The 113,155-nt window shown below is 46.4% G+C and overlaps 1 protein-coding gene across 6 annotated transcripts; it reads right to left on the bottom strand.

The window, feature by feature from the left end:
* Nucleotides 1-7,128: 7,128 nt before the first annotated feature.
* On the bottom strand, nucleotides 7,129-105,826 carry ARMC8 (armadillo repeat containing 8). Of its 6 annotated transcripts, XM_029068090.2 has the most exons (24): nucleotides 105,529-105,825; nucleotides 84,626-84,702; nucleotides 73,884-73,955; nucleotides 72,221-72,363; nucleotides 72,019-72,116; nucleotides 71,203-71,232; nucleotides 65,331-65,423; nucleotides 59,225-59,284; nucleotides 57,253-57,333; nucleotides 54,089-54,164; nucleotides 53,889-53,979; nucleotides 50,758-50,818; nucleotides 47,261-47,461; nucleotides 46,743-46,838; nucleotides 37,917-37,999; nucleotides 37,509-37,590; nucleotides 33,478-33,564; nucleotides 31,317-31,409; nucleotides 30,075-30,224; nucleotides 28,547-28,642; nucleotides 18,470-18,565; nucleotides 16,400-16,472; nucleotides 15,947-16,040; nucleotides 7,129-9,840 (listed from the first exon to the last, which is right to left on the bottom strand). In XM_029068090.2, exons 1-24 carry the CDS (start codon nucleotides 105,571-105,573, stop codon nucleotides 9,807-9,809), a joined length of 2,112 nt encoding a protein of 703 aa, XP_028923923.1. In that variant the 5' UTR covers nucleotides 105,574-105,825; the 3' UTR covers nucleotides 7,129-9,806. The 6 variants fall into 6 exon arrangements, with proteins under 6 accessions (XP_028923923.1, XP_028923949.1, XP_028923938.1 ...); XM_029068116.2 differs by lacking the exon at nucleotides 18,470-18,565 and having other exon boundaries at nucleotides 105,529-105,826; XM_029068105.2 differs by lacking the exon at nucleotides 59,225-59,284.
* Nucleotides 105,827-113,155: the final 7,329 nt, after the last annotated feature.

Below are 113,155 nucleotides of genomic sequence, written 5' to 3'. Positions count from 1 at the left end.
AGCGCTGGGGTAGGTACAGGGTCATCAGGTTGTCCAACGTGGGGCTCACACTCTTCATCCCTATTTTAATAATAATAATAATGTTGGTATTTGTTAAGCGTTTACTACGTGCAGAGCACTGTTCTGAGCGCTGGGGGAGATACAGGGGAATCAGGTTGTCCCACGTGGGGCTCACAGGCTTAATCCCCATTTTAATAATAATAATGTTGGTATTTGTTAATCGCTTACTACGTGCAGATTACTGTTCTAAGCGCTGGGGGAGATACAGGGTCATCAGGTTGTCCCACGTGGGGCTCACAGTCTTCACCCCCATTTGACAGATGAGGTCACTGAGGCCCAGAGAAGTGAAGTGACTGGCCCACAGTCACACAGCTGACAGGTGGCAGACTCGGGATTCGAACCCATGACCTCTGACTCCCAAGACACTGAGCCACGCTACTTCTCGTATTGAGCGCTTACTGTGTGCAGGGCACTGGACTAAGCACGTGGAATGTACAATTGGGCAACAGATAGGGACAATCCCCGCCCAACAATGGGCTCACGGTCTAGAATCACTTTTAATAATAATAATAATAATAATAATAATAATGATGGTATTTGTTAAGCACTTACTAAAAGCAAAGCAAAACAACAAAACAAGTAGTCATCAATATAATCAAGATAAATAGAATCATAGCTATATAATAATAATGTTGGTATTTGTTAAGCGCTTACTATATGGAGAGCACTGTTCTAACACATTGATGATGTTCTATACACATCATTAATAAAATAGAGCAATAAATAATATATACAAATATGCACAAGTGCTGTGGGGAGGGGAAAGGGGAAGAGCAGAGGGAGGGAGTCGGGGCAATGGGGAGGGGAGGAGGGGCAGAGGGAAAGGGTGGGCTCAGTCTGGGAAGGCCTCCTGGAGGAGGTGAGCTCTCAGTAGGGTTTTGAAGAGGGGAAGAGAGTTAGTTTGGCAGGGGTGAGGAGGGAGGGCGTTCCGGGACTGCGGGAGGACGTGGGCCGGAGTCGACGGCAGGACAGGCTTGAGCGACCCTGTGTCCACGCAGACTCCAACAGACCTGAGGCCTCAAGCCAAGTGGCGGGAAAGGAGAGGAATCAGAGGGCTAACACTTCAACTTTATTATTATTATTGCTAATTATTATTGGCAGTAATAATAATAATAATTGTGGTATTTTTTAAGCAATTACTGTGTGCCATGCACTGAACTAAGCTGTGGGTGGATAGAAGCAAATCAGGTTGGATGCAGTTCTTGTCCTCTGTGGGGCTCACAGGCTCAATCCCCATTTTCCAGATGAGGGGACTGAGGGCTAGAGAAGTGAAGTGAGTTGCCCAAGGTCCTGCAGCAGATGTGGCAGAGCTGGGATTAGAAACCATGACCTTCTGACTCCCAGGCCTGTGCTCTAATAATGTTGGCATTTGTTAAGCGCTTACTATGTGCCGAGCACTGTTCTAAGCGCTGGGGTAGATACAAGGGAATTAGGTTGTCCCACGTGGGGCTCACAGTCTTCATCCTCATTTTACAGATGAGGGAACTGAGGCACCGAGAAGTGAAGTGACTTGCCCAAAGTCACATAGCTGACAAATGGCCGAGCCAGGATTTGAACCCATGACCTCTGACTCCAAAGCCCGTGCTCTTTTGCCATGATGCATGGGAATATAGAAATAAAAATCACTTTTAATAATAATAACAATATGATGGTATTTGTTAAGCACTTACTATGTGCAAAGCACTGTTCTAAGCACTGGAGTTGATATAAGGTAATTGGGTTGTCCCACAAGGGGCTCACACTTTTAATCCCCATTTTACAGATGAGGTCACTGAGGTCCAGAGAAATTAAGTGACTTGCCCAAAGTCACCCAGTTTACAAGTGGCGGAGCTGGGATTAGAACCCATGACCTCTGACTCCCTTGCTCTTTCCACTGAGCCACGCTGCTTCTCCAATGGACTGGTCTTAATCGATCGATCATGCTTAATGAGCACTTACTGGGTGCAGAGCATTGTACTAAACACTTGGGAGACTACAATACGACAGATTCAGTAGAAATGTTCCCTAACTACAACAAGTTTACAGTCCAGACTTAATCCACTCTTCCTTCCCTTCCCCCTTCAGCAGGTAACACTTTCAGCTGTCAGAAAAAACAACAAAATAGGAGATTTTGGAAAAAGAGAGTCATAAATCTGAAGGGGGCACAACTCTGCAAACTTTGCAAGCACATCAGAAACCAGGGAAGGTGTGTGCATTCGTCGGCCACAACACACGGGTAGAGGTAAAAGTCACTGTCGGGCGCGCTGTCTTCAAAAATAAAGATTACTGCTATTATTATTATGATGGTATTTGTTAAGTGATTACTATGTGCCAAGCACTGTTCTAAGCGCTGGGGTGGGTACAAGGTAATCAGGTTGTCCCATGTCACAGTCTTAATCCTCATTTTGCAGATGAGGGAACTGAGGCACAGAGAAGTGAAGTGATTTGCCGAAGGTCACAGCAGAAAGTGGCGGAGGCGGAATTAGAACCCATGTCCTCTGACACCCAAACCCAGGCTCTTTCCACTAAGCCACTCAGCTTCTGCTAGATTAGCCAGTTACATTCTAAAAACCTGGGAAAAAAAAAATCCTGCCTGTGCTCTCTCACCTTCACACTCTGTGCAATGTCAGGTAGCCCAATCCTATTTATTGAACGCTCACCGTGTGCAGAACATTCTAAGTGCTTGGGTGACGACAAATATGAATACAAAGGTGCAAATACTACTAAAAAGATAGATATTTCCCTAAAAAGGGCACTCTCCTTGCCAATGTTAAGGATGAATAAATCTGAGTTCATGAAACGGCAAATCGGTTCACCAAGACCATAGGGTTATTAGAATGAACCATCATTTGCATTTATCGAGGGTTGACTGTGAGCAGAGCACTGTAGTAAATGCTCGAATAAATGAATAAAGGGACGGGATATCATTTTCCAAAGGACCCAAACTATTTCTTGTGGTAATATAGTGGAAATTCCTGAACAATTAACCCCGTGATTTACTACCTCCTCTTCCTTTATCTCCTCAGGCAATACATTCATTGCTTTTGGCACGAACTAAAATCTGGCGATTGCATACTAGCGTAGGATCCCTTTTATACACGACTGTAAGCTCACTGTGGACACTGAATGTGTCGGTTATGTTATACCATACTCTCCCAAGCGCTCAGTACAGTTCTCGGCACACAGTAAGTGCTCAATAAATACGATTGAATGACTCCCTCCCGCATTGGAGCATTAATTCCTTCTCAGCAGGGAATGGATCCCGTGCCTTTGTTGTAAGCACCGTGGCTTAGTGGAAGGAGCCCAGGCTTGGGAGTCAGAGGTCATGGGTTCTAATTCCAGCTCCGCTGCTTGTCAGCTGTGTGAACTTGGGTAAGCCACTTAACTTCTCTATGCCTCAGTGACTTCATCTGTAAAATGGAATGAAGACTGTGAGCCCTACATGGGACAACCTGATTTCCTTGTATCCCAGTGCTTAGAACAGTGCTTGGCACATAGTAAGCGCTTAACAAATACCAACATTATTATTACTATTATTAAGCAGTTAGTCCAGTACAGTGCACCAATAAGTAATCAATGCTTTATTTCTATCCCTTCAGCAAATCAACATCGTTTACTTAGAAAACTTCAAAAAAAATGGACTACTTCTGGATCTGAATTTACCCCTCAAGAGAAAACCAACCTTCAGTTCTGGGTCACAAGACACTTTTGATCTGGGGATTCTGGTCAGTGGCAATATGACCAGGGATCACATCTAATTGTCACTCTTATTTTTTGCCCCAGTGCTTAACAGACTGTTTGGCTCACAGTAGTTGCTCAGTCAATACTACTGAGTGAATTGGCCAAGCGCAATCACTCGACTGACTGGGTGAAAGTTTTTTGGGAAAGACTGGGCCTCAATGATCAGACTCTTTTGTCTCCGAAGTTTTGCTTCTGGAAGGAAGTATTTTGTCTGCTAAAGCATCACTGAAGCCCCATTTAATAATAATATTAATAATGATGGCATTTGTTAAGCACTTACTATTCTAAGCACTGGAGGGGGATAGAAGGTGATCAGGTTGTCCCACGTAGGGCTCACAGTCTTCATCCCCATTTTACAGATGAGGGAACTGAGGCCCGAAGTGAAGTCACATGCCCAAAGTCACACAGCTGACAAGCGGCGGAGGCGGGATTAGAACCCATGATCTCTACTGGCTGATGTAGAGAAGCAGTGTGGCCTAATGGCTAGAGCACAGGCCTGGGACTCAGGAGGACCTGGGTTCTAATTCCGGCTCGGCTATTTATCTGCTGTGTGACCTTGGGCACGTCTCTTAACTTCTCTACACCTCACTTACCTCATCTATAAATTGGGGATTAAGACTGTGAGCCCATGTATGAACTGGACTGTGTCCAACTCGATTATCTTGTATCTACCCCACCACTTAATACAGTGCTTGGCACAGAGTGCTTAACAAATACCACAATTATTAGTGTTATTATTTTGAATCTATCCAACAGCTTTGCAGATCGATCAATCAATGATATATACTAAGCACTTATTAAGTGCTTGGCAGAGTACAATAGAGTGAGCTTGTTGTGGACGGCAATGTGTCTGTTTGTGGTTATATCGTACTCTCCCAAGTGCTTAGTACAGTGCTTTGTGCAGAGTAAACCATTAATTCAATCATATTGAGTGCTTACTGGGTGCAAAGCACTGTTTTGCTTTACTGTCTCCCCCATTTAGATGTGAGCCCATCATTGGGCAGGGATTGTCTCTATCTGTTGCCGAATTGTACATTCCAAGCGCTTAGTACAGTGCTCTGCACATAGTAAGTGCTCAATAAACACTATTGAATGAATACAATATAACAACAGACGCATTCCTGCCCAAAACAAGCTCACGGTCTAGACGGGGAGACAGACATTAATGTAAATAGATAAACTACAGATATATACATGTGTGCTGTAGGGATGGAGGGAGGATGAATGAAGGAGCACGTAAGAGAGGCGCAGAAGGGGTGGGAGGAGAGGAGAGGAGGGCTTAGTCAGGGAAGGCTTCTTGGAGGAGGTGGGACTTCAATAAGGTTTTGAAGTGGGGAAGAGCGATAATCTGGCTTATCTTATCTTATTTTATCTGGAGGGAGGGCGTTCCAGGCCAGAGGCAGGCCGGGAAATAAATACAGTAGAATAAATACAGTTGAATGAATGAATGGAGCTGGTAGACATGATCCCTACCCTCTAGTAGTTGGCCGTCCAGAGGTTGAGACAGGCATGAAAATAAATTACAGATCGAGTTGGTGACAGAGTATGAGGATATATAAATAGGCGCTATGTGGATGGGGGCCATGGACCCAACATACTGAGTGGGGAAATGATAGCAGTCAGGGGAGAATTAGTAATAGCACCGTCTCTTGCTCAGCATGGGCATCTTCAGCACCTGCACCACCAGCTACTTACTTTTATTTTTATGGTATTTGTTAAGTGCTCATTACGTGCCAGACACCGTATAAAGCGCTGGAGTAGATATAATCTATTAAGGTTGGACCCAGTCTTAAATCCCGTTTTACAGATGAGGTAACTGAGGTGCAGAATAGAGAAGTGACTTGCCCAGGGTCACACAGCAGACAAGTGGCAGAGCCCAGATTTAGAATAATAACAATTGGGGTATTTGTTAAGCGCTTACCACGTGCCGGACACTAGATCCTTCTGACTCCCGGGCCCGTGCTCCATCCACTAGGCCACGGTGCTTCACTTTCCTCTCTCAGCACCCAAAGTGAGCTGTTTGGGAGAAAATCTACAGTGTAGACAAAGAGATAGCAGAGAGAGCACTCGTCCAGATATTCCCTCCCATCCTGAGTGTGGCGGGGGCTCAGAAGTTGGGAATATCAAGAGGAATGTGGGGAGTGGGAGGAGTGGCCAGGGCCAGGAAGAAAGGATCAAGGGAGTGAAATCTGTCCACCTCTTCGCATGTCTTCAAAGAAGGCAGTTAAAGAGGTTCATCTGTCAACAGCAGGTGCGGGGAGTGACTCAGAAAGGCCAGCTGGACGACCGCTGGGAAATGGAAGATGCAGGACAGCAAGTACACGAGGCAGACACGCAGCTCGTTAAAATCACATGCCCTCCAAGAGGCCTTCTCCAATTAAGCCCTCTTTTCCCTTACTCCCTCTCCTTTCCCTTGCTTAGGCACTTCCATCCGTACCCTTTTAAGGCTTGATATTCATCCACCCTAAGCCTCACAGCACTTTCATACAGATTTATTTATGTTATTATCATTTCCTCCTTTAGACTGTAAGCTCCTCGTGGGCAGGAATTGCATTATGCTCTCCCAAGTGCTTATAAGCCGCGTGGCCTAGTGGCCAGAGCCCGGGCCTGGGAGTCAGAACTTAAAAGTGTTTGACACATAGTAAATAATGATTACTGACATTCGTTAAGCAATGCAAAGCACTGTTCTAAGCACTGGGGGGGATACAAGGTGATCAGGTTGTCCCACGTGGGGCTCACAGTCTTCATCGTCATTTTACAGATGAGGTAACTGAGGCACAGAGAAGTGACTTGCCCAAAGTCACAAAGTCACCCATGACCTCTGACTCCCAAGCCCGGGTTCTTTCCACTGAGCCACGCTGCTTTCTTAAGCACTTACTAGGTGCCGGGCCCTCTACTAAGCACTGGGATAGATATGGGCAAATCGAATTGGACCCAGTCCCTGTCCCACATGGGGCTCAATTTTAATCATTTTACAGATGAGGAATCTAAGGCACAGAGAAGTGAAGTGACTTGCTCAAGGTCACACAGCAGACAAGTGGCGGAGCCAGGATCAGAACCCCATCTATGCTCCTTCCGTTAGGCCAAACTGCCTAACTGATGTCATTATTACTAGTTTGCAGCTTCTTTTAAAAGGCGGGCCACGTGGGAAGGTAGGATCGCGGAAGCGGTAAGTGGTCTGGGAATGCAAGTGGATCCAACGTACCCACGGTCCTAAGGAAAACCAGGTCCTTTTTCAGCTTTCTCCACCTGTCGTGAGGCATTACATTTATTTCAGCTACGAGAGACGATCGCCCTTGGGAGTCCCATAACGCAGTGGACTTTTGGAAAACAGTTTAGGACATTTTAGAGGTTGTTGCATTTTCTCGGTTTTTATTAATATGTTGTTTAAAGCACAATTTTTATCCAGACACCAGAACACGGATTGTTCCGAATAAAGTGCTTGAAGGAAAAAAAATAGCTTATTAAACAGACCATCCTATTTGCTTGTGTAGCTCATGGACTTTCCTCAGGTAAAAGCAATCAAACCAGGAATGAGAAATAGATAACACAGACTTTTAGAAGTTGGGATAAGAACATTGCCCTCTGTTCCTCATTTCTGGCATCATAACTAGAAAACGTTACAGGCAGGTGACAGTTCAATGAATACAATTTTCTTCATAAAATTCAGGAAAAACTAAGTATTCTGGCAAAGTATTTTTTATTTATTTTTCCTATTCATACACACCCATAGGCAATATTTAATCACATTAAGTTTGAGTGTGAATTTTTGTAATGAACATCCAATCCACCGACATGAGCGATGTCATTTTTGAAAAGGACCTTTTTTTTTTTTAATTTTAAGCCCCTCATGCAGTCTGGATTGTCTTAGCATCGTTGGTTTTCTGTGTTTACCTGGTACATCTAATCCTAACCTTGTAGTCGTCGGCATTGAAGAATTGGAATCAGGGTTTCCCTCAGCCCTAGAAGAGCTACCCTCAGTTCGAACGGGGTTTTACTCAATAAGGCTTTGTATCCAAGGAACTCGATTGTTTCCCCCCACCAACCTAGGGAGCTGCATATTTTTAGTACATGATCAGTGTGCAAAACCCAGGTGCCCTGTTTCCTACAGAGAAGGGCTTATTGCAGCAGCTCAGTCTCGGGGTGGGGAGAAAGGGGATGCGTTTGGGTGCTCGACTTGATTTCCGCCTTTCAGAGTGGAAAAAGAAAATGCCGTTAAATGGATTAATCAGGAAAGTACTCTGCAATCGGACAGATTCAAAACTTGATAAAGAAATGCTGGGGGATGATGGTGCGGGGGCAGGCGGCGGGGGAAGCCAAAAACATTCAGGCAGTGTCAGAATTCGATCGGGAATACGCAGGTTTCCCTCCCCAGTTCCTTCCTTCCCTCTTACTTGATACGGAAGGAAAATCCCAGCCAGATTCGGGCTTCCAAGTCACACGCCACCTCCTCGCATTAAATTTTGCCTAAAGTATCCGTGGGCAGAAGTTAACTGAGCCGGAAGCGTATTCCAAGCTAAAAGCAAGGACGTAGATAAGACATAGTACCACAAAGAGAATGTTAACTTTGTCATTAGGTGGAATATTTTCTCTTCCTTCTTTGGCCTAAGTTCCGCACCGATTTGGGAAATCACTTACATTGCACCCAGCAATCATTAAAGCCCTGGTCGGTTCTATAAAGGGATCTCAATTTCTGGCTATACGGAGCTAATCGGTCTTAGGGATACTCTTGAGAGGGGAGAGAGGAAGGGAGGGAGTGAGAGGACTTTCAAAAGTCATTCAGCTCTTCTCCCTCCCCTCTTCCGAAGTTAAAGTTCAGGGGTAGGACTTCGGTTTCACCGTGAACTCTCTCGCGTCAGGCCGTGCTCAGCGGCCGACACTGAATCCTCCAAAATGACCCCGCCATATCCTCGGCTTCGTTCGGGATAGATGTGCGAGACACCGCCCGCCTACGCCGGACTTAGCCTTCAGGGTGCCGTGCGCCTGTCCCACCCGTTGAGATGAGCTGATCCCCAGGCCTTCTCCCAAAGGAGATGTGGGATTTCATACTTCTAGGCTGGAGGGATGGAGGGGGAAGGAGGTGGGGAGGTCTTCTCCGGTCAGGAAGTGGCCTGGACCCAACTGAATCCACCAAAGCTCAACCCAGTCACTTGGGTCTCCAACAGGGCCGCTGAGCTTCCCCTTATTGTTTCAAGATCCACCCGCAGAGGTCAGTCCCACGCTTCTACTCTACAAGGCCGCTTACTTATTCAGTCGGGTTGTCGGGGGAACGGACGCCTGTGAACGGCAGTAAGACGCTTAGCTCTCTCTCCCCGAGGCCCGGGCACTACTTATATTGCCTGTCCTTCAGGTCCTCTATATCTTCTTTTAAAGAAAAGTATATGTAAGTTACGTTGAGGTTCAGAAATGCATATATTTTTTTACTTACAAATATTCATCTGATCAAAATTCAACAAAAACTTTATGGGGCACTTGACAGTTTTTTTTTTGTGTGTGTGTTTCTTTTAAATAACATTTCATTTAAACTGTATATAATTCAGTAAGGTTTCATACAGCAAGCAATGCTTAATCCTGGAAAATCTGTAGAAAAGAGATTTCCACACACAAAATAAGAAAACAAGTTTTCTGAGGTATCCCCCCTGACACACCCACTCACTCCCACTCACGCACGCTCACACAGGTAACACACGCACACGAACACCCACGCTTGCACGCAAAGTGGCTGCAGCAAAAGCAAAAAAATTGTAGGCCCAAAGGAAAATGACAATTGATTGTTCTAGTAGAGTCCAGGTGGCTCCGGAAAAATAAACACACAACAGTCCTCTGAGTAAATGTACGCCCTCCCCAAAGTTCTCAAGTGCATCCGAGATCCGTTCTCTTAGATTGCTTTTGCGAAGCAGCTCCCTGCCCGTGAGAGCGACTCAGCCCAAGGTGACTTGTGCAAATAGAAGGGATCAGATGAGGCTTTTTCCTGTTATTCCTTAAACAGATGTGACGGGAGCCCGAAGTTCTTGCTTGGTTTTCCATCACGCCAGATACTGCTGCAGTGTTGTCTTTGCCCTGAAATCGGATATTTTCAATTAACTGGGGGGGTTGGAGAGTCCCCTTAAAAGAGGCTCCGTTAGGGCCACACCAACCTCTCTCCCCGCAACCGGAAGAAACCTTAACAGCAGAGCGGAAGAAAAAATGAGAGAGGGCGGTTTTTATAATGGCACGATAAAACCTTTCGTGGTGTCTTTTCAAATCATCTCTAGGCTCCAGGATTTTTCAAAGAACACATTTTCCGTGGCCTCCGCAGAAACGGCCTCAGGAGTAACCTCGTAAGCCACACAAGGTGACGCCCCCAGAGTGAGCCCACCTTTATCGCTGCTCCTCTTCCCCTTCCCATCGCCCCGACTCCCTCCCTCTGCTCTACCCCCTCCCCGCCCCACAGCGCTTGTTTATATACATATTTATTATTCTATTTATGAGGTGTGTATATCCATAATTGTATTTATTTCTATTGATGCCTGTTCACCTGTTTTGATGTCTGCCTCCCCAGTTTAGACTGTGATCCCAAGGTGGGCAGGGACTGTCTCTATTTGTTACTGAATTGTACTTCCCAAGCGCTTAATACAGTGCTCTGCACACAGTAAGCCCTCAATAAATACGATCGAATGAATGAGTGAATAATGTCCCTGTGAGAACCATCTTTTTCCCCCCCGCTCTATGATTCATCCGAGTTCTTTCTAGAATTTCCGGAGAAGCAGTGGTCTAGCGGAAGGAGCACGGACCTGGGAGACAGAGGACTTGGGTTCTAATCCCAGCTCCGCCACTTGTCCGCTGTGTGACCTTGTGCTTTAGTTACCTCATCTGTAACAAGGGGACTAAGACCGTGAGCCCTGTGTGGGACAGAGAACTGATTATCTTGAATGTAGCCCAGCGCTCAGTAGGGTGCCTGGCACATAGTAACTGCTTAACAAATACCATTGAAAATCAGGCATCAGAGGATACAAATCAAGCTTTAGTATAAAATAACTAGTATAAAATAATATAGAATCATTCAATCCTATTTATTGACTGCCTGGGTGCAAAACGCCGAACTAAGTCTTTGGGAGGTAGAAGGTATGATCTCAGCCCTCGAGGATGTTAATAATAATAATAATGCTGGTATTTGTTAAGCGCTTACTATGTACCAAGCACTGGGGTAGATACAAGGTAATCAGGCTGTCCCACGTAAGGCTCACAGTCTGCATCCCCATTTTACAGATGAGGTAACGGAGGCTTGGAGAAGTTAAGTGACTCGCCCAAGGTCACACCGCTGACAAGCGGCGGGGCCGGGATTAGAACCCATGACCTCTGACTCCCAAGCCCGGGCTCTTTCCACTGAGCCACGCTGCTACAATTAAATGGGGAGTCAGAGATAAAATGATTTACAGATAGGAGGAAAAAGTTGGAAGTTGGATGGGGGAACATACCAACTACAGAAGAACTAGAGTAAGAAAATCGAGAGGTATGGAAATGCTTAGTTCAGTGCTCTACACACACGGTGAGTGCTCAATAAATGCCACCGATGACGATGATGGCATAGAAGTGCTACAGGGTGCTAAAAGGCCGAAGTGCTGAGCGAATGGTTGGGAAGCTGTGGCTTGGGCTCTCCCCCGCAATACCGTAAGCTGGTTGTGGGTAGGAATGAGTCTGCTTCTTGTCGTACTGTAATAATGATAATAATGTTGGTATTTGTTAAGTGCTTACTATGTGCAGAGCACTGTTCTAAGCGCTGGGGCAGATACAGGGTAATCAGGTTGTCCCTCGTGAGGCTCACAGTCTTAATCCCCCTCTTACAGATGAGGGAACTGAGGCACAGAGAAGTTAAGTGATTTGCCCACAGTCACACAGCTGACGAGTGGCAGAGCCGGGAGTCGAAGCAGTTTGACCGGCTCTGGGAAATATCGAGGAGGAAAAACCAGAAGGATTTGGGGGCTGCTTGAATGGGAGAGCAAGACTGTGGGCTTCCGGGTCAGCAAAGATGATGGCATCACTGACAGAGATGGGAGGGCGGGCAGGAGGAGGAGAAAGGGGCGGTGGTGGTTTGGAAGGAGAGACGAATTCAGTTTTAGACACGTTGAGTTTGAGGTGCTAGCGGGCCGTCCGACTGGAGACGTCCCGGAAGCACAGGGAAATCTTGGATTTGAAAAGTGTCTTATTGACTCCGGGCTGAGGAAGGTAAAACTGCCCGAAGAATGGAGAGAATGGAGGCAGAGGGACCAGCGTTTAATCCAGAGATGATGAGCGCTAGACTTTTACAGATACCTGGCTTGAATGGATAAAAATCAGATTGGGGAATAAAGTCGTGTCTGGCTGCTATCGGTGTCCCTATCTTCTCCTTCGGTCCCTGCTAAGACAGACTATTCCTAGGGTCAGCATGCTCAATGATCGCTCACGCCCATTCCGACTCTGACTTTAGACGGAAAGCATGTGGAAAGCAGGCCCCTGTAGCGGGTCTGTTTTGCCCACGACACTCTCCCAAGCGCTTAGGTTCAGCCTTCCACATGCAGTGGGTGTTCGGGTAAAGACTCAAATGACTGATTTTTCATTTGTGATGTAGACTGATAATAATAATAATAATGATAACGTTGGTATTTGTGAAGCGCTTACTATGTACAGAGCACTGTTCTAAGCGCTGGGGAAGATACAGGGTCATCAGGTTGTCCCACGTGAGGCTCTCGGTCTTAATCCCCATTTTACAGGTGAGGTAACTGAGGCGCAGAGAAGTGAAGTAACTTGTCCACAGTCACACAGCTGACAAGTGGCAGAGCCAGGACTCAAACCCATGACCTTCGACTTCCTAGCCCGGGCTCTTTCCACGGAGCCACACTGCTCCTCTGATGTTTACTTACTCCCTGGGCTTTGCTTTCAGGTTACTTCAGGTCGCAATAAACTTGCCTTGGCAGCTCAAAATTAGCCTTTGTGAACGACTAGTTCCTCAAGAGAACATTTTTACCCAAGGGAGATGTAAATCCCACTGGAGGCTTATCATCATACTAAGAGACCAGAGGACCAATTACTGTGACTGATCTCTGTTCTAGAAAACTCTCTTCTTATCTCTTCCTTTCTAATTCACCCCTCTACTGACCCGTCAAAGGGGCCCACCCTCACCCCACTTTCTGAATGACGGTTCCTGAATGGAGTCTCGTATCAGGAACAACCAATGGGCTTTGGGTCCTAGAATTCTGGACCAAGGATCCTTGGGGAGACGAGGAATAATAACTGTGGTATCCGTTAAGCGCTTATTACGCGCCAGGCGTTGTAGATGAGTTCCTCATCTTCCCTCCCAAACCCGGTCCTCTCCCAGACTTCCCTATCACCGTGGAGGGCACGACCATCCTTCCCGTCTCTCAGGCCCGCAATCTCGGTGTCATCCTTGACTCGTCTCTCTCGTTCACCCCACGCATCCTATCCGTTACCGAGACCTGCCGGTTTCACCTTTACAATATCGCCAAGATCCGCCCTTTCCTCTCCACCCAGATGGCTACCTTCCTGCTATGGGCTCTCGTTATATCCCGGCTAGACTACTGTGTCAGCCTTCTCTCTGATCTCCCTTCCTCCTCTCTCGCCCCGCTCCGGTCTATTCTTCACTCCGCTGCCCGGCTCATCTTCCTGCAGAAACGATCTGGGCATGTCACTCCCCTTCTTAAACACCTCCAGTGGTTGCCTATCGACCTCCGCTCCAAACAAAAACTCCTCACTTTAGGCTTCAAGGCTCTACATCCCCTTGCCCCTTCCTACCTCTCCTCCCTTCTCTCTTTCTACCGCCCACCCCGCACGCTCCGTTCCTCCGCCGCCCACCTCCTCACCGTCCCTCGGTCTCGCCCATCCCGCCGTCGACCCCCGGGCCACGTCCTCCCGCGGTCCCGGAACGCCCTCCCTCCTCACCTCCGCCAAACTCATTCTCTTCCCCTCTTGAAAACCCTACTTAAAACTCACCTCCTCCAAGAGGCCTTCCCAGACTGAGCTCCTCTTCTCCCTCTACTCCCTCTACCGCCCCCCCCACCTCTCCGCAGTTTAACCCTCTTTTCCCCCCATTTCCCTCTGCTCCTCCCCCTCTCCCTTCCCATCCCCTCGGCACTGTACTGGTCCGTATATATTTCCATTACCCTATTTATTTTGTTAACGAAATGTACATCGCCTCGATTCTATTTAGTTGCCATTGTTTTTACGAGATGTTCTTCCCCTCGACTCTATTTATCGCCATCGTTCTCGTCTGTCCGTCTCCCCCGATTAGACCGTAGGCCCGTCAAACGGCAGGGACCGTCTCTATCTGTTGCCGACTTGTTCATTCCAAGCGCTTAGTACAGTGCTCTGCACATAGTAAGCGCTCAATAAATACTATTGAATGAATGAACAGTAAGCACCAGATAGCGGGCCAGTAGCCTGCCCAGCACGGTGGGGGCTTACAGTCCCTGTCAGTGGTGTTCCTGCTGCAGCCTGGAGGGCGCTGCTCCCTAATACTACTAATAACGATGATGATAACGATGATGTTATCTGTTAGGTGCCTACTAGGTGTCAGACACTGTACCAAGTGCTGGGTTACACACAAACTAATTTAGATACAGAGAGGCAGCTGTGGCCTAGCGGCTTGAGCACGGGCCTGGGAGACAGAAGGACCTGGGTTCCCATCCCAGCTCCGCCACTTCATTCATTCAATCAATCATACTTATTGAGCGCTTCCTGTGTGCAGAACACTGTACTAAGCGCTTGGAATGTACAATTTGGCAACAGATAGAGACCATCCCTGCCCAACAACGGGCTCATGGCTGGCTGTGTGACCTTGAGCGAGTCATTTCACTGGGCCTCAGTTCCCTCATCTGGAAAAGGGGGATTGAGCCTGGGAGGCCTATGTGGGATAGGGACTGTGTCTAAACCCGATTATCCCGTATCCACCCCAGCGCTTAGTACAGTCCCTGGCACACAGTAAGAGCTTAACAAATACCACAGTTATTAATCAGGTTGGACCCAGCCCCTAACCCACACGGAGCTCCCACTCTTAACCCCCACTTTCCAGATGAGGCAACTGAGGCCCAGAGAAGTGAACTGACTTGCCCAAGGTCTCATACGGCAAACAAGCGGCAGAGCCGGGATTAGAACCCAGGTTCTTCTGCGTCCCGGGCCCAGGCCCCGGCCACTAGGCCGGGCTGTGCATCCAGGTTAGCCAGCTATAGGAAGAACTCAAGAGGAGAAGATTAGAACCCAGGTCTCCTGACTCCCAGGCCACTGGCCTACAGCAGGGAGAGCAAGGCTCAAAAACGCTCCGCTACTTTCTCTTGGTTCAACTTTCTGCAAAAGATACGCATTCGGTTCAACTGGACGGATTTTTCACCTGACGTTTAGGACAGAAAGCCACCGCAGAATTAGGAAGCGTTCTTCCGATCTCGTGCTGGGAACGTCACGATGCCTTCGTCGGAAGCAGCGTGGCTTAGCGGAAAGAGCAAGGGTCTGGGAAGCACAGGACCTGGGTTCTCATCACGGCTCCGCCACACGTCTGCCTGGTGATCTTGGGTAAGTCACTTCGCTTCTCTGGGCCTCGGTTATCTCATTTGGAAAAGGGGGACTGAGACTGTGAGCCCCGGGTGGGACGTAGGCGGTGTCTGACTTCATTAGCTTCTATCAGAGAGGCAGCGTGGCTCAGTGGAAAGAGCGTGGGCTTGGGAGTCAGAGGTCATGGGTTCTATCTAATCCCGGCTCTGCCACTTGTCAGCTGTGTGACTTTGGGCAAGTCACTTCACTTCTCTGGGCCTCAGTTACCCCATCTGTAAAATGGGGATTAAGACTGGGAGCCCCACGGGGGACAACCTAATTACCCTGTATCTACCCCAGCGCTTAGAACAGTGCTTGGCACATTGTAAGTGCTTAACAAATACCATTACTATTATTATCTACCCCAGCACCCAGTACAAAGCTTGGCACCTTATTAAATGCTTAACACCATTAAAAAAACCCCAACTACATGAAAAGAAAAAGGTTACAGTCACGCTAGCGTGAGCAGCATCACATGTTACCAACGACTTCTGGGAGACCGTGACCCTCACATTTAAGGGAGACCTGGGAGTACTGGAAAATCGGAAGCAGATCCAAATCCAAGACAATAATTTTCCCACACATTTTTTTTTTCTATTTTTATACTTACTTATCACAAAGATTGGAGTCTGGCGACTGACTCAGCTTATGCAGAATATCTACTATGCCGATATCTCGTAGTTTATCTTGACGTTCTTGTGAACCTAGAAGGTGAAATCTCAAAAATTACTGTAAGCGCTACTGATCGATCCATCCATCGATCGTGTTTACGATCGTGTTCAGGGAGAGACCAATACAACGACTTAACAGAGTTGGTAGACCCATTCCCTGCCCAAAACGAGCTGACCGGTGGATCCATTGAGGCAGATTTTTTTTTTTTTTTTTACCAAAACGAGAAGGAAAAACTTAATTACTAACTGGGCTTGAACATTAGGACCAGGATCTTCCCTTGCCAGAAAAGAGTTTTGTTCTGGGAGAGATATTTTCCCTATAAATGATAGATGGGACGAGCACGCGGGTTTGAATTGTCTTTGGGAAGAAAACCCTGGCAATTCTCTCTTACCTTCTTCTTCGTTCCATACGAGGTTTGATATACAAAACATGGCAGCGAGCTGAAGCTTAACATTTGAATGACCCTAGGGGCAAAAACAAAAATTGGAAACATCCCCCAATTAGGCCATTTTCCGCTTTACACCCGACCATTTTGAGTATCAAATTACCTGACTTTTCAAAGTGGTCTGCGTAGAGGTAGGGAATTCTACCCTCTAACTTACGGCTGCCCCGCTAACCTTCAGGTTATCAGGCAAGTCACACGCATGTTGGGCGGTGATTACCCATCAGAGAAGATGTAGTTAATAATAACGATAAAAAAACTTGTGGTATTTACTAACTGCTTACTCGGTGCCAAGTGCTGAGGAAGCCACACCATAATCGGGTCCCTCATGGGACTCCCAGGCTAAGTAGGAGGGAGAACAGGTATTGAATCTCCATTCTGCAGATGCAGTGAATGACTTGCCCAAGGCCACTCAGCAGGTCAGTGGCAGAGCTGGGATTAGACCCCAAGTCCTCTAACTCCAAGACTCGTGCTTTCTCCACTAGGCCACACTGTTCCTCTACCTTATTGAGTTAAGGGGAATCTATTTCCACAAACGAGTCACAGTGACAACTCCGTTTAACGTTTCAACTAATGGATGGACGCCGCATTCAATTTAAATTTATATTGGTGGAGTCCAGTTCTCCCAGGCCTTATTACTCCCTGGAAGTAGATTACGGCTCTGTGGGAGGAACGACGACGCCTTAAGATCACAGTGTGTTCCTGCACGATGTATGCAAGTGAACAGAATATTTCCCGATGCCAGGGTCGATCCATCAATCGATGGTAGTTATTGTTTGCTTACAGTGTGCAGAGCACTGTACTAAGCGCTAGGGAGAGACCAGTTTCCTGCCCACCAGGAGCTTACAGCCTAGAGGGTTAATATGGCAAATGTCTTGGATGTTAGCTTTTCGGGTATCTTCTCAAAGGGGAGGTAGATTCTGCTAAGTGGGAGGGTGTGGAAAAGGCTGTCCCTCCCATTTTGGCTGGATCAAGGGGTTAGGCAGAGCTGGAGGACACCTCCCCTGCGAGTAATTTACTTTTACACGATTTACCTTGTCCATTTCTTTCTATGTGTCCTCTTCCCTTTAGGCAAGGGTCTCCCATGGGCCCGGGGCCTGGCTTAATTCATTTCCATATCTATTCTCCCCAGTGAATGGCTGGTGTGTGACTGATTGATTTGGGAGCTGGGAGAGGAGGGAGGAACAGGGGATGGACAGTGGTGGCTTAGTGGGTGTTTCATGACCCTCGTGAACACACCCTGTTCCGCCAGGACTAGAACCAGACAGGGTTCTTCCGACAACAGGAGCCGGTCCCAATATGGCGTGCCGTGATGATGGAGGAAACCCGTCTTCTAGGCTTGTGAGCCCGTTGCTGGGTCGGGATTGCCTCCATTTGTGGCTGAACTATACTTTCCAAGCGCTCGGTACAGCGCCCTGCCCACAGTAAGCGCTCAATATATACGATCGAATGACACGGTGGTGCGTGTGCATGAGGCCTAAGCCAAGAAGTAAGCAGTGCAACTTGAGTTTTCCCTAAGAGCCCGGCCTTCCAGGGGAACTGGGTGTACTTCAAAGCTCAGGTCCGGGCAAGCCATCGTGGTAGGGGACGGGACAGATAACGGGAAGCCAGATAACGGGAAGCCCAGAAGCAGTCGCGGAAGAAGGTACGCGTACTCGGGGGCCTAGGCCCCGGGGCACCCGGGACCAGTTTCTGACTTCCCCTACTGCACGGTTGGAGATGGCGGCAAAGTGAAACCTTAGACTAGAAGGGAGTCTTGTTTTTAAAGAGCTTTTGGAAAACCTCTGGCCTAGAGGACTGCCCATCCTAGGACTGTAGAATTACATCTCGATTTTCTCTTCTACTGATCAGAGAGAAAAACGTACATATGAACATTTCGGTTTTTAATCGAACGGGTAGCTCTGAACTTATTTTATCCTGACTTTGGAAGGCTCGTGTTTGAAAAGTGGATGGTGGAGCAAGCTTCCTTCCAATGCTGCAAACACTGGCAAGCGCTTTCAGTGACTAAAACGCCCATACCATGTAATACTTAATTTTCTGCAAAATGTCATCATTGGTCATAATGAGTTCTTTTGCTGTCGTTCCATCCGCTATATTGGCTAGTATACATAATGTCTGAAAGAGAAAGAACAGATAGGTTTGGGCTTTTTTCAAGAACCGCTTTTCTTGAACCTCTGAATAATTCACTATGCGTGGAGCCTTAATTTCCAATTTAATTGTCATCCGCCTTGGCTAAGGCCCTGCTGAACGTTTTATGCGAAAATCAAGAGAGGAAACACAGCTTTATACCACAGGAAACCTAAAGAGTTACATGGCAAAAAAATCACCGTAAAAGTTGTGATACACACTTAAATTTTTCTTCTAAAATTGCCATCTCTCAGCCTTTCATGCTATCGTAGGAAAGAAATCAATCGCCTGTTAAAATCAATTTCCATAGTATCATCTGATTCTCTTAAGTGCTAACCTAGGTGCGTGATTCTTTCAGGTTGTTGGTAGCTGACAAACATTGGTAAATTCTGTGTTCTTTTTTTAAAAAATGGGATCTGTTAAGCGCCTACTACATGTTGAACACTGTTCTAAGCGCTGGGGAAGACCCAAGTTGGACAGACACGGTCCTTGTCCTGCATGGGGCTTCCGGTCTAAGTAGGAGGGAGAACAGGAGAACTGAGGTCCAAAGAAATGATTTGCCCAAGGTCACGCAGAAAGCATCTGGCAGAGCTAGGATTAAAACTCAGGTCCCTCCCAGGTCTGGCCTCTAGTCCGCTAGGCCACGCCGCTGCTCGTCCCTTCCCACAAATCCTCCCGGCACCGTGGCTTTCCCCATAATGAGGCAATCAGTGGTATCTACTGAGCGTTTATCGTGCACAGAACACTGGACTAAGCACTTGGGACCATCGAGTTGATAAGACGCGATCCCCGCCCACAAGGAGCTCACGGTCCGGTGGCAACTGTTGCCAGGGTCCAGCTCTTCCACCCTCCACTACGACGCAAGTCTTCCTTGCCCGTCTACCCTTGCCGGACTTACGGCTTTCCTTTCACTCGCTTGCCTGCCTGCAAGCTCCGGTCCTCCCCCCGAATCCAGCACTACCGCTGCCCATGCCAGATCCATCAAGGTTGCCGGATTCTCCCGGGCATCCAATCCTACCACCGAAGAGGCAGCGGGGCGGAGATCGGGCCACCTACTAAGTCCAGCTCCTTCCCTTGAAGATGGGGTCGTTCTCGGTCTCCCCGTCTCCTGCCACTCCTCTGCTGCCAGCCTTGCTCGTAGTGTGACAGAGACTCACTTGCTCAACTCCTAAGACTTGGGATTTCCATCGAGACGAATGAAACGGAGACGGGCCGAACGGCCAATTCCATGGGACGAGGGGATTTCTGGCCAGGAGGAGAGGGCGCAGTCTTCGCCCCAGCCCCGGACGAGCTCCGCTTCCCAGAGCGGTGGGGGGCCGCCAAGACCCCGAATCTAACCTGCTCCTCACCGGAGCCTTTCTACCACTCCACAAGCACTGTCCCGGTTGCTCCCCACACTGAAGTCCTTCCCCCTTTCTACCCCACAGTCCAAATGAGAGGTCGGTGTCTCTGGCTGCGCGATGAACGACTACGCTCTTCTCTGGGAATAGCACTTTATGAGCTTCGGAACTGCTCTCAACCGACTGGGAACTGGAACCCCAATTGGAGGGGGAATTGGGGATCCCACGAGGCAAACCAAAGCTCCCTACTGTTCCTCCTCCCTACCTTGAAAGAAAATACCCGATGCTTCTTTTCAGTTGGCAAGGGGAACTGGGGCAACGTACCAATAAATGATACGGAGGAGAGAGGGGGCTTTTCCCGTTACCAATAAACTAAATTCTAAATCTGGGGTACCCTACCATTAACGGGGAAAGGGGCGAATAAGGAAAGACGACCGAATTGTACTTTTCAAGCGCTCAGTACAGTGCTCAGCACAGAGTAAGCGCTCAATAAATACAATTGAATGGATGAATGACTAATTGCTGAGACAGTTGAAGGTATGATAGAAAAGTGAAAATATTTAGCTCGGCTAAGGATTCTTCCTCCTTCCCATCAGTGTCCTCTGCCCAAGCTCATGCCGGGATGGCATGAAAAGTTTCCACGGCAGACGGAAGAGCCAAACAGCTCTTCCCGGCATCTCCACGCTGGAAGCAAGAAGGAGAGAGTCGGCGGAGTGTCCGACACCCAGCCAGAGAAAAGCGTCATCTCGTTAGAATGGCAACGACTCCGGCTTTTCTCATACGAAAGGGTTTCCGAGTTGGGTGCTTCTGTGAGGTCAGCGTTACTTTAGACACCTCTAGAAGCAAAGAACGGGAATTAAGAAAGAATTACTTACTGAAATTGTTTTTTTTTTCCCCCAGTCCTCTTCTTCCCTCATGTTACAATAGAAAGATTCAAAACAGCAAGATTTATAATAACTCCACCTACCAGGAAGCAAGGAGGCAAAAAAGACAATCACAGGTGGTAACCTCGTCCAGCTCCAACCAATTTCCATCAGATTACAATGCAGAAAAATCAAGAAAGGAGGAGAGAGATTGAGGTAGACAGGAAAGGAGGTGAAGTAGCATGTACTTGTGGGGAGAGGAGGAAGGATTTAGAAAAAAAAGAGGCTACAATGAGCAATTACCAACGAGTAATTTTTTTCTTGCTGAATACGCTCTCTTCTCCCATCCTACAATAGGATGCAGCTGGAACAGCAAGCAGACTTGACCAGGGAGAATGGAAATAATGAAAGATGGGGATCCTCCCAAGACGAGACCACAGATACCTATTTCCTGGGGCTGGACTACAATTCCCTTACCCAGAACACAGCATAGGAGTCAGATTCGGTCACGGGTTTTAGGGGGTTTGAATGACATCGAGTCGACACTTAAAGGGATCGTGGATGCAGTGATTTCCTTAGAGTCCTTATGGAAGGGAGAAGCAGTGTGGCTCAGTGGCAAGAGCCTGGGCTTGGGAGTCAGAAGTCATGAGTTCTAATCCGACACTTGTCTGCTGGGTGACTCTGGACATCCCTCTGCTCCCTCTCCTCCCTTCCCCCCTTCACCTCCCCTCAGCTAAGCCTCCTTTTCCTCTGCTCCTCTCCCTCTTCTTTCCCCCTCCCCTCAGCATGTGCTCATTTGCTCATTTGTATATATTTTTATTACCCTATTTATTTTGTTAATGAGGTGTACAATCCCCTGATTCTATTTATTGTGATTATGCTGCCTTGTTTTTGTCTGTCTCCCCTGATTAGACTGTGAGCATGTCATTGGGTGGGGATTGTTGCCAAATTGTACAATCCAAGCGTTTAGTACAGTGCTCTGCACATAGTAAGCACTCAATAAATACTATTGAATGAATGAATGTCACTTCACTTCTCTGTGCCTCACTACCTCATCTTTAAAAGGGGGATGAAGACTGTGAGCCCCATGTGGGTCAACCTGATTACTCTGTATCTACTCCAGTGCTTAGCACAGTGCTTGGCACATAGTAAGCGCTTAACAAATACCATCATCATCATCATCATTATTTTTATTTAACTGGTTGTAGCACAAGTGTTGCAGGGAGGCAGATGCCGCCCAGGGCTGGATGCTTCCGCGGAAGGGAAGGCCCCGGAGCTGAAAATGCAGGACAGTCGACTGCCAAGAAAGCACGAAAGCTTGGGGGGGCCCCCCCAATATGTGTCGGGGGAAGAAGAACTTTACAGGGTGGGTCGGTCACCAATTCAAGTGCCGAACTGGAATATCCTGCACATGCAAACCAGCGCAGGATTTAGCTTCGGCCAGTTGTTATGATTATCATTATTGTCATTATTATTATATTTGTTAAGCACCTCTTATGGGTCAAGCACTGTTAATAATAATAGTAATAATAATTGTGGGGCTTGTTAAGTGCTTACTATGTGCTAGGTACCGTACTAAGAGCTGGGGTGGATACAGTCTGGTCCCACACAGGGCTCACAGTCTCAATCCCCATTTTACAGATGAGGGAACTGAGGCACACAGAAGTGAAGCGCACTGTTCTAAGCGCTGGGGTAGATACAACTTTATCGGGTCGGATGGGCACAGTCCCTGTCCCACAGTCTTGTAACTGTGACAGTCTTGTAACAGTCTTTACGAGTTGCGGGCGATGCTTCCCCAAAAGTGATCTGACAGCAGCGGGCCAGGGTGATGGAGTTTTATTAAGCACTCGGGAGAGTACAATCCAACAGAATTAGTGGATGCGTTCTCTGCCCACAACGAGCTTCCAGTCTAGAGGACTTTAGTGGACTAGACTGGAGTTGAGGCTACGGTCCAGCGGACTCCAGTCAGGAACCACCGATGAACAATAATAACGAAGACGGTGTTTGTTAAGCGCCTACTATATGCCAGGCACTGTACTAAGCGCTAGGGTGGATACGAGCAAATCGGGTTGGACACAGTCCCTTGTCCCATGTGGGGCTCACAGTCTCGCTCCCCATTTTACAGATGAGGTAATAATAATAATACTGATGGTATCTTTTAAGCGCTTACTATGTGCCAAGCACTGTTCTAAGCGCTGGGGGAGATACAAGGTCATCAGGTTGTCGCACGTGGGGCTCGCAGTCTTTACTCTCATTTAACAGATGAGGGAACTGAGGCCCAGAGCGGTTAAGTGACTTGCCCAGAGTCACACAGATGACAAGTGGCAGTGGCAGGATTCGAACTCATGACCTCTGCACAGAGAAGTGAAGCGACTTGCCCAAGGTTTCAGAACAGAAAAGGGGAAGAGCCGGGATGAGAACCCGTGACCTTCTGAGTCCCAGGCCCGTGCTCTATCCTCTACGCCGTGCTGCTTCTCAACAAGCACTGAGTACGGTGCTCAACACACGGTAAACTCTCAATAAATACCACTGATCGGTGAGCCTTGGTCCTGAGGTTTCAGGCCTAAAAACCGGCACGGAGAGATTGATTAAAATGCTAATTATTTGGGCGATGCCGCTCAAATGTCCTCCTTCCTGCTGGTTAACGCTGCTCCTAGGGGATGGGGTACAGTAGATTGCCGAGCGCCTAAATCCTCTTTACCCAACTGAGTCGACTACGGGCCGAACCGGTCTCCCGATTCCCAGAGCAATAATGTAAGCTCAGTGTGGGCAGGGAATGCGTCTTGCCGATTGTGGTACCGTACTCTCCCAAACACTTAGTACAATGCTCTGCACACAGTAATCGCTCAATAAATACAATCGACGGACCAAAAGCAGCGCTGACGGGCTGAGGCGCGAGGAGATGAAAGCGGAACCTTCTGTGGACAAAGACACCTTATCTCGAGGCAGATCCTCTGCTGGCCAAAGGGTCCACGGGGCTACGTCTTTAGGCTGAGCCTGCTTGGGCTAAGACAGCTTCTTCTCCCGTGTTGGGAAGAGAAAACAGTCAGCTCCGGTACTGCGAGGAGAGTCGGTCGGGTCCACGGGGTTTTAAAAAAAAGTTTTTTCCCCCCAAAGTACTTGTTAAGCACCTACTCTCTGCCAGGCACTGTCCTAAGCGCCGGGGTAGATACGAACTAATTCGATTGGACACGGTCCGTGTCCCACATGGGGCTCACAGTCTTAACCCCCACTGTGCAGATGAGGGAACAGAGGCACAGAGAAGTGAAGCAACTTGCCCCAAGTCACTGGGCAGACGAGTGGCGGAGCCGGGATTAGAACCCAGCTCCTTCTGCCACCTAGGCCTGGGTTCTATTCACCAGGTCAGGCTGTTTCTCTGCCAGGTATTTTGACTTTTTTTTTTCTTTTTACAGTATCTGTTAAACGCTTACTGTGGGTCAAACACTGTTCAAATCACTGCTGAAGGTACAAGTTAATTATGTTTGACACCATCCCTATCCCACATGGTCTAAATACTTGTGGAGAGGCATCATTTGGAAATAGGTCAGGCCCACACGTCAAAGCAGGAACAGAGCAGTCGGGAGACCACGGGCCACAGTTGGTTAGCACATGATTTCACCTTGCCCTCCCCCGTTCTTTATGGGGTTTTCTCGGTGGTATTTTTTTAAGCACTTGCTATGTGACAAGCACTGTTCTAAGTACTGAGGTAGATGCGAGGTAATCAGGTCGGACACAGTCCGTGTTCCACGTGGGGCTCCAAGTCTAAGTAGTGAGGGGGGCAGATATTGAATCCCCATTTTGCGGTTGAATATCCTGAGGCGCAGAGAAGTTACGTGACTTGCCCAAGGTCACAAGGCAAGCAACTGGCCCAGTCGGGATTAGAACCCAGGTTCTCTGGCTCCCAGACCTGGGCTCTTTCCATTAGGACATATCGTTTCCCTCCTTCTTCTTCCCCCATGAGCCCGTTAATGGGCAAGGATTGCCTCTATCTGTTGCCGAATTGTACATTCCAAGCGCTTAGTACAGTGCTCTGCACATAGTAAGTGCTCAATAAATACTATTGAATAAATGAATGAATATTCCAAAGGAGAGGTTTTCTAAAAAACACTCTGAGCCTTTTGGACAAAAGATACTATGGGGCTCTAGATAATAATAATTATGGTATTTGGTAAGCACTTACGATTTACCAAGCACTGTTCTAAGCGCTGGGGGAGATATATGCTAATCAGGTTGGACATAGTCCCTGTCCCACATGGGGCTCTCAGTCTCAATCCCCATTTTACGGATGAGGTAACAGGCACAGAGAAGTTAAGTGACCTGCCCAAGGTCACACAGCAGACAACTGGGATTAGAACGCATGACCTCTGACTCCCAAGCCTGTGCTCCTGTCACTAGACCAGGCTGCTTTTGATAAATAAATGATATGCAGCCAACAAATTAACACTCCACCCCAGCTCTCTCAGTTAAATACCAGGTGCAAAATAATTCACTTGTTTCTGGGAAACAAAAAAAAACGACAAAACCAGAAAAACTTGGAAAGGAGGGCTATTACATGTCAAGACGTAAGATGGGGGGAGACGGATCGAAAAATTGAGGTTTCCAATTTGACTACGGGTGAGATTCCACGACTCCTTCTCTCCTCCCCTCCAAAGAAACCATCTGGTCAGGGTTCCAACTGCGAGGGAATGAGAGAGATGGCCAGGGCGGCCAAGGGCCACGGAGGATGGGACAGGCCATTATCTCCTGGGCAACTAGCAACCGGTATTTTCAACAATTAATAAGTGGCCACAGACAAGTGCTCCCAACGGGGTCACTTCTTCCCAATTTCATGTTGTTGCTTCCTGTTTTTCTGGTGCAATTTCCTTCAGATTAGGAACTCGAAAGCAAAGAGGGAGAAACTGTTAATTGAAGACCAGGAAAGAGACTTTGGCTGCCGGGAAAAAGTGGCAAAGGAGACTGAAGAGAAAGTGGGTAGAGCTGGCTGTTTATACCACCTGTATCTGCCTTTGCTCCGGCCCCCGCCTCACGCGATTGCTGGAGGGCAAGCGGCTACTTAACGACTGCTGCTTTGGATTTTTCCGTTATAGGATGTGGGAAGGCGGGTACTTTGGACAGCATTCCACATTCCTTGCTCTTTTCCTCATGGGCGGCTCCTTCCCTCCCCCCTCCGTGGCACTCCGTCCTCTCATCTTCCCGAACCCCGCTGAAGGAACTGGCGCGGCTGAGGGAAAAAGCGAGTTACAGCGGCATGATCCGAAAGAGATAGCTTTACCCCCTGAAACGGAAGATACGCACAACCTTCCAGGTAGATTAGGTGACATCACGTCAATTGCTCTGTGCTTATCTAGGGAGTTTAAGGAAACGGGGCTTTCTGAAAGAGGTAAAACTAAGGAAAACGTGCATGTCCGTTCAGGAGAGGGCTAAAAACCTGCCCGAGAAGTCAATCGATCAATCAGTCAATCAATCAAACCAACATCCAGCTGTAGCCCAAAGAACGGAGGTAGGCGGCCCTTTCCAACGCCTCTCCCGTGAGCCGAAGCGAAGTCAGCAGACCGGGAAATCTCTCTTAGGCTCCATCTGGGTTTTCAAGTCATTGAACTCAGCCAGGGAAGCACACGCGTACCACACCTGGCTTACAATTCCCCCTGTTACTTGTGAGGTGGTTTTCAGATTCCAGAAGCCAAGCCTGGACCCCATCCTTCAAATATTCCTATCAGTGACCCACGGTGACTCAAATGTTACTTCATTCAATCAAACATTCATTCAATGCTACTGAGCGCTTACTGTGCGCAAAACACTGTACTGAGAGCTTGGGGGAGTACAGTATAACAACAGACACATTCCCTGCCCACCACGAGCTCATGTTTTAGGGATACCTGACCTAAGCTCTCAATAAATACAACTGACTGAGCCTGGGAGAAGGGGCCAGGGCTGGTTAGGCTCCATGTCCCAGAGGGTCCACAGGGTCTGTAGCAAATGTCTGAGGAAAGGCTGCTCCTGGCTACAGCGTCGGGGCAAGAGTGACTCAAACGGAGAATAACAGAAATGATAATGATAATATTTGTTAAACGCTTACTCAAAAAACCTAATAGGGGAATATTGCCCCCCAGCCCCGGCAAAATAGGAGGTAAGTCAATTAAACTTCTTTTAGGCCTCAGGTTGATGGGACAATAATTCCCACAGCTCTGACTCAATCATGTTAGTGAAATTAAGGTCCACCTGAATTCTCGACAGCTGAATTTCTACAGAAAATCAACTCACCGAAGCAGAAGGCATGCACAGCGACGTTGGGAGGAAGTATTTTGGGACTCGAGATAATGTGAACCCTGAGGTCCCTGACCTTATTGAAGGAAGCCTTGTTTCCTTATTGGAAATGGGATATTATAAAGCGGGCATACGATGCTAGATACGTAGAATTTTAGAACGATAGACCAACAGGGATCTCAGGGATAATCTGAACTACCCAACACAAAACCCAACTGCCTTCCTCAAATCAGAAGAGGGGGTGCTTCCAATCCAGATTTTGGCTTAAAAAGTCTTTCCCCTCTTGGTTTTAAACTTATCGGTATGACTTTCTTCCAGATTACATTGTAAAGTCCTTCTGGGAAGAGAAGGGTCTTCTCCATCTACTGTCCTCTTCCAAGTGCCCTCCACAACGCAGACACTCAAAACGTACTCTTGATTTTCAAATGGATAGAACGCTTAGGATTTTTCCAATTTTAGGTGGACTGTGTTAGGGAGGGTTAAATAGTGGATCTGAAGTTAGGCAAAAGTGATCTGTGCTCTCTGTCCTGAGGGGCAGCCACATTCCCCTTATTCATTTTCTCCTTGAACCGTGCACTGACAGCGTATATCCCCTCCAAGCACCCCAGACTCAAGCACCCGTTTTCTCACCCGGCTCTCATGAGCACACTAAATCTGAGGCAATCGTCTAAGGACGAACGAGCGGCTGAGATCTTCCGGTGATGTTAAATCTTTGAATCTTCGATAAGATACGTACCATACAAAAGCTAAGGCAGGGATAAAGACACACGTTACATCAGAAAAAAATCCTTCGGGAGTTCAGGCGTCTGTAACACTGTCATCCTTCAGTGCCGTCGGGTCTGTCTTTCTACGCTAGCAGAGTTCCGCCGAAATATCTCGGAGGGTGGGGGTGGAAGAAAGCAGAAGAGCAGGAGGCATTTGGGAGAAGGCCGGGTCCTGGGCCAAAGGGATGTTTCGGGGTGAGGGCTGCAGAGGTGGGTGAAGTTGGGGAGAGGAAGGCAAGAGCTGAAAGGGGGTCCTGGGGAAAGGAAGGAATAAAGGGGAACGAACAGAAACTCTCTCCACGGAGACCACCGCATCCCAGGGAGCTCTGAGGAGTTTGAAGGGAGCCTGCCTTTCTGGCTACGTGTTTCAGAGTGAGGGAGTTGTCTTTGGTTTGGGACCAGGGTATTGACTCGGGAAGATGAGGCCAGTGAGCCCAACCGGAGGGTTTTTACCAGTTAGGAAGTGGGCGGGGAGAATGTCTGAAGAAAGAAGCAAAAAAGGTCTCTGTGAGCAGGGGGCCAGGGCAGGGAACGTGTCTGAAAATGTGCTGTTTCTCTTCAATTTCTGCCTTTCTCCCTAACCACACCCCACTTCCTTTTCTTGGCACTGAAGACCAGCTCCCTTCTCTGCTCTCCTTAATCCTCAGCCTTCTAGACGAGGTCAGTGAGACCTCTGAACTGCATTGCTGCTTTTGGTTCCCAAACACAATACACCCCATGAAGAAAAGTAACATGTACCTGTTCTTTGACCTCTATATTATGCTCTCCTTCCAGAATGAGTGTGACAGCTTGCATGATTTGCTTGCCATGAGTGCTCATTATCTTGTCTATGTGCTGCAAAAGCAATGTGGAATTCACAGTTAGAATTCTCTGTCTTGATAAGAATTGAGGCACTGAACGATTATGTACATCCTATGTGCTGAGTGCTGGAGCAGAGACAAAGATATTAACAATAATAATAATAATGGTATTTATTAAGTGCTTACTATGTGCTAGGTACTGTGCTAAGTTTGGGAAACTGCAAAGGCAACGAATGCTGTATTTTGATAGCTTCCATCAGTCCAGTTTTCTTGCCATCCTATTCTACTTTCTTTCAAATTAACAACAGGAGTGAAGGTGCGTGACTTGTTACGGTTCCTTCTATTCTCTTATACAAGCAGATTGGGTTGGACGCAGTCCTTGTCCCACCTGGGGCCCATGGTGTTAATCCCCATTTTACAGATGAGGTCACTGAGGCACAGAGAAGTTAAGTGACTTGCCCAAAATCACACAGCAGACAAGTGCCAAATCTGGGATTAGAGCCCATGACCTTCTGACCCCCAAGCCCATGCTCTATCCACTACACTGTATTATTATTATTAGATTGGGCAAAATCCCCATCTTACATTGGGCTCACAATTTCTCTCATCCCCATTTTAGAGTCGAGGAAACTGAGACTTAGAAGCAGTTTGTCCTACTTGCAAGAGCACAGACTTTGAGCTGGTTGTTGGGCAGGGACTGTCTCTATCTGTTGCCGAATTATGCGCTCCAAGCACTTAGTACAGTGCCCTGCACACAGTAAGTGGTCAATAAATACAATTGAATGAATGAATGAATGAGACCCAGAGAGGTTAAGTGAGTTCCAGGGTAGGCCAGTGGCCAAGCCAGGACCATGATGATAATAATAATAATAATAATAATGATAATAATGGCATTTGTTAAGCACTTACTATGTACCAGGCACAGTACTAAGCGCTAGGGTGGAAACGAGCAAATCAGGTTGGACACAGTCTGTGTCTCTTGTGGGGCTCACAGTCTCAATCCCCATTTTACAGATGAGATCACTGAGGCACAGGAGAAGCTAAGTGACTTGCCCAAGGTCATGCAGCAGACAGGTGCTACTGCACTAAGTCAAGCGGTCGGCCCGGCTCAGAAAGAAGCTCAGAACTCTGGAGAAACGGTCAAGGGAGTCCAGAGCGATTCAAGGCATCACTACAAGTTTGTGAAACCACGAAGGTAACGGATGCCATTCCTATATTTTGATAGCTTCCCTCAATCCAGTTTTCTTGCCAACCTATTCTACTTTCAAATTAACAACCGGAGTGAAGGCGCGTGCCTTACTATGGTTCCTCCTACTGTCTTATTCAACAATAGACATATTCAACAGACATATTCTCCCGCAAGCTAGTGAATAATCTTTGACATTTATCTGTAAGGATGACTTACTAATAATGACGTCTTAAGGACTGAGATGGGAATTCTGGGAAGCCTTGGAGGCTTTACTTACTGGACGAGTAGATAGGAGATTTCTCAGCAGTCCCAATGTCTTCATTAATACATTCACATCTGAATCTGAGAGTAATCGGAATAACTGCTCTGTACTCAAGCCTCGCAAGATATCGGCCTTGATTTTCTGTTCCGCTTGAAATGCCATATTCTGTAAGATTCAATGATTAGTCGGTTTAGCGTGTTTATTTTGCCCTTCATTTTGCTTAAAGGGATTGATCATGTTTTTTTTTGCAGCAGGAATAAAGTGTTCCAGCATCCTAATTGTGGCAGGAGCTTTACTAAATTTTGAGACTCAGTTTTAAAGCCTTGCACATTTGACAAGTGAGCAATATCTTCCACATTCTGGACAGGGACTCAACTTCTCCCTGTTTTATGATTTCCTCCTTTTATTTGATTTTTATTACTACTTGACACCAGCAAAAATCAACTTATCACTTTCAAACCCACCTTTAGGGGAATACATTTTCATTCTTAGAAATTTCTGGAAACACGGAGGTTGCCAGCTCTGCGTTTCAGTATATTATCAGGTGTAACACGACCAGCAACGTGCCCACATGTTCCGCAGTTTCAAATAAATACCAGCTGGTGATATTCGTACACGGTTTCATTTTATAAAGGCATGGCTAGACTGTACCATTCTACGGAACTTCCAGGCCTTATCCAGTTTAATTTTTGAACAGGAAAATAAGGGAACGGTACCTAGTCCTTACAAGCCCTGTCCAAAATGTATTTCCATAAGAGATATACACTCGGTTGGGAATGGGGAAAAAAACAGAGAGAATAGGAAGAAGCAAAGAGAAGGGCTGAGGTCTGAAGGTATTGGAAGAAAAAAGGAAAGAGGCTGAGGTCTGAAGTGATACCCATTTTAAGACAAAGGAAGGAGCCTGCACTCTTGTGGTTTCTTTAAAAGGGACTTTTTCAAAATCTCAAAGATTTAAGTAGCAACTCAGAGGTATAAAGTGATGGCACCATTCTTCACAATAACCCTATGACTTGTGAGCTTCCATGCTGTCTCACCTTAACACCTTTCCTCTCCCCTCCACCTCCCCAAAGGCTAATCTGGAATCCAAAGTGCAGAATGACTAAGTGACTAGCCCAAGTCAGCCACAGACCTGGAAACCGATTCACGGCCCTTCGGGGCCCCAGAGTGTCATTCTGGTTATAGAACCAAGGTGTTTCTCTGCTGAAAAAAGGAAGTGATTTTAAAAAAAAAGTGCCATTTCTGATGGTAAGAACTTACCATTAAAGCCCATATGCCATTCACTCGCAGAGCAGGATTTTCACTTTGGGTTAACCCACATAGTAGTTCTATGGCTCCGGATTCCAAAATAGGCTATAATAGGAAAAGAAGAAAATGTAGCATCAGGATCATGCTATTGTACTTACTAACCGGTTTAAAAATATATTCTACCTCATATAATCTTTCTCCACCCCCACCCAGTGAAGATACACGGATTCTCAGCTCTATGAAGTAGCTTTACGATTTCCTCCGAGCCCGAGGAACAATCACAGCAATTACGGTTATTTGTCAAGCCCGTACTACGTGCCAAGCACTGCTCTAAGAGCTGGGGTGGGGACATTACCTATGTCTATTACTCTATCAGTTTGGAAAAATTTCCGGTCCCACATGGGGCTTCCAGACTAGCTTGGAGGGAGTGGGATTTAATCCTTATTTTACAGGTGAGGAAGCTGAGGCACAGAGCAGCAAGGGACCTGCCCACGGTCACAGCGGACAAGTGGCGGAGCCGAGATTAGAACCCAGGTCCTCAGACTCCCAGGCCTGTCCTCTTTCCACTGGGCCATGCAAGGAATAATTGTTTGCTTCTTGAGTCTTAACTCGTTCCCTTTCAAGAGTGGAATCAATCACCCAGTCCTTTCTCAAGTCCCTGATTGTCTGTTTTGTTCTTGAAGGCTGGCCCAGTAGTTTGGGAGTAGGCTGTTACTATTACTGGATCTTGGCAGAAGAGGTTTCTTTTACCTTTTTCAGAAATAACTATCACCATTCCCTTGCTCCAATTTGAGTGTTTGGGGAATGTATGCTGTGGATTTAATGTGGCCCTTACCACATTTAGTACTTCTCAATTATCACCTTGAAGTTCACAACTAAAGGATGAATATTTGGAGCCTCATACGCAGAATATAGCAAGAATGGTACCCTAATAACTAAAATGGGTTACTGAGGTTCACGATCAAAAGGATGCAAAACACACTTCCTCCCAAAAGCTGCAAGAATACTGTCATTTTTACTATTATAAACTTTAAGAAAATAATTTTGAGCGGCCTGCCAAACTATTTTTCAACCTTATTGGGCACGTTGGGGTTCACCTACCAGAAAAATGGTTTGGTTTAACTAATTCCTGATTATAAAGGCTTTAAAAACTAAAGTCTATTGTAACTACCAGTGTTTTTACATCTTGGAAGTGAGAATAAACTTTCAAATAACATTGTAAATAACATTGGAAACATTGTAAAGCTTGTAATAAATTATAATGAATTAAAAATATACAAAGATACAAATTAAAAAAGTAGGAATTGATTCTAATGCTTGAACTGTGGCCAGTTTAAAGTTAAGAACTTTAAGTGAACAATTTCTATGCTAGTTGAGCTATTTGACCAAAAAAGAAAAAAGGGATCTTTTCAATGAAAAAATATGAAAGAAAGAAATTTGATTCTTAGGCAAGGAAGACTTTGCCCCTCAAAGAAAATGATGCTGCTGCACAAGCAGCTTCTAAATATTCAGAGCTTCGGTGTAGACGTGAATTACAGAACAAACCTAAAATACTATTGAATGAATTTTTTTGAGGTGAGAACTTTATTTTGGCTTGAAGTTTAAACTTACACAGGTTATAACTAACTAATTAGAACGGAAAGAGTGGAAAACAGCTAACTCAGATGGCCAGAGAAAACCATGGTGAGTCCTGGTTCCTTAGTTGGTAAGGAATATCCATCAGAGTACAGAAAAGTGAGGAACCAGTCAATCAGAAATAAAAATCGATTAAGGTACCATTTGCCTTCCCTAAGCAGCAGCGATGCTCAGAGACTCCAGAATCCTTCGGCTCAGGAGCCTCACCTGAAGACACGCTATTAACACATTAAATGGGATTCTGTGGGTAGTGTAAACTAAATCAAAAAGTCCTAATCACAGATTATTTAATTTGACCCCAAGCTAGCATAATAGTGGGTCTAGGATTCTTCGACTCCTCCACCATGGGATGATGGTTTGGCCTCAGAACCCAGTGCCCGGTTCTTCTTGAAAATATGAAGTCTGCGTTCCAGAAACTACAGTCATTTTTAAAAGGGACTTTCCTACATTTAGAACCTGGAAAATGAGATGATAAAGATCAACAAAACATCCTAAAAATATTGGAGAATTGAGAGAAGGCTGTGGAAAAGAGACCAACCTCTTTGCTAGGGGAGAATTCAAGAAGGAGATTGCACAACATGGACGAGGCTACCACTAGGATTTCATCAGGGGCATTCTGTAAAACCTAAGAGAACGAAAAGGCAAATGGGGAATCTCTGTTAGAGGTTAACAATCAACGGTGCATTTCGTGAGCAAGAATAGCAAGCAATTTATCTCCTCAACCAACTCTTCCTATTTAAAATACGGTGAACGAAAACCAAAACTGTATTTATTAACAAAGCACCTGAAAGAGTAAACAGCCCAGACTTTCCAAGCGCTTAGTACAGTGCTCTGCACACAATAAGCGCTCAATAAATATGACTGACTGAATGAAGGTAAGATAATCATGTCAGAGAGCCCCTGCCTCAGATGGGGCTCAGACTAAAAAAAAAAAAATGATGACATTTGTTAAGCGCTTCCTCTGTGCCAGGCACTGTACTAAGCGCTGGGGTGGATACAAGCAAATTGGGTTGGAAACAGTCCCTGTCTCCCATGGGGCTCACACTCTCCATCTCCATTCTACAGTTGAGGAAACTGAGGCTCCGAGGAGTGAAGTGACCTGCCTAAGGTCCCAAAGCAGGCAAGAGGCAGAGCTGGGATTGAAGCCCAGGTTCTTCTGACTCCCAGGCCCATGCTCTTTCCAGTAGGCTACACTGCTTCTCTGTTCACCTGATGAGACGAATGGATTCTCTAGAGGCACCAAGGAATTCTTTAGCAAACTGGGAGACATGGTTACTAAGTTTACAAGGTACAAGTTAATTCAACTTCAACACGGAATTAGCTCGCTCTTGGGGTCGAAAGAAAAGAGTTGGGCCTGGGTTCTAGTCCCAGCTCTGCCAGTTGTCTGATTTGACTTGGGCAAGTCACTTAACTTCCTTGCCTCAGTTTCCTCATCTGTAAAATGGGGATTCAATGCCTGTCCTCCTTCTCTTTTAGACTGTGAGTGGCTCCAGGGACAGGGACTATGTCTGACCTGATTATCTTCTATCTACTCCAGTGCTTAGAATGGTGAATAGTAAAAATAATAGTAATAACATGTCGCACATAATAAGCACTTAACTAATATCATAAGTAATATCCCCCCCAGTCTCGTAAGCTCCTTGTGGGCACAGATTGCATCTGCCAACTCTACTGTATCCCAAGTGCTTAGTACAATGCATTAAATTCCACTGATTGCTTTATCTGGAACCTTTCAGGTACTAAACAACTGCAGTAAGCAATATAAGGACAATTAGTGTCAAATGATGGCAGTGATGATAATAAACACCTCAACACCCTTGACAGGCAGGTATTACTCCTCCGTTGGACAACTGGAGGAAAAGGTTACTCAATCAGCCAGTGGTATTTATTCAATGCCTATCTGAGCAGAACTCTATACCAAGTTCAAGGCAACGAAATTATTATTATACTTATACTATTTTCTTAATTTTTCAAAGTGTAGCTAGCCTTGACAAACATCACTCCCAGGTAAAAGGCATATTAACTGAAGATCAAAAATTTCACATTAGGAAATGCATCCAATTTTTTTTCTTTAAGCTTTTAGTTAAACTACATGAAGTTAGACACTTTATAAGAAAACTCGGGTACATTATTTAAATACTGCACCATAAAGCAGGCAGCCATCTGAGAGGCTCAGTTGATTGTAATAACTGAGCGCTTACTGTGTGCTGAGCATTGCACTACGTGCTTGGGAGAAGACAACAGAACAGACACATTCCCTGCCCACATTGAGCTCTCAGTCTAGAACCACTGTTGTGTCAGCAGACATAAGAAAGCATTGATTTGAAAAATCAGACAGTTAATAGAGGACAACCTTTTCACTGCATCTTTGCTCAACCCAGCCTCAACCAAGAAATCAAAGCATTCAATAGCATTTGAGCTAAGTGAGAACACTATATCAAGATGACATTTACATGCAAATAACACATCTCCCCACCCCCCTTTTCTTAGCGGCTGTTGCTAAATCTTAAAAAAAAGCACAGCTAGTTATTAAATCTCAAAAATAAAGGTGCTTACATTTAGTAACTCTACTAAAAAATATCTTGGGCTGACATTATGATTTCCTGGTGTAAAATTCAAATCCATCTTTACAAACAGTGACGTTTTTATTGCCCTGAAATTCTTGGGTGGCTTTTATCTTCATGGAGAAAATGGGCATGAAAGGACCTTGCAAAGCACTACTTAAACGCAAACAAAGCATTACTATCATTAGTTGACATACTGAATTCCCTGCTAAAGTAGGCATGTAAATTTTCAACTTCAAAAAACAGCAAGAAGTAGAATTAGTTCATGATGTGTGGCTCTTCATTTCAAATTTTCCCCAGGATTTTTATAGTGAGTAGGTTTGACTGGCAACCATCTGGTGAAATATTCTGAATGCAGATGTCAATTTAACAGAGAAAACATTTGAGTAAGGCAAAAGACTAACGCTGTAAAATAGAGCCACTTGATAAGACCATTACGGACACAGTTTCTGCTTGTGGAAACCACCCAGAAGGAACGATGCTAAGCAAGAGGATACTCTGGGTATTTCAGAGTTTTCTGAGGTAAAACAGGGGTGGGATGCAGGAATAGACACTGGGGTTATAAGGCGCTGCCTGTTATTCTGGGGTCAGGACATCTCACGTCTCTTATTTAAGACAGACCTCTACACTCATCCGGGATATTTCAGGAGCAAGCTAGATCCCGGTGGGTATTGCGGAATGAGTTGTTCCGGGGTGGAGAGAAAGGGAATGGAAATAATGCTAATTGTGGTATTCGTTAAGTGTCATGTGCCAAGTACTGTACCAGGCGCTGGGATAGAGAAAAGATCATCGGGTGCCATATGGGGCTCACAGTCTAAGTAGGAAGAAGCACAGCTATTGAATCCCCATTTGGCAGATGAGGGAACTGAGGCACAGAGAAGTGAAATGTGTACTGTCACACAGCGGGTAAGTGGCAGAGCTGGGAATAGAACCCAGGTCCTCTGACTCTCAGGCCCCCCCTTTTTTTTAATGGTATTTGTGAAACACTAACTATGTGCCGGGCACTTTCCTAGATACAAGGTAATCAGGCTGGACGTAGTCCATGTCCCAGAAGGGGCTCATGGTCTTTGCCTCGTTTTTTTTTTTACAGATGAGGGAACTGAGGAACGGAGCAGTGAAGCGACTTGCCCAAGGTCAAAGCAGACAAGTGGCAGAGCCAGGGTTAGAACTCTCTCACTCCTAGACCCGTACTCTATCCTCTAAGCCACGCTAGATTGATTGGGCCTCTACAGAGTCAGACAAAAGTTGGGGAAATGTGCCATGATCCTTTTAGCCTGAAGACCACTGGTTTAAATCAATCACTCACAAGCCATCACCATCGGTCCCCGAGACGGACATGATCTGGATGCATCCAGAACGGCAAGTCGTATGTTCTTTTTTGCCTTTTTCCTAACATTTTAGAAAAAAAAGAGACCCACATCTCAGTGTGCCCCTGAAAGCACCGAATTCTGACTGAGGATGGGAGTACAGAGAGCCAGAACATTTAAAGCCTCCCTTCCCATAAATTCTAAGCTCAATTTGTACTTATTGAGAAGCATCGATACCACAGACGACCTTTCACGATCAATCCACCGATCTTTATCGAGTGCTTACTGTGTGCAGACCACTGTTCCAAGTGCTTGGGAGAGTAGGATTACAATGCAAGTTTTTAGGCCATAACAATTCAAAATGTCGCTTCAAAATAAAAAGCCACAGCGGAGAGAGGTAACGGCCGCTACGGCTCTATTAATTCCATCCGTAGTAGCGTTAGGAATAACTGTGTTTGAGCATCGCCTAGGGGCAATACACTGTGCTAAAGTGTGTGGGAGGAAGCTGACACGTCAGACTGTAAGCTCGCCGCAGGCAGGGAACGTGTCTATTGTACAGTGCTCTGCACATCGTTATGTGCTCGGTAAAGACGAATGGCCAACGAACGAGCCCGAAAAATGTCTGACTACGAGGAATGGAGGAATCACAACACACGACCGCACGCAGGCCACCGCGACAGCCACTGTCTTCCTCTCACCTTCATTAAGGGCTTCCACACGGCGTGATCCTGGAAGCTGGTTCGGAGCTGCTGCACAGACCTGGACAAACTGTGCAAACATCTACAAAGAACAACCAAAATTAGGCCCATCGAATGCTTTCGCCCTTCCTGTCCAAACGCCTAAGGTTTGGGACTTCATAAGCGTTTACAGACTGCAAACACAAAAGCGTTTTGGCAATATTTAAGTACTTCAGAATGACTGCATGTACTTTTGAGGGTGGATTCGGCTCAGATGTTTAAAAGATTTACAGACTGCATTTCGTCAGTTCAAATGCGTGTGATTTTAAGCAAGTAATTTGGTTACTTAGCTTGCTTCATGAAGGCCCAGTAAAGAACCGGAGTTATACAGACTGCAAAGGATTTTATTCAGACCATTAAAGCTCATACCTGACTGCAGCTAACCGCACCTTGATACTAGACTCAGACAAGCCATTCACAATTCGGTCCATCATATTTTCAGTCTCAATGATCTGGAGAAAAAGGTTAATGGGGCATAAATAACAACATGGAGTTGACAACCTATTTATTGCTTGCAAATGCTAGCATTTCTCTCCTTTTTAAAACCGACTCTATTACGATTTTCAATACTGCATCTCACAAGAGTTTGTTGTTTGTTTGTTTTTAAATTTTGTTCTGTTTTTACCTTAGACTCAGAGACCCAGATCATTTCCCTTGTGGTCAACCCGGGCAGCTCATCAGAAAGAACTACCTTCTGATGGCTTGAATTTTACAAAACCTCATATCGAATGACAGGCAAAAAAGTTGGCTAGGGTTTTAAGAGGTCAATTAGAGCAAGCATTAAGCTATCACAAAGACCACAGAAGTGTGTGCGTGTCCTCTTGCAACAGTCTAGGAGAGTCTTTAAGAAAAAAATGAAACAAAAATGATCGTTAGAGAGATTAGTTCCCGTCCATCTGACCCACACGAAGAGGCATAAACAGCATCCTTCCTCCTCTGAGAAGGTTTATTAATTTTCACTGTTCCATAATAAAGAAGTAGTTATTCCATCACTGATTCAAAAGTTTACTTTCTCTTATTCCATCCAATGACCCATTAGAAGAAACACATCCGCTGCCTTTTTTCACGTAGTGCTGGAGTATAAATGCAAAATCCGGGGCAGCTCTAAGCAACAGTGAAATACACAATGGCTACAACATGGGCGCACTCTTATATTTCTATCCTTTCCTGATCTCCATTCCCCAAACTTGGTGAGATGCAAAGGTTATTTATTTTTGTCTTAACTACCCAAGTACGAGAGGAAGCTATTGCTTTTCCCAATTTAAACTGATCCAACCCAGCTGAAAAGGAGACTATGCTCTTTAGCTGATCCCTTTTCCATCACTCAAATCTATAAGCTGCAAGAACTGTTTTAAAATCGATCCATCCACCATAATGTTCCTTAACCGAGTGGCAATTCCCTTAGGCAGGGTCATCAAATTTCATTTTAACATTGTATGCGTTGATCTGATTTAGACATTTCCACATGCTTTCACAAAGATGATGAGCACATCATCTCTCACTCCCCAGTGCTTTAAAATAACTAGACCACACAGGCAGTCCTCGGACTTGTGGTATAATTTGTTCCTTGAAACTGCATCAAGTCGAAACGCTAAATGTCACAAGCAATCTTCTTGTGGGGCCAATGTAAAAACAGAGGGCTAGATTCAGAACTAAGGTCGGCTAATCAATTTTATCAGAATTACCCAGATTTGGTACCCCACAGAAGAGTACTTATGGCTATACTAATTATTTATATTGAGCCGGAGAGATACCACAATAGAGTGGTTGTGTATTTGAGAAGTAGCATGGCGTCGTGGGTAGAGCATGGGCCTGGGAGTCAAAAGGTCATGGGTTCTGATCCCGGCTCCGCCACTTGTCTGCTGTGTGACCTTGCGCAGGTCACTTCACTTCTCTGGGCCTCGGTCCCTCATCTGTAAAATGGGGACTGAGACTGAGTTCCACATGGGACCGAGGCTGTGTACAACTCAATTTGCTCGTAAACACCTCAGTGCTCTAAAGTACAGTGCCTGGTACAAGCACTTAACAAATACCATTATTATTATTATTGTCATTATATTATTATTTTACTTCCTCAGGTGGACAGAGCAAGACAGGCTGGGGAAGAGAAGTGAGGCCAGCAGGCCGAGTCCCACGTAAGGTTGACACATCCATTTTACTGATTCCGCCTGGCCTCACCAGTTGTTCGATCACTTAATCGTACTTACTGAGCGCAGACTGTGTGCAGAGCGCTGTACTAAGCACTTGGGAGAGTACGATACAAAAACAAGCAGATACATTTCCTTCCAACAACAAGCTTACCTCCTCCCCGGCCTCTCCAACTCTTCCATCTCCCACCCCACCCACCACTCTCTTTAAACATTTCCCCTCTTTCCGCCAGGTTTTTAAATTTTCCCCTAACTCCTGCACACTCCCCGTCCTCTGACAGCCTGAACCACCAGAATCAGAGACTGGAGGGAGGAGGGAATCGTAAATAACGTCGAAAGCGATGGAAAGCTGAAAAGAGAGGCTGATGTAAGTGCCGATCTTCTCAACTCAAAATGCCATAAGTAGAGGACTAACTAAACCTGCCAGCGATAGTTGAGAATCTCTTGCGATTTTACCCCATCACTGAGCTTCACATGGTCAATGTGAAACATTTCCCAAATAAAACCACAATTAGAGACTCTGGCAGGTCATTAATATGAAAGTTATACAGACGGCAAGTTGCAAACCCTTTATTTCACCTTCACCCCTGTTGTCCTAATGCCTGCCTGCACTACGGAATCTGGATAGAGTCTAGATGGCAAAAATTCTACTCCTGACAGAACTATTGAAGACGCAAGCATCTGAAAAAGGATTTCAAAAGATGCGAGGATTTATCCTGATGCAAAACTTCCAGCCGAAAAGGAAACTGTTGCCTAAATTTAAAGCCATAATGAGCTCTAAGTGCCTTTGGATTCACTGCTATTTGATGTCAGGACTAGAAATGTTTTCATCCATCTCTGGACTGTTGAGGAGCAGCGTGGCCTAATGGAAAAACTATGGCTTTGAGAGTCAGAGGACCTGGGTTTTAATCCCAGCTCTGCCCCTGGCCTGCGGAATCATTTAACTTCGCTGGGCCTCTGTCTCCTGATCTGTAAAACGGGGATTCAATACCTGCTCTCAATACCTGCACATGAGGGTGGTCGTTGGCCAGAGGGGCCAGCTCCCCAAGGAGGAGCCAGCAAAGGGTATTGTACACACCTTCGGCTACCCCCTTGTTCCGCCCGCTGATCCAACTTCTGCCAGTACCACAGATCGTTTAGACCTCCTGGCCCCTCACCTGGAAGAGGGAAGAAAAGGGTGATCTCTCCAGTATGATTCCTTCCCATGAGGCTTTTACACCCTGGGTGATAGTTCATTGAGGAGGATCCCAAGTTATGGACAAAGGAGAAAATACCTGGGAATCACACAGAGCAAAAGACAAATAGGATTTTTAAAAAAAATTTGAATGCAGTTATAAAAACTGGAACTTAGTGCTCTAAAGAAGGAGGTGTGATGGTCAGGCAAATGTTGCGGCCACTAGGCGCTCTGACCGTGTCTCTCTCAGATGTCCCGCTGGGGCAAGGGGTAGGATACCATCACAATCCCATCAGGCAGAAGGCCCCAGCTCTAAGAAAAAGAAGCACCGTCTTGTCAGGGCTCCTCTTGCTCACAGTCTCTAGGGATCGGATTCAAGCTAGGAGACTGCCCCTCTGACATAGCACAGCAGTCAATATTCTCACTGAGGAATTTTTGTAAAAAGCATTGTCTGACACTGCATATCAAATAATCTACAGCCCCCTTATCTGTTCAATGAAAATGTCCACAATCATATTTCCAAATGGCACAAGGTCCCAACCCTCTTAACTACCAAGTCATTAACATTTTCAGCTTCAAAGAACTCTCTGAGATTATAATGTCAACTGCACGTCACTGGAATGGGGGCAAAGGCTATTCTTGCATCCAAGGTCTAGATATTTCTTAGGTATTTTATTAAGTACTAATTAAACGGCAACCTCAACAGCCAAGACGGTAGGAAAACCGCAAAACCGCAAAATCTGAATGGTTTGGAGAACATCTGGGCCCTTGACCATAAACTGCATAGTGGCCCATCCTTACATCTGAATTTAATCGTCCTTTCAGAAATGTCTACCTTATCCCTATAATACTACCGTTTTCACTTCTTTTGAATAACTGCAAGGTCAAAGTCAGAGTCCCAGCATTACAGGTGACAAAATCTAACTGTGCTCTGAAAACTCATCTAAAATACTTACCTACTATGGATATCACAAGATTAATTTGTTTTAAAATTATCTGAATATTTTGACCAAAGGCCAAAAACCACACCAAGTTAGAACTTCAGGTAATACGTTCATCTAGAACCAGAAAATAGTACAATAATTTCAAGGCTAAAGAAACGGCATAAAAACTCAATAATTCTAGCTGGTGGACCTAATAACATTCAAGCTAAACCAGAGAAATGCATTTGCCTGGAGAAACACTTTGAGGAAGAGGGATTCTGAATTTCTACATTTTGTTCTCTTTTTAAATCAACTTTGTCTACAAAGAAAGAAGATAACCAACATTCAGAGTTCAGTGGCATACAGAAAATAGAACTTCACTTGGTTAACAAAGAGACAAGCTGAAACGGAAGATCTTGTCAGAAGAGCTCTCGCCACACAAACTATTTGTCAAGCATTTTCTATAGTAGAATGCCATCATCCCACCCTCAAGAAAAAACAGCCCTAAATTTTTCCAAGGTACTGAAGGCTCGCAGATGACTTTAGATTACAAAACGTAAATAAGCCTCACGATACCAGCAGAGCAGGGAACAGGTGCATTTAGGATAAGCTCGGATTTCAGAAAAACGACACTTTTGGTAGGACGGGCACGCAACAGGGGAGACATATTTATTTTCGATAACAGAGGTTTACGCTGTTTGACCTCCTCACCCTTGCCTTCTTTGTCTTCCCCATCTAAGGGAGCAGCATTTCACAAAAAGAGCAATGTGCTCTTAAAGGAAAATGACAACATGTTAGTAACAAGTATTAACAATCCCATTTCATTCCAGTGGCGACGGGGGACCTAAAACCAGCCTAGGAGGAAAAGGAATTTAACCTCCTGGGAAGCAAAATACATCGATAAATATGAAACCTAAAAGAAACAAATCAAACAGAATAAACGTGAGGAATGTGATGATCCAGAGCAGACCTGAAAGAACCAACGTAGTCACTTAGAAATATTGTCTACCTGATATGACTTAGATCAGTAGTAACGGCACTGATTGAACAGCTCCTGGGTGCAAAGGACTGTACTAAACTCGGCTTAACGACCTTTCCCAACTGCACGAGTTAAAGTGGACCAGAAAATCCTTTAAGCCATTTCCGCTCCTAATCTCCTTCCTCTGCAAATCCCCTCAATTTCCTTTTCCTACTTATCCTTTATTGTCTTTTCTGCAAGAGAGTTCTATAAGTAGCCAAAAGTTAATACACAGGGAGGAAGGTTCACGCAACAAAGAGTTCAACCAGCAACACTGATATCATTTTACTTGCCCCTTTCCTAGCCTGAGTGGGGAAAAGGAAGCTAGCAGAAATATGCCTCCATTTTCCTTCTACTTTTCTATTCACGCTCTCTCCCGCTTAAACAGGCACCAAAAGGGTAGGGGGAGAACAAAAATATTCTTTCAATGTTTACCCACTTTCACAGACGCCGCGGGCTGGATCACAGTTTACAAGGAAAGAAGTCTGAATTTTTGTCCATTGAGGACCAACAGAAACTCAACTGATCTTCCATTTGGTTTCCTATAACAACCTATTATTCAAACAAGTCAATGACCGAAGATTGGGGCAAACTCTACATGTCCAGTTGGATTTAGGGTTGCCCTTCCAGTGAGTAGACTACACTGCCGATTTGTAAACCTTTCCCAACCGGCTCTGAAGACGATTCTGGCAGGACAGAAAAACTATCGATCTCAGCCTCTTGTTTAGGAATAGAAACTAAATTATTTATTCTAGGAGAATCGCTATCCATTTCAATTACGATACCAAAACAGTCACGGAGACTTTAGAGCAATCAAAATATGAATTTTTTTCAACTGTCCTTAAGGCCAGACGTTGGATCAATTTGGGATTAATATTTACATAACCTTTCAAAACACCCAGAGCAAATTCAATCACCATGGGTGTTTCAGACCTGCAACATAATGAATATGAACATTTTAAAATAAAACCGGGCAAACCATTTAGTTTCCGCAACCTACGCGTAAAATCAAATACAGTCAGAGGCACAAATGTGAAGCAGAACTACGTTACAGATATCGCAAAACCAAATCTATCCACGAAGTAGCATTAACAGAAGTGAACGCTTGGAAAAAAAGCAGTTGTTATTCAGTGTCTTCTACATAAAATTTAAAAAGCTCTACTGCTCTTAGAATTTCAAAAGGTTCTCTCTCCTCACCAGAGAAGTTCTTTTTGATTTTCTGTTACATAACATTTGTCTGTAGTTACTCTGTATTACTGAGATGTTTATCTTCATGGAAAGTGAGGGGAAGGCTTTACAGATAACTTTTAGCACTGAATGGCCTGCACAAGATTTAAAAATCTTAACACCTTCCGGGCTCCTCCAGTTCCCTCTCCCCTCCCTCCCCACATCAGCGAGGAGTTTCGTTTCAGTCATATCTTAACCTTAAATCCATGATTTACAAAACTGGTTTTCTGACACGATGATGCAGGTTTTAATTAACCTACAAAGCTTTTATCGCCACATAGGAAAACCAAACTGCACACTAAATTCAACTACCACCTTCATGTGCAGTTTCTGCTAAAGTTAATTTTCTTTCCCTACCCTAGGGTACGTAAGACGACCCCACGCTATTCAGCACAGCATAACAACAATTCATCACTATAATTTATGCTTTATTTCTACAGATATGTTCACGGAGATAGTCTAATTCAGAAAGATGGAGAAAAGACACACATGTATTTTGAAAAAACAACTGATTAAACCACTATATATTGCAATTAAAAATGCAAAACATAGTACAAATTAAGTCAACAATTCAAAAATAGCATTTTATTGGAAAACAAAAAGTACACAAAATACACACAAAAACATTCTATTTTTAACCTTGATCTGTCTCCTTTTAGCTCAGACACTTTTCTTAAAAGGCTCAGTGAATTTGGATTCATTTGACAAAAATATGTCTCCCGGGATCCTAAAAGCCTATTACACCAGCCTCTTTAAAGTATTATCACCATCATTTAGGGAACTCGGGTCCATTTAAAATGACATTAGCAAAATACCTGAACTCCAGAAACTGTCTGAACTCCAGACAGTCTTTATGAAAAGCGGTAGGATGTTTGAATGTTAAACAATTTGCAGGCAACCGATATTGTAAAGCATCCGGGATGAGAGTAAAGTGATGAGTTGCATTTGGTTTTTGCGGTTGTTGCTTTTACCCTACACAGGAGCATTCAGGGAAGCTTTTTTTTAAAAAAATCGTATTTATTCAGCGCTTTCCTATGCGCCAGGCACTGTGCTAAGCGCTAGAGTAGACAAGACAATCAGTTTGGACAGTCTTAATCCCCATTTTACAAATGAGGTCACTGAGGCCCAGAGAGGTTAAGTGACTTGCCCAAGGTCACACAGCAGACGAGTGGCAGCGTCAGGCCCTTCTGACGCTCAGGCCCGTGTTCTAACCACTAGGCCATGCCGCTTCTCACAAACGGCTTCTCCCGCTGCTTCGAAAGCTCCCGGGTCTCTCGACAAAATAGAATCATATGCTTGGGCCACCCGGAAAAGTTCATGGCCAAGACTATAAAGTCATTTTCCGAGATAGAGTCAGGGCAACATTTTGGAGTGAGCAGGACCTGAAGGAATGGTTTCGTCTATGGAGTCTGGAGATGTAAAACCGATTTTCAGAGCTACTTACCGCAGTCGCTCTATGATCGAAACATCTTACTGGGATGCAATGAGAACGCACAAATCATGTCCTATAGCATGCTAGTCATGCTTTTTCTGTGGTCACTGTAAAAACCCATTCACCCGTCTGACTCTTTGTTGTGGGCAAGGAATCTGCCTATTATATCGCTAAACTGCACTCTCTCAAGCGCCTAATCCAGTGCTCTGCACAAAGTGAGTGCTCAATAAATCCGACTGCCAGATTAAATCACTGTTTCCTTGCCAGGCTGGCTCTTGAGAATTCACCGGCTCCGCAAAGCCTTTTTTGCCAGCACTTTCCGGGGTGGCGGGACCCCGCTTTGCGGCCCTTCCATTTTAGGCCCGGGGTCACTTTCTCACGGTGCGTCTTTGCGGAGAGGGATAATGCCAACAATACAAACAACCAAGTTTGTAACTGGAATGCCCGGTTCTGGGGACGGCTGAAGATGAACGGACAAGAGCACTCGGACTTACTGGCTGGTGACCCTAAGGCCCCAACTCTCCGCCCTATTCCCCGGTATACCAGAGAGCTCCTTCGGACGCCCCGGCCACAGGGGTGTTTTGACTCGTGGGGCCGCCGGCACTCGACTGCTTGCTTGGATTTGCTTTTGAACTAGAGATCGGAAAGCGGAGCCGGAGTTTGACTAGGCCACGGGACAACGTGGAAAAGTGCTGAACCACTGAAGACCGTTTCAGGAGCTTGAAAATTCAGGGGACCACTTACTATACCATCAAATCATTATTCCACAAAGCTTTTATTCACACAAAACTTGCACAGTTGCCAAAAATCCAAACATGACCAGGCCACATATCGAAGAACAATATACAATAGGAAATTTGAGTTTCTCAGAGGCGGCAGAAAGAAAGTATTCCATAAATAACATTTACAATACTAGTGTTTCGTTTGTCAAGGTGTCCGACGCTTCACAGTGCTAGATTAGATTTCACTGGAACACATGCAGGAGATGCGCAACAGAACGATCCATATTAACGTTAACAGAGAAGCACACCGGTTATTTGTCATTCCGACACGTTCATGCCACACTGTGTTTCTAAAAACAAAACCACCACCACCGACAACAAAAAAACCAAAACAAATCCGCGTCCCATTCATTCTTCAATTATGCTTTTAGTCCCTCTGCTTTATTATATTCAAAGAGTCACTGTTAATGCTCTTCACCGTGACTTTCAGGTTGATGTCACTCCCTGCCTGCTGGCTGTCAGGACTGGGGGACGCCCCTCTCCCAGACTCACCTTCTTCCGGATGTCTTCGTCGTTTGCTCCGAGAGAGGCATAGAGCTTGAAGGCGGCCTGGCGCAGTTCGTGAGCGTGCTTTAAGTCGTGGTCGAGCTAGTGAGAGGAAAGATTGATGGAGTGCCTGAATCGGCTCGAGGACGACACTCGCGGTTAGTGTTCGAAAGAACCGATACCGAAGCTACCTGAGGAGCAGACTCGGGAGGGTATTTTGAAACCTAGGAAACGCCTAGCGGTTTCCAAGGGGTCTCTGACGGGTTTCGCATCTTTCCTTTGCCTTTCTATTGTCGGGGTATAGGGCGGTTGGGGGTTGAGAGGGAGAGGAGGAAGGAGGCTGCTCTTTCTTGCCTCCCTGGATACTTGCTTTGTAAGAATGGCTGAGATTTGGACTTTAAAAGGTCGCCAACGACAAAAACACGGGGGACTCAGAGAGGTGCGATTCTAATACAAAAGTCAGGGGCTCTAGCGGCTAACATGGGGCTGAAATCACGGGTTTTCACAACTAACTGAAAACGTACCCTTTTGATATCTGTGATGGCGCTGACCGAACTGGGATACTTGAAGTAATCCGCAAGCATGGCGATAAGGTGATCTGTAATGCTGGCGATTCTTTGCAGTTCGACATCCGGCTCGATCAGATAGGCGAGCGTTTCGGCACCTTCTACTCGCTCCTCCAGCAATCTCTCCTTGCTACACATCCGAACCAAACAAGGCAATGTCTGAAACGTATAAGAAATAGCTGGAATTTTTTTCCCCGCTGGAGGACACCGAAGGGAGGAATCACAATTTCTGCCAGAGACATTTACTAAAATGATTATTTAAAAGAACAGAAAAAAAATTTCCACAAATTCACTTCTACAAATTAAATAACCCAAGACCGAAGGATGAAAGGGGCACGAAAGCGTTTCTGAAGCGCCTTCTTGTTTGTAAAACATATTCTGGTAAAAATGACCCTGTGTTATCCATGTTATCCAGGTGTGTTAGCCTCAGCACACCTCAGGTGAGGAGGGGGATTCCTGGATTATTATTATTATTATTATTATTATGACATTTGTAGAGCGCTTACTATGTGTCAAGCACTGTTCTAAGCGCTGCGGTAGATACACAAGCTAATCAGGTTGGACACAGTCCCTTGACCCACCCGGGGCTCGCGTCTTAATCCTCATTTTACAGCTGAGGTAACCGAGGCCCAGAGAAGTGCTGACTTGCCCAAGGTCACGCAGCAGACGAGTGGCGGTGCCGGGATAGGAAGACTCCCAGGCCTTGGCTCTAACCACTAGCCCATGCTGCTTCCCTGGATAAAATATTCCAGCATGGATTTACGTTCCCGACTCTCAGGATGCATCAGTGAAACGTGTCCACCTGCTCTTACTGAACTATCATTTAGGAAGAGCACAATAAAAGGAATCAAGAACCGTGATTCTATTCCCCAATCAGCAGGTACAGAGTGGCTCTGTAAAGGTTGTTTAATCTGAGGTTTTCCATATCTTTGAATCCTGTCCTGGATAAACAATCCAATCATCAATCAGTGGTATTTATTAAGCGCTTAACCTGTGCAGAGCAATCATCGATTGATCAAATTTATTGAGCACTTACTGTGGGCAGAGCACTGTATTAAGCGTTTGGTAGACAATATAACACATACATTCCCTGCCCACCAGGAACCTACAGTCTAGAGCGCTGTACTAAGTGCTTGGGAAAGTATAATACAATGGAATCAAGCTGTAAAATGGATGCTGTCCTTGAGAAGGTACCTGTAAAAGGGAACGCTAACAGAGCACTGAGTTTCCTGAATGAAGGAATGATGTATACAGAAGCGGTTTGGCCGAATGGATAGACCACGGGCGTGGGAGTCAGAAGGACCTGGGTTCTAATCCCGGCTCTGCCACTTGTCTGCCGTGTGTCCTTGGACACATCATTTAACTTCTCTGTGCCTCAGTCTCCTTAGCTGTAAAATGGGATTGAGACGGGAACAGGTGGGACAGGGACTGTGTCCAGACCGCTTTGCTTGTATCCACCCCAGCAGTTAGTACAGTGCCTGGCACATAGTCAGCACTTCACGAGTACCACAAATATTATTATTATTATTATTAAATTTCGTCTCCTTGAGAAAGGCATATATAAAATAGAACAGGAAGAGACCATTCTGAGTTCCTCTGACAAAGGAACTATAAGAGATTTCTTTTTAGTCTGAGTAAAAAAGAATACGAAGCGAAAAGCAATCACTTCAAAATTATAAAGGCAGAAGAACCATTCCAGAGGTTTCGATTTCAAAGCCAAAAAAAAGAAAAAAAGAGCAATTTTTACAATTACACCCAGTTCTCCTATAACCCAGAGGTTGTGTTTCTACACAACCCAGCATTATGGAAAACTCATGCTGTCTTAACCATCTGTTCCAGTGCTGTGTGTATGTGCACAAAATGTTTCTTCCAATGCCACTCTCGAACTAAACAGGTTTGTGTCGAACAGATTAAATTCCCTAATAACGTTCCAGCCAAAAGGTGTAATGAAAATATCTGCTCTGGCTGAAGAACTGGTTGAACATAACTGTGTCCTAATTCGAATAATTAAAAAAAAATACTTCTGGTTTTCAAAATAATGATCACTGAACTTAGTTCCTATTTTACTGAGTACTCATGACCAATCCTGAAAATGTTTTTGGGTTTTTTTTGCACACATAAAATTTGTCCAAAGCTTTCTACTCACTCACTTTACTTTTCATTTTCCATAATTTGCAAACAACACAACCAGGACTCTAGTTAGTCAGAGAAACCCAGCTTTCCTTTTTAAAGAGAGCTGAAAAGGCGCAGGCGCAAGATGAATCACTATCACTCTGTTCAGCTTCCAAAACGGAGAACTTTTATAAAAGACAGTTTTGAAAGAGAGTCTATATGATTATCTCCCTGACACAAATCCCAGCGAAATGACGCTGAGGTCTACAGCTAACTCTTCAGTATCCACAGAAAGGGAGAAAAAAGCCTGATTTTCCGCAAGAATATGCTGAGTGATTCATCCACTACCTTCGATTCCTCCATAAGCACCCTTGGCGATAGGGGAACGCGTGGAATACTGAAATCTGCTCAGAATTTACAATCTAGCAAGTGGTCTCAACCTTCTCCCCTATTAAACCGTTGACCAGAGCTGCTGCTGAGTAACAAGTGAAGGGGTGTTATCTCCTCCTCCCTACCTGCACTCTGGTGAACAGCACTCATGAAGGCTGTCAGAATTCAAAAGGAAAGTTAGAGGGACAAGGGAGCAGAGCCAAGTCTGAATAATTCACAAACTGGACAGCAGACCTCTGCAGAACTCGGGATTGCCCTGCACACACGTGGAACGCCAGTGGAAAATTTTCCAGGATGCCAGAAACCAATCCCAGTCCATCAGATTGCCCTTTACTACTTTCTAATGGGACTTGGGATGTTATGTTTATTCAATACTCAATAGTATTTATTGAGCGCTTACTATGTGTTCTTTCTTTATACCAAACTCTTTTCTTGATGCACAGTTTGAAGCATTTCTACCTAGGCTAGCAGAGCAATAAAAGGGAAATCACTATCTGTGCCAGCAGACCATTTTGGAATTTTTAAGAGAGAGGAGTACTCCCTCAGATTAACTTCTCCGCTCTTTACTTGTGCTCTTAATTTGGTACTGGTTTAGTGAGTCTCTCGATTTTTACATTTTCTGCTGGGACGTGCAAAAATATCAATTCCCTTACCTGTAAAATGAAAACTGCAATGACTCTCAATTTACAGGTAGAGTATGTTGGAATACGAATGAGAAGTATTTGTTTTTCTGTGCATACTTATTTATGAGTCTCCAAATTTTAGAATTACCAACAAACACAATTTTTATTGGGTCTCACACTTACGGGACATATTTAAGTCCAATAAGCACATGCAAATTTTCTACGGTTATCACGGGAGAGGCAGCAAAAGATGAACATGTTTTGCTCAATTTTTGGCTGAAGAACTTTCAAAACTTGGCATGTTTTCCGGTTACAGTTCAACCAACTCACCTTTAATACAATACAGTTATCATCTGTACGAATGGCCCCAGCTCTGCACATGTAAGTCAGGCTGGAATAAGATGGTAGAAGGTAAATTCACTACCTGCTTTTATTAACTTCAAAAGTATGCAATTTTTTCTTCAAGATTTTCTGTAGCAAATGACTGATTACTAAACCTAATTTTGTGGCATAAGCTTAAACTTTATTTTCCGGGGCTCGGCTACAGAGACCTCACACAATACAATCTAGTTATGTTTATGCAATTCCCAGGATCTCGGCAAAAACCTAGACATAAACCAAAGTGAAATGGTTATATTCAGCAATGTATACAACATTTAGAGCAAAAAAAACCCCAAAACTCTATTAATACGATATTTTAACCGTAATAATCTGAGTGTATACTAAAGCTCCCAATGAAATGCACATTTTACCATTTTATTACTACTTGAAATGATCTCAGTAAGTTGAGAAATGACTTTACTCATAGGGGTCATGACTACGGGATGGGGTCAAATTCCTATTACACAAAATCAAAGAGCTGGAAGGAATTTCAAAACATCATCTGGTCAGTCCCTTACTTCCGGGCAGGAGACTGATGGACTAAAGCGTCCACGAGACAATCGATCAATCCGCAGTATTTACTGAGAGCTTACTATGTGCAGAGCATTTTACTATGCGCTTGGGAGAGTACAATACATGAGAATTAGCAGGCACGTTCCCCGCCCATGAGTTTACAGGGTAGAGGACAGTCTAAAGACACATGGTCGGTCTGTTCTAAAGATCTCTAGCAACCCACACCTCATTAAGTGACCCATTTTAGGGATTAACCACCCAGGGGTTCAAAAAGTTCTTTCGTTCTGCTAAGGCCAACAATCTCTCACCTCAACTTAAGCGTATTTACTTTGTTCAGTTCTCTAGGAAACATAAAAGTGGTTTATGTCCTCTTACAAACTTTCAGGAAAAGACATTTATTAAATAACCCCTAAATTTTCTCTTTTTCAGAATATGTAACCCCACTTTCTGTCTTCCCCTCAAAGGACTCATTTTCTATTCCCTCCAATCATTTTGTTTGGTACTTGTTAAGTGCTTACTATGTCCCATGTGGGGAAGATACAAGCTAATCAGGTTGGATCCAAATTCCTTCCCACGTGGTAATGACAGTCTATTTAGGAGCGAGTAGAATTTAATCCCCATTCAAAAAATAAGGAAACTGAGGCTCAGGGAAATGAAGTGAACTGCCCAAGGTCACAGAGCAGACACGTGGCAGAACCGGGATTAAAATTCACATCCTCTGATTCCCAGGCCCGTTCTCTTTTGACTAGGCCATGCTGCTTCTCTTTTCAGGGTCGGGGTGAGGAAGGAGGACCGGAGACAGAAACATCGGGAGCAGTGAAACGCTGAAAATTTAAAACAGCTCAAGGGACAAATACAATACATGACATGAAAACAAATGTCAGTAAGGAGCTGTGACTAGAGGAGCAGAAATTCTCCTTTTGATTCAGGGTTCACGGGAATGGTTCCTGGGATTACTAGCTCGTCCAAGGTTCTAGGAGGTCTCACGCTGCAGAAGCCGTTCTCATTCCCGCCTGGGTGGCAGACAGCAGGATGGGACGGGGTTTCCTCGGTGGTGCGCAGGATGGCGGGGGATGGCTGCTGAAGGAGAGATGGAACCCCCTCACTCAGTCAGCACCCACCACACTTTCCTCTTTCCCCAGCCTGAGTCCCAATTTGTCCAAGGTGAGAATTACAAGTGCAGCGGAGGCGGGGGTCAGTTTAACGGTGACAGCGTGGGTGAGTCTGGAGATAGGGTTGAGGGTAGGTGGGGTACGGGACGCATCCTCAGATAATCGTCGAGAAAAGAGACTGGGGTGGGGGCAAAAGTCCAAAGTGAGTGGGGAGAAAGACAGCGTGCACTCTCAGAGAAGTAAATGGCAGATTGAGCCATCTATCTCCCTGCGGGCGATCCCGCCTGCCCTTTGTGGGTGGGTGTGTCTGCCAATTTACATCCTACGCTTCTGACCACAAATACCCTCCAGTGCCCTGGGCTTTGCTTTCAGCTCTCGCCCACTTGTCTATCTGTTCTCTCCCCTTTTGTCCTGTCCATTCCCTTGTGCACTTCCCCATCTCCACCCATTACTGTGCCTACTGCCTTCCTATGGACTACCACATAGTCCCCAGCCAGAATCACCCTGACGCTACCCTCAAGCTCACCCCCTTTCAGACATTTCCACTGCCTCCACTATCCGCTCAATTGATACATCAGTGGTACTAACTGAGCGCTTCCCGTTGTTGTGGAACGCCGTACTAAGCGGTTGGGAGAGTAAGGTATGACAATACAACACACACCTCCCCTGCCCACAACGAGCTCTCAGTTGTGCCTGTGGAGCGATGAGGAGTTGACTGTTTGACCTACAGCACTCCCGAGTGCCACACTCTATCACAGAAGAGATTCCAGTTCATTATAGGCATCCAGGTAGTGTGGCCTCATGGAAAGACCGGGGGGCCGGGAGCAAGGCGACCCAGGTTCTAGTCCCCGAGTTGATGCCTGCCTGCTGGGTGACTTTGGACCAGTTATTAAACTTCCAAGCAGCGTGGCTCAGTGGAAAGAGCCCGGGCTGGGGACTCAGAGGTCATGGGTTCAAATCCCAGCTCCGCCGCTTGTCAGCTGTGTGACTTTGGCCAAGTCACTTCACTTCTCTGTGCCTCAGTGACCTCATCTGTCAAATAGGGATGAAGACTGAGCCCCACGTGGGACAACCTGATGACCTTGTAATCCTTCCCAGCGCTTACAACAATGCTTTGCACATAGTAAGCGCTTAACAAATGCCATCATTATTATTATTTTCTCATCTATAAACTAGAGATTAAAAAACAACAATAAAAAACCACTCTCCTTCTCTAACGGAGTGTTCTTTGTGGGGATCAGGGTTTGGGTCTGACCTGATTAACCTGCATCCACCCCAGCATTTTGCATAGTGAGCACTTAATAAATATCATCGGCATCGAACCCCAGCGCAGTTAATAAGAAGTCACCTCTCAGAGAGACCTCTTAATGTTAGGGTGGGGATGGGGCAATGTTGGCCTAATCCTTTCAACAGCCTTTAGAGTATACTCCCTCTTCCTTCATCTTTAAGTTTTACCATTTAGCTGATGTGAGTTGCATCTCAATAGGTTTGTCCCTTTGTAACATCTTCACAAAAATCTGGGGCAACAATTCTCCATCAACCAGCACTGAAAGAGAGTGGGGGGGGCAAAAAGGAAGGAAATGAGGAAATGATTTGAATCCTTCGTGTTCATCGAAGGAATTGTGGAGAAGAAGCTTTTGAAGCTTTCAGCTTACCATTTACGAGGGTCATGGATACCTGGGGATTTTCAAAGGCGAGAACGGAGAAGCATTTCAGTGCTTGCATTCGAACCTAAACAAAAATCAGAGTGCATACGCTTTGTTAATGTTTAGCAAGTAAAAACCTACTTTAATCAGAAGATTTATCTTAAGTTGGCCAAGTGCTCAGAAGAGTAATTCATTCTACAAATAACATCGTTTGATCACACTACACTCTCTCGGCTGCAGCTGGGAGGGTGACGGGAGGAAGGAAATCAACCATATTTATTGAGCGCTTGCCGTGTGCAGAGCACTGTACTAAGCGCTTGGGAGAGTACAGTACAACAGAGTTGGTAGATACGCTCCCTGCCCTGCCCCCTAGACTGTAAGCTCATTGTGGGCAGGGAATGTACCGGTTTACCATTATACTATATTCTCCTAAGCGCTTTAGTTCGGTTCATTCATTCAATCATATTTCCTGAGAGCTCGCTGTGTGCAAAAATACTGTATTAAGCGCTTGGGAGAGTACAGTATAACAATGAACAGGTACATTCCCTGCCCACAGTGAGCTGACAGGATAGAAGGGGAGAAAGACATTAATATAAATAAATAAATGAATTGCAGATCTATATATATGTGCTGTGGGGATGCGAGGGAGGAAGAACAAAGGAGCAAGTCGGAGTGACACAGAAGGGAGTGGGAGAAGAGGAGAGGGCTTAGTCAGGGAAGGCTTCTTGGAGGAGATAGGCCGTCAATAAGGCTTTGAAGTGGGGAAGAGCCATTATCTATCTGATATGAGGGCGTTCCCGGCCAGAGGTAGGATGTGCTCAATAAATACGATTCAACTGAATGAATGAAAGAATGAATGCCCCCAATGAGAAGGAAAAGAAAGTTCACTGCACACGTGCAGTCTCCAACTCAAGCCCGGAGGAAAACAACGAGGGTTGAGACGCAAGGCTGAGGATGCGCCGGGGCCTCAACAATGGGGAAAGCTGGGATTTACTGAGCACCTACTTTCGGCAGCACACTGTATTAAATGCTTGGGAGAGGACAATAAAATGAGAAGAAATGACCCCTGCCCTCGAAGAATTCACAATCTAATGGAGTCTCTTCCTGCTGCAGCCGGCTGTTGTGCGGGCCGCCCAGGACCTCACAGTAGATGATACGTGGTCCCCAGACTGCAAGTTTCATATACCAGATTAAAATAGTACAATTAAGATGAGGAGCAGGAAAGACACCTTATGATACAGTTTTGCTAAATATGAAGCAACAGGTTCCCAAAGTAAAGTAGTAGAGAAGTGATAAAAAGCACCAAAACCCTAAGAAAGATTAAACAACAAGAACACGTGTTATTTATAATAGTCGACTCGATTACCCAACTGTATATTGCCTATTTGGTAGCTAAGAATCACCCAATCCCCTTCTGGCGGCATATGATTATGTCCTAAAAAAGCTGAGTGGCAAGAAGATGGGCGTGGAAGTCAGGGGACCTGGATTCTCACCCTGTCCCCATTTTTTACCTCCTGGGTAACCCTGGGCAAGTCACTTCATTTCTCTGTGTCTCGGTGTCCTCGTCTGTAAACTGAGGATTGAATAACCTATGTTTCCTATCCCTTCGACTGTGAGCCCCACGAGGGACAGGGACTGCGTCCGACCTATCTTGTATCTACCTCAGCCAGTAAACACGTAACAAATGCCACATTTAGGACTGAAGGAGCGGCAGTGGAGCATAGTGGAGAGAGAGCACGGGCCTGGAAATTGGAAGACCTGGGTTCTAATCCCGGCTCCGCCGGGTGTCTGCTGTGTGACCTTAGGCAAGGCACTGCACATCTCTGGGCCTCAGTTTCCTCAACTGCAAAATGGGGACTGAATCCTACTCCCTTCCACCTAGACTGTGAACCCTTTGAGAGACAGGGACGGTGTCCAACCTGATAATCTTGTATCTACTGCAGGGCTTGGGCACGTAGTAAGCGCTTCACAAATGGCATAATGTTAAAAGAGGAGGGAGGGGAGGAAATGAACAGATTTTTCTATTCAAGCGGTGCACGGGAGGAAGCGCTGCAGAGTGCTGCGCCATTTTTTTTAAATGGTATTTGTTAAGTGCTTACAAAGTGCCAGGCGCTGCTCTAAGCACTGGGCTAGATACAAGCCAAGTGGGTTGGACCCAAGTTCTAACTTGGGCTTTCCTAGAGAGCATCCTTCCCTAAGACAGAATTCCAGGCTGGAGCATTCTGGCAGACTCCTAGAAGTGCTGTCCTTTAGAAAAAAAAGCATCATATCAAGTCCCAACACTCTGATACTTGTACGAATTATTTGCCGCTTTACTAAACAAGGTATTCTCTATATGTATTTTGCAGATTTCCAATTAGAACTGCACTCTTCCTTCTTCCCATTCCAGCTTTCCATATAGTCTTTACTTTTCTCCCTGCATGATTCTTGTTTCTAAATTCTTAAGATTTACACTTGAAAAATGCTTTGTGGGTGAATTCTCATAGGTGAACCAGGCAATATGATTTACAGCAAGCACCGTCTGTTGACTTCAATAAATATTTATTAAGTTGATGCTGAAGGTTTTTGCAGAAGAAGTACTCTGACAAGTTAATCCGAGTACCTAGTGCATTCTAAAGGGTTTGAATTTTATTTAAAATTTCAAGAAAGGTTCGCTGCCCACTCTACTGACTGATGACTTTGAAGTCCTCCACCCAGCTATTCAACTTCTCAGAGTATAGTTTGTGTCCATATCTACTGTATTGGACTTTTACAGATTTGGGGCTTTCATGAAGGAATCTTCCAGAAATGCAAGCCACTGATGGGAAAGGATATCCCATTTCAAGGCATTCAAGGAGGAGAAACTTTTTTCAATTGAAAGCTAGCCAGGTAAGACTAGAAATGCTACTGATGACCAGAAGAAGCTAATACAACCAGTGCAATATTCCCTACAGCTTATGTGGAACAAAAATAAAAAGCTCTAAGGATGGCAAAAAGCTCCGCTGCAGTAATAAGCCTTGAAGTTTACTTCACAAGTTTAGCTTCTCCGAATCATATTTTATGTATGTCTACTCCCTTGCTGGGCTCTGCACAATCTCCAAGAGTTTCACATACCATAAGTGAAGTGTGACAACATAGGATTCTTTTTCCCCACCTTAAAAAACTCCAAATACATCACAATTTTAATTCCTTACTTTGTAGGACACCGAGGTTAGCAGATGAGCAATATTCTGAACTGCTCCATGGTTAAATAAGATTGTTTGATGATCTGGACCCTGGAAGAGGGAAAAAAAAAGAATATTTATGCATCAAGAAGGGGGGGATAGACGAAGAAATTGGCTAACGTATAATTATGTTTTACTGGGTTGGACTGGATGATCACAATACAGATTTTTTCTGCTACTTTTCACTTTCCATTACTGGACCCGAACTAATTACCCTTCAGATGGACTATTTTGCCTTTACTGTCAACTCTCGATTACCCAGAGGTGAGTTATCCCAGTTGGAAATCCTTGCCCATAGCCGTTCTTCCTGCCTCCTGTTCCTTCCTTTGTTTATTTAGCATTGCTCTCGGAGGAGAAACATTCGGTGAGAAGAAGGGAGGGACAGAAGAGAGAGAGGACGGACGTTTTTATTTTGCTTCTCATTAATTGCTCCTGAAAACCTTTAGCTAAAATGTTCAGCTATTCAGGAGCTGGATACAGATGGGCCCTTTTGACAAGCATTCCGTTCCATTCTACCATTTACACTTTGCAGGTGACTATTATGAAACCCTATGGGAATTGAAGTCACTTGTCCAGATCAGGGAGGGATTGAGGGGCAGAACCAAAGTAAAGAGCCAATCAATCAATCAATGCTATTTACTGAGCACTGTGCAGAGCACTGTACTAAGCGCTTGGGAGCATAAAATAAAGTGTGCCACTGAGGCCACATTTATGACTAGTTTCCTTCTTCCTCTTGCTATAAAATAGACCATTAAGTGCAGTAGGCTTAATCTATATATTTAGGTGAGTGAAGAATGATTTCTAGTGTAGTGCCCAAATACAGAATTTATTTTTTAAGAACTGGGAGTAGAGTTATTAAGTAAAATTACTCTGACCCTTAAGCGTACGATTTACGGTCCTTAAAATCTCGAGCAATGGCACTTGGAAATCTTTCATGTTCAATCTCAATCTCGGTCTCAGAGAAGCCACTGACTAAGCTTCTGTTGCTGTTCCCACTCTAGAATCATTATCTCGACCCATTCCAGTTTGGTTTCACAGCTTTAAACCAGGGATTTGGAAGCCAGGAGAAGAAGGAGGTAGCAAATATAAATGAAACACCAGGACGTCAAACGGGGATCCAACAGAGAAGCAAGATAGTGAGTCTGTAATCTATAAGGATATGGAGCCTTAAACAGAATATGCCTGAATAGCCTTCAAGACAACCAACAAAACTAGTTTTGAAAAACACTCCCCCCGCCTTGAGTAGATTTTCTTCTAAGAACCCAGAAGTCGCAACATGTACAGATGCATATCCAACTCCAGCAGTAAACGGTGGCAAGTCGTTCGCCTGCTCTGCTAAAATTTTATTTTCAGGAGGGCTTGGGCAGTAGGTAGGACTAACCAAATTACATCAGTCGCTCGGGGATCAATTAGACTGTTTGAGGAGTGGGGCAAATTTTCTACTTTTTTTTAAAACTCGCTCTGAAACAAACAGAGGATATTTCCAAATACGGGCACCATGCCCCAAAGAGATGAAATGCTACCCATGCCGAGAAACTCCAGCATTCCTCACCACTCCTGAAAGTTTCTCTTCAGTATCTGCTCCAAAGCTCTCACTTTGGCGTGGCATCTCCTGAATTCACAGCCTCTGCAGCCATTTCTGCACAGAGTGCACCTTGGGCCTGCTGAACAGAGCCTTAACAACTGGACGGGCACAGATTTCCAATGCATACTAACCAGCCTCCATCTGGCTCTTGAAATATAATGACGGGTGTCAAATTTTCGGGGGAAGAGTTTTGAAAATGCTCGCTACTAGAGTCCCATTCCGGCAACATCCAAATAGCTCTTCAGGCTAACCATCTGAGTTTGACGACAGGCTTTAGCTGCTATGACAGACTTACATTTTCGAACAAAGAAATACAATTAAAACACTAGTTCTTTTTGCAGTAGAGAAACGACTTACATTGGCACCTAGAAGGGGCTGAGGCGATGATTTAAAGCCGCAGCTATGCCAGTGACGGAGCTGAAGAACAGATATTGAAAGTTTTTTTTAAGAAGAGCAAAATAAAATAAGAATCACTTTGCTTCAGACTAGTTTTTCTTTTGTAGCCTCACAGAACTGCATCACAGTAGTTAATTCCCCCAGTTTACCAGCTCCGGGTTACATCTGGACCACAATAATACAAAAGAATACATGGAAACTTTGAAACTTTGGTGTATTAATTGATGGTTTTTCAAAGGGATGGTCTGCACAATATTCTCAGCTGCACTCTACGAGTATCATTTGCGTTATGCTCATTAACACATTTGAATAGTTTACAATTCTCTTCTCAAATACGAATATTTGAATATATGAATCCTCCTAAGCTCTAAAGCTTTGTACAATCCAGGAGATCTATATTCTAACCCCAGCTCTGACACTTGCCGCCTTTATAACCTTGGCTAAGTCACTTATTTTCTCTGAGCTCCAGCTTCCTCATCTGTAAAATGGGGATTCAATACCTGTGCTCCCTTTCCCTCCTTAGACTGAGAGAGTCCTATGTGGGAGAGGAACTGTAGGTCTGACCTGTTAATCTTCTATTTACCCCAGAGCTTAATTCAGTGCTTGGCACAAAGTAAGCAAATAATGATAATTATGACAATAATACCACCATTACTAATAACAATAATAATGATAATTAAAATGAATTCTTAAACTGGTTAAACAGGATTTTGGGGTGTGTGTTCCACTAATGCGACTGAATACGTTATGTAGCTGCTTAAATTTCATTCAAATCGTTCCATTTAAATTCACCTTTACTGAAATACAGCCTGGTTTAAAATAGGCTTCCTTTAATAGGTGGACAAACCTAAGAAAAAGGGCACAAATTCTCTCTCTCTCAGGAAATTCCTAATCTTTTAAATGGTAACTAAACAAATATAAACGAGAGAGACAGAATTTGGGGCAAAGTCTAATCTGACAGTGAGTAATGACATCTGTCACCTCTTTGTAATAGTGACACTACATGGAATCTCTTAGGGTCGAACTCACTCCCATACTTCGGTTCCATGAGTGATGACACTTTTTGCCTGAGGTTTTTGCTTTTACGTTTTGGAAAGGGAATTTTCAAAAAGGCGTGCACTTGGCTGGAGATACCCGAGCCACAGCTATTAAAAACATCTGTTCTCCCTAAATTAGAATTGAGCAACACTAAAAGGCGGAGTTAATTACTGGTACGTCCGTGAATACTACGAGCAGATGGAACTTGTTTTCTTGCAAAAGCACAAGGACTCTTGGCAGAATGTACACTGATGTGAGCAAAGGGAAGCTGCTCTAGAGTATCTCTACTCTTGCCTTCTCTGCTCCCTGCCGCAATTAAAAGTTCACGAGGCAGATGCCCTCCAGAGCAGTTGGGGTGCCGTTCTTTGCTTTGGGGAGTCCGTCAACAGCCTTTTGAGGGCCCTCACCCTACCAGTAAAAACCTAGCCAGGGTGGTTCCAAGGACATTCCAGTCTTTTCCTTCCTCCCCCTAACTCTAAGCTATTTCTGCCCTCCTCAACCACTAGACTGTAAGCTTCTTGATGGCAGGAGTTGTATCTGCTAACTCTCTTGCACTCTCCCAAGCGCTTAGTACTCAATATTATTGATTGATTGAAGTGGCTCTCAATATGCAGGTCCTAGCCAAGGTACAAGTCCCAGAATTCCTGAGGGCTTTACCCACTCCCCATTCCCAGTTTTGCCAACGTTTGATAAGGGAAAACCACCACAGAAGCGACACTTATTCTAATACTGCTTAATGTGGAACAAGGGGAAGGGCCAGAATATGTCATTTCTTCCCTCTCTCTTCCATTTCCTCTCTATTTTTTTCTGCACCACTTGGAATTCACCCCACTTTCAGCCCCACAGCATTTGTGTACCTATCTGTAATGGACTGTCTCTATTTGTTGCTGAATTGTACTTTCCAAGCGCTTAGTACACTACTCCGCACACAGTAAGCGCTCAATAAATACAACTGAATACTTACAGATTTAATCTATTTAATCTATCTCCCCCTCTAGACTGTAAACTCTTTGTGGGCAGGGCACAAGTTTACCAACTCTGTTGTAGTGTATTCTCCCAAGGCCTTGGTACAGTGCTCTGCACACGGGACGCGTTCAATAAATACCGCTGATTGATCCTTCTTCGCCTTCTTCTCTTCCTTCCTTCCCTCGTTTCTCCTGACCCTTTTCTTTCCCATAGCTAGAGTCCTGATTTATAGTGGATTTGCATCTAGATCCCTAATTCTGGTGATGGCCAGGGAGAACAATACACTGACTTTCCCTACAAAATCTGAAAAGGGTGGAAGAGGGATGGAAGATGATTAAGACCCAAAATGATCTAGAAGAGTGGAACTGGAATGAAGGGAGGCAGTGGGGAGAAAGAAGATAAGAGGCAAAAAGATGAGAAACAGAGGTACAAGGGTTAAGTTGAAGCTGCGCAAAGGCAAGGAGTGTCTGCTCTACTTCTGCATTTCCTGTGGAGATGGGCAACAGAGCTAGAGGCCCCCTTGAGCTATGTGTCATGGGCAAAAATTCCTAGTTTCCCCCATCCCTGGGGAATTCATGGGCAGGGCTGGGACTTCCGTTTGGGGACGTGGCTCTTAGATCCTCCCAGTAGCCATGGAGATTGCCTGGATTGCAAAATCCAGGAGGGGGAGGGCAAGTATGCCATGTCACCTCATAATAATAATAATGATGGCATTTGTTAAGTGCTTACTATGTGTCAAACACTGTTCTACGCGCTGGGGGCGGATACAAGGTGATCAGTTTGTGCCACGTGGGGCTCACAGTCTTAATTCCCATTTTCAGATGAGGTAACTGAGGCACAGAGAAGTGAAGTGACTTGCCCAAAGTCACACAGCTGAAAAGTGGCAGAGCTAGGATTCGAACCATGATCTCTGACTCCCAAGCCCGGGCTCTTTCCACTGAGCCACACTGCCTCCCCTGAAGCATCCCCAACCTGTCCTGATGCCAATGTGTCCAAATATACTCAAAGGAAGGGAATCTCACTCGAGGAAAATGGTCCCACTTAAGACACTTTTCCAAAAGCTCGTCTGAAATCAGCCCCGGACATTTGTTTTTGGATTTGAGGACCCACAATCCAAGCCCGTCACGTTGATGTTTCCGGGGCGTTCGATGGGCTGGAGGTAGAAAGCCTGCCAACTCCACCCTATTATCTTTCCCCACTACAAAGGAACTGTATGGCCGGTGAGGCCCGAAGGCAGAGTCAGTGTCTCGAAGCAGAGAGTAAACTAGACACACCTTGGGTGTGAAAAGGAAAGGGGGCGTATCATCCAGGTGTAGCTGCGGAGGAAACGCCAGGAGGGGTGACATCTGCAACCACCAAGGACAAAGAAGCGTACGGCTCAGATAATCGAGAGTTGGCAATGTCAGAGACTCCCGGAGAACAATTTTACAGTTCGCTGTACGAACACGTAGAAGATGAAACCTATTTCATATTCATCGAATCCCGGCAGGGAGGGAGACCTTGCAGAACCAAAAAATGAAAGGTAGGCCCTGCAGAAAAACTTTCATGAGCAGATACGGTGTGTCAAAGTGTTAATTTAACAAGTCAGAATGATGCATTTGTGGGCAGTATTAGGGAACTCGTGCTAATAAAAACATTTTTAGTTTACACCAGTAATGGAAGGATTACCCTCCGGGAGAAAATGAAGACACGAAAAAACTCAACAGAGAGCCTGAGCAACGGGAGACATTTCCAAGCCGAGCAGAAACCGACTGGAGAAAATGTCCTTCCTATTCGGGATCAAGCTAAGCTAGAGAACCCCCAGATCACAGCTTAGAGACAGAACCACCAAATCCCAGGCAGGTTTGGGGCCACAAAAAAGAAGAAGGCTGCAACTAGCTGCGTTTCTGATCCGTTAAAAAACAAAACGTATTCTTAAAAGTAGGTGGGGCTCGCAGTCTTTATCCCCATTTTACAGATGGGGTAACTGAGGCAGGGAGAAGTTAAGTGATTTGCCCGTGGTCTCCCAGCAGACAAGCGGTGGAGCCAGGATTAGAATCCGGGTCCTTCTGACTGCCAGACCCGTGCTCTATCCACTAAGCCACGCTGCTTCCAAGGGCCATAAATCAGTTCTTGATGTTGAAAAAAACCAAGGACCGTCTCCCCAGCGCCTCTTCCTGCCTTCCTGTCCAGGTTCTTCTAACAACTCTCCTCCCAGGACCCACACCCCGGCCCTTCCACCCTTGAATGACATCCCCCGCACATGTCTCAGGGAAGCAGCGTGGCTCAGTGGAAAGACCCCGGGCTTTGGAGTCAGAGGTAGTGAGTTCGAATCCCAGCTCTGCCACTTGTCAGCTGTGTGACTGTGGGCAAGTCACTTCACTTCTCTGTGCCTCAGTGACCTCATCTGTAAAATGGGGATTAAGACTGTGAGCCCCACGTGGGACAACCTGATTCCCCTGTGTCTACCCCAGCGCTTAGAACAGTGCTCTGCACATAGTAAGCGCTTAACAAAAACCAACATTATTATTATGTCTCCCCCTCCAGACTGTAAGTTCATTATGGACGGGGATGTGTCTGCTAATTCTATGTATTGCACTCTCCCGAGCGCTTACTACAGTGCTCTGCACAGAGCAAGAGCTCAATAAAGACCGTTGATCGACTGACCTATCTCCTTGCTCCCAAGAAAATGTTCCCCTGTGCAGAAACAAACTCCCCAGCGCGTCCGCGACTCTTTTGATCGCCAAGTCTGCTCTTTGGACACAGCTCACTGCCATCAAAGGGCCTCCACGGAAAAGCGGCTGGGACAGCGGTACCTGCCGGCTTCCCTATCTCCAAACTGCAGGCTCCTTACGGGCAAGGGTCGTGTCTACCAACTCTATTGTCTTCTACTTTTCCCAGAGCTTAGTCCAATGCTCTGCACATGGTAAGCACTCAAATACTACGAGTTGATTGACTGATTTCCTCTACAATTTTCAGAAATTTAAAAACTTCTCCAAATTGAAACCCATGCATTTTCTTTGGTGTGTCTTATTTTAGGGGAATGAGCTAAGAGGAGAAAGAAAAATAGTACGTGGCCCAGAAACTCTTTGATTTACGTGCAGCAGTTAGCTTATTTCTAGCTCCTTCTAGAAAAAAAGAGGCAGAGACAGGGGCTGTCCAAAGGTACATGACCTAGAGGAAATATATGCAATTTCTGTATTGTCTGTAAGGGTGTTGCTTTTTTTTTTGGTTTACTGGTTTCCTGGCTAATTTGCTTCCATACTCCCACAGGAAACTCAGCTGCTAAGATAATAGTCTTAATTAACCATTTCAATACTACTTATTTAGATTTAGTTTTAGTATCCCCCCCCACCGAAGTGAGATTTTTGGCTTATGAAGCTTCATACTTGTTACCAAGAGGGAAAGCCTGATCTATAATTGGTGAGGTTTTTTTTAGGTTTATACATTTGTATCTATTATTTCTTTAGTCCAGGGTTGTATGTGAGGTCGGAATTTTATATTCCTATTGAAAATAAAAAGGTCTATTCTAAAGGTAATATGGAAGCAGCATGGTTTAGTGGAAAAAGTACGGGCTTGGAAGTCAGAGGTCGCGGGTTCTAATCCCGGCTCTGCAACTTGTCAGCTGTGTGACTTTGGGCACACGTTTAGTATAGTGTTCTGCACACAGTAAGCACTCAATAAATACAATTGAATGAACGAAGCTTCATCCCCTCCACTCAGAATTAGGTTAACAGCCTTCTCCCGTGACTTGGGGAGATTTTTTGAACGATGTATTGAATTCATATTAACCCTGGCTCGATAAGTGGTCGAGAATCTACCTTAGTTTCTAACCTTTGAGGAACTCAATTATTCTCTCTGTGGTGACTTGTGAGTTTTAAAAAAGGATGGTCAACCCATAACCTCCCCATGGTCTTTCCTCCTTCCACAGATCTCCTTTCCCCAAATGTCTCCCTAACACTTCGATCACGTTGTGGTTTCGGGAACTGTAATAAACGTTCCAAATTGGCTACAATAAAGTCATGTCCTAATAATAAGGAAAGGAGATTTCTTATTTCAGAAAATCGGTGTTTCACATCCTTACTTTGCAGCAGTGAGAGAAGATCTGACATATGTATTCTTGGGTATAGCGTGATCTACTGAGCAGAGCCATGAGGTGGGGAATAACCGTAGCATCCTAGAAACAGGTTGAAAAAGAAAAATGTTAAAAATAGGGAATTTAAGCATCATAAGCCAGTGACTGCATATTTCTCAAGGCGCCTTTCAATCATCAGCACTTCAAATCTTTTAACTTAACCAGGTGGGCTCTTTCGAAACTTAGGCCAGAAAGCCAAAAAAACAGTGGTAAGGCAAGCTAAAACACACAGGACGAGAAAGAAGAATGAAAGAGTCACATGAAAATGGCTACTTGTCCTTCTAAGACCAAAGCGAGAACCATTTGGACTCTTGGACTCTTGCATGCGAATGGTCCTGATATAAGTACCTATCCGATCCGATTATGCTCCCACAATAAATCAGAGCAATTTTAATAGGATACCTGAGAGATGCATCATGAAAATAAGCCTGCGTAGCTGAGGTAACGGTACTGACTTCTATCTCACACTGACAGAGAGACAAAGGAACAACCACAGAAGAAAATTATAATCATGATCTGAAATTCTTTTCTGAAAATATAGGTTCGCCTCCAAAGATGGCTTGCAGATTTCTTATCAAAAAGAGCTCAAAATCATCAGGTCTCAGGGATCCGCTGTCCTCCTGAAGCAGGAACTTTACAGGGATCATGGAATGAGTCATTGCAATGGCCGTAATTAAGTGTTTACTCGCTTCCTTGTGCACGGAGCGCTGGGATAATCGAACACAATCCCCATTCCTCACAGGGCTCATAATCTAAGAGGGCAGGAGAGGCAGGCATCGTCCCCATTTTGTAAATGAGGAAGTTGAGGATCAGAGAAGTTAAGCGATTTTCCAAGGGTCACCCAGCAGGCCAGTGGCAGAACTGGAATTCAAATTCAGGTCTCCGGCCTCCTCCCCTGAAGCCTTCCCGTCCCGGTGGGCCCACCAGGACGGGACGGCTGGGACCACTGCTTTCTGGCCTCTCCTGCCTCTCTAGTCCAAACCCTGTTGAAAGCTACTTTCTTTTCCATCTGGTTGGCCATTCCTGCTATTCATAAACTCTCTCCAAATCTGCCATGACTTTCTGATGTCCCTCGCATGAACTTTATGCCCTGTCCCAAGCAGCCATCCATCAATTGAAGCCAAGTCCCGACTGACGGCTTGAGAACCGTGAGGCCTTCTGCACACCAAGATGACAACCTGACCCCATCCTACACAGCGGATCACTCCACCTGCGATTCCACAGGTCGGACTCTTTCTTTCTCCTGCATTTGCCTTCTAAACCGTTCCCTGCTTTCTACTCTACCGTCGCCCCACCTTCTCGTCTAAGACGTTCTGGTGATCTAAAACTCCTTCTCTAGACTGCAAGCTTGTCGGGGGCAGAAAATGGGTCTGTTTATTGTTCTACTGTACTCTCCCAAGCGCACGGTCCAGTGCTTTGCCCACGGTAAGCGCTCAATAAGTACGACTGAATAAATGAATCCAAATCCACTGGATCACACTGGTCCCCATTTTCAAGTCCTTAGTTCTTTGGCATTTTCTTTCCAATCCTCAGAACTTCTATATTAATGCCCATTTTATTTGGATTTTCATTTGAAGAGTCAACTACAACTGTCCTGCTACTTTCCCCTAATTTATTTGAACCACTTCGCGAAATATTCTCCTACCCGCGCTATTTCTAATCAGTTTTTATCTCTCTCCCCATTTAGACTGTGAACTCCTTGAGGATGGGGAATGTGTGTTTTACTTCTATTGTGCTCTCTCAAGTGTTTAGCACAAGACTTCACACTTAGACCTTCATTGCTCTGTTTGATTGATGACAAAGAATTAGAAATAATTTTCTCCAAAAATCCCAAATGCAAAAGATCACAAAGCTAAAGTAACTTCTTTTATATCTACAAAATTATTCTGTAAGTGCTGTATCAAGCCCATCGACATAATGTGAGAAAGATCAGGACCTTGTGGATAGCGCATGGGCCTGCGAGTCCCTGAAGGACCTGGGTTCTAATCCTGGCTCTGCCATTTACCTGTTGTGTGACCTTGAGCAAGTCAATTCACTTCTCTGTGCCTGTCACCTCATCGGTAAAATGGGGGATTAAGACTGCGAGCCCCTTGTGGGACAAGGACTGTGTCCAACTTGATTACCTTGTATCTACCTCAGCACCTTAGTACGATGCCTGGCATATAGTAAATGATGATGATGATGATGACGGTATTTGCTAAGCGCTTACTATGTGCCAAGCACTGTTCTAAGTGCTGGGGGAGATATAAGGTCACCAGGTTGTCCCACGTGGGGCTCACGGTCTTCAATCCCATTTTACAGAGGAGGTAACTGGGGCACAGAGAAGTGAAGTGACTTGCCCCAAGTCACACGGCAGACAAGTGGCAGAGCCGGGATTAGAACCCACGACCTCTGGCTTCCCAGCCCGGGCTCTTTCCACTGAGCCGTGCTGCTTCTCACGCTTAACAGAAGTGCTTAACAAATGCCATAAAAAAGGTGATTACTTTACAGCAAGTTGTGGTATCGTCACCTGTTCTACCGGTGTAATTTCTGTAGCGAGTCTGAACACGACACCGAACTTTAACAGTGCAAACATGCCTTGAATTATGCTCTCGAAGCTACGTAATTTAAGCACAGGAAACAAAGCGGCACATTCGCTCAATGGTTATGGACAGCTCTAATACCGATGCATGGCAGCAGAAGTGGATTTTTAGGGTGTGCTTTCTGGTAAGGAAGAGCCAGAACGTTGCTCGGCGGACACAGCGGATGGATTACATCAGATACGTAAAGCAGAAGATGGGCGTGGGCTAGGGAGCTACACGGAGAAGGAGGGGAGAACGAAAATGTGGGGCGGAGGATGGAGAGTTCTAGATGACTAACCACCACAAAATGGCTTCCAGTGATTTTCGTCCCCCCAACCCACCCCCAGCTCGTTGCTTTTGTACCTGACATTGACCAATTGGCCTGGGAAACGGTGGGCTCTCTCACAGTTCCCCTCTGGGCCAGCCAGGTGGACCCCCGTGTACCAGAACATGGGGGAGGAGGCTCCCGCATCCTGTGAGCCGCTCCCGGCCATTTCGTCTTTTAGGGAGGAGGGGGAGGAAGCCCCGGGGAGCCAGCCCCTAGTGGTTCACCACTGGAAGTCAGCACGATGGATGGGAATGAAAAGGTGAGTGAGGGGAGCACTGATCAGGGGTTCCCAACACTGTGCGTCAAAGCGACCTCCTAGGGATGCCCCCCAGATCGAGGTCACTGCTGCATTTGATTTTGTTGTGCCTGCAGAGGGTGAGTCCCCAACTTTTACCGGAACCCCCCGGCACCCCAAAGATATGAGGAGTGACCGGTGAGTGCGCTTTCTTCTCCGGACCCCGTGACAACCTTTCTGTGTCGGTGACTGCCCCACCTTCCCCCTACCACTTCTCCCCAGACTCTTCGAATGAGGGGTCTACAAGCTCTGCCTCCCCTTCCGCTACAGTCCCACCTATTGTCCTACTCGCCAAGGGTGTCTACTTCTTCCCAACCCTCTGTGACCTTTCTGCTGCCCTCCACACTGTGGACCGTCCCCCTTCCCGGGGAAACATCCTTTAACTTTGGTTTCGCCGACACCGTCCTCTCAGGGTTCTACCTCTCCGAGCGCCCCTCCTCAGTCTCTTTCGCTGGCTCTTCTTCTGCCTCCAAGCTCAGTTCTGGGCCCCTTTCTACTGTCCAGCTCCACCCACTCCCCGAGAGAACTCATCTGCTCCCATGGCTTCAACTACCATCTCTACGGAGGTGATTCCCAAATCTCCCTCTCCAGCCCTGACCTCTGTCCTCCTCTGCAGTCTTGCTTTTCCCGCTGCCTTCAGGGCATCTCTACTCGGATGCCCCATCGATATCCCGAATTAAACCTGTCCAAAACTCAACTCCCTATCTTCCCGCCCACAACCCGTCCTCCCCCGACCTTCCTACCACCACGGACAACACCTCCGTCCTCCCTGTCTCACCAGCCCCTGTCCTTGGTGTTATCCTCAACTCATCTCTCCCATTCAAGTGCTTAGCAGAGTGCTCTGCACACAGTAAGCGCTCAGTAAATACCCCTGAATGAAATTCAACCTGCAAATGCCATCTGTCACAAAATTCCATCAGATCTTCCTTCACGACATCTCTGGATCTGCCCTTTCCCCTTCATCCGAACTGCTAACGCGCTGATCCGAGCACTGCCCTGACTTCTCGCTGAACTCCTCGTCTCCAGTCCACGCTTCACTCTGCTGCCTGGATCACTCTTCTCAGGAACAGTTCTGTCCAAATGTCTCCCGGTTCTGCAAAATCGTCCAATGGCTGCTCAGCCACCTCAAACAGAAGCTTTCTTTTTTTTATTATTATTACTGTATTTGTTACGCACTTCCTATGTGTAAACACTGTTTTAAGCACTAGACTAGCTACAAGTTAACCAGACTGGACACAGTTCCTGTCCCTCATGGGGCTCACAGTCTAAGTAGGAGGGAGAACAGGTGTTTAATCCCCTTTTTAAATAAATCGTGGTATTTGTTAAGCGCTTACTATGTGCAAAGCACTGTTCTAAGCGCTGGGGGATACAAGGTGATCAGGTTGTCCCACGTGGGGCTCACAGTCTTTTAATCTCCATTTGACAGATGAGGTAACTGAGGCACAGAGAAGTTAAGTGATTTGCTCAAGGTCACACAGCTGACTAGCGGCAGAGCTGGGATTAGAACCCGTGAGCTCTGACTCCCAAGCCTGCTCTCTTTCCACTGAGCCATGCTGCTTACGGCCGAGGAAGGCGAGGCACAGAGAATTTAAGTGATTTACCCAGAGTCACACAGCAAACATGGCCTAGTGGATAAAGCCCAGGCCTGGGAGTCAGAAGGACCTGGGTTCTAATCTCAGCTCTGCCAGTTATCTTTGTGACCTTGGACAAGTCACTTTTAGGTCTCCTTGCCTCAGTTATCTCACCGGTAAAATGGGTACTAAGACTGTGAGCCTCATGAGGGACATGGACTGTTTTCAACCTGAGAACCTTGTACCTACCTTAGCACTTAGTGCAGTGCCTGACACATAGTAAATGCTTAAAAAAAATAAATTGGCAGAGCTGGGATTAAAACCCAGGTCCTCTGACTCCCAGGCCTCTGCTCTTTTCACCAAGCCAGTCTCCTTCCTTACCATCAACTAAGACACTCAATCAGCACCTACGTTACCTTAATCTCCTGCTACAGCACAATCAGTACACTTTGCTTCTCCAACCCTTACCTACTCTCTGCACCTCGCTCTCGCTTATCTCGTCCCCGATCGCTTGCTCACGACTTCCCTTGGGCCTGGAACTTCCTCCCCTTTCAAATGAAAGTCTGCCACTCTCTCCCTGTTTCAAAACTCTCCTAAAAATCACATCTCCAAGAGGCTTTCCCTGACACAAACCTCATTTCCCCCTCCCCTCCCCGAATATGCACTTGGCCGTGGACCCTTTAAGCACTTTGGTTCTTACCCCAGTCTAAACAGCACCTACGTACACGTTCCCGGAGTCTACTATTTCCCCTATATCTAATTTATTTAAGTGTGTCTCACTCTGAAGACTCTGAGCTCCCTGTGGGCAGCGATCCTGTCTACCAACTCGATTAGACTGTCCTCTCCCAAGCACTCAGTAGAGTGCTCGGCACCCAGTAAGCGCTCAATAAATACCAGGGATTGACTGATCGACCCCTCTGATTCCCTGGGTTCGGGGTGGGAAGGAACGGCACGACGACCCACGCTGATCCTCCTTTCCTCACGTGCCCTGGGACAAAAAGCATTGGGAAGCCCTTCTCCATAGGAGTCTCTCGTAAGCCCCGCTAAAGCACATGCGGATATTTACTTGTCTCCACCCAGTGAGGAGGTATGCAGGCTGTCAGAGATGCAAGCAGACAGGTTTTCATTAACGATATTCCTGCCCGGTTTTACGGTACAGATCACACTGTGGGCTACCAGGCAAACACGCTCTAGAATACTTGCGCAGTTGAAAGGAACCCTTATCAGTCCCTCTTGGGCCACATCTGACGGGAGAGGATAAGCTTTCCCTACTGGAAGATGTGTAATCTTTGTGAGGGCATCATCCTCAGCTCAAACTCTTTGCTCGTTCCTCGTTTTCTCTCCCTCTCCCCCTCGCCTTCTGTGATCTATGACTAGCGGGGTCTGAAGAGTTTAGGGCTCCAACTTACCCCACCACGCAAGCTGACCTAGCACCCAATTCCTAACCCCGTTTTAAAAGCGGGGCACTCATTTTACTGCCGCTGTGCCAGGAAAGAAAGAGGGGACCCGTGCACATTTCCAGGGCCCCGTATAATAACTGATCCGCCGGCCACGGCAATGTCAGCAGGAGCCCCCGGAAACGGCTGGAACCGAGATGGGGTCTGGACACCCCATAGGTGACCCTCAGGGTCAAATGTAGTCGGCAACCCATGCTGACTTCTTGGCTCCCTTTCTTTGGCGTCCATAAAGGTTCACCTCTGCAATCAGTGGGGCATTTAACTGCTGGGTCAACACTAGTCAGCATCTCCTTGGCACCGAGCACTGTTTCTCTAGCACAGAGAGCCGAGGTCTGGGGTTGTGGAAGGGACTGAAGAGATACCGTTTAAAACTCGAGGGTGGGAACTCCAAATGGGCCAGGACGCGAAGCCTGCCTAGAACTTACTGTGTACAGAAGTTCCTCCGGAGTGACTGGACTGATGAAGACGGTGCGAAGGCACCTGAGGCAAGCTTCGATGAACTTCAGATCCGGTGACAGTAATCCTGTTATATACAGAAACAGCAGGTCAACCGTTGCGCTTCCTGCCTGAATATTTCCAATGCCGGTGGAATAATGAGACGATACCACGAATCAAATCCCCGCATACCTTGCAGCAGGGCGGGGATGATGTGGCAATCCAGCAGAGATTTGACATTGTTTTCTGTCCCCATGGCAAGGCTTCCCAACACCACCGCGCATTCCGTTTTCAGCTCGGTGCTGGAGGTCTCTTGCTGAAGGAGGTACAGCAACCTAGAGTAGGAAGTTCAGAAAAGCAGTGATAAAATCTAAACACTGACTGTGAACTCACTGTGGGCAGGGAATGTTTCTGTTGTTGTAGTGTACTCTCCCAAGCGTGCAGTACTTTGCACACAGTAAGAGCTCAATGAATAGGATTGAACGAATGAATGGATACGGTTAGGGGAAATGGGCAAAACATCGCCCCGAACTGACTCTGCACTGCATTGCCAGGCAGGTAGTTCATACTACTTTGAAGAAATGAGCGGTTTTTCTCAAAGTAAAGTTTTTAAAGCAATGAGAGACAAGCAGGCAAAAAGAGAGGACAGGGACAGAATATTTTGTGTTCAAAACGTGTCCAAGGATTGTGGGTTTTGGTATTGGTATTTTAAGACACATTCACAGGTGAATTTCACCTTTTTTCTGTTTGGCTTTTAGGTTACTTGTTACATGCTTAATATGTGCCAGGCACCGTACTAAGCAGTAGGGTAAATACGAGATAATCAGGTTGAACAAACACAGTCCATATCCTACATGGAGCTCAACGGCTTGAACTCCCATTACACAGAGGAGGGTGACTTGCCCTAGGTCAGACACCAGACAAGGGGCAGAGACGGGATTAGACCACAGGCCCTATATGATTCACAGCTCTGACCTCTTTCCATTAGGCCACAACTGTGTCTTCCTCAAATAGGAAGGACAGCTCTATATGCACATTCCAAGATGGTGATTTTTTTTTCCTTTTCTTGAAATTCAAAAAAAAAATAAAATAAAAATTCCTGGGACCTCACCCTCCCCAACTGCAGCAGCTGCTCTGAGTCTCCAGTTTGGACTGAGGAAACAAATGCTACCCACCAGTTCACCAAAGGTTTTAAAAAACCCAGAGAATCTACTGGGCCTTATTCCTAAAAGAAGTTACCAACTAAAGATGGCATTCGATGACATTCCTCCACTCAGTTCTCTGGGTCTTTAATTTTATCAACAGACTTCAGCATGGCCTAGTGGAAAGAGCACAGGCATGGGAGTCCAAAGACCTGGGTTCTACTCCTGACTTCACCACTTGCTTGCTGTGTGCAAGTCACTTTCTCTGTGCCTCAGTTTCCTCAAGTGTATAATGAGGATCCAATCCCTGCTTTTGGTCCTACTCGGACTGCGAGCCCCATGTGGGATAGGGACTGTGTCTGACCTGAATGACTGGTATCTATCCCAACATTCAGAACAGCGTTGACACATAGTAAGCACTTAAATACCAATCAATCAATCGAATTTATTGAGGCTTTCTACGTGCAGAACACTAGACTAAGCACAGGGGAGAGTCCGAGTTGGTAGATCTGTTCCCTGCCCCCAGCAAGCTCACAGTCGAGTGGGTAGAATACCACAAAAACTACTTTAAAACTCTACATTGAGAAAAACGAGATGCTTTTTATCAGAAGTAACACAGAAACACGAAAAGGAGTCAAACGGGTCTTCTGATCTCAAGTTTTTACATCTTTCAGTGATTCGGTGGAAAAGGGATTCATATAGATCGTACATACCTTGGAACTGCCCCTAAAACAATCAGATTGGCCTTTTGTTTGTTGTTTCCAATTACAGCATTTTTCATGTCTCTGTAAATTAAAAAAAAACCAAAACCAATATGAACGCTATGGAGCTATCACTAATACAAGGCTCAGTTCCATTTTTAACAATTTCGTAGAATTGTCCCTTACTGATCTACTCCAAAAGACTGATTTTTCTTGTTCTCCTTTTAACCACATCGCCCCTTTCCTTCGATTGCTATTTACATTAACTTTTTTACATCCTCTTCACCTAGGTTTTTTCTTTGGCCAGTACAAGTAATCCCACTTAAGCCGATCTGCTTTCACACCCTTCCTCCGATTTCCTCATTCCTAACTCCCCATCTTTCTTCACGCTCTCCCTTAACCTGGACTCCCATTCTCATTCATATCCTCCGGGACTCTCTCCTTTTCTGCAATTTCACCTCTTCCGGAAGTTCTTCCCAACAAGTCTAAGTGAGCTGCTCTACCCACATCTTTCATATTTACCTGAGACCTGACTGTACTCAGAAACAGAAAGATAATGCTCAACGCAACAACACATACTGACCCACTGTGAGATAACTGATTACGTTTTATATTAACAAAGTTCCCTTCTAATAACGGAATATGACAATAAAATAGAATGTAATGAACAGGCTGAATCAAAACCGAAAGAGAAGCAGAAAGAAGAACTTCTTCCAGTCTCTACTAGTACAATCAACTTGACTGAAATGAGACGGGGAAAAGTCAATCCCCAACCAAGTAAATTTTGCTTAAATGCCCGTAGAAAGGAGGTGCTGACAGATTATTTCCATTAAAGAGTTCAACCTAAGAAGACAAACATCCTTGCAGTAACCTGAGCTATCAATGGAAGAATTTCCCAACTGAATTTACGGAACTAGCAAGTCCCAAGATGATTCTAGACTTTGGATGTCAAAACCAAGACCATTAATAATTTTAAGTTAGTTTACAATTATTTGAGGGCTACTACATTAAAGGGAAAAGGGAAAGAATAATGATCTGAGAAATGAGCTATGTTGCCTAAATGTACATTCCAAGCGCTTAGTACAGTGCTCTGCACACAGTAAGTGCTCAATAAATATGATTGAATGAATGACTCTCTGATGGGCTAGAGCAATGCTCAGGCCCTGGACTGGTGGCTTTGGGCTAGGAAGATTGGTTTGGGCTACAAGAATCCTCCCGATGCCCCTGTGGTCCTCCTCTTTCTGCAGCTCAGAGGGCCTTGGGCTGGAGGCTGGAATGCTGCCGGATTAAAGGGAATCTGGATCCTACTGGAAGGGGCCCATATCTCACTTTCCCTCATTCAATCGTATTTATTGAGCGCTTACTGTGTGCAGAGCACTGTACTAAGCGCTTGGAAAGTACAATTTGGCAACAGAGACAATCCCTACCCAACAACGGGCTCACAGTCTAGAAGCGGGGAGACAGACAACAAAACAAAACAAGTAGACAGGCATCAATACCATCAAAACAGATAAATGTGCATCATTAATAAAGAGAGCAATCAATAGGTACAAATATACACAAGTGCTGTGGGGAGGGTAAGGGGGTAGAGCAGAGGGAGGGTGTTGGGGCGATGGGGAGGGGAGGAGGAGCAGAGGAAAAGGGGGGCTCAAGCTCGTAAGAGCCGGGACCGCAAGAGATCTTCAAGTCCAGACTCCTGTCTCCAGGCAAGGCGCGGCATTTGTCGGAGGGTTATTTTGCCTCGGTTTCCCCCAACCGGGGATTCAATACCTGTTCTCCCTCCTACCTAGACTGTGAGCCCCATGTGGTACAGGGACTGTGTCCAAACTGATTAACTTGTATCGACCCCAGCGTTTAGAACGGTGCTTGACCTACAGTAAGCACTGAATGCTACTATGCTTTAAATAGCACGTAAGTACTTACTATATGTCAAGCACAGCTTTAAACGCCACGGTAGGTACACATCCATAAGGTCGGACACAACCCCTGTACTACATGGGACTCACAGTCTAAGCGGGAGGGAGAACCGTTCCCCGGGTGGTCCGAAGGCACCGCCCAAAAGTCTTTGGGAAAGATGTCACATAACCACTGCGCTATTTAAGCGCTTAAGTGCCAAGGTCTGTACTACTCGCTGGGGTATATACAAGATAATCAGGTCCCTCAAGGGGCTCACAGACTAAGCGGGAAGCAGCGTGGTTCAGTGGAAAGAGCCTGGGCTTGGGAGTCAGAGGTCATGGGTACGAATCCCGGCTCTGCCACTTGTCAGCTGTGTGACTGTGGACAAGTCACGTCACGTCTCTGTGCCTCAGTGACATCATCTGTAAAATGGGGATGAAGACTGTGAGCCCCCCGTCGGACAACCTGATTACCCTGTATCTACCCCAGCGCTTAGAACAGTGCTTACCACTTAGTAAGCGATTAACAAATACCGTCATCATCATCATTATTAATCCCGGCTCTGCCACTTGTCAGCTGTGTGACTGTGGGCAGGTCACTTCCCTTCTCTGTGCCAATCTAATGGAGGCAGATGAGAAGCAGTGTGGCACAGTGAGAAGAGCAAGGCCTAGTGAAAGAGCATGGGCCTGGAGTCGGAGGCCTCGGTTTCTAATCCCGACTTTGCCATTTGTCTGCTGTGTAACCTAGGGCAGGTGGCTTAATTTATCTTTGCCCCAGGTACCTCACTTGTAAAATGGGGTTTGACTGTGAGCCCCATGTGGGACAGGTACTGTGTCCAATCTTATTAGTTTGTACCTATCCCACTGCTTAGCAGAATGCCTGGCACATAGTAAGCGCTTAAATACTATAAAAACAAAGCAAAAACCATGCAACCCAGAAGATATATAACCATACTTAGGTGCCTGGATGCTGAGAGAGGAAAGGACACTGGTTCTCCTTAGGGGTTAGGTGACCTCAAACAGGTGGGTTGTGATTGTGGAAGGAGAAAGGGAAAAGGGGGCTAGGGCGTGCTAAATCCAAGTTGGATAATAATGATGGAATATCTCTATATATATATAACAATGGATATATATATATATAACAAAAACTATATATATTTAATGGTATTTATTAAATACTTAATATGTGCCAGGCTCTGTACTAAGCGCTGGGGTAAAGTAATTGGATTGGCCATAGTCCCTGTCCCACATAGGGCTCACAGTCTTAATCTCCATCTTACAGATGAGGGAACTGAGGCAGAGAAATCAAGTGACTTGCCCAAGGTCACACAGCAGACAAGCGGCGGAGCCGGGATTAGAACCCAGGTCCTTCTGACTTTCCGGCCCATGCTCTAACCATTTGGCCATGCTGCTTCTCTAGAAGATTCACTGAATCTTATTTATTGAGCGCTTACTGTGTGCAGAGCACTGTACTAAGCCCTTGGAAAGAACAATACAGCAATAAAGAAAGGTTGGACCTATTCCAGAATACTGGAGTGGCTGATGTGATAAGGGGTGGGGGGAAGTCCAGGGGGAGAGAAATGTGTAAGAATGTGTAAGATTTAAGAGATTACGAGTCTGTAAATTGCTAGGAGCCTCTTGGAAGAAAAGGACAATATAAACACAAAATACTCTTACTTCAGTGAGGAAAAATGGAGTCATCTTGCAAAGCACCTTGGAAAGTAGTGTGAATGTACAAGGAAATAGTAAAGCCTAATTAGGCAAACCCAGCAACCAAAGATTAGCTAATGGAACTTTATTTCCCCCCACCCTCCACCATACAATTTACAGTCAGAGAGCTTTTGGAAAGGCCAGGCCTAAATAGGATAACCCTGCTCAGATCTGCAAAAGAAACACACAGAATTTAAATCCTTATCCTTTGGCCTTTTGTTTCGATGTTTGAAATAAGAAGCTTTTCGGCTTCCAGCTGAAGATTGAATTTTTAGTAGAAAAAAGGCTTTGGGAAAGAACTTCCACAGCCAAGTACAGAAGTTATTTGACATTCGCGTACTTTGGGACAAGCTGGCCCTCAGTAAGTTCTTCAATGAGAATTTTGTGACCATGCACATGGCGTGGAAAAGAACTGGCGCGGAAAAGAACTGGCGCAACATACGGTAGGTCACTATACTAGTCAGCGGACCTAAGACTCTTCGTGAATGTATCCTTCCTATTCATTACCTTTCTTTGCTCCAAAAGCGACTGGTCTCTCTAGGTGTCCTGAATTAAAAGGAAGTTTATGGACGCTTCCTCTGTTACCTTTATCTGTTAATGTTTAGTTCCAAGGAAATAACGATTAAAATTCCCAATATCGTCACCATCAACATTTATTGAGAACCTCTACGCAGAACACTGAAGAGGTTGGGAACATAAAAGCAGACGCGTGATGCCTGCTTTTCAGCTTACAGTCTAAACGGGGGAGGCGGGCAGAGATTGTACTGAGAATAGAGAGGAAGACGATATAAATGGTAACAACACGGCATTCAAGTAGGTAGATTTTGAAGGCAGGAGGAAACGTGAGAGTGCACGGAAGGAGAGGGGGCTGGAGATGTATATTTGGAGGTCATCCTCATAAAGATGGTAGTTGAAGTCATGGGAGCAAATGCATTCTCCAAGGGAGTGGGTGTAGATGGAGAATAGATGGGGACCCCCACAGTTAGGAGAAGGGAAGCAGAGGAGGAGCCGCGGAAGAGATTGAGAACGAGCAGAGAGACGGGAGAAAAACCAAGAGAGGACAGAGGTGGTGAATCCAAGGTTGGATAAAATTTCAAGGAGAAGGGGGTGGTCTACAGCATCAAAGGTGGCTGAGAGGTCTAGGAGGATTAGGACTGAGTAAAGGCCATCAGATTTGGTGAGAAAGTGGTCACTGGTTACCGTAGAAAGGCCTGTTTCTGTGCAGTGAAGGGGCGGGAAGCCAGACTGGAGGGGATTTAGGAGAGAATTGGAGGAGAGGAAGTGGAGATGGAAGGTGTAAACAACTCTCAAGAAGTGTGAAGTAGGAGGGAGATGAGGAGATAACTGGCACTAGCAGTGGGATCAAGGGAGGGTTTTGTTTTTTTTAAGATAGGAGAGAACAGTTTGAAAGCAGGGAAGAAGGGAATGAAGGGTGAATAGTAGTTTACAGTAGTTCAGGTGGAGGGGAAGGAGTGATTCAGGAAAATACTGTGTAGGAAAAACTGGCAGGATTTAGACACAATGTGGGAGATGAATGACAGCCAAGAGCCCCAAACTGACCCCCAAACTGCCAGCTTCTGGGATAGGGAGGATAACGGTGTCAGGGAAAAATAGGAGTAGGTTTAGGCTGGAAGATGTACACTTCAGCTTGACAGAAACTACCAAGGAAATTTTGCTTCCTATTAAAACTTGGCTAGAAGAAGTATTGAGGAAATCAATGTGGTGTTGAATCCAGACCTAAAAGAGAAACAAGAGTTTGTGTCAGTAACGCCAGTTCTTCATTAGCATCTATTTTTATTAATCAGAAATCATCAAAGTATTTGCCCAGGGTTTGCTGAAATTAGGGGAAATTCAACATCGCTACCCAAAACACGGGAAATGACTTTAAAAATGATTCATAGAGAACTCAGCTAAATAATAATAATAATAATTGCAGTATTTGTTAAACGCTTCCTATGTGCCAAGCACTGTTCTAAGCGGTGGGGTAGAGACAAGGTAATCAGGTTGTCCCACACGGGGCTCACAGCCTTAATCCCCATTTTACAAATGAGGGAACTGAAGCACAGAGAAGTTCTGCAACTTGCCCAAGGTCACACAGCAGACAGACAGTGGAGCCGGGATTAGAACCCACGACCTCTAACTCCCAATCCCGGGCTCTTTCCACTAAGCCACGCTGCTTCTACAAATGGTCTCTCCCAGGGGGAATACCACACCAGTAGTAGTAAATTTAAAAAATACTTATCTGAAACTGTTGACAAGAATCTCTTCATGCCTTTTCTTCTGGAATGCTGGTATACGGGTTCCTTTTCTTCTCTCCGCACGGCGGAGCAAAGAGTGGTTCCCAGGCACACAAGTGGTGGTGGGGGGATGAGGGAGTTCTTGCAGATTAAGCCTCCAGGTTATTTTCCAGGGATGAGGGAGTTCTTGCAGATTAAGCCTCGAGGTTATTTTCCGGGGGGTGACGTTGGGAGGGAAGGGTGAGGGATGCTGAGGAGAGAGATGTGCAAGGGGGTGGGGAGGGGGAAGCTTTGGTGGCTGCCCCCTCTATGGACCTTCTAAAGCACTCTCCGAGCTGTCGTGGCCTTAATTTTTCTTTCTCGTGGTATCCCTTAAGCACTTACTATTTGCCAGGCAGCGTACTAAAGGGCTGGGATAGGTACGAGCTAATGGGGTTGAACACAGTCCAGGTCCCACATGGGGCTCACAGTACTTGGCGCATATACAGGGAGGTTCAAATTTTAGCTTGCTCGCTCGTGTGCAATGTTCAGTCCAAGACAAAACTCTTCAGATGATGTACATCTCCAAGTGGTGGCCAGACCCTCCAAAATTCAGGGCCTTCGAGTGCTGGGGGCAGGCTCAGAAGTTCAAAGTGGCACAATCATTTTTTCCGGGAAAATGGCACCGGCTAGTAGTAACAGGAGAGAGTTCACTGGATTCTAACATTTGGCCGTGGGGAACAGATTGCATCCTTCACCTTGAGAGGCCTAAACCACTGGGTGCCCAGTCAACTAAGTTTAACACCCACGATCAACCACTGGGTGTCTAAACTCAGTACAGTGCTTAGCACAGTGCTCTGCACACAGTGAGCATTCAATAAATATGACTGAATGCATAAACCACTGGTAGTACACACCCATTACCAGGTTCAGAGGGTGCAGGGCCCTCCGCACCTCACGCTTCGCCTCGTACAGTGTTTTATTCTGTTTCATCAGAGAGCGACATTCTGCATTTTTCTCCTGCTTTCGCCATGTCTTTTGCATTCTGCCCTTCATCATGAACTCCAAGTAAGAGGCAACGGGAATAGTCAGGAAGCATAACAGATTTAAACGGTAATTTCCCTAGAGCAATTTGTTACTTGTGAAACAAATACTAGCCAACATTTTTGCATACTTTGTATTTCTTTATTCATTCAAGTTGATCGAGTTTGATGCGGCCTTAAAATGGTCATTTTTGTTCAGCACAAATTTTTCTTCGGGTATCTGTTAAGTATTTACTAAGTGTCAAGCACTCCTCTAATCACTAGGGTAGATGCAAATTAATCAGGCCTGTCCCTGTCAAAATGGGGCTCCCCGTCTAAATAGGAGGGAGAACGGGTACTGAATGCTCCATTCTGCAGTTGAGGACACTGAGGCGCAGAGAAATGAAGTCAGTCAATCGTGTTTATTGAGCGCTTACTGTGTGCAGAGCACTGTACTCAGCGCTTGGAAAGTACAATTCGGCAACAGATAGTGACAACCCCTACCCAACAATGGGCTCACAGTCTAGAAGGGGAAGGCAGACAACAAAACAAATAGGTAGGCATCAATACCATCAAAATAGATCAACAGAACCAAAGATAAATGCACAGCATTAATAAAATGAACAGAGCACTAAGTGACTTGCCCAAAGTCACAGGGCAGGCAAGTGGCAGAGCTGGGATTAGGATGCAGGTCCTTTGACTCCCCGGCTTATGCTCTTTCCGCTCGGCCACCCTGCTTCACACTTTACCCGGTGTGATTGAAGACATTGATCCCATCTGTACCACCAGTCTATTATTTTATCGGGCCATTTTTTTTCAAGCTGGTATTTTCAGGAATCGATTCTATTTATTAAGCACTTACTGTATGCAGAACACTGTACTAAGTGCTTGGGAGATTATAACATAGTTAGTAGACGTGTTCCCTGCCCCTAGCTTACTGTCTAGAGGGGGACCTGATTCATTCCTGTGCCCGGCATGAAAGATATGTACTCTAAAATATGGGCCTTAAACTTGGCGGGATTCAACTAACCTCATTCCCATCCAACCCCTCTCGACCCCTAGCCCTGTCCCCACCCTTCCCCAGTTCCTCTCCCTGGCCCACAGCCTCAACCCAGACTGAGCCCCCCTTTTCCCTCTGCTCCCCCTCCTCTTCCCCCTTCGCCCTCTGCTCTTCCCCCTTTCCCTCCCCCAGCACTGTGCTCATTGGTATATATTATTTATTACCCTATTTGTTAATGAGGTGTACATCTTCTTGATTCTATTTATCTTGAAGATGTTGTCTTGTTTTTGTTTTGTTCTGTTTTGCTTTGCCATCTGTCTCCCCCGTTTAGACCGTGAGCCCGTCATTGGGCAGGGATTGTCTCTCTCTTTTGCCGAATTGTCCATTCCAAGCGCTTAGTAAATGCTCTGCATATAGTAAATGCTCAATAAATACTATTGAAGTGCAGTGAATCCTGCGGCAACATGGGGAAGCTTCTCTTCATCCTTGTGCTGCTCCCCCTGCCATTTCTGAAAGCTGGTCCTCCCCAGATGACACTGTCCCCCCTGCAGCTCTCTCCGGGGGTGTGTGTGTGTAGGGGGCTCATCTTCTCCCACTCCCTGGGAAAGGAGGAGGAGTCGGCCTCCTTCTTGCCCCCCCCAAAGCCACTTTCCCGCGATCCCCTCCATCCCTCTCTTGCCTTTCCTCTGAAGTTCTCATCATCTGCCTCTATCCCCCACTCCAATTACCTGTTGCTGTTACCCCCAGGCCCCCAAGTCTTTTATCTGCTTTCACATGGAGAACACTCAGATGGATCATCCCTCTCTAGAAACTGCTCTTTTCCTGACCCTTCAAGAAATGTCCTTTTCTTCTGACCTGCGAACTGGGAAACGGAACTTTAGTCATGCAGTAAAAAATTTCCCAACCACATCAACCCATACCTAGCTTTCCATCAGTAGCTCTCCAGACACTAAACTGTCCATCGCACCTGCCACACATCTGTTACCTACCAAAGGAGGCTAGGATCAATTTCCCAGGTACATCACACCCTAAGATATAGCGGAATTTTCACAACAGCATTTTCTCAGCTTTTGGACGAAACACTTGTGGAATTATGGAACATGCTTTACTCCCACATGGGACAGTCATAATGACTATGGTACTAGAGAAGCAGCATGGCTCAGTGGAAAGAGCACAGGCTTTGGAGTCAGGGCTCATGAGTTCAAATCCCAGCTCTACCACTTGTCGGCTGTGTGACTGTGGGCAAGTCACTTAACTTCTCTGTGCCTCAGTTCCCTCATCTGTAAAATGGGGATTAAGACTGTGAGCCCCACGTGGGACAACCTGATTCCCCTATGTCTACCCCAGCACTTAGAACAGTGCTCGGCACATAGTAAGCGCTTAACAAATACCAACATTATTATTATTATTACTTGTTAAGAACTTACGATGTGCCAAGCACTGATCTAAACCTTGAGGTACATACGACTTTATCAGTTGGACAAAGTCCCTGTTCCATATGGGGCTCACAGTCTTAATCCCCATTTTATAGATGAGGGAACTGAGGCCCAGAGAAGTTAAGTCACTTGTCCACGATCACACAACAGGTAAGTGGTGGAAACAGGATTAGAACCCAGGTCCTTCTGACTCCCAACCCTGTGCTCTATCCACTAAGCCACGCTGCTTCTTAATCTATCTGGATAGAACATGATGCGATGTCAGAATCAATTCTTTTTATTGAGTGCTTACCGTGCGCCAAGCACAGTGCTAACTGCTTGGGGAAAGTATGGTCCTACAGAGTCATTCATTCAATTGCCTTTATTGAGCGCTTACTGTGTGCTCAATATTGGTATTTGTTAAGCGCTTACTATGTAGCGTGCTGGGGTAGAGACAAGGTAATGATGTTGTCCAATGTGGGGCTCACAGTCTTAATCCCCATTTTACAGATGAGGTAACTGAGTCACAGAGAAGTTAAGTGACTTGCCCAAAGTAACAGCTGACAAGTGACAGAGATGGGATTAGAACCCACGACCTCTGATTCCCAAGCCCGGGCTCGTCCCACCAAACCATGCTGCTTCCACAACAGAGAGAGACTCAACAGGCTCACAGTCCAGTGTAGTCGGTAGACACGTCCCCTGCCCACAAGGATCTTACAGTCTAGAGGAGGAGCTTAAAGGGCAAGGACTGCGTAATCATCAGTGGTATTTACCGAGTGCCTTCTGTGTGCAGAACACTGTACCAAGCCCTTGAGAAAGTACAATCCTTCAGAGTCGGTAGACACGTCCCGTGCCAACGAGGAGCTTACAATGTAGAAGAAACCGTTGTGCCCGTCCACGTGGTCGGGTCCCTACACGAAAGCGTGAGTTTTCTTTAACATGGATTTTTTAAAAAGGACGTTAAGATCTGTGTTCTCGGAGCACTGAATGTACTTTACACTACTTTCTTTCTGCAGTCCTCCCCTTGTGTCCTCATATATTTTTCTCCACAGGTGATTAGTGAATCCCTTTTTGACCGGCATTTTAAGTCGGTCACACCTCAGAACCTGTTAGAAAAACGCTGACATCAGCAGCCAACCTCTCGGAGACATTTACATTTAATAACTATTAAGCGCTGACTACGAGCCAGGCACTGTGCTAAAGTGCTGGGGTAGATACAAAGTAATCAGGTCCCACAGAAGTAATTCTACATAATACCTGTTTTCCTTCTGTCTCTTCTTAAAGGATGCCTAGATGCCTACCTCCCTTTGGGAAGTAACTCGAGGCACTGGGGGAAAATCATGAAAGTGACATTACTTGCATCTATTCTCTGCCACCTTCCGAAAAAACTCTCGAAGGAGAGAAGAATGTACTTCTGGGTCTGTCTTGAAAGGCGAGGCTAGAGAAAAATCAAACTTTAAGATTTAAAGGAGACAACAGTTTTTAATCGTACTTACATGACACCTTGCAGAACGTTCTGAGGGTCAGGGTCAAACAACCTGTCAACATAGTGGCGGCTGCTCGCTGTGACTTCCTAGAGAAGCAGAAAAAAAACCACAAATCATGCAATATTTAGGTCACGCAAATCACAGATACTAGGTTGAGTTCTTTCCAAAAACTCACAAACTAGTTAAAGTAGCTTTTTAAGAGCAAGAGTCTCCTTTTACCTTTCTAACAGCATATTGTTCGATTACTTGGTCGGCGGCACAAGATTCCCTTCACAATATTACCCCTTTTCATCAGCCCACGACCCCTTTTCTGTTACTTCCCTAGAGACAGCCAGACTTTAGTAGAGTACCCAAGTTGAAACAGATAAGCAAAATCAATCATTACAATCATTAGTTCACATCAGCTTTTTGGATTAAGCCTCTGTATGTGTACATTGCTATGCAAATTTCACAGTTGTCATTCCTCTCTTAGAAACTGGCTAGCTGAAACCAACATAATACAAGCATGTAAACACTTAGTTTACCGAGGTTCAAGGAAAAAAAAAATCACCACTGCTACAGTGTTTGGTAGAGCATAGGGTAACGTGCAAACACAACTTTAGTACTCTTTCAGGTCATTTTATTTGTGTGTTCGGGGTTGGAATGTGTTCCAAGGTCACCGGAAAAATACTGCTTCGTACTTTAACCTAGTCCTACCCCATGGTTATCCTGCTTGTACAGTATTAGGAACTGTTTGAATTTCACTCTCCCTCCTAACAACTGCTGTTCAAACTCCTTGGGTGAGTTTACTCCCACTGTCTCTACTTCCCGCCAACTCCCTCTTTGACTCGTTGCAATCCAGCTTCTGCCCACTCCATGCTACTGAAACGGCTCTCTCCAAGGTCACCGATGACTTCTCGGGTCAGATCCAATGGCCCTTTTCTCTGTCCGAATCCTGCTCCACCTCTCAGTGGCTTTCGGCACTGTGGGCCTCCGCCTTCTCCTGGAAACACGATCCATCTTTGGTTTCTAATGATGACAATTGTAATAATGACGATAGCATTTGTTAAGCGCTTACTTTGTGTCAAACACTGTTCTAAGTGCTAGGGTAGATACAAGATCGTCGGGTTGGACATAGTCCCTGTCCCACGTGGGGTCCACAGTCTTAATCCCCATTTTACATATGAGGCAACGGAGGCACAGAGAAGTGAAGTGACTTGCCCGAGGTCACACAGCAGACAAGCAGCATTAAAACCTTCCCTGATTAAAAAAATGGGCAAGCAGCGTGGCTCAGTGGAAATAGCACGGGCTTGGGAGTCAGAGGTCATGGGTTCGAATCCCAGCTCTGCCACGTCAGCTGTGTGACTCTGGGCAAGTCACTTTAATTCTCTGTGCCTCAGTTCCCTATCTGTAAAATGGGGATGAAGACTGTAAGCCTCACATGGGACAACCTGATTACCCTGTATCTACCCCAGCGCTTAGAACAGTGCTCTGCACATAGTAAGCGCTTAACAAATACCAACATTATTATTACTGTCCTCTCCTGGTTCTCCTCCTCAGACTCTTCAGGTGGATCCTCCTCTGTTTTCCACCCCCTTAATTGTGGGGGGTCCTTCAGGGCCCAGTTCTGGGTTCTCCTTCTATCTTCCATTTATACCAACCCTCCAAACCTTATTAAAAGTACATCTCCTCCATGATGCCTTCCTGGACTTCATTTCCTCTTCCCTCCACTCCCTTCTGAATTGTCAGTGCACTTGAATTTATACCCTTCGTTCACCCTATCCTCAGCCCCACAGCTCTGGAGAACATATTTGAGAAGCAGCGTGGCTTGGCGGAAAGAGCACGGGCTTTGGAGTCAGAAGTCATGGGTTCGAATCCCAGCTCGGCCACTTGTCAGCTGTGTGACTTTGGGCAAGTCACTTAACTTCTCGGTGCCTCAGTTACCTCATCTGTAAAATGGGGATTAAGACTGTGAGCCCCACGTGGGACAACCTGATTCCCCTATGTCTACCCCAGCGCTTAGAACAGTGCTCGACACATAGTAAGCGCTTAACAAATACCAACATTATTATTATTATATTTGTGCTTTATATATATTACTGTCTGCCTCCCTCTCTAGACTGTACGCTCATTGTGGCAGGGAACATGCCTACCAACTCTGTTATATTGTACTCTCCCAAGCGCTTAGTACAGCGCTCGACATGAAGTAAGCACTCAATAAATACCACTGATTGATCTGCTCTCACAGCTTCAACTATCACCTACTTCTACACGGACGATTCGTGAATCTACATCGCCAGCCCCGATTTCTCTCCTTCTGTGCAATCTCACATTTTCTGCGTCCTTTAAGACACCTTTACCTGGATGTCCTGCCATCAACCCAAACTCAACACATCCCAAACTGAACTCACCTTCCTCCCCAAATCCTCTCCTGGACCGCTCCTCGTGTTTCCGGGACAATATCACCATCCTCTCAGTCACAAGAGCCTGCGCCTTGGCATTTTCCTTGACTCATCTCTCTCCTTTAACCCCTCCAAATCCTATCTCTTTTTCCCTGTTAAAACTATTACCACCCTGTTTCAAGTATTTGGGAGGCAGCATGGTCCAGCGCAAAGAGCACAGGCCTGGTATTTATTGAGTGCTTACTGGATGTAAGAAACTGTAATAAGTGCTTGGAAGAGCATGGGACAGTAGAAAGTGGAAAGAGCATGGGCCTGGGAGTTAGAGGACTGGGTTCTAATCTCAGCTCTGCCACTTATCTGCTGTGTGACCTTGGGCCAGTCACAACAGCTCCGAGGATGTGGATGAGAAGGCTCAAGGGCAAGGTCCAGGCCACTTGGCTTCCGCAGCAGCCGTGGGAGGTTTTTGAGAACGGGGAGCTATGCGTTAACACAATGTTTTACAATAAACATCTTCTCCCCCCGATCAGACTGTTCTCCCCCATCAGACTGTAAGCCCGTCAGTGGGCAGGGACGGTCTCTCTGTTGCTGATTTGTACATTCCAAGCGCTTAGTAAAGTGCTCTGCACATAGCGCTCAATAAATACTACTGAATGAATGAAGATTTGGTTCTGGAGGGCAGGCGTGGCTCAGTGGAAAGAGCACGGGCTTTGGAGTCAGAGGTCATGGGTTCAAATCCCACCTTGGCCATTTGTCAGCTGTGTGACTGTGGGCAAGTCATTTAACTTCTCGGTGCCTCAGTTACCTCATCTGTAAAACGGGGATGAAGACTGTGAGCCCCACGTGGGACAACCTGATTCCCCTGTGTCTACCCCAGCGCTTAGAACAGTGCTCGGCACATAGTAAGCGCTTAACAAATACCAACAAATACCAACATTGTTAAATTCTCCGTGCCTCAGTTCCCTCATCTGCAAAATGGGGATTCAATATGTGTTCTCCCTCCTACTTAGATTGGGACCTGATTAACTTTTAACCACCACAGAGCTTAGTACAGTACTTGGCTTAGAGTAAGTGCTTAAATACCACAATTATTATTTTTCACAAACACGGACCACCTCCCATCCCCACAACTGTGGGGTCCCCACAACGTTCAGTTCTGGGTCCCCTTCTATTCTCCTTCTACACCCACTCCCTTGGAGAACTCATTCGCGCCCATGGCTTCGACTCCCATCTCTGCGGATGATCCCCAAATCTACATCTCCAGTCCCGATCTCTCTCCCTCCCTGCGGTCTCACATTTCCTCTTGCTTTCGAGACATCTCTACTTGGATGTCCTCCCATCGACCCAAGCTTAACGTGTCCAAAACTCAACTCCTTTTCTTCCCACTCAAACCTCGTCCTCCCCCTGACTTTCCCATCTCTGTCCATCTCTGTAGACAGTACCACCATCCTTCCGGTCTCACAATCCCGTAACCTTGCCGTTATCTTCAACTCCTCTCTCTCATTCAACCCACATATCCGTCACTGAATCTTGTCGGGCCACCTTCCGAACACTGCTAAAATCCGTTCTTACTTCTGCATCCAAACTACTCCCATGTTAATAGTAACTCATCCTCTCCCGCCTGGATTACTGCATCAGTCTCTTTGCTGACTTCCCAGCCTCTTGTCTCTTCCCACTCCAGTCCATACTTCATTCTGCTGCTCAGATCATTTCTCTACAAAAACATTCAGGCCATGTAACCCCGCTCCTTAAAGAACTGCAGTGGTTGCCCATCCACCTCCGCATCAAACAGAAACTCCTCACCATTGACTTTAAAAGCAGTCCACCACCTTGCCCCCTCCTACCTCACCTCGCTACTCTCCTTCTACCACCCAGTCCGCACACTTGGCTCCTCTGGTGTTCACCGTCTCACTGTGTCTCAGTTTCGCCTGTCTCACCATTGATCCCTTGCTCACATCCTGCCTCTGGCCTGGAATTCCCTCCCTCCTCAAATCCAACAGATAATTACTCTCCCCACCCTTCAAAGCCTTATTGAAAGCCCATCTCCTCCCCAAGAAGCCTTCCCAGACTAGATCCCCCAACCTTCTCCCAGCCCCCCGACACTTATGTGCACACCTGTAATTCATTTATTTGTATTGATTTCCATCACCCTCCTCTTGACTGTAAGCTCCTTGTGGGCAGGGAATATGTCTATTTATTATTGTATTGTACTTTCTCAAGCACTTAGTACGGTGTTCTGCACATAGTCAGCACATTAAATATGACTGAATGAATTAATGAATGGCCTGCTCACCTTAAGCACTTGGATATTCATCCTCCCCCCCGCCCCCTCCCTACCCCCACAAGCACTTGTGATCGAATTGCTCAATAAATACTACTGAATGAATTTATTTGTCTGTTTCCCCTTTTAGGCTGTAAGCTCCTTGTGGGCAAGAACTGTCTATTTCTTTCTTGGTATTTGTTAAGCATTTTTTTTAAATGGTATTTGTTAATTGCTTAATATGTGCAGAGCACTGTTCTAAGCGCTGGGGTAGATTCAGGATAATCAGGTTGTCCCATGTGGGGCTCATTTTTTTAATCCCCATTTTTGCAGATGAGCTGAGGCACAGAGAAATTAAGTGACTTGTCCAAGGTCACACAGCAGACAAGTGGCAGAGCTGGAATTAGAACCCACGCCCTCTGACTCCCAAGCCCAGGCTCTTTTCACTAAGCCAAGCTGCTTCTCCAAGCACTGTTTCAACCACTGGGGTAGATACAAGCAAAACAGGTTGGACACAATCCCTGTCCTACGTGGGGCTCAATCTAAGTAGAAGGGAGTACAGGTATTTCATCCCCATTTTCCAGAGGAGGTAACTGAAGCAGAGAAGTTAAGTGACTTGCTCAAGGTGATACAGCAGACATATGGTAGAGCCAGGATTAGAACCCAGGGCACCTGACTCCCAGGCCCATGTTATTTCCATTAGGCCACACTGCTTCTCCCATAAGAGTCTAAATATACTCTTTTTGTATTGCACTCTCCCAAGCACTTTGTAACCCCCTAACTGCTCAATAAATACCATCGACTGACTGATCGAGTACCTCATCACAGCATGGCCTAGTGGATAATAAGTTGGTATTTGTTAAGCGCTTACTGTGTGCAGAGCACTGTTCTAAGTGCTGGGGTAGATACAGGATAATCAGGTTGTCCCATGTGCGACTCACAGTCTTCATCCCCATTTTGCAGATGAGGTAACTGAGGCACAGAGAAGTGCCTCATGGACTCAAACCCAAGATCTCTGACTCCCAAGCCCAGACTCTTTCCACTGAGTCACGCTGCTTCTCTAAACCACGGGTCTGGGAACCAGAGGACCTGGGTTCCAATCCCAGCTCCACCACTTGTCTGCTGTGCGACCTTGGGCAAATCACTTCACTCCTCCGTGCCTAAGTTTCCTCAACTGCAAAATGGGACTTTAATATCTGTTCTCTCTCCTACTTAGACTGCGAGGCTCATGCGGGACAGGGACTGTATCCAGTCTGATTCACTGGCCTCTACCCTACTGCTTGACAGACAGGAAGGGCTTAACAAATACTATAAAAAGCCCAAAACATTCCTTCAATCAAGAATTTATTGAGGGTTTACTGTGTGCAGAGCACTGTTCTAAGTGCTTAGTAAACATACATAAACCTCTTCTCCGACCTCTCTACCTCTAGCCTCTCCCCTTTCCAGACAATCGGTGACATTTATTGAGCCCTTACCGCCTGCAAAATACTGTACAAAGCCCTTGGAATAATACAGTACAACAGAGTTGGTAGACATAATAACAATGTTGGTATTTGTTAAGCGCTTACTATGTGCCGAGCACTGTTCTAAGCGCTGGGGTAGACACAGGGGAATCAGGTTGTCCCACGTGGGGCTCACAGTCTTCATCCCCATTTTACAGATGAGGTAACTGAGGCACCGAGAAGTTAAGTGACTTGCCCACAGTCACACAGCTGACAAATGGCCAAGCTGGGATTTGAACCCATGACCTCTGACTCCAAAGCCCGTGCTCTTTCCACTGAGCCACGCCTGCCCTCCAGAACCAAATCTTCATTCATTCAGTAGTATTTATTGAGCGCTATGTGCAGAGCACTTTACTAAGCGCTTGGAATGTACAAATCAGCAACAGAGAGACCATCCCTGCCCACTGACGGGCTTACAGTCTGATGGGGGAGAACAGTCTGATCGGGGGGAGAAGATGTTTATTGTAAAACATTGTGTTAACGCATAGCTCCCCGTTCTCAAAAACCTCCCACGGCTGCTGCGGAAGCCAAGTGGCCTGGACCTTGCCCTTGAGCCTTCTCATCCACATCCTCGGAGCTGTTCTGTCTCTAGGCTCGCCTGATGGTCTTCCAAACCATCTTGTTTAAGTGAACAAGAGGCACTCGGGTGACTAAAGTCCCTAGGAGTGGCAAAATACCAAGGGGTGGAATGCGATGGGCCTTTTGGCCTGGCCTCCATTTTGTCTGGCCAAGCCACCATTTACTCAGCGCGGGCACATCACGCCTGCTCTCCTCCTCTGATTGTCCTGTCCAGATGCCTGCCTTATCGGGGAGCTTGGTACATCAAGGTCTTGAGATAGGATGGAGCCTTACCTCCCTTGCGACAACCGTCAGGATCCCCGGCTGGCTTATCAGTGGTATTTGCCCGCCTGACCTCTATAATGGAGAGAACTGGGCAGGTTCCAGCCTGAGTAGAAATTTACTGAAAGTACATATCGTGTAATGTGCTCTCTGATCACGTGCGAAGCTCAGATGCTCTCCCGACTGTATATAAAGAAACTGTTTTGCTTGGAGTTGAGTTGGACTTGATTAGTGGAGGAAACTCTGCCTGTCAACAACTCTGCCTGTCAACCAATGCTCCAAACTAGTACTAGTAGAAGTGAACTTGTCTCTGACATACCCGCTTAAACACATCACAGAGTCCATTTATCTTTCCATGCTGCCCCTTCCTCTCTCTGAACAGAAAAAAAAAAAAAATGTTGGTATTTGTTAAGCACTTACTATGTGCAGAACACTGTTCTAAGCGCTGGGGGAGATACAGGGTCATCAGGTCGTCCCAAGTGAGGCTCTCAGTCTTCGTCCCCATTTTACAGATGAGGTAACTGAGGCACAGAGAAGTGAAGTGACTTGCCCACACTCACACAGCTGACAAGTGGCAGAGCTGGAATTCGAACCCATGACCTCTGACTTCCAAGCCCGTGCTCTTTCCTCTGAGCCACTTTGCTTCTCTCCCCACCGCTGGCTATAAAGGCGTGTAATCAGCTCTCTCCTTCCTACTTAACCTCACTCCCCTCCCACTACAACCCAGGCCTGACCCTCTGTTCCTCTAAAGCTGAGCCCTTTCACTGTGGTTTCCTCTCCCCTCTCTTCCTGACGACCCCTTGCTGCCTGGAATTCCCTTCCCCTTCATAGCTAGACTGTATGCACCTTGTGGGCAGGGAACTAATCTAACTCCGTTGTGTTGCACTCTCCCAAGTACTCGGTCCGGTGCTCGGCAAACACTAGGCGCCCGGTAAATATGACTGATTGATCGATTCCACAGGCCACCATATTTCCAGGAAGTCTTCCTTGACTAGTCTCATCTCCCCATGTTGCTCTCCCTCCCTACCCACCCCCGCTTAGCCCCTAGGTACTCACCCTCCCCTCCCCTCGGCACTCATGTATAAGGATATTATATCCTCAGACTTGGTTATCTCCTCTGTCTAAAATTTACTTTAAGGTCCGTCTCCCCCACTAGTTGGCAAGGGCAGGGATTGTGTCTACTTACTCCATTGTTCTCTCCTAAGCTTTTAGCACAGCGCTCTGCCTAACCACGAGGACTGTGGTATTTGTTAAGTGTTTTCCTATATGTCAGGCACTTTTCTAAGCACTGGGGTAGATATGAGATAATCAGGTTAGATACAGTCCGTGTCCCACAGAGCGCTCATAATTTTCATCCCCATTTTACAAATGAGGGAACTGAGGCACGGAGAAACTAAATGGCTTGCTCAAGGTCACACAGCGGACAAGTGGTGGTGACAGGATTAGAACCCGGGTCCTTCTGATTCCCAGGTCCATCCTCGATCCACTAGGCCACACTGCTTCTCTCAATACGTTCTCAATATATACGACTGAACCGCAGACTAATTAGTCAGTTTATTAACATTTTTAGAATTCCGTTTGGCCTGACTAGTTAAGATAATCAACTTTCTACTGTATTTCTATGCTCTACCAAAATCAACAGTGAAAGAACAGAGGAGGACACGGCAACTTTTTCACTTAAGGCAGGCTTTTCCTCCCAAGACTGTAAGCCCGTCAAAGGGCAGGGACTGTCTCTGTTGCCAACTTGTACATTCCAAGCGCTTAGTACAGTGCTCTGCACATAGTAAGCGCTCCATAAATACTATTGAATGAATGAATGAAAAATAACAGAATGTAAAATAATTAGAATTCATCACATCCTTCATATTCACTGAAAAGCTGCCCATTCAGTTAACTAACCTGGTCCCTGTTTAGTTGCGGTGGTAGAAACACTATTAAGCACTTACAATGTGCAGAACACTGTATTGAGCAAAAGAATGCGACCTACAGTATAAACTACTGTGCTTTGTTGTGAACCTATGGTATCCTCATACATGGCTACAAAGGAAAACACCTGTTAATGCAAAGCCCACACCTTCAGATACTACCTTATTTTTTTTTTTAAAGTTATTTGTTAAGCGCTTACTATGTGCCAAGCACCGTTCTAAGTGCTGGGATAGATACAAGGTAATCAGATTGTCCCACATAATAATAATAATGATGATGTCATTTGTTAAGCGCTTCCTATGTGCCAAGCACTGTTCTAAGTGCTGGGATAGATACAAGGTTATCAGGTTGTCCCACTCGGGGCTCACTGTCTTCATCCCCATTTGACAGATGAAGTCACTGAGGCACAGACAAGTTGAGTGACTTGACCAAAGTCACACAGCTGACAGGTGGTGGAGTCGGAATTAGAACCCATGACCTCTGACTCCCAAGCCAGTGCTCTTTCCACCAGGCCACATTGCAGCTCCTTTATTGTAAACATTTGGGGACAGTAATCTTGGGTCTTGTTTCTTCAACTGAGAAGCTTAGTAAAGAGTAGCTTGGCTTTGTTTTTTGCTTTTTAATGGTATCCGTAAAGCACTTACTAGGTATAAGGCACCACACTAAGCACTAGGGTACATAAAAACTAATCAGGTTGGACAAGGTGGCTTAGTGGAAAGAGCACGGGCTTGGGAGTCAGAAGGCCGTGGATTCTAATCCTGACTCCGCCACTTGTCAGCTGTGTGTCTTTGGGCAAGTCACTTCACTTCTCTGTGCCTCAGTTCCCTCATCTGTAAAGTGGGGATTAAGACTGTGAACCCCACGTGGGACAACCTGATTACCCTGTATCTAACCCAGAGCTTAGAACAGTGCTTGGCATATAGGAAGCACTTAAATACCATAGGAAGCAGCATGGCATAGTGGATAGAGCACCGGCGTGGGAGGCAGAAGGTCATGGGTTCCAATCCCAGCTCCACCACTTGTCCGCTGTGTGACCTTGGGCAAGTCACTTCACTTCTTGGGGGCCTCAGCTACCTCATCTGGGGATGAAGACTGTGAGCCCCAAATGGGACAACCTGATTAGCTTGTATCTACCCCAGCGCTTACAAGAGTGCTTGGCACATAGTAAGTGCTTAACAAATATCATCATCATTATAATTATTCTTTTTTCCTTGATGACCAAAGAGACACTCAACCCCACCCTCCTTACTGAACTCAACTCCCTCTCTTCCCTATCCCTTCGTCGATCTCACACCGGTAAACCCCAGCCCCGGATCACCTCCACAGTCCGCCTCCTTCTCTCTCATGTGAGTTGCAGAAAGCTGCGGGCAGAAATCTAAATATCAGGCCGACTTTACCCACTTCAAGTTTATCCCTGCATGCTTTAACCCTGCCCTCTTCTCTGCTTTGCAAAATTATTTCTCTGCCCTTACTGACACCCATGCCCATCGCCCTCGCCGGCCCCCTCTTCAACTCTCCCATCCTTCCCAGCATTATCTCTAAGAAGAGATCTCCTGCCTCCTCTCAAAATCCATCCACTCCATCTGTGCATCTGACCCATTCCTCTGCACCTCATCAAAACTCTGGCCTCCTCTCTTCTTCCCTCCCTAACTGCCATTTTCAACTCTGCTCTCCAGTGGCTTCTTCCCCGCTGCTTTCAAACAGGCCCATGTCTTCCCTATCCTAAAAAAACTCTTCCTTGACCCCACTGCTCTCTCCAGTTATTGCCCTATTTCCCTCTTACCGATCCTCTCCAAACTCCTTGAGGGAGTTGTCTACACCCCCGTCTCAAATTCCTCTCCTCAAATTCTCTTCCTGACCCCCTCCAATCTGGCCTCCTTTCCTTTCACTCCACAGAAACCGCCCTTTCAAAGGTTACCGATGACCTCCTTCTTGCCTAATCCAACGGCCTCTACTCCATCCTAATCCTCCTCCACCTCTCAGCTGCCTTTGACACTGAGGCCCCTCTTCTCCAACCTTGGCTTCACAGACTCTGTCCTCTCCTGGTTCTCCTCTTATCTCTCTGGCCGTTCATTCTCCGTTTCCTTCGTGGGCTCCTCCTCCCCCTCCCACCCCATAACTGTAGGGGTTCCTCAAGGGTAAGTTTTGGGTCCCCTTTTATTCTCCATCTAGAAGCAGCAAGGCGTAGGGGGCAGAGCACGGGCCTGGGAGTCAGAAGGTCATGGGTTCTAATCCTGGCTCTGTCACATGTCTGCTGTGTGACCTTGGGCAAGTCACTATACTTCTCTGGGCCTCAATTACTTCATCTGTAAAATGGGGACAGAGACTATGAGCCACACGTGGGACAGGTGGGGCTGTCCAGCCCGATTTGCTTGTATCCACCCCAGCGCTTAGTACAGTGCTTGGCACATAATAAGCACTTAACAAATATCACAATTTCTGTTACTGATGCAACATGGCTTAATAATAATAATGGCATTTGTTCATTCATTCATTCAATTCATTCAATAGTATTTATTGAGTGCTTACTATGTGCAGAGCACTGTACTAAGCGCTTGGAATGAACAAGTCGGCAACAGATAGAGACGGTCCCTGCCGTCTGACGGGCTTACGGTCTGATCAGGGGAGACGGACGGACGAGAACGATGGTGATAAATAGAGTCGAGGGGAAGAACATCTCGTAAAAACAATGGCAACTAAATAGAATCGAGGCGATGTACATTTCATTAACAAAATAAATAGGGTAATGGAAATATATACAGTTGAGCGGATGAGTACAGTGCTGAGGGGATGGGAAGGGAGAGGGGGAGGAGCAGAGGGAAAGGGGGAAAAGAGGGTTTAGCTGCGGAGAGGTGAAGGGGGGACGGTAGAGGGAGTAGAGGGAGAAGAGGAGCTCAGTCTGGGAAGGCCTCTTAGAGGAGGTGAGTTTTAAGCACTTACTATGTGCCAAGCACTGTCCTAAGCACTGGGGTAGATACAAGGTAATCAGGTTGTCCCACTTGGGGCTCACATTCTTAGTCCCCATTTTATAGACGAGGTAACTGAGGCACAGAGAAGTTAAGTGACTTGCCCAAAATCACACAGCTGACAAGTGGCAGAGCCAGGATTCGAACCTATGATCTCTGACTCCCAAGCCCGGGCTCTAGCCATTGAGCCACGCTGGAAAGAGCTTGGGCTTGGGAGTCAGAGATCACACCTTCTCTGTGCCTCAGTTATCTCAACTGTAAAATGGGGATTAAGACTGTGAGCCCCACGTGGGACAACCTTATTACTTGGTATCCACCCCAGTGTTTAGAACAGTGCTTGGCACATAGTAAGCACTTAATACTATCATTATTATTACTACTCCCACTCCCTTGAAGAAATCATTCCCTTCCACGGCTTCAACTATCACCTCTATGCTGACGACACCCTGATCTCTCTACATCTCTAGCCCTGATGTCTCTCCCTCTCTGCAGTCTCCCATTTCCTCTTGCCTTCAAGGCACCTCTACCTGCACCTCAAGCTTAACGTGTCCAAAACAGAGCTCCTCATCTTCCCCCCCAAACCCTCCCCTCCCCCTGAATTTCCCACCACTGGGTAACACCATCCTTCCTGACTCACAAACCCTTAACCTTGACTCTTCTCTGTCATTCAACCCACATATTCCATCCATCACTAAATCCTGCCGGTCCCACCTTCACAACATGGCTAAAATCCCCCTTTTCCTTTCCATCCTAACTGCTACTATGTTAATGCCATCACTCATCCTATCCCACCTGGATTACTGCATCAGCCTTCTTGCTGACCTCCCGACCCCCTGCCTCTCCCCACTCTAGTCTACGCTGTCCAGATCATTTTTCTACAAAAATGTTCAGACCATGTCACCTCCCCCTCCTCAAAAGACCCCGGTGGTTGCCCATCCTCCTCGGCATCAAACAAAAACTCTTCGCCATTAGCTTTAAAGCAGTCCACCACCTCGCCCCCTCCTCTCTCGCCTCGCTATTCTCCGACCATCTCCCAGCCCACACATTTTGCTCCTCTGCCGCTCACCTCCTCACTGTGCCTCCATCTCGCCTATCTCGCCACTGACCCCCGGGGTCCACATCCTGCCTCCAGCCTGGAAGGCCCTCCCTCCTCAAATCCACCAGACGGTTACCTCCCCACTACCTCCCCAAAGCTTTATTGAAGGCCCATCTCCTACTGCCACTACTATTATGCATATGGATTCTAATCTTCTCTGGGCTTCAGTTTTCTCAACTGTAAAACGGGGATATTTGTTCTTCCTCCTACTTAGTCTACAAGCCCCCCGGGAGACGGGGACTGTGCCCAACCACATTAATTTGTACCCACCTCAGCACTTAGAACAGTGTTTGACAGATAGAAAGCGCTTAACAAATACCATTTAAAAAGGTCACTCCAGTCAAGGAGTTTATAAATACACGCAACAGCATTGTGTAGAAATGCTGAAGTGATTAAATGATTTGCTTCTTTACAGAGAAAGGGCAACAGACCCAGACAAATCTGTGGACTTCATTTAAAAGTCCACGCCATCAGGTATGAGGGCAATAACCTCTATCCTTATTTTCTAAGTGCTTGACCATTATTAATACGGAAATTCCTCCATTCTTCTCAATGAATACCAAAGCACCTTCAGTATAACGCTAAAAAGTAATACCTTATCTTTGTCTGAAATAACCAGTTGCTTTTCTAGTCTATGGATGTAGAGAAAAAAGGCCAGCTGGTTATTTCCAGGTGAGAGATGATAAGGTGAAACATTTTCAGGCATCATATCAACAACCAGGAAAGCACGTCACACAGTCTAGCGACACTAGGAATAGAAAGCCAGTGTCTGTCTCCTCCTCTAGACCGTAAGCTCCTTGTGGGCAAGGAATGCGTCTGTTATATTGTACTCTCCCAAGTGTTCAGTTCAGGGCTCTGTACACGGTAAATGCTCAATAAATTATTAACACAACCACTTATCCTATCCCACTTTAATTACTGTACCGGCCTCCTTCCTGACCTCCCTGCCTCCTGTCTCTCCCCACTCCAGTTCACACTCCATTCCGCTGCCCGGATCGGTTTTCCTCAAAAACGTTCAGACCATGTTTCCTCGCTCCTCAAAAAACCCCAGTAGTTGCCCATCCACTTCTGCACCAAACAAAAACTCCTCACCACTGGCTTTAAAGCAGTCCACCACCTTACTCCCTCCTACCTCACCTCGCTACTCTACTATAACCCAGCCCGCACACTTAGTTCTTCTAAAGCTCACCTCCATTTCGACTATCCTGCCGCCGACCTCTCGCCTACATCCTTCTTCTGGCCTGGAACGCCCTCCCTCCTATCAGACAGATTATTGCTCTCCACCAACTTCGAAACCTTATTGAAGGCCCATCTCCTCCAAGAAGCTTTCCCAGCCTAAGCCCTCTTCCCCTCTTCTCCCATTCCCTTCTGCGCTGCTCTGACTTGCACTTTCAATAATAATAACTGATAATCGTGGTATTTGTTGAGCACTTACTATGCGCCAGGCACCAGGGTGGATACGGAAAATCGGGCTGGACACATTCCCTGTCCCACATGGGGCTCACGGTCTTAATCCCCATTTTACAGATGAGGTCGCTGAGGCCCAGAGAAGTGAAGTGACTTCTCCAAGGCTACAGAGCAGACCAAGTGGAGGAGCCGTAATTAGAATCCATGATCTTCTGACACCCAGGTCCGAGCTCTATCCACTCCACCATGCTGTTTTTTCTGTGTCTGTATGGTTTGTGGGGGGCAAATTTAAACCCCTTCCCCTTCAGTTTGCCTGGTCTTGGAAATAACCTAGACAACAGGAAAGCAAAGTCCCTTCCCTCTGTCACTGACAGCTCCGTTAAGCAGTTTAATGGTCTAGAAGCGGGGCTTTCAAAGGAGGCCACTAATTAAATCACCTCTGGCTTACAGCACCTCTCTTCCCCCTTCCTAAAGACAAACAAACCGGGAATACACTGAACTGATTATTAATCGACACATATTGCACACAGTAGGCGCTCAATAAATATGATTGAAGAAGTGAATGAATGACTGAATAAATACGACTGAGTGACTGGTAGCATATAATAATAACAGTGGTATTTGTTAAGCACTGACTGTGTATTTAACAAGGCACCTAACAGACACCATCAAAACTTGAAAGAGAAAAGAAGAAAAGGAAAGAGTGAAAGGGATCTGGGTGAATGAATCTCTTTCCCTCCCGGCTGCTGGCGGCGAGTTTCTCTTTCGTTTTCCATCTCCTCACCTCACCTGCTCGGCTAGTCTAGCCCACTCGCTGGATTCTCAGCCCTTGTGAACGGGGCGGACGACCATCGGGTGAGCCCGACAAGCCAGCCACCCTTGTCATCCCCCCAAAACACGAGGCCGCTGCCAAACATGTCTCTGAAAAACAACAGCAGTCCACGTTTCTGCAGAGACACCAGCCTGGAACCCTTTGAAAACATCCCCCCAGGTCCCTTCGGAACTATCCGGATGCCTCACCCAAGCCAGCTCGCCGCGTGGATTCATTTCTTTTTTTTGTAAAAATACAGAAAAAGATGGGTTCGGTTCAGTGCATTAGCAGGTAGAGGCGACAGATATTGCGATATACTCTACAGGGGTCACGTTAACCTTCTGTGACTTTTACGTATATACAGCTGTTATTAACAATATAAATGCATTAACATAGCTTCTCCTCTATAACAGAATACACAGCACAGGGTTATTTTGGGTTATTCTGGTTAAACAAAATTGGGGATCTAACCTTGGTTTAGGAACCGGTAAAAGGGAAGCAGTGTGGCTTAGTGGATAAAGCGTGGGCAAGTCCCAACTCCTCTGTGCTTACTGTTACACTGTACTCTCCCACGCACTTGGCACAGTGCTCTGCACAGAGTAAGTGCTCAGGAGATTACTGACTGAATGTAGAATAGGGATTAGGACGGCGATCCCCCTCTGGGACAGGAACTGTGTCCAACCTGATGAACTTGTATCTACCCCAGTGCTTAGTTCAGTGCCAGGCACGTGGCAAGTGCTAAACAAATACCGTCTAAAATAAAAACGTTCTGACTTTGATATTTTGGAAAGCCAAATGTGTAGTAAATGAAGATTTCCTGCAATTTTGCCCATGACTGGTCAGTTTGCTCTTCTTTCGGTAGGCTAATGTCCCTCTGGGATGCCAATCGCTACATTTTAAACTTGTCTTCAGACAAGACATAATGCATTCAAATCCATTATGTTCTAAGAGGATTTTAGAAACAACAGAATATACAACTGTATCAGTGTACCTAGAATTAAAATTGAAGTGCTCAGGGGTATGTAGTAGGCACAGCATAAAAACCATAGCATAAAGGAGCAGCGTGGGCTTGGGCGTCAGAGGTCCTGGTACTTGAGTTTACTACATTGCTCTAATTTTACCACCTGCTAAAATGGGGTTGGTTTTTATGATGATGGTATTTGATCAGCACTTACTATGTGTCAAACACTGTTCTAAGCGCTGGGGGAGATACAAGGTCCCACGTGGGGCTCACAGTCTCAAACCCCATTTTCACGTGGGGTTCAGTCTCAAACCCCATTTTACAGATGAGGGAACTGAGGCCCAGTGAAGTGACTTGCCCAAAGTCACACAGCCGGTAAGTGGCGTAATAATAATAATAATGCTGGTATTTGTTAAGCGCTTACTGTGGGTAGAGAGCGCACTGTTCTAAGCGCTGGGGTAGATACAGGGGAATGAGGTTGTCCCATGCGAGGCTCACAGTCTTCACCCCCATTTTATAGATGAGGGAACTGAGGCACTGAGAAGTGAAGTGACTTGCCCACAGTCACAGAGCTGACAAGGGGCAGAGTCAGAATTCGAACCCACGACCTCTGACTCCCAAGCCCACGCTGCTCCTCTGTGCTATGGTTTTTACGCTATGCCTACCTACATGTCCCTGAGCACTTCAATTTTAACCCTATATAAATTTGGGTATTTAATGCCCTTCGTGTTCTCCCAGGACGAAGTTACATCTTTCCAACACTGATGCAGTTGTGTAGTCTGTTGTTTCTAAAATCCTCTCAGAATGGCAGAGGGAAACGGAGGAAGATACACGGCTTTAAAAGATTTTGTGAGGTTGGAAATCCTCAAAATAATCCCAAGGACCGTTAGTGAACCGTCCCTTTTTCACATTAAAATCTCCTTGCTCTTTTTTTCACCCCCTCAAATCTTAAAGCATTTCAATAAAAGAGGGATAGGACAGAGGACCTGCTAGTCCGAGGATACGGGCTGGGTAGCCCTCTACGCCAGAACCCAAGAAGAACACAGCCCAAGTGGGTCCTCGAAAAACCATTATTCTTTAGCGGAAATTAGACCTCCCTCTAGAGAGGCAACACCGGGCTCTCATAGTAATAATAATGATGGCATTTGCTAAGCGCCTACTATGTGCCGAGCACTGCTCTGAGCACTGGGATAGATACGAGGCAAGCAAGTTGTCCCACTTGGGGCTCACACTCTTGATCCCCATTTTGAGGCCCAGAGAAGCCAAGTGCCTTGCCCAAAGTCACCCAGCTGACAAGTGGCAGAGTTGGGATTAGAACCCACGACCTCTGACTCCTAAGGCCGGGCTCTTTCCACTGAGTCACGCTGCGTCTCTAATGACAGGCGGCAGTGAAGCCGGGCTCCCTGTCACCGGCTCCAAGGCTATCACTCCTATTTATTGAGCACTTACTATGTGCAGAGCACTGTATTAAACGCTTGGGAGAGCACGGCATAAGAGAGCTGACAGATACCTCCCTGCCCTTGGAGGCTGCCTCCCCCAGTTGGTTTATAAGCAGGTGTTGCTCGGGTGGGCTACCTCCTCCTTACCTAATTAGCCACGACACCTCGATGCGTATTTTCGGGGTGTTTGAGGATGGGGGAGACGCAGCGTGGCTTAGGGGCAAGAGTCCGGGCCCAGGCGTCAGAGGTTGTGGGTTCTAATCCCCGCTCCGCCACCTGTCTGCTGTGTGACCTTGGGCAAAGCACTTCACTTCTGTGGGGCTCAGTTCCCTCATCTGTAAAATGGGGTTGCGACTGCCAGCCCCACTTGGGCCAAGGACTGCGTCCAACCCAACCTAATTGTATCCACCCCGGCGCTTAGTACAGTGCCTGCCACACAGTAAGCGCTTAACAAATGCCATCATTATTATCACTGTTCTCTGGGCCTCAGTTCCCTCATCTGTAAACTGGGGATTGAGACTGTGAGCCCCATGTGGGACACGGCCTGCCTCCAACCCGATTTGCTTGTATCCACCCCAGCGCTTAGTACAGTGCCTGGCACATAGTAAGAGCTTAACAAATACATGATTATTCTCTGGGCCTCAGTGACCTCACCTGTAAAACGGGGATGGAGACTGAGAGCCCCATGTGGGGCAGGGACTACGTCCAACCCCATTTGCTTGTATCCACCCCAACGCTTAGTACAGTGCTTTCCACATAGTAAGTGCTTAACCAATACCATTATTATTATTAAAATGGGGAATAAGACTGTGAGCCCCACTGGGACAACCTGATCATCTTATATCCCCCCCCCCAGGGCTTAGAGCACTGCTTGGCACACAGTAAGCGTTTACCAAAAGCCCTCATCATGATCATTATTACTGTTATTATTATTAAAGTGTGCTAAGCGCTTAATAAAGGCCATCATCATTATTATTAAGATGGGGGTGAAGCCCATGAGCCCCACGTGGGACAACCTGCTCACCCCGGATCTCCCTCAGCACTTAGAACAGTGATTTCCACATAGTAAGTGCTTAACCAATGCCATTACTATTATTAAAAATGGGGAATAAGACTGTGAGCCCCACGTGGGACAACCTGATCATCTTGGATCCCCCCCAGTGTTTAGACCAGCGTTTTCCACACAGTAAGTGCCTAACCAATACCATTATTACTAAAATGGGGAATAAGACTGTGAGCCCCACATGGGACAACCTGCTCATCCCGGATCCCCCCAGCATTTAGAACAGTGCTTTCCACATAGTAAGTGCTTAACCAATTCCATTATTATTATTATTATTATTAATAAAATGGGGAATAAGACTGTGAGCCCCACATGGGACAACCTGCTCACCCCGGATCCCCTGAGCATTTAGAACAGTGCTTTCCACATAGTAAGTGCTTAACCAATTCCGTTATCATTATTAAAATGGGGAATAAGACTGTGAGCCCCATGTGGGACAACCTGGTCACCTCGGATCTCCCCCAGCGTTTAGAACAGCTCTTTCCATAGAGTAAGTGCTTAACCAATACCATTATTATTAAAATGGGAAATAAGACTGTGAGCCCCACGTGGGACAACCTGCTCACCCTAGATCTCCCCTAGCGCTTAGAGCAGTGCTCGGCACAGAGTAGGCGCTTCACCAACACCACCATGATGATGATGATGATGGTCTGTTTTGCTCTGCCGTCCGTCTCCCCCGTTTAGACTGTGAGCCTGGCGTTGGGCAGGGATGGTCTCTCTCTGACGCCCAATTGTCCATTCCAAGCGCTTAGTCCAGTGCTCTGCGCAGAGTCAGCGCTCAATATTTACGAATGAGTGGATGAATGAAATGATGATAAATTAGGATGATTATGGGAGAAATGGGGTGGGGGGGAGAGGGTGGAAGGCGGGCGGGTGGGGGAGCGGAGGGTCTGTCGGTGTGTCGGGACCTGTCGGGACGTTCATTCATTCATTCAACCATATTTATTGAGCGCTCACTATGTGCAGAGCACTGGACTAAGCGCTTGGAAGGACAATTGGGCAACAGATAGAGACAATCCCTGCCCACTGACGGGCTTACAGTCTAGAAGCGGGGAGATGGACAGGCAAAAACAAGACAACTTAATCACGATAAATAGAATGAAGGGGATGGATGCCTCATTAACAAAATAAATAGGGTCATATAAATATAGACAAATGAGCACAGTGTGGAGGGGAGGGGAAGGGGGAGGAGTAGAGGAAATGGGGAAGCTCAGTCTATATAATCAACTCTAGCTTTCTTCTTCCCACCTTTCTTGTGATTCATTCATTCATTCAATCATATTTATTGAGCGCTATGTGCAGAGCACTGGACTGAGCGCTTAGAAAGGACAACTGGGCAACAGATAGAGACAATCCCTGCCCACTGACGGGCTCACAGTCTAGAAGGGGGGAGACGGACGGGCAAAAACTAGACAATTTAATCACGATAAATAGAATGAAGGGGATGGACACCTCATTAACAAAATAAGTAGGGTCATAAAAATATAGGCAAATGAGCACAGTGCGGAGGGAAGGGGAAGGAGAAGAGGGAAAGGGGAGGCTCAGTCTATATAATCAACTCTAGTTTGCTTCTTCCCACCTTTCTTGCGCTTCATTCATTCATTAGTATTTAGTGAGCGCTCACTATGTGCAGAGCACTGTACTAAGCGCTTGGAATGGACAATTGGGCAACAGATAGAGACCATCCCTGCCCTTTGACGGTCCACAGTCTAAATGGGGGAGACGGACGCACAAAAACAATAGCAATAAATAGAATCGAGGGGATGAACAGCTCATTGAAACAATAGCAATAAATGGAATCGAGGGGATGAACATCGCATTAAAACAAGAGCAATAATTGGAATCGAGGGGATGAACATCGCATTAAAACAAGAGCAATAAATGGAATCGAGGGGATGAACATCGCATTAAAACAAGAGCAATAAATGGAATCGAGGGGATGAACATCGCATTAAAACAATAGCAAATAGAGTCAAGGGGATGAACATCTCATTAAAACAATAGCAAGTAAACAGAGTCAAGGGGATGTGCGTCTCATTAACAAAATAAATAGGGTGATAAATACTGTATGCAAATGGGCGGACGAGTAGAGTGCGGAGGGGAAGGGAGAGGGGGAGGAGGAGGAGGAGGAGAGGGAAAGGGGGGAGAAGAGGGTTTAGCTGCGGGGAGGTGAAGGGGGGGTAGAGGGGGCAGAGGGAGAAGGGGAGCTCAGTGCGGGCAGGCCTGCTGGAGGAGGTGAGGCCGTGGAGGACGAGTCACTGACCGAGAGGACGCTCATGCGGAGGGGAGGCTCCAGCAGACACGCCATCTTGGTCCTCCCCGGGGGCGGCGCCCTCCTCCCGCCCCCGCACTTTGGCGGCCGCAGCCCCTCAGGCCGGGGCCGGGGCCGGGCCCGGAGGAGGCGGAGGAGGAAGAAGAAGAAGAAGAAGAAGAGGAGGAGGAGGAGGAGGAGGAGGCAGAGGGACGGCACGGGAGCGGCCTGAGGGGCAGCGGCACCGCCAGGCGAATGGGCGGCCTCCCGGAGCCACGCTAGCTCCGGCCCCCTCGGCCGGGGCGGGGGCGCCTGCGCGGGAGCGGCCGGGGGCGGGCGCGCCTGCGCGGAACGGGCCGCGGAGGGGCGGGGCCGGCGAGCGGGCGGCACCGGGAGGGGACTGCGCACGGACTGCGCGTGCGCGGGACCGAGCTGGGGACTAGGCGGGGGGGAAGCGCATGCGCGGGAACGAGCAGGGGGAGGCGCGTGCGCGGCGCCGAGGAGGGCCTGCGCATGCGCGGAAAGGGGCAGCCCCCTCTCCCCCTCCCCCCCCCCCTCTCTCTCTCTCTCTCTCTCTCTCTCTCTCTCTCTCTCTCTCTCTCTCTCTCTCTCTCTCTCTCTCTCTCTCTCTCTCTCTCTCTCTCTCTCTCTCTCTCTCTCTCCCCCCCCCTCTCTCCCCCTCTCTCTCCCTCTCTCTCCCTCTCTCTCCCCCTCTCCCTCTCTCTCCCTCTCTCTCCCTCTCCCTCTCCCTCCCTCTCCCCCACCCCCCCTTCTCCCTTCCCCCCTTAGAACAGTGGTCTGCACCTAGTAAGCGTTTAACAAATACCAACATTGCCTCAGTGGCCTCATCTGTCCAATGGGGATGAATAACAAATATCAACATTACCTCAGTGGCCTCATCTGTCCAATGGGGATGAATAATAATGTAAATAATAATAATTAATAATAATAAAATACCAACATTATTATTGGTATAATCCTCATCTGTCCAATGGGGATGAATAATAATAATTAATAATAATAAAATACCAACATTATTATTCATCCCCATTGGACAGATGAGGCCACTGAGGCAATGTTGATATTTGTTATTCATCCCCATTGGACAGATGAGGCCACTGAGGCAATATTGGTATTTGTTAAGCGCTTACTAGGTGCAGAGCACTGTTCTAAGCACTGGGGGAGATACAGGCTAATCAGATTGTCTCACGTGAGGCTCACAATTAATCCCCATTTTACAGATGAGGTCACTGAGGCCCAGAGAGGTGAAGTGCCTTAACCAAAGTCACACAGCTGACAAGTGGCAAAGATGGGATTCGAACCCATGACTTCAGACTCCCAAGCCCGGGCTCTTTCCACTGAGCCACGCTACTTCTCCTTTAGAGAATTGATGGGGGCAGGCAGATGATGGTGGTGGAGAGGTCAGAGAGATATTGGTATTTGTTAAGCGCTTACTATGTGCAGAGCACTGTTCTAAGCGCTGGGGGAGATACTGGGTAATCAGGTTGTCCCACACGAGGCTCACAGTCTTCATCCCCATTTTACTCCGGGCTTGGGAGTCAGAGGTCATAGGTTCGAATCCTGGCTCTGCCACTCGTCAGCTGTGTGACTCTGGGCAAGTCACTTCACTTCTCTGGACCTCAGTTCCCTCATCTGGAAAATGGGGATGAAGACTGGGAGCCTCACGTGGGACAACCTGATTACCCTGTATCCAACCCAGCGTTTAGAACAGTGCTTTGCACATAGTAAGCGCTTAATAAATACCAACATTATTCTTATACAAAGTACTGTGGGGAAGGGGGTAGAGCAGAGGGAGGGAGTTGGGGTGATGGGGAGGGGCAGAGGGAAAAAGAGGGCTTAGTCTGGGAAGGCCTCCTGGAGGAGGTGAGCTCTCGGTAGGGCTTTGAAGAGGGGAAGAGAGTTAGTTTGGCAGATGTGAGGAGGGAGGACATTCCAGGTCTGAGGTAGGACGTGGGCCAGGGGTCGATGGCGGGACAGGTGAGAGTGAGGCACCTTGAGGAGATTAGTTGAGGTGGAGAGGAAGGGGATTTTACCGGTGCTATAAGGGTAGAACTGACATGATTTGGCAGTGGATTGAATATTAAGGTTAAATAAGAGAGATAATAATGATGATGATGGTATTTGTTAAGCGCTTACTATGTGCCAAGCACTATTCTAAGCGTTAGGGTAGGTACAAGGTCATCAGGTTGTCCCTCATGGGGCTCACGGTCTTCATCCCCAATTTCAGATGAGGGAACTGAGTCACAGAGAAGTGAAGTGACTTGCCCAAGGTCACCCAGCAGACAAGTGGCAGAGTCGGGATTGGAACACGCGATCTCTGACCTCTGAAAAGGCCTGGGCTCTTTTCGGAAGCAGTGTGGCTCAGTGGAAAGAGCCCGGGCTTGGGAGTCAGAGGTCATGGATTCCAATATCTTTATAATATACCTTTATAATATCGCCAAGATCCGCCCTTTCCTCTCCACCCAAACGGCTATTTTACTGTTACGGGCTCTCGTAATATCCTGGCTGGATTATCGTGTCAGCCTTCTCTCTGATCTCCCTTCTTCCCGTCTCTCCCCCCTCCCGTCTATTCTTCATTCCACTGCCCGGCTCATCTTCCCGCAGAAACGCTCTGGGCCTGTCACTCCCCTTCTTAAACACCTCCAGTGGTTGCCTATCGATCTCCGCTCCAAACAAAAACTCCTCACTCTAGGCTTCGAGGCTCTCCATCCCCTTGCCCCTTCCTACCTCTCCTCCCTTCTCTCTTTCCACCGCCCACCCCGCACGCTCCGCTCCTCCGCCGCCCACCTCCTCGCCATCCCTCGGTCTCGCCCATCCCGTCGTCGACCCCCGGGCCACGTCCTCCCGCGGTCCCGGAACGCCCTCCCTCCTCACCTCCGCCAAACTGATTCTCTTCCCCTCTTCAAAACCCTACTTAAAGCTCACCTCCTCCGAGAGGCCTTCCCAGACTGAGCTCCCCCCTTTTCCCTCTGCTCCCTCTACCCCCCCTTCACCTCTCCTCAGCTAAGCCCTCTTTTCCCCCCTTTCCCTCTGCTCCTCCCCCCTCCCATCCCATCCCCTCAGCACTGTACTCATCCGCTCAACTGTATATATATCTTCATTACCCTATTTATTTTGTTAATGAGATGTACATCACCCTGATTCTATTGATTTGCTATTGTTTTAATGAGATGTTCATCCCCTCGATTCTATTTATTGCCATTGTCCTTGTCTGTCCATCTCCCCCGATTAGACCGTAAGCCCGTCAAAGGGCAGGGACTGTCTCTATCTGTTACCGATTTGTACATTCCAAGTGCTTAGTACAGTCCCGGCCTCTTGGCCTTAATCCCCATTTTGCAGATGAGGTAACTGAGGCCTAGAGAAGTGAAGTGACCTCCCCAAAGTGACACAGTAGACAAGAGGGGGAGTCCGGAATTAGAACCCATGATCTTCTGGCTCCCGAGCCCGGCCTTTTCCCACTAAGCTACGCTGTTTCTCAAATATAACGGCAATTGTCTTTAAGATACAGAAGGAAGTGGTAGAGGATTTTCTGCGGGCAGTTAGTACAGTGTGCAAGCGATTAGTACAGTGTTCTGCACACAGTGCGCGCCCAATAATTGTACTTTCCAAGCGTTTAGTGCGGTCCTCTGCCCACAGCAAGGGCTCAATAAATACGACTGAAGAATGGTTGAATCGAATTGCGTTGAACTGCAGTTCTTGATAGTCCTCGCCTTGTCTCTCATTCCTTCATTCCATCGTATTTATTAAGGCTTACTGTGTGCAGAGCATTGGGCTAAGCGCTTGGGAAAGGGCAATACCGCAATAAAGATAGACAATCTCTGCCCAAGTCAATCAATCCTACGTATTGAGTGCTTACTGGTGCTGTGCAGTGGACTGAACTCTTGGGAGAGTACGATAGAACAGATGCATTCCCTACACACAATGAGTTTATTCCTTTTAATTCCAGAAAAGGAGAAAGTAAATTTAATAAAATGGGGAGACGATTGACTAATAGGCACAGAGTGGGGTATCAGATCTGACTCAGTCAATGGTATTTATTGAGCGCTTACTGTGTGCTTGAGCACTATACTAAGCACTTGGGAAAGTGTAATAGAAGAATAAACTGACACATTCCCTGCTCACAACGAGTTTACAATCTGCTATCAGAGTCTTAATCCTGACTCTGAAATTAGCAAACTGCTAAATCAACTGCTAATTGAGTAATTGCTCCAACTTCTTCAGCTAGAAAATAGAGAAAATAAACACCTGCCCTCAGCAGCATAGTCTAAGCCCCAACCTAAGATAATATTTATGACATGGTTTGAATAACTGAACTATGTAAATACAGTGTTTGGATTATTTCATTCTTAGTAGGTTGGCAAAGGTACTTGGCAAAACAGTCATCTAATTATCACCGCGTGATGCTGATGGCCGGATGAGATCTGGCGTTATCCCACAGTGAAGTAGAAATATTCATTTCCTCAATCGATCGATCGGTCGATCCATCGATCAGTTGAATGTATTGAGTGCAGACCTCTGGGAGAGGATAAAACAAGAGTCGATAGCTTTGATTCCTGACCTTAAGAGATTTTACAGTCCAGTAGAGGAGATGGTCATTTAACTCCAATCCAATCAATCAGTGGTATTTATTCAGCAGTTACTATGTGTAGAACACTGTACAGAGCACTTGGAAGAGTACAACAGAATTAACAGACACATTCACTGCCCATAATGAGCAGTGGCATTTATTGAGCACTTACTACTGTATTAAACCCTTGAAAGAGTACAATACAACGGAGTTGGTAATAATAATGGCATTTGTTAAGTGCTTACTATGTGCGAAGCACTGTTCTAAGGGCTGGAATAATAGTAATGATAATAATGTTGGTATTTGTTAAGCACTTACTATGTGCAGACCACTGTTCTAAGCGCTGGGGGAGACACAGGGGAATCAGGTGGTCCCACATGGGGCTCACAGTCTTCATCCCCATTTTACAGATGAGGGAACTGAGGCACAGAGAAGTGAGTGACTTGCCCACAGTCACACAGCTGACAAGTGGCAGAGTCGGGATGCGAACCCATGACCTCTGACTCCAAAGCCCATGTTCTTTCCACTGAGCCACGCTGCTTCTCTGTTAAGCGCTTACTATGTGCCCAGCACTGTTCTCAGTGCTGACGGGGATACAAGGTAATCAGGTTGTCCCACGTGGGGCTCACAGTTTTAATCCCCATTTCACGGATGAGCTAACTGAGGCACAGAGGAGAAGCAGCGTGGCTCAGTGGAAAGAGCACGGGCTTTGGAGTCAGGGCTCATGAGTTCGAATCCCAGCTCTGCCACTTGTCGGCTGTGTGACTGTGGGCAAGTCACTTAACTTATCTGTGCCTCAGTTCCCTCATCTGTAAAATGGGGATTAAGACTGTGAGCCCCACGTGGGACAACCTGATTCCCCTGTGTCTACCCAGCGCTTAGAACAGTGCTCGGCACAGAGTAAGCGCTTAACAAATACCAACATTATTATTATTAAAGTGACTTGCCCAAAGTCACACAGCTGGCAAGCGGTGGAGCTGGGATTTGTTAAGTGCTTACCAACTGCAAAGCACTGTTTTAAGGGCTGGGGAGGATAAAAGGTCGTCAGGTTGTCCCACGTGGGGCTCACAGTGTTCATCCCCATTTTACAGATGAGGTAACTGAGGCACAGAGAAGTGAAGTGACCTGCCCCAAATCATTCATTCATTCATTCATTCAATAGTATTTATTGAGGGCTTACTATGTGCAGAGCACTGTACTAAGCACTTGGGATGAACAAGTCGGCAACAGATAGAGACAGTCCCTGCCATTTGACGGGCTTACAGTCTAATCGGGGGAGACGGACAGACAAGAACAATGGCACTAAACAGCGTCGAGGGGAAGAACATCTCGTAAAAACCGATGGCAACTGAATAGAATCGAGGCGATGTACAATTCATTAACAAAATAAATAGGGTAACGAAAATATATACAGTTGAGCGGACGAGTACAGTGCTGTGGGGATGGGAAGGGAGAGGTGGAGGAGCAGAGGGAAAAGGGGAAAATGAGGCTTTAGCTGCGGAGAGGTAAAGGGGGGATGGCAGAGGGAGTAGAGGGGGAAGAGGAGCTCAGTCTGGGAACGCCTCTCGGAGGAGGTGATTTTTAAGTAGGGTTTTGAAGAGGGAAAGAGAATCAGTTTGGCGGAGGTGAGGAGGGAGGGCGTTCCAGGACCGCGGGAGGACGTGACCCGGGGGTCGACGGCGGGATAGGCGAGACCGAGGGACGGTGAGGAGGTGGGTGGCGGAGGAGCGGAGCGTGCGGGGTGGGCAGTAGAAAAAAGGAAGGGAGGAGAGGTAGGAAGGGGCAAGGTGATGGAGAGCCTCGAAGCCTAGAGTGAGGAGTTTTTGTTTGGAGCGGAGGTCGATAGGCAACCACTGGAGTTGTTTAAGAAGGGGAGTGACATGCCCAGATCGTTTCTGCGGGAAGATGAGCCGGGCAGCGGAGTGAAGAATAGACCGGAGCGGGGCGAGAGAGGAGGAAGGGAGGTCAGAGAGAAGGCCGACACAGTAGTCTAGCCGGGATATAACGAGAGCCCGTAATAGTAAGGTAGCCGTTTGGGTGGAGAGGAAAGGGCGGATCTTGGCGATATCGTAGAGGTGAAACCGGCAGGTCTTGGTAATGGATAGGATGCGTGGGGTGAACGAGAGGGACGAGTCAAGGATGACACCGAGATCGCGGGCCCGAGAGACGGGAAGGACGGTCGTGCCATCGACGGTGATAGAGAAGTCTGGGAGAGGACCGGGTTCGGGAGGGAAGATGAGGAGCTCAGTCTCGCTCATGTTGAGTTTTAGGTGGCGGGCCGACATCCAGGTGGAGACGTCCCGGAGGCGGGAGGAGATGCGAGCCCGAAGGGAGGGGGAGAGGACAGGGGCGGAGATGTAGATCCGCGTGTCATCTGCGTAGAGATGGTAGTCGAAGCCGTGAGAGCGGACGAGTTCACCGAGGGAGTGAGTGTAAATGGAGAACGGAAGAGGGCCGAGAACTGACCCTTGAGGAACTCCGACAGTTAAAGGATGGGAGGGGGAGGAGGCTCCAGCGAAGGAGACCGAGAATGATCGGCCAGAGAGGTGAGAGGAGAACCGGGAGAGGACGGAGTCCGTGAAGCCAAGGTGAGATAAGGTATGGAGGAGGAGGGGATGGTCGACAGTGTCAAAGGCAGCAGAGAGGTCAAGGAGGATCAGAATGGAGTAGGAGCCATTGGATTTGGCAAGAAGGAGGTCACGGGTGACCTTAGAGAGAGCAGTCTCGGTAGAGCGGAGGGGACGGAAGCCAGATCGGAGGGGGTCTAGGAGAGAATGGGAGTTAAGGAATTCTAGGCATCGATCGTAGACGACTCGTTCTAGGACTTTGGAAAGGAAGGGTAGTAGGGAGATAGGACGATAACTGGAGGGGGAAGTGGGGTCAAGAGCGGGTTTTTTTAGGATGGGGGAGACGTGGGCATGTTTGAAGGCAGAGGGGAAGGAGCCCTTGGAGATCGAGTGGTTAAAAATAGAAGTTAAGGAAGGGAGGAGGGCAGGGGCGACGGTTTTAAGAAGGTGAGAGGGAATGGGGTCCGAGGCGCAGGTGGAGGGG

This window comes from Ornithorhynchus anatinus, chromosome 1, assembly GCF_004115215.2.
Source record: "Ornithorhynchus anatinus isolate Pmale09 chromosome 1, mOrnAna1.pri.v4, whole genome shotgun sequence".
Lineage (NCBI taxonomy): Eukaryota > Metazoa > Chordata > Mammalia > Monotremata > Ornithorhynchidae > Ornithorhynchus > Ornithorhynchus anatinus.
The sequence above is the reverse complement of the archived record's forward strand: the minus strand, read 5'-3'. Positions and strand labels throughout refer to the sequence as shown.

Coding starts and splice junctions, on each gene's coding strand:
- ARMC8 (XM_029068090.2), bottom strand. CDS start 105,573: ATGGCGTGTCTGCTGGAGCCTCCCCTCCGCATGAGCGTCCTCTCG. Junction 57,334..59,224: donor AGCCCCTTCTAGGTGCCAAT/GTAAGTCGTTTC, acceptor TCCCTCTTCCAG/GGTCCAGATCATCAAACAAT. Junction 18,566..28,546: donor ATATAGAGGTCAAAGAACAG/GTACATGTTACT, acceptor TTTCTCTTTCAG/ACATTATGTATACTAGCCAA.